Source organism: Moschus berezovskii, chromosome 24 (assembly GCF_049115385.1).
Source record: "Moschus berezovskii isolate FMDL1 chromosome 24, NW_MosBer_1.0, whole genome shotgun sequence".
Taxonomy (NCBI): Eukaryota; Metazoa; Chordata; class Mammalia; order Artiodactyla; family Moschidae; genus Moschus; species Moschus berezovskii.
This window is the reverse complement of record NC_142483.1, coordinates 7,533,290-7,641,227: the sequence shown is the minus strand read 5'-3', so window position 1 is coordinate 7,641,227 and position 107,938 is coordinate 7,533,290. Positions and strand designations below refer to the sequence as shown.

At 42.1% G+C, this 107,938-nt stretch overlaps 2 protein-coding genes and 1 long non-coding RNA gene across 5 annotated transcripts; 1 reads left to right on the top strand and 2 right to left on the bottom strand.

The window, feature by feature from the left end:
• Nucleotides 1–2,385: 2,385 nt before the first annotated feature.
• On the bottom strand, nucleotides 2,386–7,274 carry LOC129547764 (C-C chemokine receptor type 5). The gene is made up of 2 exons (XM_055413647.2): nucleotides 7,171–7,274; nucleotides 2,386–5,446 (listed from the first exon to the last, which is right to left on the bottom strand). The coding sequence occupies exon 2, from the start codon at nucleotides 5,433–5,435 to the stop codon at nucleotides 4,377–4,379; it is 1,059 nt and encodes a 352-aa protein (XP_055269622.2). The 5' UTR covers nucleotides 5,436–5,446; nucleotides 7,171–7,274; the 3' UTR covers nucleotides 2,386–4,376.
• Nucleotides 7,275–15,913: 8,639 nt separating this feature from the next.
• CCR2 (C-C motif chemokine receptor 2) lies at nucleotides 15,914–77,826 on the bottom strand. 2 transcript variants are annotated; one of them, XM_088831584.1, is made up of 3 exons: nucleotides 77,808–77,826; nucleotides 23,761–23,869; nucleotides 15,914–19,728 (listed from the first exon to the last, which is right to left on the bottom strand). In XM_088831584.1, the coding sequence occupies exon 3, from the start codon at nucleotides 19,715–19,717 to the stop codon at nucleotides 18,605–18,607; it is 1,113 nt and encodes a 370-aa protein (XP_088687710.1). In that variant the 5' UTR covers nucleotides 19,718–19,728; nucleotides 23,761–23,869; nucleotides 77,808–77,826; the 3' UTR covers nucleotides 15,914–18,604. The 2 variants fall into 2 exon arrangements, with proteins under 2 accessions (XP_088687710.1, XP_055269612.1); XM_055413637.2 differs by lacking the exon at nucleotides 77,808–77,826 and having other exon boundaries at nucleotides 23,761–23,897.
• LOC148773974 (uncharacterized) lies at nucleotides 23,072–47,991 on the top strand. 2 transcript variants are annotated; one of them, XR_016036135.1, is made up of 3 exons: nucleotides 23,077–23,348; nucleotides 42,156–42,397; nucleotides 47,256–47,991. It is a non-coding gene; the product is annotated as an uncharacterized LOC148773974 (long non-coding RNA). The 2 variants fall into 2 exon arrangements; XR_016036134.1 differs by lacking the exon at nucleotides 47,256–47,991 and having other exon boundaries at nucleotides 23,072–23,348; nucleotides 42,156–42,438.
• Nucleotides 77,827–107,938: the final 30,112 nt, after the last annotated feature.

Below are 107,938 nucleotides of genomic sequence, written 5' to 3'. Positions count from 1 at the left end.
AGTGGTGTTCAAACTTGTGGGAGCACTTAGAATCACCTGGGGAATTTCTGAAAGTCAGAACCACAGGCTGCATCAGAGACTTCAAATCTGAATCCCAGAAATTGGCCAGATCTGCAGAGATTGGTTCTGGGCAGCTGGGACCTTCACTACAGGCATCAGTGAAAGTTGCTTAGTTGTGTCTGACTCTTTGCGACCCCATGGACTGTAGCTCACCAGGCTTCTCTGTCCATTGAATTCTCCAAGCATGAATACCTGGTTGCCATCCCATCAGTGAGGCCTCCACTGATGTCCCGCTTGTTCTTCATAAATAACGAGTAGTGCATCATCCACCCTGACCTGTTGTGGTGATACTGCTTGTACATAACAGCTGTGGTGCCAGCAGAGACAGACATGAAACAGCTGAGTATAAAAATGCCCCGTCTGCATCTCTCTGATCAAGGATGGCTGCTTTCCACACTTGTTGGTTTGCTAAGTGGCCACTGGGGGGCAGTACAGCTCAAGGTTCTTAAAGGCTTTGCATTTAATTTGAAAAAGACATATAAGCTGTGTTTTAAAAAACTAGTTGCCACTTTAAAAGAGACAAAAATAAGTTGCTGAGGCATGACAGAATCAAAATGACACAGAACTTATTCTCAAAGTAGTTTAACAGTATGGAGCCAAATATAAGAGTTATAAAAAATGCTTGCAATAAATTAGGGAAAATGAAAAGTGTGGCATAATTTTGACATATACATAATGTAAAATATTAAAGTTTGACAGTATTTTAGAAAAATGCAAGCAAGATTTTTATAGTGAATTTTATTTAATTGAAAAGGGCCTATGGAAAATGCCTCTTTCTGCCTTTTCTGTCTACCCTCACTCCAAGGGTTATATAGATGCTCTGCACAAACCCTGAACTGCTGGTAAAGGATATGCTATCAAGCTATGAGCCAGAGCAGTTAGGAAGTTCAGGAGTTGTTCTCTGGCTCACATCTCACTTCCGTGATAAGTCTCCTGCCTTCATAAGTAGGGTTAACACTTGGACATCTATGTTCATGTGGGGGAATCTGTCCTTTGATATAAAGTAAATGACCTATTAGTCACTAGAAATACCAATGCATTTAATTTAGTGAGAGCTGCTGCTCCTGAGAACCCTTGGAATACAGATGTCAGCAGAATCCTAATTTATGAATTTGCACATTATTCCTCCCTCTAAGGACATTTACCTTTTCTTTGACTTTCTCCATGGCATGTATGAAACCCCCTCGATAGGGCCTCTGGGTTGAGGCATTGAGATAAGTCAGAACCTGCCGGCCATAATGAGTTTACATTCATTTGCTGATCTAAGCGATGGGCAAAAAGAGGTGGGCAGTGAAGGGGCCTGCAGGGCGAGGGGTGTGGAGGATCACGGCAAATGAGGAGTAGGGAGTGCCCATGATGGGGGACGAGATGCACCCTGGGAAGGCCACAGACACGTTGGGTAGCTTTGCTTTGTGTCGACATTGGACTAGTTTTATTTAGCAGGAAAGAGGATGAGAAGTACATGTGTATCAGTCATAAAACGGACACCTTCCAACCTCCCTATGCAGCCACCTTCATCTTACAGGGGAGGCCTCCTTTCTCCCTGGCCCTTCCCTCTGCTTTAACCCCAGCCCCTCCCACCTGACCTCGGTTCATGCCTCCTTGTGCCCTGTGAGATAGAAGGCGGTCCTTCAGTATTGTTAAGGAGAAGCTGTTCTTGTCAGAGACCTCCAAGTTAGGATGGCAACCGACTCTAGAGTGTGCTTGGAAGAGGAGAGGGAAGCAGGGGGAAAACTGTGAATGTGCCCATTTCGGTCACCTCTGCCTGGAGCACCTGTCCTCCTTGAGGGAAGGAGACATGTGCACAGAAGTCTGAGTGAACACCGTTGTCATCACTGCAATTGCAGCCGAGTTTTGGGGAGAGATTGTCAAAAGAAACAAAGGCAATCTTTACAGCCACCGATGACCTTCTGTATCATGTGTCTGCAACACAAGATTACAGATGAATGGCCAAGTTACAGCATTATGTCTTTTCCATTGTCCAACCTAGACGGCTAACATATGTTGAATCACACATTGATTTTCTCTGAAGAATCATGTCAATTCTTTTGCTTGAGTAGAGAATTAAATTTGAAATGTAAAAGTTTTCAGGGTCAGTTGCTCAGAATCTCCACTCTGAGAGGTAGCGTCTTGAAAAACAAATTATTCTGGCAATTTGACCCAGTGAGAGGGTCAACTTTTAAAAATAATTCGAAAAAATAATCCTCAATACGTGTGTTTTTATGTGCGTGAAGTTTTCCAAATCATCTACTTAAAAAATTCTCTCACAATTTTAGGTGCAGTATTCTAAATGTACATTGGCTGAAAGAACAAGAATACAGTCAATTATTTTTTAGGGTTTTTATTAGATACATATTTTCTTCCAAGCAACTTGTAACTGTCTATGTACATAATAATGTCACATATGTGTGTGTGTGTGTATACCAGAATGTTTGAAATGACCCAAAGATGAGGTTCATATGCCTCGTGGTCACTCTCAACAACTTTAAGAGCAAGACAAAAGACCCTTCCAGTCACTTTCTATCGACAGCCACAACCCTCAAGTTTCACACTTAGAGCTGGAGAAAAATCAGTAGTACTTCTTATTCTGACATCTTAATCTCTTGAGAGGTTCTCATTCCTTTGTGTTTTCCCACCTAATCTTTACAGTGATGGTCTTAGCTACCCCTGGACTCAAAACAGTCTTAGGCATATACAAAATAATAATATAACTAGCAAACTGCAAAAAAATCCCACACAATTATTCCTTTGGAAGAAGTCTCTTAGTGTTTGGATAAGGTTTGTTCAGAAATGCATCTGGAATGTGTATCTCTAGCCCCCACACTCCAGTTGAAGCACTGAGGTTGGTAAATTGTATATTCTGTGGTTTAAAAAGCTTGAAGCAGCCTGTTTCCAAATGAGTGTGTCCTTCTTCCCTTTATCTGTTGGTAGTTAAATCCAGAAGACCGTACTTAGAAGCAGTCATTTAGGCTTCCTTCAGCTCTTCCGGGCCTCTTTACTCAGTGCTTATAAAGCTTTGGATTTTTGTTAACTATGTAATCAGTACCACCCAAATGTCATATCTGACTTGGAAGTGTTCCTGGACCTCAGACTCGTACATTTATAAATCTAGTATTTCAGAGCCACCTGGGGATGCCTTATGGTTTGAGCCAGGATGGAAGGACTGCTCTGGCGGCAGGAGCAGTTAGCAGCAGACAGCCCAGGGTCTGTCTGCCTAGGGTGGTGTTCAGCTTACAAAACTGGACCCTTTCTCTTCCACCAGCTCCTGTTTTGATCTAAACATCCTCCTCCTTCCATACTTGATGTTCCTTTTAGGGCACCTCTGATGCTTGCCTCAGATCTAGGGAGTCTCTGACTCCTCTCTGCCCTTCACGGCCAAGCCAAATCCACCCCCGAGTTCTTCTGACTGTCATCCTCAATGCTGTGAGAAGGTATCCATCCTCCCCATCTCTGGCTTCAACTTTAGTGGAACTCCTCACTTGATCACATTGTTGCTGGTCTCCTTGACCTGAATGCTCACCTTTCCAGGCCATCCTTTGGTTACGGAGTGAACCTTCTGCAACACTGGCCAGGGCTCCCCACTCTGCTCTTGGACTTTGATGAGCAATACCGTCTAGTTTTCTCATGCGCCTGCCTAATTTTTCCTCCCAGGGGCTCCCCCAGCCAGTGCCTGTCTCCCCACAGCCATGTTTTGCCTGTGCAGTGCCTGCATCCTGGAGCTCAGCTTCCTTCTCCACCAATAGACCATCGACCTCCAGTCCCTTTTCTGCAAAGAAGCCTTCCCAGCTCTCAGCAGACCACAGGGCTCTCCCTTGGCATCAGTGTCTGTGGAACGTAGTAACAAACCTTTTGGGGGAGATCCCACATAGAAGATGTCATTTCTTATCTGATCACCAGCATGTCTTTTCTCCCCATGGCAAGAGAAGGACCTATTTTAATCACATTTGCAACCTGGCTATGACTTCTACCCAGATAAGAAACTATACAACACTTTCCTCAGTTCATTTTGTTATTCCTGTTCAGGTAACCAAACTCAGGAATTAACAATTTTCTGAGGATTTTTTTTAAAACATTGAACCTTTTCTAGTGAGGGGAGAGCTTGCCAATAAATTGTTGTATGTTGGGGGGAGGTGAGAAGATTGCTATTTCATCAGCATGTTTTGCTTTGGCTTTCTAGAATTGATGGGCTTGAAATATCTATCTATATACTTAGAGCTGATACCAAATTGATGGGTGAATCTTAAACCCTTGTTGACAGTAATTTCCTCTTGAAAGGAACTACTCCCCTGCAGTTGGCATATATAAACTGAGTCAGATCACAAGCCAACAGAGATTTCCTGTTCTCCCGTGGATCGTGTATAAACGGAGCTCGCTCGCTCTGGAGCCTCTCCCTGGAAGACTGGACAGGCTTTGCAGAAGCGGCTTGCGATGTACTTTCGGAAGAACCGTAAGAGATAGTTTCGGAACTTCTCCCCCACGAAGGCGTAGATGATGGGGTTGATGCAGCAGTGCGTCATCCCCAGGGTCTCTGTCACCTGCATGGCCTGGTCCAGCCTGTTAGAGCCACTGCAGTTATTCAAGCCAAAGAATTCCTGGAAGGTGCTCAGGAGAAGGACGATGTTGTAGGGAGCCCAGAAGAGAAAGTAGACAATCATGATCACGAAGATGAGCCTCACAGCCTTGTGCTTCTTCTTCTCGTTGCGACACCGGAGCAGGGTTTTTATGATTCCCGAGTAGCAGACGATCATGACAAGCAGTGGCAGCACCAACCCCAAGATGACTATCTTTAAAGTTTGGAAATTCTTCCAGAAATGATACTGACTGGATGGGAAATGTGGGCTGCACGTATGACGAGAGCCTTCTTTTTGGGATTTGGTAAAGATGATTCCTGGGAGAGAGGCAAACACAGCCACCACCCAGGTGACCCCACTTGTCACCGCCCCAAAGGTGACTGTCCTGGCTTTTAAAGCAAACACAGCATGGACGATAGCCAGGTACCTGTCGATCGTCAAGAGGACGATGAAGAAGATTCCACCAAAGTAACCAATGAAATAGAACCCTGTGAATAGCTGGCACATTGTATTTCCAAAGACCCACTGGTCTGCCGCATAGTGAGCCCAGAACGGGATGGTGAGGAGGAACAGCAGGTCAGAGATGGCCAAGTTGAGCAGGTAGATGTCAGTCATGCTCCTCAGCTTTTTGCAGTTGATCAGGATGAGGACAACCAGCACATTGCCCACGAAACCAGAGATGAACACCAGCGAGTACAGCGGCGGCAGGAGTCGGGCTGCGGTTTGCCTCACGCTGATTTTTTGGCATGGCTCTGACATCCCATAATCAATGTCATAGAGGGGACTTGATGTTTGATAATCCATTTTGCTTGACTCTGTAAATAAAGAAGAGCTCTTTTATAAAGTCCTAGAATGTCCTTAGCAGTCCAGCATGAATGCAAACCATTTTAAATACTTCAGTAGTTTTTAAAAATTGATAACATAGATTTCTACATTTAACTGAAGTCCCTTTTTTGGTCTAACAATGAACTTTTTATATTAGGTTGCTGCTAGCTTCTCTGCTTTGTGTTTCCGTGGTGGCTCAGATGGTAAAGAATCCACCTGCAGGACAGGAGACCTGGGTTCGATCCCTGAGTTGGGAAGATCCCCTGGAGGAGGAAATGGCAACCCACTCCAGTGTTCTTGCCTGGAGAATCCCATGGACAGAGGAGCTTGGTAGGCTGCAATCCATGGGGTCATAAGAGTTGGACAGGACTGAGTAACTAACACTCTCTGCTTACTAGATGGAGAACATCAATCATTTCACCAAATAAAATCAGATGTTGTGTAGCCACGTGGAGTGAATGAAGTTGTGATAACAAGGTCCAGAAACTGGGTCAGGGACTGTCCAACCATGTCTGTTCTTAAGCTGTCATTCCCTGGAGTTGGCTTACACATAGCATCATTAGGAGCTTGCTGGTGATGACCAACAGTTCTCAGGGGCACTCTGCATGCCAAGCGCTGCTCTAAGCTCCACTTCATCCATTCAGTTAATCCTCAAGGTGACTCAGTGAGGCAGGTCAGGTTTATTGTCCCCGTTTTGCAAATAAGAACCTCCGAGCACAGAGAAGATGAGTAACTTCCCCCAAGACCCACAGGGAGTAAGCAACTAGTTTTGAAGGCAGGCAGCGCAGCCTGTCACTCCGCTAGGGTCTCTGTCGTTCACTCTTTGGTGAGAGAACTACAAGCAGGATTGTCAGCCTGGAGCCTTGATGTAGTCAAAATGAAACAGACTGGTGCCCAAGTCCCTGGAAGAGGTCACAGGAGCCAGCAGCCAGTGGTCAAGTCCCGCTTGCCTTTCTCACATTTTCTCTGAAGTTTGTAGTTTCTGAGCTGCTATGATTAAGGACCCCCTCCCCCAATACATAAGAAATGGTCAAGTGGAGAGTTTCATTTCCTAGCATGCATCCTGTGTTAGCTTAGTTCCTTCACAACCCACTAACTTGTCTGGTCTATTTAGGTCCCACCGCTTGAGTGAGAATTTTCTCCAATTAGTCCCTGTGAGACTCTAGCTCCCAGTACCTCCGATTAAGCAGCTGGGAAAATCACACAGAAAAACTTCACCTTTAAATTCTGAGCCAGAAAAAGAATCATACACTAGATGTGCTATGAAAATTGATTTGATATTTATAACTTGTTAATTTGGACAGTTTTCAGGCTTCCTTCTTTTCTTGGCAGAAATAACAGGAGACTTAGACACAGCTTCTGGTTGGACACATGTTCAGAGGGCATCCTGCTGAGGAGGTTTTATTTCTCCTAACCAAAAGATAATGTCTGTCAAGGTTTTGGCCAGTAATTATTCTCCAAAAATATCTTTCTTTTGAAAGGTGAGGGCTTTTTATAGTCTTTCATTCATAATCTTGTTTTGTATCTTTGATGTTATCACAGTCTGAAACTCATTCTAAACTCTAACTTTTTCCTTACTTAAAGATTATATTTTAAGATAATTCAATGAGCACCTGGTGTATTTCTGATGTTTTCTATGGTTTCCTGTAAAGGCTTTTACTCATCACTCAAGCTGTGCTAAGAAATAGGCAAAGTTAGCTGAGAGATGACTTACCGGGAGAGATCCTTGTAGGGGAACGGATGTCTCAGCTCCTCTGACCAGCTGAGCTGTGCAAATCAAACATATAGACAGCATAAAAGTAGGAAATGCACAATTTCTTCTGAGTTGGGGGCGGAGTTTTACTGAATAAGTATCTGGCCGTGCAAAAAATCATCAGAGAACAGTCCTTTTTTTTCTTTTCTTAAATTGAGCTTAAAATAGACTAGAAAATAGATCTCTAACCTGAAACTTTATTCATGGGTTTCCCTGATTACACAATTTCTTTTTGCTTCTCAGTTCACCCAACTACCCAAATGGTTAGAAGAAAGAAGGAATTAAAGGATATTAGAACTGGAAGAACATTCATGAGCATCTAGTCAAAGAGCCATGTTTTACTGAAAGAAACTGCTGTCCAAGAGGCAAATGATTTGTACTAGACTGCAGGGCTTATCAATGGGGAGGCTCAGGGTGAGAGATTCTGACCCACTCGCTATTTGTCTTCCACAGAAGCCAGCTGAAACTGACTTTAAAGTGGGGGGAAACATCTCACATTAACCCTGTGATCCCCCTTAAACCTGGGCTTCCCAGCTGGCTCAGTGATAAAGAACCTGCTTGCTGCAGGAGATGTGGGTCTGATCCCTGGGTTGGAAAGATCGCCTGGAGGAGGAAATGGCAACCACTTCAGTATTCTTGCCTGAAAAATCCATGGATGGAGGAGCCTGGTGGGCTACATACAGTCCATGGGTTTGCAAGAAATCTGACACAACTGAGGGACTGAGCATGCATGCCCCTTCTTTGTTTACTCCCCCACTACCCCGTCTTTCTTTCCTCCCACAACTCACACACATACACTCACCACCAAATACTATTTTCCTCTGCAAACTAAAATGACTGGTTGCTTAAGGGTTTTTACTGTACATTCACCTGTGAGCTGAACGAGTTGCCCATCTTTCTCCAGATCAAGTACCTTGGGGGCACGTCATTATAAAATGTGAGCCTCCTTGTTCACCATTTTGCAGCCCTCCAAGGCAGCAGGTGTTTGTGGGAAGCTGTACTGTGCCAGGGACGTAGGTAGCAGAGTCCCACACTCCACGGATACAGTCTATCTGGAAATTCTTTGAGAATTTTTCAACGTGAAACAGGCAGCAAGTGGCAGAAGAAAGGGGTCAAGTTCAGGATTCTATTTCAATATCTGCAGTCACCCCAGGCTTCCTTGGTGGTTGGTTACTTATCTAAAAACCTCAATTGTTGACAACAGAACTGAGAACATAGAACTGAGAGCCAGCCCCGAGCCACAGGAGGGTCCTCTGCATGCTTTTGTTTCCTCTGCCACAGGCTAAGAAACACATGCCAACACGGACTTGTGATCTGAGAAGACCCCAAACCTGCTGAAGTGGCCTCTGCAGTCAATTGCCTGAACTCAAAGCCTGGCCCTACCCTCAGCTTTCTCATTTGTGGAATGGGCTGAATAATGGCAGTTGCTCCTTGGATTTGTTGGGAGGATTGCTTGAGACATCCAAGTTGAGAATGTAGCATATAATATACACTCAAAAAAAAAATCAGACTCGTACTCATTCAGTGATCCTTTCTTAGAGAGATTTATTATATAAAATTCTAATAAAATTGGTTTCCTGGGGTTCTTGTCAGCAAAGCAGAAGCTGAAAGGGAGAAACTAATGGCTGGTGCTACAGAGTAGGGGGATATGACTGCTGGGGAAAGCCAGAATAGGGTAGAAAGAACCAGCAACTGGCAATGACAACCAGGGCAATGAATCATGAAAAAAATGTTCAAGTTCATGCTTTATGTGGATTCAAGAGATAGCAGTTGAGAACTGGACTCCAGTCTCAAGACTGGGCTTAATTCTCAGCTTTACTCTTTACCGCTTGATTTGTACAAGTTTGTACTGAAACACTCCAGGTTTTAGTTTTCTTATCTGTAAAATGGGGGCAAAAAAAAACCCCAATCACAAATGTGCTTGACAGATCTGTGGTCAAGATCAAACAACGGAACAAGTATAGAGCCTTTTGTGGTACTGGCTTTCTGTGGGCTAGTGAAGTGGTGACGTACAAAGTATGCTTGAGAAAACATTTACAAAATGAGTAGCAAATAATACAAAATTTCACAGGAAACGGAATATAATTTTGTCTCATTGAAGAGACCCTTGTGTGTTCACTGGTAACACACTGGGTAGAGCTCTTAGATGCTGCAGGACAAACATAATGTTTCTGTTTGTGGCTTTGGTTGCTTTGTACTTTACCACGTGGACCTGGGGTTTGTTTGCCTTGTGTTCTGCCGGTTGTCATTGAGGTGGTTGTAGACTTGAGGGAACGCTTACCCCTAGAGGGCAGTGTAGAGTAGTGAAGCAGGCTTAGAGTCACCCAGACGGTGCTGCTGACTCATTGTGTGCCCTTAGCAAGATCCTGCCCCTCTCTGAGCTTCTGTTTCCTATTTTGTCAAATTATGTGCTAGACTTTAGGGGCCCCAGGAGCCCTCCCTCCTGAAATACAAAATGACTCCATGGCCAAGTTGCTTTGGAAAAGACACATTTGGGCAATACAGGGTGAGGACTCACAGGCTGAAACAAGGAAGCACAGCTTAGCAGTGTGTGTGTCCCCTTTTAGGGGGACATTCAGGTTACCTTTTGGGATAGGAGTTCATTCCAGGGATGCACAAGGAAGGGAGGACCCATGAGGACGTCTTCAGCATTTAATCAATGAATTGTTGCTCTGGATACAGCAGCAAGGCAAACCAGTGGTTTATCATGCCATAGTTTCCTTGTCTCTGCTTGTCTTTTTACCTTGCCCCTTCCAGTTTCCAGGGCTCTGGTTCTGATATGCAGGCCTTCAGACTCTCCGTGAGAAATGATCTTCTGACTGGTTTGCCACTCTGGACTTGATGCCCAGCCTTCCTTTTGGGGGTGCTGGCCAAGCTTTCACTAGCTGCTCCAGGTCGAGTCATTGCACCCAAGTTCTGAGGGCAGCTTCTCTCTGCTTGCCCACGCCGTCCCTGGGCCAGGACTCAGAGCATCAAGCTCAGGATGGGGATGACCCTGGCTCTTTCTTGGGTTCAGAGGGCCAACTGCATGAGCTCAATGAACTGAAACCCTTGGGGCTCACACTGACTCTTATCAATGTCAGCAGTGAGATGGGCTGAAAAAATAGCACATGAGTCTTTTAGTTTTTAAAACATGTATCTAATTCTAAAACTAAGACATTATGCTCATTGTATCAAGTTAGGAAAAACAGAAAAATAGAAAGTACAGAAAAAATTAGTGATCATCTCACAATCTCAAAACAGTCCCTCTTAACACATGATGTGTTTTATTTTTTTTTTTTTATTTTGTCTAAAACTTGGCTTTATTTTCTTCTTCATTTGCATGGAATATTTTGTTCTGTCACTTCTCTTTCAGTCTGTATGTGTCTTTAAATTTAAAGTAAGTTTCTTGTAGGCAACATATATATATAGACATTGTTTTGTATCCAGTCAGCTACTCTCTATCTTTTGAATTGAACATTTAGTCCATTTCCACTTACAGTAATTATTGATAGGGATTTACTTTTTATAATTTTGTTAATTGTTTTGGTGTTGTTTTTCTAGTTCTTTTTGGTTTTTTCTTCTTTCTTTGCTCCCTTTTCTTGTGTTTGATAGCTATTTATTTCTATTTATTTGACACATGATGTGTTTTAATCCAGACCTTTTCCCATGCATACTTTTTGATTAATTGTTTTCACACACATACCAGTTCTTTATGCTGCTCCTTTTTTTGGCTAAAGATTACAGTATAGGTGTGTACCCATGTTATTAAAAATTCTTTATAACTACATCTCTGTAATTGTTCCTTTGATTGATGTGTAACTTACATGTAGCAAAAACACATTAGTCCTAGGTGCACATTTTGGGGAAGTTTTGGTACACATACATCCCTGTCACCAGATGATAGGAGCAGTCTTGTGACCCCAGAACATGCCCTCATACCCTGCCCCACCTTGCAGGGGCCAGTCTGTCTTCAATGCATGAATGAGATGTACCTCTTCTATAGCTTCACATAAATGGAATCACAAATGCTGTCCTCTTTCTGTCTGGCTCCTTTTGTTCAACTGAATGCAGTGACTGTATGTGACAGAGCTCTGTTGTTAGGCGAACCCTTTCCCTGGGTCACTCACTTGGACAGCATGTTGTGGGTGTTGCTGTCAGTGCTCTGATATCTCCACCAAGGAGGAAGTTCCTAGTGTCCCTGAAGCCGCGTTCACCAGCAGAGCCAGAGAATCCCCACGGTTCTCAAATCTACAGGAAGAATCCCCTACCCCCACCAGTGTTACAGTTTGCACCTGTGTGCCTCAGCAGTGATGCTGGGGTCCCATGACTCCTCTTCATCTACTGCTCCAGACACCATTCATGGCGAGCAGGGATGGGGGGCCACCGTGATGTCCTCTCCACTCCCACTGTGTCTGTCCATTCAGTTCAGTTCAGTTCAGTCACTCAGTTGTGTCTGACTCTGCAAACCCATGGACTGCAGCACACCAGACTTCTCTGTCCATCACCAACTCCCAGAATTTACTCAAACTCATTTCCGTCAACTTGGTGATGCCATCCAACCATCTCATCCTCTGTCATCCCCTTCTCCTCCCACCTTCAGTCTTTCCCAGCATCAGGGTCTTTTCTAATAAGTCAATTCTTCGCATCAGGTGGCCAAAGTATTGGAGTTTCAGCTTCGACATCAGTCCTTCCAATGAACACCCAGGACTGATCTCCTTTAGGATGGATGGTTGGATCTCCTTGCAGTCCAAGGGACTCTCAAGAATCTTCTCCAACACTACAGTTCAAAAGCATCAATTCTTCGGTGCTCAGCTTTCTTTATAGTCCAACTCTCACATCCATACATGACTACTGGAAAAACCATAGCTTTGACTAGATGGACCTTTGTTAGCAAGGTACTGTCTCTGCTTTTTAATATGCTGTCTAGGTTTGTCATAGCTTTTCCAAGGAGCAAGTGTCTTTTAATTTCATGCCTGCAATCACTATCCGCAGTGATTTTGGAGCCCAAGGAAATAAAGTCTGACACTGTTTCCACTGTTTCCCATCTATTTGCCATGAAGTGATGGGACCAGATGCTATGATCTAGTTTTCTGAATGTTGAGTTTTAAGGCAACATTTTCATTCTCCTCTTTCACTTTCATCATTAAGAGGCTCTTTAGTTCTTCGCTTTCTGCCATAAGGGTGGTATCATCTGCATATCTGAGGTTACTGATATTTCTCCTGGCAATCTTGATTCCAGCTTTTGCTTCATCCAGCCCAGCATTCCGCATGATGTACTCTGGATATAAGTTAAATAAGCAGGGTGACAATATACAGCCTTGATGTACTCCTTTCCCAATTTGGAACCATTCTGTTGTTCCATGTCCAGTTCCTGACCTGCTTCCTGACCTGCATACAGATTTCTTAGGAGGCAGGTAAGGTGGACTGGTATTCCCATCTCTTTCAGAATCTTCCACAGTTTATTGTGATCCACACAGTCAAAGGCTTTGGCGTAGTCAATGAAGCAGATGTTTTTCTGGAACTCTCTTGTTTTTTCAATGATCCAACAGATGTTGGCAATCTGATCTCTGCTCCCTCTGGCTTTTCTAAATCCAGCTTGAACATCTAGAAGTTCATGGTTCACATACTGTTGAAACCTGGCTTGGAGAATTTTGAGCATTACTTTACTAGCGTATGAGATGAGTACAATTGTGTGGTAGTTTGAACATTTTTGGCATTGCCTTTCTTTGGGATTGGAATGAAAACTGACCTTTCCCAGTCCTGTGGCCACTGCTGAGTTTTCCAAATTTGCTGGCATATTGAAGGCAGCACTTTCACAGCATCATCTTTCAGGATTTGAAATAGCTCAACTGGAATTCCATTACCTCCACTAGCTTTGTTCGTAGTGATGCTTCCTAAGGCCCACTTGACTTCGCATTTCAGGATGTGTGGCTCTAGGTGAGTGATCACACCATTGTGGTTATCTGGGTCATAAAGATAATTTTTGTATAGTTCTTCTGTATAGTACTCTTGCCGTCTCTTCTTAATATCTTCTGCTTCTGTTGGGTCCGTACTGTTTCTGTCCTTTATCGAGCCCATCTTTCTTGCATGAAATGTTCCCTTCGTATCTCTAATTTTCTTGAAGAGATCTCTAGTCTTTCCCATTCTGTTGTTTTCCTCTATTTCTTTGCAATGATCACTGAGGAAGGCTTTCTTCTCTCTCCTTGCCATTCTTCGGAACTCTGCATTCAAATGGGTATATCTTTCCTTTTCTCCTTTGGCATTGCCAAAGCTTTTCTTCTTTTCTCAGCTATTTGTAAGGCCTCCTCAGACAATCATTGTGCCTTTTTGCATTTCTTTTTCTTGGGGATGGTCTTGATCCCTGTCCTTTAGACCCTTCCCAGTTGGACCCCTTTACCCAGCCCGTGCAACATGTTCCCCTAGCCCTGTGCAGATCATCAAACTGAGTAGACACTAATAGGCTGTCCACCTCATCACTGTTTTAGATATGTCCAGACTTGGTGGAAACCCCGTAACTCTGCTGAGAAGCCTGCTCTGTGCACTTTGGGATTTCTTTCAGATCAGTGTGCAGACATGAGGCTAATGCACCTTTATGTGTGGTGGGATGTGGTTTAGTCACTAAGTCGTGTCCGACTCTTGCGACCCCATGGACTGCAACCTGCCAGGCTCCTCTGTCCATGGGATTCTCTGGGCAAGAATACTGGAGTGGGTTGCCATTTCCTTCTCCAGGGGATCTTCCCGACTCAGGGATCGAACCTGGGTCTCCTGCCTTGCAGGCAGATTCTTTACCAACTGAGCTACGAGGGAAGCCCCTAAGTGTGGTAACAGAAGTCTAATGTACGATTATGTGTATACTAGACCTAGTACAGTCTTCAGTGGGTCAGGTCACACGTTCACCTCTGTTTTCTGCTCTCTGTATAACAGGATATTAGGTGGGACTTTTCCTGTTGCCCCAGAACTGGCAACCATGGCCTGAGGCTGAGGTCAACGAGGTGTTAAGTAACCCGAAGTTCTACAAAAAACTACTGACACCTGGGATCGAACACCTCCTCCAGGGCTTTCTAAGTGTGACAGAATCAGCTCTGTGCCCCTAGTCACCATGACAACCCTTCTCACTGCGTCCTGTACAAGGCAGAGACAGGTTTGGGCAGGAAAAGGTTTTAGAAGTGGGTGAGGTTGATGGGAAGGAGGGTGGGGTTCCTCTCCTCAAAGCCAAAGGAGGGACCTCTGAGAGAAACGTGTGAAGAGTGGGGACTTGCCAGAAGGGGAGGCCAGTACCTCATTCCTGGGTGGGGCATCCACTGGGCAGCAAGCCACCTGAGCAGGAAAGAGGAGATTGGGAGACAGGTGGTGGTGGAGACAGTGTGGCAGTGAGATAGCAAGAATGTCCCAAGGATGTCTAGTGATAAACATGGTGCTGGACTGGTGGCATCTGGAGAAATAGCCAACTCAGTCACTCATCACACCCAGGGCTGGCCCTCCCTGAATTCATAGGCTGCCTTGTGGAGTCAGCTCACCAGCCCAGACACTTCTTCGCTTGTGTTGGATTTCCTCTTGGTGGCCCTTAGTGACCTTTGTCACTGGCTAATCTCACCTGAGGCCGTTTCAATTTGTCAGAGAAATTTTAATAGAGAGAACAAGTGAAAGCAAAGAGGTAGGGTCTTGATGGCTTACTTCCAGGGGACAGCAGGGCCTCTCTGAAAAATACTCCAACTGTCCCAGTTACCACAGATCGAGGAGGATGGCATGGGGTGAACAGGCCCAGCGCCAGCTCTACCGAGAGTCTTAAGTATGATCCCCACCCCTTGGAACGATCATCTTTCCTGACATCTGCCTACCTCAAACAGCCCACTTGAATGCTGTCCCCGGGATAAAGGAGACTTGGGGTTTCCACTTCTAGAAAATGGTTCTAGAGATGGTTGGCAGCTTTTAAGTGGCAGTTTGTTTGGTGGCAATAAAATCCTGCTGTAGCTATTATTACTGTGATGCAGGGCTCTCACTTTCTCCTTGGGGCTCTCAAGAAATTTCACACACACGTCTGTTTCTGTGCTTTGCGTGGTGCATTGTGATTATTCATACTCTGTTGTGATTATTATTTCTCCCCTGCTCCTCCCCATCAGTCATCTCTGGGCTGGGAGATCTAAGGGCATGAGAATAACATAACCATCTCTATGTGCCCTCCCCAGGCTGACACACACTGACTCCTCAGGTGTATTTGTCACGTTGAATTCCATCATGGAAAAACGATTTCCCAAATTTTATTTATGGAGGTACTATGTAACATATGTATCAGTTAACTTTTGTGCTTCTTAGTAAACAAGTCCCACAACTCAGGAGCTTAAAACAGCTAATGTGGACTGCTAACTCCTGTGACATGTGTTTGCTGGGTAGCCGGGGCCCAATTCCACTCTCTGCGATTCCCACCCACTCACCAGGCACCTGGGCTGAAGGAGTTGTGGTCTGGGATGGACCTTCCTGCGGCTGAGCAGGGAGAGACAGAGACTCCACCCAGGCATTTCAGCACCCTGCTCGGATGGAGCAGCTGTCCGTCGTGCTCACTTTCTCCTGGCCGAGCCGCCTGTGGATGGGCTGAGGGGTGCCCCTCCTGTAGGGCACACTGCAGGTCACACATCAGGGACAGGCATGTGTAGTCACACAGGGGAAGGAGGGAGAAGCTGTGGACAGTGAGACAGTCTTTCACACCACCGCATAATAAAACTGGCAGTTTAAAATTTTTTTATTGTGGTAGAAACAGAATATGAGATTTACTCTTCTAACAGTTCTTAAGTATACAATAGGGTATTATTATTTATAAGCACACTATTTAGTACTTACTCATCCTGTATAACAATTCTATGCATGTTGATAAATGGATAAAGAAAACGTGGTCTACACATACGAGGAATATAATTTAGCCTTAAAAAAGTGGGAAATTCTGCAGCATGCATGCAACATCATGGATGTACTTGGAGGGCATGATGCTAATGAAATAAGTCAGACACAGGAGGACAGGAACTGCATAATTTCACTCACGTGAGTAATCTAAAATCATCAGACTCATAGATGAAAAGAATAGAATGGTGAGTATCAGAGTCTGGGAGAGGAAGGACAGAGGAGTTGGTAATCAGAAAGTTTTTAAAAAACAGTATAGTTAAGAGTGTTGATAATTAGTTTTAATTGGAGGATAATTGCTTTATAATATTGTGGTAGTTTTCAAGTCATAGTTTTTTTAAAACAATATTTACATTTCATCATCAAAACAAAAGTTAATGTATTATTATAGGATAATTCAGATATCTGAAGGTGAAGGCCGCCCCCGCCCCCATCACAACATACACCTCTTTCTGAAGCCTCTAGACATGAGGCAAGAAAGTAAAACCTTAATAACTTTCAGTTCCCCAGTTGCCAGGTTCCAGGATCCCTGTGTTTCTTGCCTGCATCAGATTGGAGATGCACTAACACATAGGTATACTCTTAGCTTAGCTCAAGCCAAGACCAGAGTCTTTGCTTGCTTAGGTGAACTTCTCCAACTCCCTCTTAGGAGTTCCCACTGGCCAGAGAGAGGACCCATCTGAGCATCACTAAAGATGCGGCAAAGCATGAAGCATTCAAATAGGATTAAATCCATGACTTTCTAGACTTCATAATGAGGCAAAAAAGATTTTTGGTACAAAGTCAGAATAAAGACACACAGTTGAGATGACAGCTGTGGCGTGCGTGCTGTGATCTGAGATTATTTAGATGCTATATCACCATAAGCTAGTAAACCCATAGCTCACAGACCTCCAGCTCCCTGACAATATTTATTTATGTTGAACCAGCGTCTCCCAAACACACCACATGCTCCGCCAATACCAGAATTGTCTCTATGACTAATATAGTATTTTTAGGCTTGGCATAATAGTATCTTAAAAATGATACTTTACCACAATTTTAGGTTGCAGTTTCCAGCTTTCATTTAATTTTTACTTTACATTGAAATACATATATATGAGTGTGTGTGTGGTGTGTGTGTGTGTTTGTGTATCTGAACTCTCTGCCTGTGTGCAAAAATGAGTTGCCAGAAGGTAATTTGGAAAACATTTTTTTTCCAGTCTGTCTACAGTCTTCCTTATCTAGGCCTGCCCTGCCTGGTAATAGGCCCTGAGGTCACAGGCTGATGTTTGTTTTCCAGAACAGACCCCTTCTCTGCCTTGAGCGCTCACCCCAGTATCCCGTTGATTGTCTTCCCTCTCCCAGGCCCAGTAGGGGTTCTTGTTGCACAATTTCCTTCACATTCTCCCCACAGCTACTCTCCTGGACCTCTACAAACTGGCTTTTGGGGTGGGGCGGTCCCATAGGCAGAACTATGATAAAGGCTGTGGGGAGACAGGTGGGCAAGGGCAGCAAGAAAGCAGGAAAAGCCACAAAGAAACAAAATAGCATCAGATCCCTTTAGGGGTTCTGGCACATCCTTCCTGACTTTTGCTCTTGGCCAGTTCTGGAAACATTCCTGTGCGTCTGGTGTGAGCGTGCCCCTCCACTCCTCATGGAGGGACTCATTAGAGCCCACTCCTTTCTCATAATCACCACCTCCAGTCCTCCCCTTTCCCTTTTTAAACAAAGGCTTTTATTTTTTCATCTTATTAAAGATTATGTGTATTTTATAAACAAACATTTAAATAATTTTTTGTATAGAGGGATGAGGCCTAAGAAGCATATGTACAATGGGGCAAGGTATTGAATAGATTTCAAATGTAGGTTGTGTGGTTATCATAGTTAAACTGTAATAAAGCAGAAACGTGGCATGCACTTAGCAGAAGAGGATCGTGGGCCTAGCCAAAGCTCCCAGAGAGTTCTTACAGTTCCCATGCTCACCATGACCTAGGAAAGCCTCCAAAGTTAAATATGGTAGAAGATGGTGCTAAGGACCAGTGCTGCTGCCTTGCTGGGCAAGCGAACCCCTTGCCTGCATCTGTAAAGGCTTAAACATGCTTACACTTTCCCCTCCTTCCCCTTGGTCCGGACTCTACTCCCCCTCTTTCCGTTCACCCTCACCTGACTCCTCATCCCAATCTCCAGAGGATTAAAGGGATTGATTAAAGAGGTTGATAGAATCAGAGAGTAAGCGAAGTGGTGGATGGGGGAGAGGTGGAGGGAAGGGCACAAACACAAGGCAACATGGTATTTTCTAGGAACTGCGATGAGCTCGTTGGAGATTCCAAGTCTCTGCCCACAGTTGTTTTGGAATATTCCGCGAGCACAGTGACTCTACAAGAGAACATAAGTCTTCATTGATTCACATAATCCTGAAGTTCCTGGGCACTTACTCTAGAAACTTTAGACTCCTCTGTTCTTCAACAAACGCTGGCGGCTTATTATCATATATAGATTGCTATCACCTTTTGAAAATAACAGGTGAACTTCTACTCTTCTACAAAGCAGCTGAGACTTCCTGTTCCCCAGTGGAATGGGTGTATGTTGAACTCACTCGATCTCCTGTCTCCCCATAGAAGACTGGGCATTGTTTGCAGAGGTGTTTGGCAATATGCTTTCGGAAGAACGTGGAGAGATACCTCCTGAACTTCTCCCCGACAAAGGCGTAGATGATGGGATTGATGCAGCAGTGCGTCAGCCCCAGGGTTTCTGTCAGCTGCATGGCTTGGTCCAGCTGACTGCTGCTCTTACAGTTACTCAGGCCAAAGAATTCCTGGAAGGTGCTCAGGAGAAGGACGATGTTGTAGGGAGCCCAGAAGAGAAAGTAGACAATCATGATCACAAAGATGAGCCTCACAGCCTTGTGCTTCTTCTTCTCGTTGCGACACCGGAGCAGGGTTTTTATGATTCCCGAGTAGCAGACGATCATGACAAGCAGTGGCAGCACTAGCCCCAAGATGCTCCTCATAATTGTATGGAAATTCTTCCATCTTAGTGGAAAATAAGGGGCACAGGCGTAACCTGAATGTTCTTCGAGGGATTTGATAAAGATGATTCCTGGGATAGAGGCAAACACAGCCACCACCCAGGTGACCCCACTTGTCACCACCCCAAAGGTGACTGTCCTGGCTTTTAAAGCAAACACAGCATGGACGATAGCCAGGTACCTATCGATCGTCAAGAGGATGATGAAGAAGATTCCACCAAAATAACCAATGTGGTACAGCCCTGTGAAAAACTTGCACATCACATTCCCAAAAACCCACTGGTCTGCAGCATAGTGAGCCCAGAACGGGATGGTGAGGAGGAACAGCAGGTCAGAGATGGCCAAGTTGAGCAGGTAGATGTCAGTCATGCTCCTCAGCTTTTTGCAGTTGATCAGGATAAGGACAACCAGCAAGTTGCCCACGAAACCAGAGATGAACACCAGCGAATACAGCGGCGGCAGGAGCCGGGCTTCGATTTGTCCCACGCTGGTCTTTCGGCAGGGCTCACTGTAATCGTAGTCGTAACTGGTGGTGGGTTCCTCACCATTCCCCTTGACGCTTGTTGTAAACAGAGAATGAGATGTGGGAAGCACATTGTGGCTGAACGTATCGTTGCCTTCCATCTTCCTCGGTCCTGTAAACAGAGGACAAGATGATGACATACAGCATAATGGCTACAATCCCCAGTCTTACCAAGGCCCCTGCTCCACTTAAGCAACATCCAGGCTTTGTCTTTACTTGGCAGCCATCTCCTTGAAAGCGTGTGTGCTAGTTCACCACTTCCCCTTATTCCCGGTCACAGACAGCAGACATCTTGCCACAGCCGTTTCCCAACACCTTGGCCTTCCTGCAGAGCCTGACTCTCATTACAAGGCTGACCGTGCTGGACACTTGCTTCTCTACTGGGCCTGTGACTCATTACTGAATGATAGTATATAAGGGGACTCCACTAGGGGGCTTCTGGGGAATGCTCATAATGAGCCATTATGACTTGCATTTTCTGTTACTTGCCACCCAAAGTGTTCTGAACACTCTCTCAACTTTCTGCCCCCATCATTTTGCCAAAACTTCTCTTGCCAGGATTGCGACAACAGCCCAGTTTTAAACACTCTGGCTTTTAGTTTCATCTTCATCAAATGTTTGATCATTCCGATGATCGTTTTCATGTAAAACTTTTGGTTTGGAAATTGCCTGGCAGTCTAGTACTTAGGACTTCATGCTTTCACTGCTGAGGGCCGAGTTAAATCCCTGGTTCGGAAACTAAGATCCCACAAGGTGCATAGCACAGCCAAAAAGAAAAAAAATTTTAAGTTAAAAAATAAGAAAACCCGCTTGGCTTCCAGTAGGCTAGCTCCTGGCCTGCTACTTCTTTTTCACAGTCTCTGTTGGTGTTTCCTCCCCTGCCTACACTGTCAGGGTCCCCAGGCACCGTCCTTGGCTCCCACTGCTTTACCATTTACCTCTTTACCCTTGTTCCAGACTTCTTCCTGAGTTGTTTTCAGGTTCTAAGTTTCCTGCAGGCTAATGCTTCCCAAAGCTCTGCCTTCCAGCCCCACCTCAGAGTTGAATTTTCCATTACCTGTTGCATATCTCCCCATGGGCTTATTTATTTAACCAGTATTTATTGAGTGCTTACTAGGAGCCACACTCTATTTTAGACAGAGAGCAAAGTGGGTATCAGAGAGGTACCTCAAATTCAACCCACCCCACACTGAACACCCCTGGAAAGTTGCTTCAGCTTGTGGATTCTTTATCTTGGCCAATGTCGTGTACTCCATTATTTAAGAAGTAAGATTTGACATTGTCTTGGGTCCCCTCTTTCTCAGAAGATTAGGAGCCAGGCCTTTGGAGCTAAACAGACCTAGACTTGAGTCCTGCCTACAACGTCCAGATTGTGTAATTTGCTGTCAGTTTCTTTTTGTTTAAAATGATAACCGTGCTGAGTTGCTGTGGAAAAAAAGACAGTGCAGCGTCTAGTGCAAAGCAGTGCTCCGTACTGCTCATGTTGTTGTTGTTATTGTGTCGTATGGAGTCTTCCTCACAACCACCTCTCAGAGTCATCCCCTCTGCATCTCTTTCAACTGCCACTCTCTTTCCTCCTGTGCATCTTACTTCTGGCTTTGCTGAGCTCTTTCATTTGTTCTTGCCTTTTCCCTCACCATGTTCTGTTTCAGTCTGTCTTCTCTGAAACTGAAATCGATCATGCTCTTCTCAGTTTAAAACTCTTGTAGCCCCACGATTTCTATATGGTGGGGCCTCAAAGGCAATGCCTAGACTATGCATCATGGCTTTTCTAAGCTCCTTTCTTCTCAGCTTCATCTCTAATCACTTCTCAAATCCCGGATCCTGTGGTTCAGCCATACTCATCTTTTTCCCACTTTTCCCAGACTCATCATTTCCTTCAGGCTTCAGTGGTTTTGCCCATGCTTGCCCCCTTGCCTAAAACGTCTGGTGAGTTCCTGTTCATCATGCAATGTGTGTGTGTGTGTGTGTGTGTGGGTGGGTGGGTGGGTGCGTGCGCGTGTACTCAGTCGTGTCTGACTCTTTTGCGACCCCAGGGACTGTAGCCCACCAGGCTTCCTTGTCCACAGAATTTTCCAGGCAAGAATACTGCAGTGAGTTGCCATTTCTTACTCCAGCGAATCTTCCCAACTCAGGAATTGAACTTGCATCTCCTGCATTGGCAGGCAGATTCTTTACCACTGTGCCACCTGGGAAGCCCTCTCCCCTTCTCTGTGAAGTCCAACCATCCTCCTCTGTCATAACATTCTTACCATCTCAAAATATTGTGCATGCCTTTATAAGAAACACATTATCTTCTCCCCATTGTGTGCTCCTTGAGAGAGAGGACTAGGTTATGTTTCTGGCTTCAGCACTTACGATAGCACCTGGCTACCAGTAATATGTTCGTTGAAAAGATACATAAAACTCATAATAAGTGTGACAACAATCAACATTAGAATTGTTCTCAAGAATGTTTATTTTTTTCCTGGCAGTGACTGTGGATTTGTTTTTATCTGTGTACACACCTTATTTTTCACTTTCTCTTGTGATTGATACATTTCACAGATTTTGAATTTTACAGCACTGAACTAGATTCTTTAAATGAGCAGAAACTAATTAATACTTTTTATCAAACTTGAGGAAAAAACGTATCCACCTAAAGAATTAAAACTATAGTGATTAATTGAATGTTCGTTAGGCTCCATGTACTATGCTAAATACTCTGCATACGTTAATTAATGTAATCCTTACAACAGTTTTGTGAGATAAATATACATTTTAAAAGTGAAGAAATAGAAGCATGGATGAATTAAATAATTTTTTTACCAGACTCACAACGCAAGTAATGGCTGAGCTGGAATTTGAACTGTTGGGCTATTCCATTTCAAAGGCCCTCAAGGGTTTTCATATTCAGGCTCCAAGAACAGAGACGAATGTTGAAGAATGTAGAAGTAACTGATTTTTTGGTTGTTCTTCATGCCTTGAACAGAATGTCTTTGGCATTTAGCCTTAAAATCCACACACTTGCCCATACAAATGTGCTCTACCTACAAATGCACAAGCGCACACACACACACACACATTTCTGCCAGAAAATAAGCTCCAAGAGGGCAGAGAGCTTTGTTTTTGCAATGAGCTATCTTAGTGCCCTAGAATCCAGCCTAGTACATATAAATATCAATTGAGAAGTGAATAATGGAGAACTAGTAGACTACAAGCTTCTGAGAAACAGAAGGTTCCCCTGTGGGCTAGACTCCCAGGTAATCCAGTGGGAGATGTTATAAAAACTAGAATATTGGCATTCCTTGCACATAGCCTATTAGCTGTAACAGGCCCTCTGGGCTGTTCTGTAGTTAGTCTCCTCATCTGTATGGAAAAGTGCAGACTGGATCAGTGGTTCTGAAATGCTGGCTTTCAGATTACACAGGAAGCATATCAACCAGAAATACACAGCCCAGACACATGTTCTGGTGATTCAGATTGGGGATGAACTGCCCTAGCCACTTCCACCGTGTGTTTCCTATGCTTTGTTGTTCACCTGCCTCTCAAGTGCCAGAAACCTTCTTTTTATCATCTACTCCCGTGTCATCTAGCTCCTACCACAGCAGACATGTAGCAAGGAGGCTGAAGAGCACTGGTTTAGGTGTCACTTTCAAGTGACAAGTGTCAAGTGTCAAGACACATCAACTGGAATTGACTAAAAGCTGCCTCTCAGAAAAATGAACCCCTCACTTCAGCCTCTGAATTGAGGTAAGAAGTGTATTTTGGTGCAGGGCCTGTACTATCACATATATGGACTAGAGGGGGAGAAATTCAGGGTAGAAAGTTCCAGCTCTTCACAGTCCTTGGGGGCTGGGAGGGGCAGAGTGAGAGGAGCAGTATTTGAGAAGCCTGATTGTCCTACTTTCTTAATTGTCTTCTTTTAGCCCAGCTGTCTCCTACCAACTGAGCTCTGATGGAGTTCTCACTCTGCTTTGTGCTTCCTTCCTGCCATTGGGATCTCTCTATCATTCCTGGGACAGATGCCACTCTCCACCCCTTTCTCCTGTCTTGATCATCCCCCAAGTTCCTGAGCAATACAGACTCCCAGTCCCTGCATCTAGTATCGAGATGCTTTGAGCCTTTGATTCATAAAGTGATGGAAAAAGCACCCCCAACTCACCGGTAGATGGCTTCTTTTAAGTGGCACTGGTGTGTCAGGCTTCTCAGGAACTGAACCAAACAGATCTGGAGGTAGAAACTTGGCGTGCAAAAGTAGGAAATAAAGTTTCCTGCAGAAAGAGAAGGCGGAGATACAAGGGCAAGTAATGGTAAAGATCTGAAAAAAAGAATGATACAGTTCTTCTTTTCCAACCAGGAACGTTGTACACTCGGTTGAAGTCTCCAGAGTAGAATTAATTTTGAAATCTTGGTTATGCAACCTTGAGGGTTTATAAATCAGGCACACTCCATGTTTGCTCCTGGGTCTAACGACTCTGGGCTTCTTTATCTTGTGGTTCTCTATATCTGGAAATCTGTCATTCTCTTCTGCCAGTAATGATTTGCATGAAACGAGCACACTAGAATTTCATTTCCTAGAGGATAAATGCTAATGAGGGCTGTTGGTGATGGTGAAGGAAATCAGGTTTTGTTGACCATATGCTCTGATTTCAGTGGCATCAAGGTTTGGGACTTGGTTGGAAAACTTATTTAGACAGAGCTTTTTAATGAAAAGGGAATGTTTCTCTTCTGTCAGAGATGTCCTTAGTAAGAAGATCCTCAGCTGTTATAGGTTCCACTCTTGAGGAAAAGGTTTTGCTAAAAGAAAACACCGTTGAGATTTTGGGAAGATGGTAGGTTAGGAAGTACCATGAGTCTCTCTCCTCACCTAGACAACAGTTCCACTGGCAGAAGCTGTCTGATCTAACTGATTTGGAACTCTGGAGTCTGTTGAGGGTCTTCAACTTTCAGGGGAAGGCTTGGATGACCAATTGCAGTTAACTATGGCCAATTTCAGCTGTTGGCACAGTAACCCCCACCTACCTCCCTACGCCAGGCACTTTGGCAGGCAGTTCTGCATGTGTTCCTTGGGCAGCTTGCACGTAGCTTGCGGAAGCCAAGGTGGGCACAAATTGGGCCCTGACCTCCAGATATCAGGGATCTGTGCTCTGATCACTGATGACTGCTTCTGATCTTAGAAATGCAAACAAAGAGAAGGGCAGCCATTGTTGTATTCCCCCAATTGCTGTAAGCCCCTCCCCCTCTGGCTGAAGCGACTTTCAGGGTATTTAAAGAGCCAGTGCCCTTTATTTTTCTCTTTTTGGGAGTCACACATTAAAAACTGGGACCTTCAAAAACAGCTGCGTTTCCAGGGAAAATTAAAAAGGGACCGCACTCGTAGCTCAGTCAGAAAGAATCTGCCTGAAAGGCAGGTTTGATTCCTGGGTTGGGAAGATCCCCTATGAGAAGGAAATGGCAACCCACTCCAGTATTCTTGCCTGGAGAATTTCATGGACAGAGGAGCCTGGCGGGCTACAGTCCATGAGGTCTCAAGAGTCGGACAAGACTCGGTGCCTAAACCACCACCACGTATGCAGGGAAGAGCACAGACTCTGAAAAGACCTGAGAAGACCTTAAGTTCATAGTTCAGGCTGATCCTTGGCACAGAGAGAGGTTACAACAATCAAAACAAAAACAAGACAAGAGCAACTTAAAAAAAAATGCAAAAAACTTACATTACCATGTGTGAAATACATAGCCAACAGGGAATTTGCTGTATGGCTAAGAAACTCACACAGGGGCTCTGTATTAACCAAGAGGAGTGGGATAGGGAGGGAGTTGGGAGGGAAGTTCAAAAGGGAGGGGATTTATGTATACCTATGGCTGATTCAGGTTGAGGTTTGAGAGAAAACAACAAAATTCTGTAAAGCAATTATCCTTCAATTAAAAAAAAAATACTGAGAAGGGGAGAATCTGATTTCCAGAATTACCATGTTTTTAGGTTCAAATGTCCAATTTCAGCCAAAAAAAAAAAAAATCACAAAATATATAAAGAAACAGAAAAGTATTATCCATTCAAAGGACAATAATAAAGAGAAACTGTTCCTGAAAAAGATGTGATGGCAGATCTATTAGATAAAGACTTAAAGAGTCTCAAAGACTTAAAGAGAGATGTGGAGAGAATCAAGAAAACCATATATGAATCAAAATGCAAATATCAATTAAGAGATGGAAAATCTAAAAAGAAACCAAAAAGAAATTCTGGAGCTGAAAAATACAGTAACTGATATGAAAAATTGACTAAAGGGATTCAGAGGTAGATTTAAGCAGGCAAGAGAGAGAATCAACAAACTTGGAAGTTATTGGGTCTGCGGAACAGAAAGAAAAGATTGAAGAAAAGTGAGCAGAGCTTAAGGGACTTCTGGGTGTCCCAGGATAAAAGAGAGAGAGAAAGGGGCAGAGAGTATATTTGAAGAAATAATGTGTGAAAACTTTCCAAATTTAAAGGAAGACATGAATATAAGCATCCAAGAAACTCATTGAACTCCAAGTAAGATTAAGTTCAAAGAAACCCATTCCAGGACACATTGTAATCAAACTTTCAAAAGACAAAGACACAGCAAGAGAAAAACAAATGATCATAAACGGGGGATTCTCAATAAGATAATAAGCAGATTTCACATCAGAAACTTAAATGGGCAGAAAGCAGTGGACCCATATATTCAAATTGCTAAAAGAAAAAAAGCTGTAAACTTGTTTTTCTTAAAACCAGCAAAACTATACTTCAGGAGTGAAGTATAGCAACGCTTTCTATATGCACATAGAAAGAGTTACAAAAGATACTTCTCCTTGAGTTTGAGAACCACAACCCCCCACCCCCCGCCTCCATCTACCTGTTGGCACTGGGTTCGTGGTTTCTGAAATTCTCAAGTCTGGCAAAAGGAGTATGACCTTGGAGTAAGTCTGGAGTATGACCAGACTTAGAGGAAAACACGTTGCCAGACTCCTATCTCTGGTGTGACTGCTGACCAAGCAGGGTGATATAGAAGACATGGCTGTGGTCATCTCAAGGTGACCTGGGCCAGGGTTGAGGACATGGTCAATTCTTCTGTAAACCGATGAAATAGAGTTCATGCTCCCTGAATGAAGAGGGAAGAACCAGACCCACAACACTGGCCATGGAAAATTTAAGATTCTTGGTTATTCATACTCTGAAGATCAACAGCTGTGTTGGGGGTGAGACCATTGAAGCGGAAAGTTAGGTTTGTTCCAGGAACCTCTCTGCCCCTCCATGGGTGGCAGTACTCAACTAAATTAAAACATAGGGAAAAGCATGGCTAGAGAGAATGGCTGCTGGGGCAAGGAGACAGGAGAGGTTTATCAACACCCTGAGGGGGCTTTGAGGATGTCCCCTTGACATTGTCAGTTGGATTTGTTCAGTTAACACCTTTAGAAGGTTAAACTCTTGCCATTTTTTTTTTCAACAGCGATGCTTTTGGTTGATTGTGGTTTCTATGGTTTGCCTGCTTCCTGTGACCTACTAAAATAGATTAGTGAGTTCTAGGATTTTACATCTTCAGTTCAGTTTTGGTTAAAAACAATGATTAGACTAGTACCCATCAAAGAAGCACAGTTTTATATTCCTTCATGTTCTGGTCATGTCTTTATGATAAAAATTGTATGAACTGTTTCCACTGTTTTTGTTCCAAGTGACAAAATAATACAATAGGGCGTATAGTCTAAGCAGGAAAGCCCAGAAACAACACGTGATTTTTGGAAAGGAAAAGTGTCAAGTAACACTCAGAGGTGAGACTTGAATTTCTCCTTCTTTTTTAATCCTCCAAGTTCAATAACATCTCCAAGTGAACCAAGAACAGACTAGAATATGTGATGAAGAATAGAAATAAAAATGCCATCAAAATGGTAATTTGAGTCTGTATTAACTTAGAGTGTAAAGGTGGCAGATTGATGTTTCCATACCTTTAAGCCAAATAAACCTTGGGGAAATAGTGTGAAGTCAGGATCTTTAATACATTCTCTTGCTGTCAAGTCCCCTCAAGTGACTTAAGTTGATATCACCTGAACCATATAGTAGGGAGATAATGGGGTGTGTTTCCATAGCTCAGATACTTCAGACTACTCTGTGACTACAATCAGATCTCAGTCTAGATGCCTCGGAGGTGGCCTGCTCTGGGGAGGAAATCGTGGCTGAGAATTGGTCACAACAGAGTACTTAGAAGACATTTTCAGCTACCTCCAAGGACATGACAACGGTGGGTTGGGGGCTGGTTCTGCGGAATGAGAAGCCAGAAGTCACTCTCACCACCATTACCTGCCCCCCACCCCAAGGCATGATGAGTAGGAGGAGGATGGAATGAAGTATCTATAGGATGAGGTTTCATACATAGCATTAGGGACCATAGGTACGCCTTTCCACCTCTGACATTATCTACTATTTGAGTGTGGCTTCTGAGGTGTCCCAGGGTAAAACACGATGTTATACCCAACTGCAGGAAACCCAGATAATGTTCTTTGCAGGCACAGGTGGCATGAGAAGAAACCCACAAAGCCGGTTATGGCAGATTCTGATTGGAGGACAGGAATGAGGACTCATCATGGGCTGCTGAGTGGGCAGTGGCTGATGGAAGATAGTGAGAGAGACCGTGATCAAGGGTCTAGTGGAAATACATACCTATCATTGTGACTAGTTGGAAATATGTACCTAGCAATGCTTTCAACCTGCTATGTGTAGACATATACATGTGTGTGCTAAGTCAATTCAGTTGTGTCCGACTCCTTACAACCTTGTGGACTGTAGCCCACCATGGGATTCTTCAGTCAGTATTACTGAAATTGGTTGCCATGCACTCCTCCAGTGGACTTCCTGACTCAGGGATAGAACCCACATCTCTTCTATGTCTCCTGCATTGGCAGTTGGGTTCATTACCACTAGTGCCATCTGGGAAGCCCCAGACATATACATATGTGTGTGTGCATGTGTGCTAAGTTGTTTCAGTCATGTCCGACTCTTTGCGACCCTTTGGACTGTAGCCTGCCAGAGACTTATCCGTCCATGGGATTCTCCAGGCGAGAATACTGGAGTGGGTTGCCATGCCCTCCTCCAGGGGATATTCCTGACCCAGGGATCAAACCCACATCTCTTATGTCTCCTGCATTGTCAGGCAGTTTCTTTACCACTAGTGCCACCCGGGAAGCCCCATATACATATGTGTATATGTGTGTGTGTGTATATATATATATATATATAAAAATATATATATATCTATATATAAATATCTATATAATGTTGAAAACAAAAGCTTGTTCTTTGAAAAGATTGACAAAGTTGACAGACCTCTAGTTACACTGATTAAGAAAGAAAAGATATAATTAATATCAGATGAAAGTGCTTATTCTACCAAATTTACAGAGATAAAAAAGGATTATAAGAGAACACTATGAGCAATGTCCACCAATAAATTAAATAGCCTAGATAAAGTGGAAAAATTCCTAGAAGCACATAAATTATCTAAGACTGACTCAAGAAGAAATAGAAAATCTGAAAAGATCTGTTAAAAATTAAAGAGATTGAATCAGAAATCAACTGAAAGCATTCAGGACCAGGTGGCTTCACTGGTGATTTCTACCAAACATTGAAAGAAAAATTAACATCTGTCTTTTTCAAACTCTTCCTAAAAATAAAAGAGGAGGGAACATTTCCTAATTTATTTTTTGTAACCAGTGTTACCCTGAGATCAAAGCCAGACAGAGACCAGTATCCCTTATGAATACAAGTGCAAAATTAACAGCAAAATACTAGCAAACTAAATTCAACAGCACATTGAAAAGATCATACTTTATGGCCAGCTGGAATTTATCCAAAGACTGTAAGCACGGCTCAGTAAAAGAGAATCAACCATTGTGATACATAATAACATTAACAGAATGAGAGAAAAAATATAATCACCTCAGTTAACACAGAAAAAGCATTTGGGAAAATTAAATGCCTGTTCATAGCAAAAGCACTCAAGAAATTAGAAATATGAGGAAACTTCCTCAATGTGATAAAGGTCATATGTGAAACCTCATAGTATCTTACTCAAAGACCAAAAGCTTTCTAAGATCAAGACAAGAACACTCACTTTTACCACTGCAGTTCAGCACTATACTGGAAGTTCTAGCCAGAGCAATCTGGCAAGAAAAGGAAATAAAAGTCATCCAAGTTGTGAAGAAAGAAGTAAAACTATCTCTTTTCACAGATGACATGATCCTTCATATAGAAAACCCCAAAGAATTCACAAAAAAGCTCTGCTAGAGCTAATAAACATATTTAGCAAAGTTGCAGGAAACAAAATCAAGGCACAAAAATCGGTTATATTTTTATATGCCAGCAATGAACAATCTGAAAAGGACATTAAGAAAATGATTCAACTTATAATGGTATGAAAAAGAATAAAATACCTAGGAATAAATATAACTAGAAGTTAAAGACTCGTATACCCTAACTATAAAACACTGAAAGAAATTAAAGAAAACTTGAATAAATGGAAGGACAGCACATGTCAATGGATTAGAAGACTTAAATTGTTGAAACCGCAATATTGCCCAAAGCCATCTAAAGATTTAATTCAATCCCTATCAAAATTCCAGTGGCCTTTTGTAGAAATGGAAACACTGATCCTCAGAAAGTTCAAGGGATACCAAATAGTCAAAACAATTGAAATGATGATAGCACCAGCAAAGCAACTTTGGAGAATTTCAGCTTTCCAATTTCATAACTTACTGCAATGCTGTAGTAATTAGTGCCAGTTTATCCTGGCATAAGGATAAACATGTAGATCAACAGATTATAATTGAGAGAGTCCCAAAATAAATTTCACCCCCTTCTTTTCATGCCTTCAGGCTTTCCCAGCATCAGGGTCTTTTCCAATGAGTCATCTCTTTGCCTCAGGTGACCAAAGTATTGGAGCTTCAGCTTCAGCATTAGTCCTTCCAATGAATGTTCAGAGTTGATTTCCTTTAGGATCGACTGATTTGATCTCCTTTCAGTCCAAGGGACTCTCAAGAGTCTTGATTGACTAATACAACGTGCAATAAGGATCTAATTTTTGTCCTGTATGCTAACTAATTAACTATATCATGAATAGTCCATTTTCCCTGATTTTAAAAAAATTTATTGGAGTATTATTGCTTTACAACGTTGTATTCGTTTCTGCTGTACGGGAAGGTGAATCAGCTATACATATGCATATATTTTCACTTTTTTGGATTTCCTTTCCATTTAGGTCACCACAGAGCACTGAATAGGGTTCCCTGAGCTAGACAGTAGTTCCATACTGATTTTTTAAAAGCAGTTTTATTGAGATGTAATTCACAAACCATAAAATCTAGTCATTTAATGTGTAAATTTAATGTTTTATTTTAGCATTTTCACAGTTGTGCAGCCATCACCGTAAGCTAATTTTAAAGTATTCTCATCCCCCCAAAAGAAACCCTGTACCGTTATCAGTCACTCTGCATTACCTCCCCCAGTCTCCATCCTGCTGCCATGCCAGATCTCGGCAAACACTGCTCTACGGAATTGTCTGTTCTGGACATTTCATGTGAATGCAATCATACAGTATGTGGTTTGTCACGACTAGTTTCTTTCGCATAGCATATTGTTTTCAAGCTTTATCCATGTCATAGCATGTATCAGTACGTCTTTCCTTTTGTGGCTGAATAGTATTGTATAGATAGGCCATATTTTATTTATCCACTCATTAGTTGACATATTTAAGTTGCTTCTACTTTTTGGCTATTATGAATAAAGCTGATTTGAACATTGTATACAAGTTTTTGTGTGGACATGTTTTCATTTCTCTTGTATGTATACCCAGGGGTTGGGTTGCTGGCTCGTATAGTAAGTGTATGTTTAAGTTTTTGAGAAACTGCCAGGTTGGTTTCAAAGCTGCTGCTGTACATTTTACATTCCTACCGGCTATGTATTAGAGTTTCAATTTCTCCACATCTTGCTGCCTATAGTTGTTATCTGTGTTTTTTATTGAACCACCCTGGTATGAATTGGTATCACACTGTGGTTCTGATTTGCATCTCTCCAATAGATAATGATATTGAGCATCTTTTCATGTGCTTATTGGCCATTTTTGTATATTCTTTGGAGGAATATCTGTTCATGTCCTTGGTCCACTTTTTGTCTGGGTTATTTATCTTTTCAGTTATTGAGTTGTAGTCATTCTTTGTGTATTCTGTATATGTCTTTTATTAGATATGCTGTGTGTAAATATATTCTCCCATTTTGTTAGTTGTGTTTTCACTTTCTTGATGGTATCATTTGCAGCACAAATGTTCTTTTAATTTTGATTAAGTTCAGTTTATCTACTCCTTCTTATGTTCTTGGTGCTTTCTGTGTCATATCTAAGAAACCACTGTCTAACCTGATATCGTAAAGATTTACTCCTGTGTTTTCTCCTAAGAGTTTAATCATTTTAGGTGTTACGTTTCGTTCTATGATTCATCTTGAATTAATTTTTGCATATGGTGTGAGATAATCATTCAAATTTGTTATTTGAGGGATGAGATTTGTAGATTGTCCCATTGCTGGCACAGCCCTGGGTAACGAAGCATCAGTAGTCTCACTGGACCCCCACAGCCTGATTGGCTTCAGGTTCATTCTTTTGCATGTGGCTATTCAGTTATCCCAGCAGCATTTGTTGAAAAGACTATTCTTTCCCCTACTGAATGATCTTGGCATCCTTGTTGAAAATCAGTTGACTGTAAAGATAAAGTTTTACTTCTGGACTCTCAGTTCCATTCCATGGGGGCTTCCCTGGTGGCTCAGACAGTGAAGAATCTGTCTGCAATGTGGGAGACCCAGGTTCAATCCCTGGGTCAGGAAGATCCCCTGGAGAAGGAAATGGTAACCCACTCCAGTATGCTTGCCTTGAGACTTCCATGGACAGGGGAGCCTGGTGGGCTACAGTTCATGGGGTTGCAAACAGTAGGATATGACTGAGCGACTAACACTTTACTATACCATTTATACATTGTCTTGATTACTGAAGCTTTGTAGTAAGTTTTGAAATCAGCAAGTATGAATCTTACATCCATGTTTACTCTTCTTTTAAAGATTGTTTTGACTATTCTGGGTCCCTTGCATTTCCATATCAATTTTATGTTCAATGTATCAACTTCTGCAAAAACCAGCTGAAATTACATAGGGAGTGAGTTGAATATGTAGATCTATTTGGGGAATATTGCCATCTTAACATACTGAGGTTTATTATTACCTCTGTTTTTGCCACCCCAGTGTCTCTGGTACAAAACTGTTATCCTCTAGGTCACTTGGTGGTCTAAAATGACCCAGCCATCTTGCCCATATTCAGACAGTAGAAAAGAGCAAGAGAGGAAGAAAAAAAAAGGAAACTCATCTCTTTGCTTCGAAGGTTAAGGTTTGCAAAAGCTGTACACAGCACTTCTGTTCACTTCTCATTGGCCAAAATTCCATGATTCTTAGTAGCAAGGGAAGCTGAGAAAAGTCATCTTTTGACTGGCTGTAATTGCCTTGTCTAGGATTTTGTTGCTAAGTAAGAAAGCCTTTGACTGTGTGGATCACAATAAACTGTGGAACATTCTGAAAGACATGGGAATACCAGACCACCTGACCTGCCTCTTGAGAAACCTCTATGCAGGTCAGGAAGCAACAGCTAGAACTGGTCATGGAACAACAGACTGGTTCCAAATAGGAAAAGGAGTACGTCAAGGTTGTATATTGTCACTCTGCTTATTTAACTTATATGCAGAGTACATCATGAGGAATGCTGGGCTGGAAGAAGCACAAGCTGGAATCAAGATTGCCGGGAGAAATATCAATAACCTCAGATATGCAGATGACACCACCCTTATGGCAGAAAGTGAAGAGGAACTCAAAAGCCTCTTGATGAAAGTGAAAGAGGAGAGTGACAAGGTTGGCTTAAAGCTCAACATTCAGAAAACAAAGATCATGGCATCTGGTCCCATCACTTCATGGGAAATAGATGGGGAAACAGTGTCAGACTTTATTTTTTGGGGCTCCAAAATCACTGCAGATGCTGATTGCAGCCATGAAATTAAAAGACGCTTGCTCCTTGGAAGGAAAGTTATGACCAACCTAGATAGCATATTAAAAAGCAGAGACATTACTTTGCCAACCAAGGTCCCATCTAGTCAAGGCTATGGTTTTTCCTGTGGTCATGTATGGATGTGAGAGTTGGACTGTGAAGAAAGCTGATCGCCGAAGTATTGATGCTTTTGAACTGTGGTGCTGGAGAAGACTCTTGAGAGTCCCTTGGACTGCAAGGAGATCCAACCAGTCCATTCTAAAGGAGATCAATCCTGGGTGTTCATTGGAAGGACTGATGCTAAAGCTGAAACTGCAATACTTTGGCCACCTCATGCGACGAGTTGACTCACTGGAAAAGAGTGTAATGCTAGGAGGGATTGGGGGTGGGAGGAGATGGGGACGACAGAGAATGACATGGCTGGATGGCATCACCGACTCAATGGACATGAGTTTGAGTGAACTCCGGGAGTTGGTGATGGACAGGGAGGCCTGGCGTGCTGTGATTCAAAGAGTCGCAAAGAGTCGGACACGACTGAGCGACTGAACTGAACTGAAGATAGAGTTACTAAGAAAGAAGAGCTATTAGAAGGCAGCCAATAGTCTCTGTCAGAGTTAGACATTTGGATGTATTTCTACCTCCTCCCTCATCCTTCTGTCAGGCATGGTAGAACCTTATCATCTGACTTAAGAACCTCTTAAGACAGACAATCCTCTGACTTTAAGCTGTAAGTATTGAATGTCTTTATTACCATTTTGTTTCTTTACAAATTGTGGAATTTTTACTTCTAATCGCATTTTGAATAAAAGAACATTTGGTCTTCCTCCTCCTTTTATGCTTGTCTTTCCCTATCCAGCTATTTTCCGTTTGTCTTTGTCTAGTTCCCTAAGCCAGAACCAGACTTTGCTTGTTGGCCCAAACTGCTTGCCCTGTGAGGATATTGGAGCTGTAACAACAGGTGATGTGATCCATGCTCTGTTTCCAAGTGGGTTCTGAGCCCTCTTGCCTGCATAGCCTGCTCCCCTGCATGAGCTGTGCACCTGGGAAAGAGCGCGCTGCAGCGGCCAGCCTTTGCTCAAGAGTGGAAACTCATCCTGCCTTTGATTGTAAGACTCAGCCTGGCTCCCATCTCCATCTCATGCATACATTTTTAGTACCTGTTACCCCGGGAGAAATATCAATAACCTCAGATATGCAGATGACACCACCCTTATGGCAGAAAGCGAAGAAGAACTAAAGAGCCTCTTGATGAAAGTGAAAGAGGAGAGTGAAAAAGTTGGCTTAAAGCTCAGCATTCAGAAAACTAAGATCATGGCATCTGGTCCCATCACTTCATGGCAAATAGATGGGGAAACAGTGTCAGACTTTATTTTTGGGGGCTCCAAAATCACTGCAGGTGGTGACTGCAGCCATGAAATTAAACGACGCTTACTCCTTGGAAGGAAAGTTATGACCAACCTAGACAGCATGCTAAAAAGCAGAGACATTACTTTACCAACGAAGGTCCATCTAGTCAAGGCTATGGTTTTTCCATTAGTCATTTACGGATGTGTTAGACTATAAAGAAGGCTGAGCACCGAAGAACTGATGCTTTTGAACTGTGGTGTTGGAGAAGACTCTTGAGAGTCCCTTGGACTGCAAGCAGATCCAACCAGTCCATCCTAAAGGAAATCAGTCCTAAATATTTATTGGAAGGACTAATGTTGAAGCTGAAACTCCAATACTTTGGCTACCTGATGCAAAGAACTGACTCTTTGGAAAAGACCCTGATGCTCGGAAAGATTGAAGGCAGGAGGAAAAGGGGATGACAGAGGATGAGAGTTTGGATGGCATCACTGACTTGGACACAAGTTTGAGCAAGCTCTGGGAGTTGGTGATGACAGGGAAGCCTGGCATGCTGCAGTCCATGGGGTTGCAAAGAGTCAGACACAACTGAGCGACTGAACTGAACTGAACCCATCAGATACCACACTCCTGGCTGCAATCACCCACTTTGTACCTGGGCTCATGGTTTAGTTCTACTTACCACATTTGGTTTTCTGCTCCACTTCTGGTTCCAAGATGCTTGTTTTAGAGCTAGGATTTGTCATATATATATTTCTTTTACTTTTTTTTTTAACCATTGCATATCTTCATAACAGAAAGAACACATCCAAAGAAGAAGTTACTAACCCATGGATGAGAAATCAGTGTTTTCAAGGAACTGAAAGAAGACCAGTATGGCCAGAGCACAATCAGTCTGATAGAGTGTGTATGAATGTTTTTGGGGTTAGAAGTAACCAGACTGTTGTTGTTGTTCAGTTGCCCAGTCATATCCAACTTGGTGACCTCATGGACTGCAGCTTGCTAGGCCTCCCTGTCCCTCACCATCTTCTGAAGTTTGCTCAAGTCCATTGTATCGGTGATGCCATCCAGCCACCTCATCCTCTGATGCCCTCTTTTCCTTCTACCCTAAATCTTGCCCAGCACCAGGGACTTTTCCAGTGAATCAGCTGTTCATATCAGGTGACCAAAATACTGGAGCTTCAGCTTCAGCATCAGTCCTTCCAGTGTGTATTCAGGGTTGATTTCCCTTAAGATTGACTGGTTTGATCTCTTTGCTGTCCAAGGGACTTTCAGGCGTCTTCTCTAGCACCACAGTTTGAAGGCATAAAGTCTTCAGCACTCTGCCTTCTTTACAGTCCAGCTCTCACAACTGCGTGTGACCACTGGGAAGACCATAACCTTGACTATAACCAGACTGTACAATGCTATATTAAGGGGTTTAAGTATAATATAAAGTAGTAAAAGCTTTGGATCAGGAGCATATAGAAGGGAAGTGAGATATTGCATTTTCCAGAATCCCTCACCTTGTATGGATTTCACATGGCTTCCCTTCTCTGTGTGGTTAGAGGTCTCCAATGAGGAGAACGTGCCTATGCTTGGAAGGCAGAAGGGCAGAAAGGCAATTTTTCTCAGAAGTTTGTGGCAGCCAGATACAAGGATTTTTCAGACTTCTCTCTTATATCTTGCTTTACTGTAAAGAGAATCAGCAATTATACTATTCATGAAATATTATCATAGGGCCTCATTTTATTACTTGAAATGGGGACTAGCTGGGGCTTTTCCTGATATTTTATTATCTTTTTCTGTGAGCTCATTAACTTGGCCAATATTTAGCTGGCTTCAGGTAGATGAGCATTGCAATATGTAATGATTAGCCCTTAGAATGTCTCTATAAATTGTCCTCAGTGTTTGTTAATGACTTTGCACTGATCTTTATTATTTATTCTTTAGATCCATATCAGGGAAAACTAATGGTTCATGTGCAATATGACTGGAAACAGAACACATACATTCATTCACCAAATGATTACTGAAGGCCCGAAGTGTTTTGGGTACTGTGCTGATGAAATAGAAAGATGTGTAAGGCACAACAAGGTGTCTGCCGTCAAGGGAATGGCAGTGTGACAGAATGGAGGAATTTTAATGCAGGGCAGCATAAGATAATGGCCACCAGTGTAGACCTCTGTGCTTTGGAGAGCTCAGAGGAGGAAGGACCTCCCGCTGGGGGTTTCCGAGAAAAAAGGATTCATGGGAGGAAGGGCATTTGAGATGAGCTCTGAAGAATTTAAATCTGGGGAGGTGGTGAGGGAGGAGATTTCACTTAGAAGAGATGGCATAAACAAAAGTAATGGGAGAGAAAGAGGGATAAAGATGTGGTGAAGACATGTTACTGGAGATAAGGCCAAAATGTTAGGTTGACTCACGGAAGTCATGGAAAACCTTAAATGATAAGTTCAGGCCTTATATGACTTGGTGCTCTGAGGAAAATAAATCTGATGGAGGTGAGCAGAATGGATTGAGGCTCTAGTGCCAGGAGGCCTGGTGTTACCTGGTGTGAGGTAACGAGAGGGATTGGAAGGGAAAGGAGGGGTGGATACAGATGAGAAGCTGAAGGCAAAATGCATGGGATTGTGTGTACATTACTGATTAGGACTGACAGTGAAGGTATTAGACTCAGAACTTTGCTTCTTACTCCTTTGCTGCATCAGCCTGGTCACTCTTCAGGTTAGGGAGTCTAGAGCCTCACTACTCAAGAGTGTGGTCCACAGCATCAGCATTGCCTGGGAGCTTGTTAGAAATGCAGATCCGTTGGCCCCACTCCAGTCTGTGGAACCGGAAGCTCTTGGGGTGGGGTAATCTGTGGCTCAGAGGTTAAAGCATCTGCCTCCAATGCGGGAGACCCAGGTTCGATCCCTGGGTCGGGAAGACCTCTGGAGAAGGAAACGGTAACCCACTCCAGTATTCTTGCCTGGAGAATCCCATGGACGGAGAAGCCTGGTAGGCTACAGTCCACGGGGTTGCAAAGAGTCGGACACGACTGAGCGACAGAACAGAACGGAATCTGTGTTTAAACAAACCTTACAAGTGATTCTGATGGATTTTATGTTTGAAAGCCGTTGGTCTAGAGAGAAGTGATTTTCTGTAGGTTGATATGGCACTGCATTTACAGTTGAGAGAATTTCGTGTGAGGCCAGTACTGCCCCCTCATGCTCTGGATGACCAAGTACAATTCATGTAGCCTCTGTGGGCAGGCAGGCTCTGGAGTCAAACACCTGCATCCTGATCTCAGATCTTCTAGGCCTACCTGGTGATTAGAGCGGGCAGCATTGTCTCTCTGAGACTGCTTCCTCCCCAACAAGATCCTGTCCAAGTCCTCAGAAAATGGGAGCTCTTAATATTATTATTTCCTCATCTGTACCCATGATGCAATTGGCCTCGCATTGTATGCTTCTAAGAATGGTCTGAAAGTTGGCCCTAGTCGATACCATTTTATTTAGAAGTGATAAGTGGTAAGTTTTATTGAGGAGCACCTTGGGACAGCTATGCTGATTTTCAAGGCAGAAGACTCCCTTGCAGTTTTGGCTCTGCCCTCTCTAGACCCGCCATCTCAGTACCACTTACCCTCCTTTAACTTCAGCTCTGAGGCCATAAAATAGGTATATCAGTACCTGACTTTCTACTTTCACAGGAATTTTAAGAGGAACTCCCCACCCCCGCTGGACAACTAAAATAAAGGAGAATGCAAAAGTACATGTTTATCATTATTCATATTATAATGAATAAAAGGGATGTATTTCTTGGACCAGCAATTCTCAAAACTGAATGCATCAGAATTTCCCATTGACCTTGTTAAACCTGGTCCTTACTCCCAGAGTTTCTGATTCTGTCGGACTGGAGGGCAGAGAACATGCATTTCTAACAAGTTTCCAGGCAATGCTAATGCTGCTGATACAGGACCCTACTCTGAGAACCACAGACTTAAATGTAAACTTGGTCTTGAGGAAATGTCAAGGGAGAGATTCCAGTTCAGTGCAGTGAGTACATCAAATCACCATGGGAGTCCAGAGAAAAGAGCACAGGACAGCGTCTGAAAATGACTTTCCAACCCGTCTCTGACCTTTGTTAGCTCTGTAACTCTGGTAGAGCTTCAGAGGCTTTTCAGCCTCAGTTTCCTCTCTGAGATGGGAGGGATGGGTGATTTTAAGAAGAGCCTTTTCATTTCAAACACACTTTTAGTCAAGAATTTGTCCAACTTTGCAGGTTGCTTGAATTCTCAACTGTAATGGTACAGAGACTTATTTTTCTCAGAACTGTTTCCCGTTGACTATTTTTTCCCCTTTTTTGTTGGAGTAGTCAGGGAACAGGGGGAAGCTTCTGGACTTTCTTTGTAAGAAAATTCAATTTCCATTCCTCTTTTTTTTTGTAAGTAGAATTTTACCTTCCTCTTTTTGTTTCTTGCTCTTGAGCCCTGCCTTCTCTGAAATGTTTCAGTTCCCTCTCTTGTATTTTTAGACAAACTTTCCATCTTTCAATAAATGTGGCTGGGATTCTTTTTACATAGTTTGTTGAGGGTCAGAACCCCAGAGGAGACTGCTTCTGGAATGGACATGGAGTGAGTCCCCCAATTCCTTTTTTGTTCTTCCAAGGCTTCTGATTTTAGGTGTTGGGTTTGTTGTTGCTGTCTGTCTGTTTAGCTTACAGTCAAGGCTGGGGGCTTCTTGGGAAGTCATTCATGGATATAAATGCAAAGCCATTTCATTCAGTGATGCTCAATCAACTTTCAGTGAGACTTTTTGCTTCTCCTACTACCTTGCTTTATTTTTCATTCTTTCTTTTGCACTCTTGTTTAATACCTGTGGAAAATTAGAAGTATATGGAGCCCACTCAAATCTATATACTCACCAGATACTTCTTACCCCTTCTCTTTCCTTTCTGATTTCTCAGCATTGTTGCCAGTTATGTTAATAAAGCAATCTCTTACTTAGCAAACTTTTGAAGTTCTTTAACCCCCATGAATAGATTAAAAAGCCTTTCAAACCGTGAAAGACTGAAATCTTTCCCTCCAGGATCACCCATTTTCACCACTTCTGTTTAATAAGTAGTGGGAGTCTTAGCCAGAGAAACTAGACAAGGAAAAGCATCAAAACTGGAAATAGAGAAGTAAAATTGTCTTTGTTTGCAGATGACATGATCTTATATGTGCAAAACCCTGAAGATTCTACGTAAAATCTGTTGTAACTAATGAATTCAGCAGTGTTTCAGGATACAAAATTGATACATGAAAATCAGTTGCATTTCTGAAAAACAGGAAATTAAGAAAAGAATTCCATTTGCAATAGCATCAAAAAGAATAAAATACGAGTAAACTTAAGCAAGGAGGTGAAAAACTTGCACACTGAAAGTGCAAAACATTTCTAAAGGAGATTAAAGAAGTTAGAACTAAATGAAAGATAGTCTGTATTCATGGATTAGAAGACTTAATGTTGTTAAGGTGTCATAACTAAAATGATCTGCAGATTAAAATCTGTGCAACCCTCATAAAAATTAAAGCACTTTTTTTTTCACAGAAAAACAAAAATCCATCCTAAAATTCATATGGACTCTCAGAGGACCCTAAATAGCCAAATATTGTTAAAAGAGAACAAAATTAAAGGTCTCACATTTCCTGATTTGAAGCTTATATAAAGCTACAATAGTCGAAACAGTTGTTCTGGCATAAAGACAGATATACTAATTGACAGAATAAATTAGAGAGCTCAAAAGTAAACCCTCACATATATGGTCGAATGAATTTTGACAGGGGCATCAAGCTAATTCAATAGGGAAAATACAGTATTTTCAACATGGTGTTGGGAAAACTGGATACCCAAATGCAAAAGAATTAAGTGAACCCTTACTATATGCCATATACAAAGATTAACTCAAAATAGATCAAAGACCCAAATGTAAGAGCTAAACCTATAAAAACCTTAGCGGAAACATGGAGGCAAGCCTCATGACATTGGATTTGGTGGTAACTTCTCGGATCTGATACCAAAGGAACAGTCAACAAAAGTAACAATAGACAAACTGGACACACTCAATAGAATGAAAGAGCAATCCATTGAATGGAAAAAATTTGTAAATCATATACCTATGAGAGATTAATATCTAAAATATATAAAGAGCTCCTGTAGCTGAACAGCAAAAAAGCAAAGGTCAAATTAAAAATTGGATAAAGGGCTTGAACAGCTTATAAGTCCAAAAAAGAAAATGGCCAGCAAACCCGTGAAAAGTTGTTCTACATTGCTAATCATTAGAGAAATACAAATAAAAATCACAATGAAATACCACTCCACACCCATTAGGATGGTACTGTCAAAAAACAAACAAACAAACAGAAAATAACAAGTGTTATGAGGTTTGGAAAAATTGGAACTTTTGTACTTTACTGGTAGAAATGTAAAATGCTGTAGTAGCCACTGTGGAAAACAGTTTTGTCAGTGCCTCAAAAAATTAAATACAGAATTACCATGTGATCCAGTGGTCCCACATCTAAGTATATTCTCAAAAGAATTGAAAGCAGGACTTGCCCTAAACAGATGTTTGTACTCTCATCTCTGTAGTAGCATTATTCACAAAAGTCAAAGGTAGATGCAATCCAAGTGTTCATCAAGAGATGAATAGATGGACAAAATGTGGTATATGCCTACAGTGGAAAGAAACTCTGACACAAGCTTCTATAAGGATGAACCTTGAAAACATTGTTTTAAGTGAAATAAGCCAATCCCAAATGGATAAATACTCTATGATTCCACTTGTATGAGATTTCTAGAGTAGTTCAGTTCATAGAGCCAGAAAGTAGAAGAGTGATTACCGGGGTCTGGGAGGAGGGGAAAATGGGGAGTTAAGTGTTCAGTGGGGACAGTGTGAGCTGAGGAAGATAAAAAAGTTGTGGAGATGGACGGTGGTGGTGGTGACGGTGGTACAGCAGTGTGAATGCACCTCATAACACTCAACTGTACACTTAAAAACGGTTAAAATGGTAAATTTTACGTTATGTGTATTTTACCACAATTAAAAAAAAACAAAACACAAACTGTCTCCCAGGCTGACTTTCACCACATCATGGGCTTGTAGCGCTGAGGATGATCTTTCTGGTTATGCGTTGCAGCCCACCGATGTTACAGATGAAGAGACTGAGGCCCTGAGAAATGACACGACCGGATGGAGGCTGTACAGCCACGAGAAGCAGAACCAAGTCGTGACAGTTGTCTTCCTGTCACTCTGCTTAACCCCACGTGGCTTTTCCAACTAGCCTTCTTGTGCTGGACTTCGGTGCCCTCAGCCCCACCGCTGTCTTCCCACACAGCCTCTGCGAAACCTTCAGGCTGCTTATTTGAGACTCAAGTTTAGGTCTGTATTCCCAATTAAAATCTCCCTGCTGCCCTCCCGCACCCCATTGTGTGATTAAGACCGGATTCTCCAGTGTGGCGTAGCAGGCTTTCTGAAATCTGACCGTCTGCCTCACCGTCCTCTCCTCCTGATGCCACCCTGCACACTAAATTCACTCTAGTTCCCTGAGGTGTTACAAAGCTTCACACAGAGTCTCCTGCCTGAGTATCTTACTTCCTCTCATTATCCTACAAAACTGCATTTCAGATGTCCTCTCCTCCAGCCAGCCTCCTGGATGTCCTGACCAGGATTGGGTCATCTGTGTAGGTGTCCGTACTGTACTGAGTACCACAGCTCCCACTTTCCATTATCATTGCCTTCACACACTGCGTGGCTGGGCTGTGAGTGTCCAGAGGACAGGGGTCATGTCTCTGATCTTGTTAACAAGTGTTTCTCAGTCATGGCTGTACATCAGCCCCAATCAGGGAACTTCACAAAAATACAGAGGCTTGGATTGCTTTCTAGACCTGCTGAATCAGATTCCAGCAGCAAAGTTCTTGCCATATTTAAAGGGCAGTCCAGCTTCAGGGATTGGTAAGTCTATATAGGAAAATGCTAGGAGATAGGCCAACAAATAAAGAAGGTTGGTACCCTTGAGAGCACCTGGTCCACAGGAGTGACACTGAAATACACACTCTATGAAGGGTAGTCTGGTGTAGTAGGCAGTGTGAATTGGGAGGATGACAGGCTGTGGGCAGAGGCTTGAGCAACAATCTAAGTGTTTTCAGATTTTTATTTCTGGTACCTAATGTGATACTGGCCACAAAATCAGTGTTCAAGGGATGACTGAGTGAGTGAATGAACTCGAGTCATGTTAGCAGGAATGGAACAGAAAGCTGTCCTGGATATATCTCAGGTGTAGAGAGAGAGTACAAACTTTTCTTCACCATCTTCTAGAATTCTGACTTTTTAAAAAACATCTAAGATTATGTTCATTAAACTGTGGCTCAGTGGTGCTCTGCCAGGAATGAAGTACCACGTATACCACAACCCCCACCCCCAGTCCCCTCCAGTGACCTCAAGTGTAAAACAGTGGTTGTAGCTGAGCTCAGCAGATTTCTGCCCTACTTCCCCTGCTTCTCTGAGTCAACTACAGGGAAGGAAGAGTCATGTCTTTTCCTGGACACACACAGGTTTTGTTTGGGTCAGAGAGGAGTTAGAGTTTCAAGGTTTGTTATTCAGTCACTCAGTCTTGTCCAACCCTTTGCAACCCCATGGACTGTCGCATGCCAGACTTCCCTGTCCTTCACCATCTCCTGGAGCTTGCTCAGATTCATGTCCATTGAGTTGGTGATGCTTTGCAACCATCTCGTCCTCTGTCATCCCCTTCTCCTCCTGCCTTCAATCTTTGCCAGGATCAGGGTCTTTTCTAATAAGTCAGCTCTTCACATCAGGTGGCCAAAGTATTGGAACTTCAGCTTCAGCATCAGACCTTCCAATAAATATTCAGGGTTGATTTCCTTTAGGATTGACTGGCTTGATGATCTTGCAGTCCAAGGGACTCTCAAAAGTCTTCTCCAACACCACAGTTCAAAAGCATCAATTCTTTAGCACTCAAGCCTTCTTTATGGTCCAACTCTCACATCCGTACATGACTACTGGAAAAACCATAGCTTTGACTTTATGGACCTCTGTTGGCAAAGTAATGTCTCTGCTTTTTAATATGCTGTCTAGGTTGGTCATAGCGTTTCTTTCAGGGAGCAACCATCTTTTAATTTCATGCCTGCAGTCACCATCTACAGTGATTTTGGAGCACAAGAAAATAAAGTCTTTCACTGCTTCCATTGTTTCCCCATCTATTTGCATGAAGTGATGGGACTGGATGCCATGATCTTAGTTTTTTGAATGTTGAATTTTAAGCCAACTTTTTCACTCTCCTCTTTCACTTCCAACAGGCTCTTTAGTTCTTCTTTGCTTTTTGCCATAAGGGTGGTGTCATCTGCATATTTGAAGATATTTCTCCTAGCAATTTTGATTCCAGCTTATGATTCATCCAGTCTGGCACATCGCGTGATGTACTCTGTATATAAGTTAAATAAGCAAGATGACAGTAAACACTTACTTCAGTTCAATCGCTCAGTTGTGTCCAGTTCTTTGTGATCCCATGAACTGCACCACGCCAGGTCTCCCTGTCTATCACCAACTCCCAGAGTCCACCCAAACCCATGTCCATCGAGTCAGTGATGCCATCCAACCATCTCATCCTCTGTCATCCCCTTCTCCTCCCGCTTTCAATTTTTCCCAGTATCAGGGTCTTTTCCAGTGAGTTAGTTCTTCGCATCAGGTGGCCAAAGTATTGGAGTTTCAGCTTCAACATCAGTCCTTCCAAAGAATATTCAGGACTGATTTCCTTTAGGGTGGACTGGTTGGATCTCTTTGCAGTCCAAGTGACTCTCAAGAGTCTTCTCCAACACCACAGTTCAAAAGCATCAATTCTTCAGTGCTCAGCCCACTTTATAGTCCAACTCTCAACATCCATACATGAACACTGAAAAAACCATAGCTTTGACTAGATGGACCTTAGTTGGCAAAGTAATGTCTCTGCTTTTTAATATGCTGTCTAGGTTGGTCATAACTTTTCTTCCAAGGAGTAAGTGTCTTTTAATTTCATGGCTGCAGTCACCATCTTCAGTGATTTTGGAGCCCCCCAAAATAAAGTCTGTCACTGTTTCCATTGTTTCCCCATCTATTTGCCATGAAGTGATGGGACAGGATGCCATGATCTTAGTTTTCTGAATGTTGAGTTTTAAGTCAACTTTTTCACTCACCTCTTTAATTTTCATCAAGAGGCTTTTTAGTTCCTCTTCACTTTCTGCCATAAGGGTGGTGTCATCTGCATATCTGAGGTTATTGGTATTTCTTCCGGCAATCTTGATTCCAGCTTGTGCTTCATCTAGCCCAGCATTTCTCATGATGTACTCTGCATATAAGTTAAATAAGCAGGGTGACAATATATAGCCTTGATGTACTCCTTTCCCGATTTGGAACCAGTCTGTTGTTCCATGTCCAGTTCTAACTGTTGCTTCTTGACCTGCATACAGATTTCTCAGGTGGCAGGTCAGGTCATCTGGTATTCCCATCTCCTTAAGAATTTTCCACAGTTTGTTGTGATCCACACAGACAAAGGTTTGGCATAATCAGTAAATCCAAAGTAGAAGTTTTTCTGGAACTCTCTCACTTTTTCAATGATCCAACAGATGTTGGCAATCTGATCTCTGGTCCCTCTGCCTTTTCTAAATCCAGCTTGAACATCTGGAAGTTCTCAGTTCACATACTGTTGAAGCCTGGTTGGGGGAATTTTGAGCATTACTTTGCTAGTATGTGAAATGAATGCAATTGTGCACTTGTTTGAGCATTCTTTGGAATTGCCTTTCTTTGAGATTGGAATGAAAACTGACCTTTTTCAGTCCTGTGACCACTGCTGAATTTTCCAAATTTGCTGGCATATCGAGTGCAGTAGTTTCACAGCATCATCTTTTGGATTTGAAATAGCTCAGCTGAAATTCCATCACCTCCACTAGCTTTGTTTCCAGTGATGCTTCCTAGGCACACTTGACTCCCCTAGAGCCAGACATCTTCGAGTGTGAAGTCAAGAAGTCAAGTTTCAAGGTTAGGGGTGTTAAAATCAGTGATTTTCAGTCTTTCACGTACTTGCAAATCTTCTGGAGATCTTGTTAAAACTTTCAGGAGCCTGGAGAAGCCTGAGATTTGCATTTTTAACAAGGTCTTGGTTGATCCTGAAGCTGTTCATCCCCAGATTACTGTTTGAGTATTAGGGTTCTGCAGAGCATTACAGCTGATGTTCCCAGTGAATGAAAGCATCCTCGGTGGGTAAGAGTTTGAGTCCCCTGGCTGCAAGTAGCTTCATCTTGTTTATTCCAATATGCTGAATAAGTATCATACTCTATGATGGTACACATGAAAAAGGTTGATAAGCACTGCTCAAAAGCATTAGTTCTTCAGTTTGGGTTGGTGTTAGAATCATCTGGGAAAATTAGTGAAACTACAAAGGCCCAGGCCCTATCGTATATCAAAGAACCTGGACCTCTAGATAATTCGAATCCACATCAGTTTGAGAACCACTGCACTAATAGATAACTTTAGATGCCCCAGGTGGTAAGCTCTAGGCTGCAGGAAAGTAGTAAAGCAGCTAATCAACTGTCAGAAACAAGGAGGCTCATTTTTCTCCTCCAGCTTTACTGAGGTATATTGACAAAGTTTAGGGAGGCTCTTTTTGTTCTTTCATGCACATATGCATTTAAGTTATTCAGCAGACTCAAACTGAGTGCTTACTCTGTCTTAGGCATGGTTTTGAATACAGGGAGCATGGGTTTACCAAGATAAGTCAAACATGGATTTCACCCTCAGGAAATTCATGGTTTAGTGAGGAAGACAGGTGCCCAACACATCATTGGAATAGCCTGGAAGAAATAGGAAAAGACATGCATGCTTATAGTTCAGCAAACCTTCAGGGAACAGCTCCTCTGGGTCAGTTGCTAAGGTTACAAAGTAAATAGGACAGAGTCCTGCCTCCTACCACCACCACGCCCTTCCAGAAACTCCTAGGCTAGTAGCAAAAAAAGAATCCGGAAAGGTTAATGTGTTGGAGCTCCCTGGAGTCCTGAGCAATAACTCAGAGAAGAGATGGTCTCTTCTGATTGGGGATTTTTAGAATTGATACCCATTGGGTCACCATGGAAGTATGTTGAGTTCTCATCCAGAGAAGCTAGCTCTCACAAACATTGCCTAATTGGTAATATGTTCTCCAGCTTCATCCCAGTTTTGCCCCCATCAATGATTTGTAATTCACATCCTACAGGGAACTGGACAAGAGGAGGGTTTTAATGTTTAATCTTACCAGGATTTCACCATTTGACATTCCATGGCCTGCCACACCTCCAGTGTCATCCTCAACCACTTCAGCTCCGTAAGTCCTAAATTATATAGACTTTACACACTAGGGATATACATGTTGCTTTTCCTCATTAGAAGCCTGCAATTTGCATCGGGCAGAAATGAGTCACTTCCTCTGGCCTTTCCTCTGCTTTGATGCTTAGAACGTCCAGAACTACATGGCCAAAGTTAAGACTATGAGGAAAGTTCTGCTGGTAGGACCTTGTGTCTTCAGCTATAAATCGCTCCTGTGATAACCCCAGGAGAAAGGTCATGCACCTGAAACAGAATGTGTTTACATCTCAGCCTTTGAATTGTTTCACCAAATGTAATCAAATGGGAAGAGGAGATCCTCATCAGCAACCTCAGGAATGAGGAGCCTCTGTCTAGTTTGCTCTCAATAAAGCTTTGTATTCAAACATTGAAACGGTTGTCATTAAAAAGAAAAAGGAAATTATTGCATTTGTTGAGTACCAAGGAGTATGTTTCACATACTCTTTATTTTCACATGTGTAATTTTCCCTTGGCCCTATCTGTACAAAACTCACAAGAATTTCCTCTCTCTTCTCTCATCCAAAAACCCCTTTCTTCTCTTGCTTTTTCTCTAAAATAATTTGTAGACACACTTAATGTCTTATCTGTGTAGTGATGGGTCAGCAAATGTTGAGGACCAAGGGAGGTGCTGTGAGGAAAGAAATGATGAGACTTCTGTCCTCAAGAAGGATGCCTTCTAATAAAAGAGGCAGGATTTAACAGACCCAGAAGGGCAGCCAATAATGCTGAATTGCTTGTATTTGTAGGACAGTGTGAAGTCTCGGTTTATGCGTGGGATATCTTGTATTTCATTTGTGTTCATGAAGCATATGGACCTGTTGCTTTCTTGTACTGTCTTTGTAAGATTTTGGTGTCAGCGTAATGCTAATCTCATGGAATGAGTTGGGAAGTATTTTCAGTTTTCTTTTTTCAACTTTTTTTTCAGTTTTATAAAAGAGCTTGTTAGAACTGGTATTGTTTCTTCTTTAAATGTCTAATAGAATTGAAGCCATCTGGAGTTTTCTTTGTGGGTTTATTCCTTAACCTACAATCTCCTTTAATAGTTCTTGGTCTGTTCTGTTTATCTGTTTCTTGTGGGGGTGATTTTTGGTTTTGTCTTTCAAATAATTTGTTTTACTTTAACTGCCTAGTTTATTTGTATAGAATTCTCCATAATATTCCCTTAGTATCTTTAGGATCTGTCGTGATGTTATCTTCCTCACTTTTGATATAGGTAATTTGTATCTTCATTCTTATTTATGACTTTTTGACAATCTGGCTAGAGTTTTATTAATTTTATTGATCTCTAAGAACTAGCTTTTCATTGATTGTTCTCTGTTTTTTTTTTTAGTTGTTTTCTATTGCATTGATTTATGCTCTTTTATTATTTTTTCCTTTGTTTAGTTTGGTTTAATTTGTCCTACTTTTTCTAGTTTTTTAAAGTGTAGGCTGAGATCATTAATTTATGACTTTTTTTCTTTTTTAATATAGGAGTTTAGTGCTGTCACTTTTCCCTCTAAGCATTGTTAGTTGCTTCCCACAAATTGATTTCAATGTAGAGCAAAGCAAAATCTAAATAAAAACAAAAATATATTTTTATTGAAAACCCTTAAAAGACTGAAAAGGAAAAACTCCTCTATTTTTCCTATACTCTGTTCATAGCAGTTCACCTAAAGGAAAACCCTGTTTCCTCTTCTTACTGAATACTCTGATCCCACATCATGTGGAAGTTTTTCCCACATCAACCAGTCATCATTATGTGTGTGTGTATTCTTATTATATCACAATATTGTGGAAGACAGATGTAGAAGACAATTTGTTGGTAAATACAACAGAGTCATTCAGGACCTGTGAGAATGGGTGTGCTACTGGGGACTAAGATGCAGCTCATTCTCTGTTCTAACTGAATATGCCAACAATAGCATCTTAAAAGGAATACCTTTTTCTAATTTTTCTGAAGGTGCACTTTAGCTGCTCTGTCAATGTTTCCCTTCAGTGGAAACATTTTGCCAGGGTAAAATGCAGGGGAAACAATGTTTCCCCACAGATCAGTGGTTTGTTTTGTGTGTGTTTTAGTCATTCAGTCATGTCCGACTCTTTGTGACCCCATGGATTGTAGCCTGCCAGGTTCCTCTGTCCATGGGATTCTCCAGGCAAGAATACTGGAGTGGGTTGCCATGTCCTTCTGCAGGGGATCTTCCTGACCTAGGGGTCGAGCCCAGGTCTCCTGCTTTGCAGGCAGATTCTTTTCCATTTGAGTTACCCAGGAAGCCCAAAGTTTGGTTTAAGATGAAATAGTTGACTTGCTTTGAGGAGCCATGTTGGATGAAATAGATATCTTTATGTGGAGTTACTCTTATGATTAAAAGCTAAATAATAATCTTTGGTCTGTAAAAAGTAGTAAATATTTACTTCTGTTTTATTGTCTGTATCTTTTAACTTGATCCATTGTGTCCAACTGTTTTCCTTTATTGCTGTGATTTTGTGTTTCACTTATTAGAAAGGGTTTCCCTATCCTAAAGGAATAAAAGTATTCTTCTGTATTTTCTTCAGTTCTTATAAAGGGTTTTTTAAAAATTTATTTATTAATCCACCTGGAATTTATTTTTTAGCTATAGTATGAAGTTAATTTTTTCCAATGTAGAATCAGTTTTTCTAACACCATTAATCGAATAACCCATCTTTTCTCACATGATCTGAATTGCCACCTTTATTCTGTACTAAATCCCAATGGACACATGAGTTGACTATTTCATTTCATTTGTTTCCCTACTTCTGCACCAGAATTCCTCATTTTAATTATAATTGCTTCATAAAATATTTTGATCTCTGAATGGATGAGAGTTTATTCTTCTGTTTCAAATATTGTTTGGGGTCTTACATTTTATTTTCTTTGTAAACTTGTAATCATTTGTCAAAGTTTAAAAAAAATATTAAATTATATTGAATTTCTAGTTTAATTTGAGGAAAATCGGCATCTTCACAGTAGTCTCTCTATCTCAGATATTAGGACTCTACACTTATTCATGCCCTGCTTTTTGTCTCTTATAGGACACATTTCAGATATACTGTGACATTTTGAATTTTTGCCACTACCCTGTGAGGTTTACGTGATGGGATTCCCATTTTAAAGATGAGGAACTCATGGCTCAAATATAGTTTATGTAATTGGTCTGAGGCCAAATACTGTCAGAAGCAAGGTACCAGTGCACTTTCCATTATCTGTCATTTCTTCATGCGAAAATATTAATCAGATACTTTCCTGAATGTATGTTTTGATCAGGAGAGAAAGAAGAGAATATGACCTCACTTGAGCCTTTAGGAGAAAAGGTGGATATGTCATTGGTGGCATAAAACGAGCATGCATTATTTTGACTCCCTGGTATGAAAACACTCTTCGTATTTTCTAAAGTAACTCAGAAAAGGAAGGGGCAGCTCTGCTTTCCATTGGGAAGACAAATCAGGGGAGAAATGCCCCCTTCACACTCTGTGACACCTTGTAGATGAGCATGTGATCTAGGCCTGACCATTTGCTGCCATCTGGAAATTTTCATCCGGAGGAAGTGGTGTTCAGGTAGAGCTCATTCACAGTGGCTGTGTTGTCACTGACTAACCAGTGTTGGGTGACAGGGTCTTCAGCAACAGCAGAAGTAGAACATTCATGTCATCAGCATAATGGATGTGCCTTAGTTTATGTCCAAACCTAGATTTTTAGTCTCCTCATCAATTATGGCAAATACTGATATCAATAAAATTATTTGCTCATATGTCAGTTGGAGTTGTTTCTATTGCTCACATTAAGAACCTTGACCAAAAGGAAATTAGCATCTATAGGGGCACAAACCACAGACCCTCAGGGAAATAAGGAGACTGAAATGGATTCCCTACCCTGTTTGGGGCTAAAGCTGGGGAAAATCTAGCTGGAGTTAAGGTATGGGCATTTGAAACAGCTAATGAAAGTATCATTTGTGGTCTCCTGTAATAGAATGTTATTTATTGTCTGGAATGTAAAACACTTCAGTTTTATAGAGGTGTTATTTAGCTTTAATCCATTTCTTAAGGGTACTGCTTAACATTTGAAATACCTCAATTAAGAATACATCCTCAATCCCATTCACCATTGCAACAAAAAGAACTAAATATCTAGGAATAAACTTACCTAAGGAGACAGAAGAACTGTACACAGAAAATTGTAAGACAGTAATCAAAGAAATGAAAGATGACATAAACAGGAGAAATATTCCATGTTCCTGGGTAGGAAGAAACAATATTGTAAAAATTACTATACTACCAAATGCAATCTACAGATTTAATGCAATCCCTATCAAATTACCAATGGCATTTTTCACAGAACTAGAACAAAAAATTTCACAATTCATATGGAAACACAAAAGACCCTGAATAGCCAAAGCAGTCTTGAGAAAGAAGAGAGAGATGAATGGAGCTGGAGGCATCAACCTTCCTGACTTCAGGTTAGACTACAAAGCTACAGTCATTGAGACAGTATGGTAATGGCACAAAAACAGAAATATAGACCAATGGAATAAGATAGAAAGCCCAGAAATAAACCCATGCACCTATGGGTTCCTTATTTTTGACAAGGGAGGCAAGCATATACGATAGGGCAAAGACAGCCTCTTCAATAAATGGTGCTGGGAAAACTGGACAGCTACATATAAAAGAATGAAATTTGAACACTTCCTAACAACACAAATATAAACTCAAAATGGATTAAAGACCTAAATGTAAGACCAGGAAACTATAAAACTTGTAGAGAAAACATAGGCAGAACACTTGATGACATAAACTAAAGCAAGATCCTCTATGACCCACCTCCTGGAGTAATGAAAATAAAAACAAAAGTAAACAAGTGGGACCTGATTAAACTTAAAAGCTTTTGCACAGCAAGGGAAACTATAAGCAAGGTGAAAAGACAACCTTCAGAATGGGAGAAAATAATAGCAAATGAAGCAACTGACAAAAGATTAATTTCCCAAATATGCAAGCAGTGCATATAACTCAATACCAGAAAAACAAACAACCCATCAAAAAGTGGGGAAAAGACCTAAACAGACATTTCTCCAAAGAAGGCATACAGATGGCTAACAAGCACATGAAAAGATGTTCAACATCACCCATTATTAGAGAAATGCAAATCAAAACTACAATGAGATATCACCTCACACTGGTCAGAATGGCCCTCATCAAAAAGTCAACAAACAATAAATGCTGGAATGGGTGCAGAGAAAAGGGAACACTCCTGCACTGTTGGTAGGAATGTAAATTGATCCAGCCACTATCGAAGACTGTACGGAGATTCCTTAAAAAACTAGGAATAAAACCACCATAAGACCCAGCAATCCACTCCTAGTCATATACCCTGAGGAAACCAAAATTGAAAGAGACACATGTATCCACTGTTCATTGCAGCACTATTTACAATAGCTAGGACATGGAAGCAACCTAGATGTCCATTGACAGACGAATGGATAAAGAAGTTGTGGTATATATATACAATGGAATATTACTCAGCCATAAAAGGAACACATTTGATCAGTTCTAATGAGAAGGATCTCCTTGCAGTACAAGGGACTCTCAAGAGTCTTCTCCAACACCACAGTTCAAAAGCATCAATTCTTCAGCAATCAGAGATCCAACCAGTCCATTCTAAAGGAGATCGATCCTGGGTGTTCATTGGAAGGACTGATGCTAAAGCTGAAACTGCAATACTTTGGCCACCTCATGCGACGAGTTGACTCACTGGAAAAGACTCTGATGCTGGGAAAGGTTGGGGGCGGGAGGAGAAGGGGACGACCGAGAATGAAATGGCTGGATGGCATCACTGACTCTGTGGACATGAGTTTGAGTGAACTCCGGGAGTTGGTGATGGATAGGGAGGCCTGGTGTGCTGTGATTCATGGGGTCGCGGAGAGTCGGACACGACTGAGCGACTGAACTGAACTGAACTTAATGAGGAGGATGAACCTAGAACCTATTACACAGAGTGAAGTGAGTCAGAAAGAGAAAGATACAAAAATGTGTATTCTAACACATACATACAGAATCTAGAGAAAAGTACTGAAGAATTTATTTGCAGGGCAACAGTGGAGAAACAGACATAAGAGAACAGACTTATGGACGTGGGGAGAGGGGAGGAGAGGGTGAGATGTGTGGAAAGAGTAACACGGAAACTTACATCACCATATGTAAAATAGATAGCAAACGGGAATTTGCTGTGTGGCTCAGGAAACTCAAACAGGGGCTCTCTATCAACCTAGAGGGGTGGGATGGGGAGGGAGATGGGAGGGAGGTTCAAAAGAGAGGGGATATATGTATACCTATGGCTGGTTCATGTTGAGGTTTGACACAAAACAGCAAAATTCTGTAAAGCAATTATCCTTCAATAAAAATAAATTAATAAAAAGAAAAAGAATACGTTCTCTTGTAGTTGGTTAGTTAACTTTAGAAGACTTCAGTTTAAGAGCCTCATTCCAAAAAAGTATCCATCTTTCCTCCACTGATTTGAGTCGGACACGACTGAGTGACTGATCTGATCTGATCTGATTTATTATATATTAAATTTTCTTATAGGCCTGTTGCTATTGTTCAGTTCTATTATTATATTTGCCCATTTTTGTACCAGCATCACAGTTTAAAAAAAAATAGTTGTGGTGTTTTGATATTATAGTAGAAAAATCCCCTTGTGCTGTTTTAATTCAGGGTGGACTGAACTGGTCCTGCCAGTCAGATTCCAGTTCCAGAGTAGCAGAAAAGAGAAGCCACACCTTATGGGGAAGGTCATCAAGGTTTAGTTCTGTAGAGATGTGCTCCATTTTATTATGGCACTTAGACTTTCATAAAATATTCTAGATGTGACCTAGGCAAAGTAGAAGGAGATGTTTTGTTTTTTACCTTGTTTGCTCAGTGTTCTGATTTCTGTTTGTGTAGATTTCTGGTTAACTCTTTCTTTGGGGACATAACTCTTCTTCCATTTAATATGTGGTTTGACCCTAATGAAAACTATTGGCTATTTTATGACCATAAGCTGATATAAATTTAGATCTCTCTCATCCTGTTTTATACAGCTAAAAATTCATTATATGCTATTAAAATAATAAGTATTAGAGGAGGAAAATCACACAGTATTCTAATAGAGATTGCTTTTGTTTTGTTTTCATGTAACTCTCGTTCATAATTTTAGTTCAGAATATGCATAAGCACATATAATTTGGCAATTCACAGAATGGGAAATAATTTTATTTTTATCACATACTGTAAGCTTTATTTCTGATGCTATATTGTTTTTAGAATAACACTTCTTCCTTTTAAAATATCCTTAAAATTAAAAAAAAATTTCAATTAAAAAATTTTTTCCCAGTAGTGGTATTAATTATATGCCCCGTAGTGGGATTGCTGTGTCATATGGTACTTTTATTTCCAGTTTTTAAGGAAATCTCCATTCTGTTCTCCTTCGTAGTTGTATCAGTTTGCATTCTCACCAGCAGAGCAAGAGGTTTCCCTTTTCTCCACATTCTCTCCAGTATTTATTGTTTGTAGATTAAAATCTCCTTTTTTAAGGTGTATAATGTGGTTGATATATATCAAATTCCCTGGTGGCTCAGATGGTAAAGAATCTGTGTGCAATACAGGAGACCCAGGTTCAATCCCTGGGTCAGGATGATTCCTTGGAGAAGGGAATGGCAACCCACTCTAGTATTCTTGCCTGGAGAACTCTGTGGACAGAAGATCCTGGTGGGCTACAGTCTATGGGGTCTCAGAGAGTTGGACATGACTGAGTGACTACCACACACACAATGTGGTTGATATATATCAAATTATTAAGCATTATCATTAGTATTGTACATTTGTCTCTAGAGTTTTGCTATTATAAATAGTGCCTTAATGAGTTTCTTTCAGCATTTGGCATTTTCTTATTTTTAGATAATTTTTTTCAGTGTAAATTTCTAGGAATGGAGTTACTATGTCAAAGAGAAAAAAGTAGTTTATGACTGTTGAAGCATTTGCCCAATTACCTTCCAATGTATTATGCCAATTGATAAAATATAAATGGATCATGTTCATTATTAACTTACAATATTAATACTTTAGCTGTGATCATATTTGACATTTTTGAGATGTTAGTTTTTAATGCATCAAAAAATGAGACTTTATATATATTCCTATTAAATTTTATCCTCTTAGTTTTAACTGGTTATTTCAAGCTGTCAAGATGTTTTTGAAATCTTATTCTGTTTTTTGTCACTAGCTGTCATTTCCAACTTTGTGCCAGTTATTATTCCAATAAGGCACAGCTTTAATGCTATCATTCCAGTAACTGCTAAATCATTGATTAGGAAACAGTTCACTGTCAGACATTTAGTTTACCCCTACAGACCTTCTTTGAGGGTAATAGTAAGCCATTAATCAGCCAACGCTAGATACTATTGTTGAGTCAGTCTTCATTTCACCTGTAACTGAGATGTGCCTTCAGTTCAGTTCAGTTCAGTCGCTCAGTCGTGTCCGACTCTCCGCGACCCCATAAATCACAGCACGCCAGGCCTCCCTGTCCATCACCAACTCCTGGAGTTCACTCAAACTCATGTCCACAGAGTCGGTGATGCCATCCATCCATCTCATCCTCGGTTGTCCCCATCTTCTCCCGCCCCCAATCTTTCCCAGCATCAGAGTCTTTTCCAGTGAGTCAACTCGTCGCATGAGGTGGCCAAAGTATTGCAGTTTCAGCTTTAGCATCAGTCCCTCCAATGAACACCCAGGATCGATCTCCCTTAGAATGGACTGGTTGGATCTCCTTGCGGTACAAGGGACTCTCAAGAGTCTTCTCCAACACCACAGTTCAAAAGCATCAATTCTTCGGCGATCAGCTTTCTTCACATCCATACATGACCATGGGAAAAACCATAGCCTTGACTAGACGGACCTTGGTTGGCAAAGTTATGTCTCTGCTTTTTAATATATTATCAAGGTTGATCATAACTTTCCTTCCAAGGAGTAAACGTCTTTTAATTTCATGGCTGCAATCAGCATCCGCAGTGATTTTGGAGCCCCCCAAAATAAAGTCTGACACTGTTTCCACTGTTTCTCCGTCTATTTCCCATGAAGTGATGGGACCAGATGCCATGATCTTTGTTTTCTGAATGTTGAGCTTCAAGCCAACCTTTTCACTCTCCTCTTTCAGTTTCATCAAGAGGCTTTTGAGTTCCTCTTCACTTTCTGCCATAAGGGTAGTGTCATCTGCATATCTGAGATTATTGATATTTTTCCCAGCAATCTTGATTCCAGCTTGTGCTTCTTCCAGCCCAGCGTTCCTCATGATGTACTCTGCATATAAGTTAAATCAGCAAGGTGACAATATACAGCCTTGATGCACTCCTTTTCCTATTTGGAACCAGTCTGTTCTTCCATGTACAGCTATGCCTTAGGTCTATGCTAATTAAATCTGTTTCTCATTATTTGAACTCCAAATACCAAGATATGTATTAGGTGGTAGAGAGTCTGCCAAATATCTTGTCAGTAATGTTCACTGGCATTCTTGGATTTACCAATTCAGTAACTTAATTAGAAAGGGAAATGTTTTTGGTATGGCATGAATTGTTATTAGTGGATGTATGTTGTCTTAACAGTGGAAGAGTTGATGGCTCTGCCAGGGGAGTATGGTGGCACTCTGCAGAGGGTTTAAGCAATGAAAAAAATAGGGATGGGCAAGTAGGGTGGAACTGAGAAGTTGTTGCTTAAGCATGCACAAGAGGGGCTAAACAAGAAGTTCATAAGCATGGTGGACTCATTGCAGGGAAATTTAGATCAGAAGTTGGAAGTGGAAATGAAAGAGTGTTATTCAAGATGTTCATGAACTTTAGACACTGAGTTTACCAGAGCAAATGAGTAAGTATTTGTTTTTAAATTCCTCTCCACTTCTCCACCCCTTCCTCTCATTTCTGTCATATCTGAGGGTTTAACATGTCCCTTGTCAGGCTCCTCATAATTAGTGTCTTTTAATATCTGTGAATTAGCTTCTAATTATTCTGCTCAGCATTTGTGAAGGTTTGATACCAATCTCATTCAAGTAAATACTCCAGAATCTCTTCTTCTATTGATACATATAAATTAAGTGAAGCAAGGATATCTTACCAACTCTAGTCCTTGGCCTCTTCTTTTACTCTGAATATCATTGACAACAATTTTCCATTTATATCTGCAAAGTCTTCCCAGTCCTCTAATATGACTTATCTGAATCTGGAGAATAAATCTCTTTAAAAAAAAAATGGATGCTCTCGATATATAGTCACCAAACTTGGGCTTCGATTTCTTCTTTTAAAAAGCTAATTTCTTCCATTATAAAGGTGATAGATACTAATTTTTGAAAAATTTATCAAAGCTATGACAAACCTAGATAGCATATTAAAAAACAGAGATATCACTTTGCCAACAAAGGTGCGTATAGTCAAAGTTAAGATTTTCCCAGTAGTCATGTACGAATGTGAGAGTTGGACTGTAAAGAAGGCTGAGAGCCAAAGAATTTGATGCTTTCAAATTGTGGTCCTGGAGAAGACTCTTGAGAGTCCCTTGAACTGCATGGAGATCAAACCAGTCAATCCAAAAGGAAATCAACCCTGAATATTCATTGGAAGGACGGATGCTGAAGCTGAAGCAGCAATACTTTGGCCACCTGATGTGAAGAGATGACTCATTAGAAAAGACCCTGCTGCTAGGTAAGATTGAGGGCAGGAGGACAGAAGGGTAACAGAGGATAAGATGGTTGGATGGACATTACCAACTCGATGGACGTGAGTTTGAGCAAACTCCAGAACAGTGAAGGGCAGAAAAGCCTGACATGCTGCAGTCCATGAGGTTGCAAAGAGTCGTACATGACTTAGCGACTGAAAAATGCATAGAGAGAAGGGAAAAATCACTGTAGTCCTACCATCAAAAGTCTACACTTTAAAGATTTAATTCTACTTCCTTTTAGCACCTTTCTCTTCATGCATTTACTATCAAGCACCCATAATCATCTGGGCATTGTGCCAGTTCCTGGAATTGCTATGATAAGCGGAATAAACATACCTCGTACAGGCTAACTGTGGGACATGGACATAAAATTAAACAAACAGGAACTTACAGGAAAATGGAGTGAAAGTACTTTCCCCTATTCTTCCCACTGAATACAACTAAAATCCTTGATTATTGTATATAAAACAAACAAGAAAACTCTGAAAGGTGAAGAGAAGAAGCTAAACCAGCTAGAAGTTAAACCAGGTACAACATGGTGGTGAGTTCGCTGGGTTTTCTTTACATCTCATATATCCTGGGCTGGGTGCTGGAAAAACTAGGAACCTGAAACTGACAATAAGTATAGACAAAACTAGCTCCAATGAAATACTACTCTCTCTAGCCAAGGACTAGAAAGACAGAAAACTTTCAGACATTAGATGCTCTACTCCAGCCAGATGCCTCAAAGAGAACTGTGGCCCCAGCCTCACCCAGGCTGGCAAAGACCAGTGTCGAGGCTTTAATGAGATTGCCCAGACTTCTCCCTTCCACCTTGGCAGAATGGTGTCAGGAAAGCTATGTAGGGAGCAGGGACTTTCATCCCCACCAGGTAGTGAGGTTCACCCCCTCCTCCCTTCAGTGCCAGTGGAGACTGTGTGAGGAACCTGTATTTCAGCTCCCACCCAGCAATTAAAAAGGGCCCCTCCCGCTCTCCAGTGGGTTATTGTCAGAGGTTAACTAGTGGGAAGGCCAGGACTTTTACAACCACTCGTTAACAAGGCCCAGTGGTAATGTGGTGTCGGTGGAGACCACATGGAGGAACAGGAATGAGGCATTCCCACCCCTCCCATCCAGAATGGTATTAGCAAAAACCTAATGGCAACCCACTCCAGTGTTCTTGCCTGGAGAATCCCAGGGACAGGGGAGCCTGGTGGGCTGCTGTCTGTGGGGTCGCATAGAGTTGGACATGACTGAAGCGACTTAGCAGCAGCAGCAGTGAGTACTCTCACTTCTACCTAGCAGTAACGAGCCCTCCTCCTTGAGTGTCAGTGAAGACCAAATGGGAAAATCTGGACATTTACCTTTATGTGGCACTAAGAAGGCATAAACACCCTTTCCCCTACCAGAGCAGTGTCCAAGGAAGCCAATTAAAACAGAGGGTTTAAATAAGATCCACAGTCCTATATTCTACGCAGAATGTCCAGGTTTCAATAGAAAGTCACTTTTTCATATCAAGAAGCAATAAAATCTCAACTTGAATGAATAGAGAGAATGAATAACTCCCAATACTGAGATGATAGAGATGTTAGAAATACAAATAATTAAAAGCTGCCATCATCTAAAGACTTCAGTGAGCAATTGTAAGCACAGTTGAAACATGAATAAGTTAAAGATCTCAGCAAAGAAATAGAAAGTCTCAGGAAAAAAAAACAGAAAATATTAAGAAGAACCACATGGAGATTATAGAACTGAAAAATATGGTTGCAATAAAAACAACAAAAAATTGTTTCGTGGGCTCAATAGCAGAAGTGGAAGTGGCAGAGTAAAATAGTCAGTGAACTTGAAAAGTGAACAATAGAAATGTTGTTCTATACTGAGCAACAGAGAGAAAAAACGGCTGAGGAGTAAAGAACAAAAACTCAGAAATCTGAGGGATCATAACAAAAGAATCCAACACTCATTCATCATACTTCCAGCAGGAGAGGGGAAAGAAAATGAGTCTGAAAGGTACTCAAAGAAATAATGGATGAAAACTTTATAAACTTAGTAAAAGATATAATCCACACCAAGACACATCATTGTCAAACTGAAAACTAAAGATAAATGAAAAATCTTGAAAGTAGTTTGAAACACATTACCTATAGGGGGCAAACAATTATGACAATGAATTTCTCATCAGAAGTCATAGTTAGTGGCACAGAGTTTTAAATGCTTGAAAAAAGGACTATTTGATCCAGAATCCTATACCCAGTGAAAATACCCTGGAAGAATGAAGAGAAAATCGAGACATAAGATGAGAGAAAAGAAGGAGCATGTGGTTACCTCTCTTTTCTCTTAGGGAAAGGCTAAAGGAAGTTCCCGAAACAGAAAGAAAATAAAACTAAGAGATCTTAGAACATCAGTAAGAGGGCAGGACAGTGGACAAAGTAGAAATACGGGTGAGAACAGCACATCTTCCCCCTGACACTGTTCCATAACTGACTTTCAATGATTGAGGCAGAAATTGTAACACTGTTTGATGTGGTTTGAAATATGTAGAGGAAATATTTTAAGACAATTAAAATATAAATGAGGAAGAATAAAGGGAAGTAGAGGAGGTAAGGTTTCTGTACATCATTTGAATTGGTGAAATGTTAATACCAGTAAACTGTGACATTATATATACACATATATATATCAGGTAATATCTAGGATGACCATCACCCCCCAAAAAAAATACCATACAAAGAGATACACTCAAAAACACTATTGCTAAGTCAAAATTGATGATTTCTAAAAAAAAAAAAAAGATGTGTTCAAGTACCCCACAGAAAGGCAAAAAAAGAAAATAGAGAAATGAAAAACAGAACAAATAGAGATTAAAAAAGTAAATGGCACACTTAAGCCCTGAGATGGTCAATAGTGACATTGAATATAAATGGTCTAAAACACAAATATAGACAGAACAGATTTTTTTAAAAATTACCCAACCATATGCTGTCTATAAGAATCTCACTTCAAATATAATAATACATGTAAATTGAAAGTAAAAAATGGATTTAATATGTATCATGCCAGCAGCAATCCAAAGAAGCAAGAGTGGCTCTTAACATCAGAATTCAGAGCAAAGAAGATTAACAGGGATAGAGAAGGACATTCACCAGGGAAGAGAGGGACAGAGAGGTGTATGATAAAAGGGGCACTGCCAAGAAGGCATGGGGATCCTGAGCGTGTATGCCCCAAATGTGAGCGCCACAAAGTAAATGGAGCAAAGACTGACAGAACTGAGACATATGTCACAACTAGAGTTGGAGACCTCATTGTTCCATCAGCTGATAGAACAATCAGACAGAAAATAAAGATTATAGAAGAACTTACTAACATAACTCATCAACAGAATCTTACATTTAAAGAACACTCCACTGAACAACTGTAGAACATACATTCTTTTAAAGCATTTGCAGGGCATATATGAATGTAGACAATGTCCTACGTTATAAAACAAACCTCAAAAAATTTATGAGTTGAAATAATGCAATGTTGTCTCAGACCACAGTGGAATCAAAATAGTAATTATAATAAATAACAGGAAAATCAAACATTTGGAAATTAAGCAACATACATCTAAATAATCCATTCATCAAAAAGGAAGTCTCAAAGAAAATAAAAAATACATTCAACTAAATTAAAAAGAAAATACAGTCTATCAAAATCTGTGGGACACTGCCAAAAGGGAAATTTATAACATTAAATGCTTACATTAGAAAATAATTTATAAAAAAGGAAAAGAAAAGAAATTTCTTATCAGTTAGCCTCCACTTCCAAAAGATAGAAAAGAGGAGCTAAACTTTTGGGTTTCTTTCCAACCCAAAGCTGGAAGAAATAAGCAAATACTGAAAATAAGGGCAGAAACCAAAGAAGTTGAAAATAGAAAAACTATAAAGGAAATCACTGAAAAAAGAAGATACTTCTTAAAGATCAGTAACATTGACACAAGGAGGAAATCTAATACAGATGATTCTACAAATCAGAATTTTATAACTTAGATAAAATGCATCAATTTCTTCAAAGGCATGCACTACTAAAACTCACCCAGTATGAAATAGATAATTTGACTATTCCTATAACTGTTCAATTCATTTGCTCAGTGGTGTCTGACTCCTTGTGACCCCATGGACTGCAGCACACCAGGCTTCCCTGTCCATCACCAACTCCCAGAGCTTGCTCAAACTTGTGTCCATCAAGTCGGTGATGCCATCCAGCCATCTCATCCTCTGTCATCCCGTTCTCCTGCCTTCAGACCTTCCCAGCATCAGGGTCTTTTCCAGTGAGTCAGTTCTTTGCATCAGGTGGCCAAAGTATTGGAGCTTCAGCTTCAGCTTCAGTGCATTCCTTTATGATTGAATAGTTGGATCACCTTGCAGTCCAAGGGACTCTTAAGAGTCTTCTCCAAAAGCACAGTTTAAAACCATCGATTCTTTGGCACTCAGCTTTCTTTAGTCCAACTCTTAGATCCATACATGACTACTGGAAAAACCATAGCTTTGACTAGATGGACCTTTGTTGGCAAAATAATAAGGGTATTAAATTAATAATGTAAGACATTCCCTAAAAAGAAAATTCCAGGTCCGCACGTTTTCACTGGAGAATTAAAACCATTTATATGCAGCATCTCCCAGAAGGTAGAAGTGGAGGGAACAATTACAATTTAATATAGCTAGAAATATCTTTTTATGAAAACTAGGAAAAGGTAATACAATAAAAGAGAAATGCAGACCAATATCCCTCATGATTACAGACATAAAAATCCTTAAGAAAATATTAACAAGTAGAATTCATCAGTATTTAAAAACCGTTATATACCATGACCTAGGGAGTTTGTTCTGGAGGAGGGCATGGCAACCGACTTGCCTGGAGAATCCCCATGGACAGAGGAGCCTGGTGGGCTGCAGTCCATGGGGTCGCAAATAGTTGGACACAACTGAGTGACTAAACACAGCACAGGGGGTTTGTTACAGGGATGCAAGGCTGGCATATTTGAAAATCATGTAATGTAATTCACTACATTAAAAGGCTAAAGAAGAAAATTAGAGGATCGTATCAGTTGACGCAGAAAAGCATTGGACAAAATTCAGGATGCACTCATGAAAAAAAACTCAGAAAAGCAGGAATAAAGCAAAACTTGGCTTGCTCCTAACTTTATAATGCCCACTTTTAGCACTCTATTCAACATCATGCTGAGCTTTTTGCCCAGTGCCATTGGGAAGAAAAGAAATAACAATGTACAGATCCAAAAGTAAGAAATAAACTGTCCCTATCTGCAGATAATGTAATTGACTGCATAGGGAATTTCAAGAAATCTACAAGGAAACCTTCTAGAAATAATGAGTTTGATAAAGCTGCTAGATCAAGGTAAGCAAATAAAAGCCAATTGTGTTTCTATATACTAGCTATGAACATGGTCACAAAAGGTAAAAATGTAACACAATTTACAGTTGCTCAAGAAGTGAAATATTTAGGTATAGCTCTAACAAAGCTTGTACAGGATGATTATGCTGAAAACTACAAAACTGATTAAAGAAATTAATGATCTTTAAGTCTCAACATAGTAATGATGCCAGTTATCTCCAAACTAATATATAGTGAAGTGAAAGTCACTCAGTCGTGTCTGACTCTTTGCAACCCCATGGAAATCTCCAGCCCAGAATACTGGAATGGTTAGCCTTCCCTTCTCCAAGGGATCTTCCAAACCCAGAGATCGAACCCAGGTCTCCCTCATTGCAGGCAGATTCTTTTACCAGCTGAGCCACGAAGGAAGCCCAAACTAATATATAAGTTTAATGCAATTTATTTCAAAATCTCAACAAGATTATTGTAGATATAAGCAAGATTATTCTGTAATTTATATGGAAAGCAAAGGAACTAGAAAAGCTGTAGCAATTTTGGAAATGAAGAACAAAATGAGAGTGATTAGTCTGCTAGATTTCAAGACTTACTATATAGCTACAGTAATCAATATGTGTAATTAGTGGAGATTTTTATTTTGTTCAGTCACTAAGTCATGTCTGACTCTTTGCAACTCCATAGACTGTAGGACACCAGGCTTCCCTGTCCTTCATTATCTCTTGGAGTTTGTTCAAACTCGAGTCCATTGAGTCAGTGATGCTATATCCAACCATTTCATCCTCTGTCACCCTCTTCTCCTTCTGCTCTCAATCTTTCCAGCATCAGGGTCTTACCTAATGAGTCATCTCTTCTTATTAGGTGGCCAAAGTATTACTGCTTCAACATCAGTCCTTCCAATGACTGTTCAAGGTTGCTTTCCTTTAGGATTGACTGGTTTGATTTCCTTGCTGTCCAAGGGACTTTTGAGAGTCTTCCAGCACCAGAGTTTGAAAGCATCAGTTCTTCAGTGCTCGGCCTTCTTTATGGTCCAACTCTCACATCCGTACTGGAAAAACCATAATTTTGACTATACACTCCTTTGTTAGAAAAGTGATGTTTCTGCTTTTTAATATGCTGTCTAGGTTTGTCATAGCTTTTCTTCCAATTATTAAGCATCTTTTTAATTTCCTGGCCACATTCACCATCCACAGTGACTTTGGAGCCCCCAAAATGAAATCTGCCACTGTTCCCATTTATTCTCCATCTATTTGCCATGAAGTGATGGGACCGGATATCATGATCTTCATGTTTTGAATGTTGAGTTTTAAGTCAGCTTTTTCTCCCCCCTCTTTTACCTTAATCAAGAGGCTCTCTAGTTTCACTTTGCTTTCTGCTGTAAGAGTGGTATCATCTGCATATCTGAGGTTGTTGATAAGTTTCCAAGCAATCTTGATTCCAGCTTGTGATTCATCCAGCCTGGCATTTCACATGATGTACTCTTCATGTAAGTTAAATAAACAGGGTGACAATATATAGCCTTAATGTACTCCTTTCCCAATTTGGAACCAGTCAGTTGTTCCATGTCCAGTTTTAACTGTTGCTTCTTGACCTGCATACAGGTTTCAGGTTTCTCAGGAGGCAGGTCAGATGGTCTGGTATTCCCATGTCTGTTAAGAATTTTCCACAGTTTGTTGTGATCCACACTGTCAAATGTTTTAGCCTAGTCAATGAAGCAGAAGTAGATGTTTTTCTGAAATTCCCTTGCTTTTTCTCTGAACCAATGGATATTGGAAATTTGATCTCTGGCTCCTCTGCCTTTTCTAAATCCAGCTTGAACATCTAGAAGTTCTTGGTTCACATACTGTTGAAGCCTAGGTTGAATGATTTTGAGCATTACTTTCCTAGTATGTGAAATGAGCGCAGTAGTATGGTAGTTTGAATTTTATTCTTTGGCATTGCCCTTTTTTGGGATTGGAATAAAAACTGACCTTTTCCGGTCCTGTGGCCACTGCTGAGTTTTCCAAATTTGCTGGCATATTGAGTGCAGCACTTTAACAGCATCATCTTTTAGGTTTTGAAATAGCTCAGCTGGAATTCCATCACCTCCACTAGCTTTGTTCGTAGTGGTGCTTCCTAAGGCCCCCTTGACTTTGCACTCCATGATGCCTGACTCTAGGTGAGTGATGACACCATTGTGGTTATCCAAGTCATTAAGATCTTTTTTGTATAGTTTTTCTGTGTATTCTTGCCACCTCTTCTTAATATCTTCTGCTCGTGTTAGGTCCTTACCATTTCTGTCCCTTATGGTGCCCATCTTTGCATGAAATGTCCCCATGATATCTAATTTTCTTGAAGAGATCCCTAGTCTTTCCCATTGTGTTGTTTTCCTCTATTTCTTTGTGTTGTTTGTGGAGATCTAGTCACATCTAGCAACTGATTGTTGACAAAGGCACAAAAGTAATTCCTGGGAGGAAGAATAAACTTTTCCACAACTGGTGCTTAACCAAATAGTTGACTTAGGAAAGAAAAAAAGTACAAAAAACAACTCAAAATGGATCATAGACTTAAATGTTAAAGGTTTTTTAAGGCTTTTGTTAAAGAAAAAATTTGGGATGTAGTATTAGGCAGAGATCTTAGACTTGACACCAAAAACATGATCCATAAAAGAAAAAATTGATAAAATTAAACTTTAAAAGCTTTTGGTTTGTAAAATATTCTCTTAAGAAGGTAAAAAGGCAAAGTTCAAAGCGGAGAAATCATTTGCAGCACACATATCCAACAAAGGGCTAGCACCTAGAATGTATGGTGTGAAGAATGCTCAAAACTCAACAGTAAAAAAATAATAAACAATTCAACTAAAAAGAAGGACATAAAACAGGAGCAGACATTTTACTAAAGAGGAAATAGCCAAAAAACACATGAAAAAATGTTCAACATCATTGTCCTTTTGGGAAATGCAAATTAAGTCAGGATGAACTATCACTAAACACCTATCAGATTGGCTAAAGTCACATGCTGATGACAGTGCAAAAAATGCTCACATTGCTGGTCAGGATGTAAATAAAACTTGACAGTCATTCCAGAAAATAAGTTGACAGTCTCTTAAAATTAAACCTGAAAATATGATATGACACAGCTACTGAATTTCTAAGCATTTATTTCCAGAGAAATGAACATTTATGTTCATAACAAAAACTTGTAGATAAATGTTTCAGTTCAGTTCAGTTGCTCAGTCGTGTCCGACTCTGCAACTCCATGAACCGCACCACACCAGGCCTCCCTGTCCATCACCAACTCCCGGATTACACCCAAACCCATGTCCATTGAGTCAGTGATGCCATCCAACCATCTCATCCTCTGTCATCCCCTTCTCCTCCTGCCCTCAGTCTTTTCCAGCATCAGGGTCTTTGCCAATGAGTCAACTTTTTGCATCAGGTGGCCAAAGTATTGGAGTTTCAGCTTCAACATCAGTCCTTCCAATGAATATTCAGGACTGATTTCCTTTAGGATGGACTGGTTTGATCTGCTTGCAGTCCAGGAGACTCTCAAGAGTCTTCTCCAACACCACAGTTCAAAAGCTTCAGTTCTTTGGCATTCAGCTTTCTTTATAGTCCAACTGTCACATCCATACATGACCACTGGAGAAACCATAGCCTTGACTAGACGGACCTTTGTTGACAAAGTAATGTCTCTGCTTTTCAATATGTTTATAGTGGCTTTATTCATAGTAGTCAAAAACTGGAAACCACTCAGATGTCAGTGGTTGATTGGTTAAACAAACTGAGGCACATCCACACCACAGAATACTACTCAGTAATAAATAGGAACAAACTATTGGTACCACAACATAGACGAATCTCATGGAAATTATGCTGAGAGAAAGAAGCCATTTCACAAGGTTACATACTGTATGATTCAATTTACATAACATTCTTGAACTTAAAATTTTTGAGAAATGAATAATTAGAATTCAGTTCAGTCACTCAGTCATGTCTGACTCTTTGTGACCCCATGGACTGAAGAATTCCAGGCTTCCCTGTCCATAACCAACTCCCGGAATTCACCCAAACCCATGTCCATTGAGTCAGTGATGCCATCCAACCATCTCATCCTCTGTTATCCCCTTCTCCTCCCACCTTCAATCTTACCCAGCATCAGGGTCTTTTCCAATGAGTCACTTCTTTGCATCAGGTGGCCAAAGTTTTGGAGCTTCAGCTTCAGCATCCGTCCCTCCAATGAATATTCAGGACTGATTTCCTTTAGGATTGACTGGTTGGATCTCCTTGCAGTCCAAGGGACTCTCAAGAGTCTTCTCCAACACCACAGTTCAAAAGCATCAATTCTTCAGTGCTCAGCCTTCTTTATAGTCCAACTCTCACATCCATATGTGACTACTGGAAAAACCACAGCTTTGACTGTACGAACCTTTGTTGGCAAAGTAATGTCTCTGCTATTTAATGTGCTGTGTAGGTTGGTCATAGCTTTTTTTTCTAATATTCTTAAATATTACGTTAGATAAGAGAAAATAAAGCAGGATGGCTAATGTCAGATTACATCAAAAAACACAAAAAAGTAAAAAGTAAATGGATTAACATTATTCATTAAAAGCAAATTATTACCCATTGCTTATGCAAGAACTCCTATAAGATCACCATATAGATTGAAAATAAAGGGGTTGGAAAGAGTTATTCTATTAAAAAGTTAGTCAAAAGATTACTAAGATCAAAACAGAATTTATGCAAAATTCTTAAGCTGGAAAAGACGACTATGTAATATTAAAGGAATAGTCTATTAAGAAAGTAATTTTCATTTTGTTAGTATTAGAAGATGTAAAATTCATAATAAAATATTAATGTTGGTTTTAAATAGATTTTACAAATAAAATATTTTCCCAATTTTAAAGGAGAAAGTTTCTCCTATAAGCATAACCCTTATCGTGTTTATGCTTGAAACTGCTGGACACATTCCAGATCAAGATTTTTGATAACAATAATTTCAAATTCTTGCTAATTACAATAAATGGGAAGCTTTATTTATTTACACAAGTAATAATTTTTAAATAAAAATTAAAGCAAAATATTTACAACCATACAAAATTTTACAACAGTTGAAATTATATTTGAAGAATCTAATAGCTTTTTTCTCTTTTATTAGCAAATAAAATGTTGAAATGTCTTATAATGTTGTAGTACAAATGAATATCAAAGGCAATGAAATGTGTTAAGAGTTTAAAAAATGATGCAACTCTACAAAGCTCACAAATATTGCTAGAACAGTCACCCTGCAGTTAGTTTGGATGCCACTAAAAGGGTACATCAGGCACAAATGGACACAAGTGACCGAAATATGTAAAACATGAGTGCACACAGCTGCTTAAAGCTATGTCAGCTGGGAGCCCCACTGAGCTTCCCCAGCCCCCAATATTTACCAAAAGCCTGTGCTCCATCTCCCAGGCACCTGGACTGTGAACCTCAGTTCTGCAGACCCCTTGTCCTTGCTGGGCAGCCGTGAGCTCTGCAGCTGGCTGGCGATGTGGATGTCCCCTTATCTGGGCTCTTAGCACGTTACCGTAGAGCTCAAGGGCCGGCTGTACGTCATGAGTTTACTGTTCATGGGGGCTACATTGTGCGCTTCCCCGGGCAAGGGGCTACCTTCCAGAAAACCCATGAGGTTGCCTATGAGAAGGCCCTGCCCAACTGTCCTGAGGGCTGAAGATATCAATATGTTACAACACCTACAGTCCATTCATGGTGCACCAGTGGAGCAGCTCTGGAACCAAGACTGTGTAGAGACCTTGATAAACACTGACCAGATCCGAGTTCATAACAGAGTTATTAGCAAATAAGAAGGAAATGTTATGACACAGACCACATTCTCTGACCACAGTTTATTAAATTAAAAATTGTCTTTATGTAAATTATAAAAACCAAAAAAACATGTTTCTGAAAACTGAAAAAATAAATTTTTAAATGCCTTATGAGTTAATAATGAAAGCAGAACAGAGGTGACAAACAATTAGAGCTGAATGAAAATGAAAGCGTCAGTCCACAATCTATAAGTCCACAAGTCTGAAATATAAAAGAATCTGAAAACTGAAACTTTTGTTCGTAACTTTATTCACCTGACCCGAGATCATTCACAGTCTCAGTGATCCCACCTCTAGGCAAGATGGATGAAGGAAAAAAGAATGAGAAAAGGCACAGATAAGCAATATTATCAACAACAGTCACGAAAGATTAAACTAAAACAGAGATGATAGAATGCCTGTGGCAACTTTATGACAGTACATTTGGAAGTTTGGACAAAATGGATAATTTCCTAGAAAATTATACGTTGGTGAAGTTGACTCATGAAAAATAGAAAAACTGAATAAACTTTTCTAAGAAATTGAGTTACTAAAATCTCCTTTATCCTTTGGCAACTTTTCAGAATGAGAAAAACAAACGGCCAATAGGAAAATATGCTAAATTTCCATTGTAATCAAGAAAGCGCACACTGAAACAGTATTGGGTTAACCATTCCCATCCATCTGCTTAGTAAAGATGAAAACGCCAATTTTCATTGAGGATTTGGAGAAACCAGCCCTCTCCCATAATGTGGGTAGGGATGTAAGTTGGCAAACCCATTTGACAAGCAGTTTGGCAATATCTAGAAAATGTAGAGATGCTCTGATTCAGCAGTTCTGTTTTTAGATACATGTCTGGCCTGAAGAAATTTCAATACTGGCACACAAAGAAACAGCAAGGGGGCCAGAGTAGCTGGAGCAGAGGAAGTGAGAGGGAGTGTATGGAGACCCAGGGCAGAGAGGTAGTTGGGAGCCCCATGTTGTGTGGGGCAGGTGGGCTTTCGGCAGGGCTTTGCCTTTGACTGGGCATGAGCTGGGGAACGGTCAGAGGGCCCTGGGTAGCAGAGTAGTGACAGGATCACATCACTCTGGTGGCTGCATTGATCACAGCCTGTTGAGGCAGACGCCAGCAGGGAAACAAGAAAGGCAAAGTTCCCATGACAGAGGCTTTTTAAGGATAGGAGCAGGAGGTGGAAATGAGTGGTCAATCCTGAATATGCCGGGGTCACGTGCCTGATGCTGAGCACAGGTGTAGCACCATCCTCACCCCACACAGTGAGTTAGAAATCTTCCAACAGCAGACAAGTCAGCTTCCTTTCGTTGGTACTTGTTGAAATCCAGTTTCTTCCCAGGAGAGCAGTACTTCTTTCCTGTTCCTTGCGAAAGTGAGGAGGCCACCACTATCACTGCTTGTTTAATTTTGACCTTCTAAAGAGTTGGTGTTGGAGAAGGATTTCTGCAAGTGAGTCATTATGACCATTTTTAGTCACATAGAGTGTGGAGGTGTCTTGGAATGAAGCAAGAAAGCAGATCCCTAGATAGATTGTCAAAATCACTAAGATCTTGAGAAAAGACATTGCAGAAATAAACAAGATAAAAAACATTAAATAATATTAATAATAAGGGGAGCTATGACTCTGCCTCCAGAAGAAGGAACGACTGCACTGTTTTTGGCGCCCCTTCCTAAAAGTAGATTTGCTCATATTCTTCTCTGAGGGAAGATTCTTGCTTGATTCTGAATGATTCACTGGGTCTTCTGAGTTTGGGACTTTATGAAGAAAATAAGGGTATTATTTGAAAAGAACCTATCATTTGTTTAAAGGTGTGAGATGCTGGGAAAGATTGAGGGCAGGAGAAGAAGGGTTGACAGAGAATGGGATGGTTGGATGGCATCACCGACTCAATGGGCATGGTTGGGTGACCTCTGGGAGCTGGTGATGGACAGGGAGGCCTGGTGTGCTGCGGTTCGGGGGCTCGCAAAGAGTCAGACACGACTGAGCAACTGAACTGAATACTGAATGAGTTGCCAAGCAGTTACTTTGAACAGACTTAAATGACAGATATTACAAGGCAACCCAGCAGCGTGATTCAGTCCTTTGGTTTTAAGAGCTTAGGAACACGTGTCACCCCGCACTGGTCTGAGCATGTGGCTGGGTGAGCAGAGCGCCACATGGATTTTAGTTGTCACTTGCCCCTACAGCAGTTGCAGCAGGCTTGTTTAAGGAACAACCTATAAAATTGTCATTGCCTATCCCTCCTCCAGCCACATCTTGGTAAAACCCAGAGCTCAGAGCAACCAAAGATCTCCTTACTTCAGTCGGGCTCCTTTTTAAAAATCCTTGTTGATTTTTTGTTGTCGTCTGCTCACTTGGGCCCCACTCACCCCAGACCTACTGAGCCAGCAACTCTCTGGGTGGGCCTGTCAATTTGTACTTCAGCAAGGACAGGTAGGAGAAGCACTGTGAGGGAGGGCTCCTACACAGAGGCCACAGTGATCCACCCAACTCCAGCTGGGCTCACCACTTCTTTTTATTAAGACTGAGACATTAACTTTCATGAGTCTCTTTCTTTTTATAGTTTCACAAAATTTGGACTTTAAAGTAGATACTTTTTATAACCCTTTCTCTGTGTAACATTTTAGCTATTTTCCCCTTTACAGATCCATTTAAATATAAGAACTTAGGAGCTGTACTTTTCTTTTGTATGGCTCTGTAAAATGTCTCTTGCTTCTCTTCTCCTCCTCATCCCTTCTATAATCAAAGCCTTCTGGATATTCTAATTTTGAGGTAGCAGTGGGTTTAGGCTTGCCTGGTTTGTCATGTGTGAAAAGCTCTTACTTCCAGTGGTGGAATTTGAGGCTTCACAGCAGGTGTTTGGTTGATAATTTTGGTTGAGGATTCTGCAAAAATGTCACTGTAGATGCACCCCTTCTGCTTGCTAACTCCACTGGCTCTTAATTATTCACATAGATCTCCTGTAGCTTCATTTTGATCTACTTTCTCAGTTACTTTCCTCTTTGACCAAAACAATTTCATGTTTTAATCATCATAGTTTGAAGCTGGGAGGCCTGAGCTTCAGTCCTGACTCTGCCAGTGAATCTGAGACACTGACCATGGCTTGTTACCCCTCAGCACCTCAATTTCTCCAAAAGTAAAGGAAAGAAGATTGGACTCTTATCACAGGTCTAACAGCCTGTGGAATTTGGGAAGCTGTCTCTTGTTCTGTTTAACAGTGCCTTAAAGGAAGAAGAGTAAAGAGGAGCCTCTGCCCTGGATGTTTCTTCTTCTGGTGTCTCTTTTGCTATTTCATTATGAGTCTAAGGAAGTGGGGTGAAAGACAAGGTTACGGAAATGATTCGGCTCTCTCCCCAGATGGGCTTTTTGCACTGCTTCGAAGCCCTCCCTCACAGTGCTTCTCCTACTTGTCCTTGCTGCAGTACAGATTGACAGGCCCACCCAGAGCATTGCTGGCTCGGTAGGTCTCGGGTGAGTGGGGCCCAGGACTGCTTTTCTAACAATGTGTCGCTGACACTGCTGGATGGGGACCTTACTTTGAGCACCACAGCCTCCTCAACATCTCGACTTGTGTGATAACACCTAGAGTATCAGCTGAGCCTCAGGATTCTCTAGGTGTCTGTGTAGTGGTCTACATGTCTTAGCTTCTCGGTCTCCATGACAGCCCTTTGCAGAAAAGGAATGTAAAATTACTGTTGTGCAGAGGAGAAAGTCCTGGTTGTGACGGGTTAAGGAATATGCCTGATCCCCATCTTTCAGAGAAGGCAGAGATGGAAGTCAAACCCTGGCTGTCTGACTTGGAGCTAGTGCTTAATTTCACTTCCCATTCTGTGTTACCACCCTGTAGACATGGCCCACACCCAGTCTTCTGTGCCTCTGCTTACACTGGCCCTGCCTGGAGTGCTTCTCTGCCTGGAGTGGGCTCTGCCGTATCATCCTCAGAGGCCATTTCAAAGGCTCCCTCTCCTTGAAGCTCCTCCAGATTTCCTAGTCTGTTACTGCTCCAATCCAGACTATTGATAACACCTTCCTCCTGTGAATATCCATTGTACTTTATCCTGGCTGTACTCTGTGGGTCTTGTGTCTTAGCTTCTTGTTTTCCCGGCTTCATTGCACAAGCCTGTGAGCTCCTTAAAGGTGGGGACTAATGCTTGTTCATGTTTGTATTCGCTGCCCCCTCCATTCCCAGCACCCAGCGCAGGGCTTCAGATGTACTCACATTGACCAGACACACGTGTTGGATTGAACTTGAAAGAAGTGGCTTATTCCTTGGTGCAGACTGCGCCTCTGGGAAATCATCCTGCTGGGTGTTTATCAGGAGTGCTTAGGGATAACTCAGGTGAGAGGGAAAGACAGGAAGTGGATTGAGAAGAGGGAGAAACTGGGCTGCGTGCAGTCTCAACAAAGGCCTCAGCTGACTCCATGGGGAGCTCTGGAGCTGGGAGGACCCTGTAGAGTTACGAAGAGGGGAGACAGTGGATGAAGGCTGTTAAGGGTCTGTGACTCTTTTCAGCCAAAGTGGTGCCCAGAGGAGGCTGACAGCTGTGGCTGTGTTGGCAGCCCTCCCAGCACCGGGGGAATGAACCCTGATCTGAAGGGGAGCCTGGGATGCAGTACAGTGACCCTGGCTGCACCCCCTATTTGACTGTGCCCACCCTTTCAGCCCTGATGCTTCCCTCTAGTTCCTGCTGCCTGCTTTTTGTATCTTCTACCCAACTCAGGCATTTGGGGTGGCCTCTGGCGTGGCAGATCGTACCAGCTGACTGCCCCACCTCTATGTCTCTTCCTTCCTTTCTAACTGTGATTACATTCAGGACAGTCTCCCTTTTAGCTCGGGATGGCTGTGTGGCACCGTCTTGGCCAATGAGACTGAAAGGGAGATCTACTAGGAATTCCTAGGAAATTGTTCTTCTCTTATATTCTTGCTGCCCCTTCCTCCTCCTCTTAATTTATCTCTTCTTTTTCCTTCCTGCTTAGAATGCAAATATGAGGCTGCCGGCGGGCCAGCCATCTGGAGCCCATGTGGCAGCAGGGGGACAAAAGCATTACTCTAGGGGTGTAGAGTAGCGAGCCGGACGCAGAAGCTGGGGTATTTGTGCGAGTCAGACAAGTCCATAATTAGTCAAGCCACCCCTGTGGCTGGGTTTCTGTTGTGTGCAGGTGGAGAGACTCAGCTGGCATTGATCACCCCTGTTATGGCTAGTGTCTGTGCTGACCTCTCAGTACATTTTTCTCATGTATCTGGTTATCTAGAAGTACATGTGCTGGAGCTGAGACACAGATTATGGGTCTTGGGCTTAGGGAGCTGATGAAGAGTCTTGGAAAACAGGGAAGGGATCCTAAAGTGTGGGTGTGGAGGAGGTTTGGCAGTAAGAAACAAGCAAAGGCAGACGAAAGCGTAAGCCAAATCATTGTTGTTCAATAATGGTCATTTCCTGCCAACATTGTCGCCAACACATCCAGGTCTTTCATGGGCCCTACAGGACTAGGAGGGTGGCCTAGGAGAACTTAGGCCTCAAAGAGGGGCAGAACTGAGGCTGAATCTTGAATTCCTCTCTGGTAAGCTGTGTGACCTTGGGTGAGTTGCTTAGCCTCTCTGAATTTTTGTTTGGAAAAAGATTTAATGTGACTTACATAGAACTAGGTCAAGAGAAACGTTTCAGATAAATCTTTGAGGAAATGGAGGAAAACAAGTGGACAGCAGTGAGTCAGGCCACAGACGGTGTGCTCCAAATTTTGGTATACTTTCTGGAGGCCTTCCAGCATCTTGCTGTCAGCTCAGCAGCAAATGAAAAGAGTAAAACACGGCTAGTTTTGAATTCTTAGGACTCACAAAATCAGCAGAGTAGTTCCCCAGGAAATGCCGTTCTTGGTACTGAATTTGAGAAGTGTCTCTCGTGGGTCTTCTTTGAGACGAAATGAACATGGTGAAGTCTGTACAGACAAGATTGTCTTGAAAAAGGTGGTTAAATAAGTTTGGAAAGCCCATATGTATCAGATCTCCTTCTTGGAGTGTCCCACGTTAATGTATTAAAGACCCCGTGAATTTCACAGCAAACAGACTAGCTTCCAGAGCTTCTGGAGCACAGAAGAGTATCTTTGACTTCTTTCTCCTTTTGCTCCTAATTTTCTATCACAGCTGTTCACTGGTGTATCAGGGAGCACATGATGGCAGCTACTGGGGCAATGTAATCAATATCCTTAACAAGACCCATGGAGTAGACACAGCAGAGCACTGCAAAGAGCTACTTTATAGTGGAATACTCCTCAGTGTAGGTCAGGTGCTGAAACACAGTTCAGGAAAAGAGGTTCTGGGTTGGGGGAAATGTGGTGTGGAGGCTGCATCTGCCTCCCACGAAGCATCCATTAAGAGTGCATGGATTAATCTCCCCTTTCTGGACCTAGAAGATAGTCCCTTGCTAAGGGATTAGGACCATTCTTAACATACGAGTTATTCCTTTCTTTGGATTGAGTTGAAATTTTCCCTTTTATGGGTTTCCTAAAAGCAAAAATATGGATGTGAGAGTTGGACTGTGAAGAAAGCTGATCGCAGAAGAGTTGATGCTTTTGAACTGTGGTGCTGGAGAAGACTCTTGAGAGTCCCTTGGACTGCAAGGAGATCCAACCAGTCCATTCTAAAGGAGATCAATCCTGGGTGTTCATTGGAAGGACTGATGCTAAAGCTGAAACTGCAATACTTTGGCCACCTCATACGACGAGCTGACTCACTGGAAAAGAGTCTGATGCTGGGAAGGATTGAGGGCAGGAGGAGAAGGGGACGACAGAGAATGAGATGGCTGGATGGCATCACCGACTCGATGGACATGAGTTTGAGTGAACTCTGGGGTTTGGTGATGGACAGGGAGGCCTGACGTGCTGTGATTCATGGGGTCGCGCAGAGTAGGACACGACTGAGCGACTGAACTGAACTGAACTGAACTGAAAAGCAAAAGTACAGTCCCAGGCACCTTAATAGGAAGGAAGTATATTCAGTTCAGTTCAGTTCATTTCAGTCGCTCAGTCGTGTCCTACTCTGCGTGACCCCATGAATCACAGCACGCCAGGCCTCCCTGTATATTATTTGTACTTAAATACATATTTCTCCCAACAGGAAGGTCACATGAGTAGGGGAGAGAAAGGCCTGGTATAGCGAGGTCATTCTGAGGCCCCTTGTAGAAACTCCAGCCTACTTCTAAAATGCAGTCAGAAAGCAATGGCAGAAGGTCTTGGTAGCCCAGGCCAGTTTCTTTAAGTGGGTCAATTCACACCTGATAACCAGAGCCATTTCCTGGCTTGAAACATCCCAGGGAAGTCTGCTGAGAAGAGGATAGACAGGATGGATGTGTCATCCTGAGTTCACATGTGTGGAGCATTTGACATGGGCCTTGAGGATACCTCCAGTTCGTCCCTCCCAGCACTCAGGATCCATACTCAAGATTGTCCAAGACCCAACTTATCCATGAAGCTTTGGGCAGCAGTTCCGCCTCCAGGCAGTCTCTTCATTCTGCCTCATTGCCTGTATCAGTGTTTCTCAAACACGACCTCTGGGGAATCTTGCTAAAGTGCAAATTCTGGTTCTGTAGGCATGGGGTAGGACTTGACATTGGACCATTCTGATAAGCTCCCAGGTGATGTGGATGTTGCTGGTCCACCCACCTCATGTCAGAGAAAAAGGCCCTACATCAAACCAGTCAGCACTGCTGTTGAGTGCCTTCTAATAGTTCACACTGAGAATAGGTCTTACATTTCCCCTCTATCTGTCGTGAATCTTAGCTCAGGACTGCTTCCATGAACACTGCTTCCTGCATGTTTGGTGGGCACCATGGGAGCTCTCAGAAAAATCGCAAAAATCTACCTGATTCTTCATGGACTTAAGCTGGGATCATGGGTCATTAACAGAAAACATCTTTGCCCCTCTGTCAGCCCAGGCTGCCTCAGTTTTGATCCCTGTGTTGAAATCCCCTCTTCTTACCTGGTCTTTTTGCCCTTTTGTCTTAACTTCTATAGAAGGATGGAAACTAACAACCTTTGATTTTAAGTGCTTAATTTCCTCCTTGCAAGTTTTGAATTATCTGCATGACTCATCTCTCCCCCTACTTTTTGAAAGTCTGCATCTCCCTGTCCCCTGCTAACCTCGAAGCCCACTCACTCCTGGGATGTGTCACAGTTCTGTGTCAGTTTCCCTGAGAGTCTTCCCACCTTCTCTCTGGGGGAGAGAGACTGTTGATGCCTCCCCCATCCACGCCCTGTTTGCCCCTTCTTTGCTGTCTCCACACATTCCCTCTGCTGCTATTCTTAGACGGCTGTGCTTTCTGTAGAGGATCCACACAACCTCCAGGGTAAAGAGTGTGATTCACAGGTCATGGAGGCTGTCCACATGGGCTGGGACCAAGAGGCAATTCAGAAACTGGTGGGTTGTGATCACCTCACTCATTGCTCTTCACCTCTGCCTAGGTCACTGTGTCATAACCAACAATGTGGATAAGTGGGGACTCACCTAGAACAGGGGCAGGGGAGTGGCTGGACTGCTATTTTGCATCAGAAGTGTCCCGTGGTGCATCCTACACAGGCTCTAATGGAGTATCTTGACCCAGGTTCTGATTCCATCCAAACAGCTCAGTCTGGTGGGTGGGGCTTGGTGGTAAAACTGCAGACAGCACCTAAATCTGCTTCCAAAAGCCAGCTGATGTGTCTTTCAGAGCCACACTACAGATCAGGAGTATAAAGAATGCTGAGGCCATCCAGGGCCAGCAGAACCTCCTCTACAGCTCGGCAGGATTTCAGGACCAACATATGTGAACTAGAATTCACAGGGATACTGTCAAGCTAGAGTCAGGAATCAGTGCTCCAGAGATTTAAATGGTGCCCATGTTTCTCTTTCATCCACAACCAAGGCAGCCTGATATGAGATATAAGATTGGCATTTGAGGGCATACGATTTTAGGTGGTGATGGTGCAAGGGGGTTTTAAAGGAGGCTGTAATCTGATTGTTAATCTGACACAGTTTCCTTTGCTAGAAGCAACCATTTTGAGGGGAAACTTGCTTTCTGCGGTATAAAGTTTAGTTCCTTATCTCATCAAGGTGTGACTTTCAACACTTGTTTATAGTGGGGTTGTTTCTCTTTTTCTTGCAAATGTGTAAGAACTCTATATATTGTAGATATCAATAGTTTATCAGTCTTCTTTGTTACAAGTGTATTTTCTCCAATTATTTTTATATTGAGTTTGCTGTGGTCTATTCCAGTGGTCCCTAACCTTTTTGGCACCAGGAATCGGTTTTGTGGAAAACGGTTTTTCCACAGACCAGGGTGGAGGATGGTTTCTGTTTTGCCAGCTGTTTATCTTGTTCTGTGCAGCCCAGTTCCCAGCAGGGTATTGACTGTGAGGTTAGGGACTCTTCTGTCCTAAAAAAAGTGGAAAAGTGTATATGTTTACCTTTTCTTTTACAGCTTCTAAATTCTTATGCCATATCATTAATAAAAGGAAACACTGTTGACTAGTATGTGTTCCAGAAGTTTCTTTCTCTTGAATTTTCTAGGTGTATGAATGTCCAGAGTTTTATCTGGACATTTATCTGGTGTTTGTTAGACCCTCTAAGGTAATATTGAATTATAATGAGGGTAGCAGACATTGATAGATGGTGCCTGACTTATTTGGCTAGTTTGGGGTAATACATTTTAAGGACTTTTGGTAACAGATTTCAGCACAGATAGTTTCATATTTTCCCCCGTTTTGGAGATAATTGCTGAGCTTTTATCAAATAATTTTTTAGTTATCTATTAAGGCAGTTGGGCTCAACATTCAGAAAACTAAGATCATGGCATCTGGTCCCATCACTTCACGGGAAATAGATGGGGAAACAGTGGAAATAGTGTCAGACTTTATTTTTTTGGGCTCCAAAATCACTGCGGATGCTGATTGCAGCCATAAAATTGAAAGACGCTTACTCCTTGGAAAGAAAGTTATGACCAACCTAGATAGCATATTAAAAAGCAGAGACATTACTTTGCCAACAAAGGTCTGTCTAGTCAAGGCTATGGTTTTTCTAGTGGTCATGTATGGATGTGAGAGTTGGACTGTGAAGAAAGCTGAGCGCTGAAGAATTGATGCTTTTGAACTGTGGTGTTGGAGAAGACTCTTGAGAGTCCCTTTGCCGGGAGCCAGCGAGGGAAATCCTACCCGTGGCAAAGGTCAACTGGGGAAGAGGCCTGACGGGCAAAGGCTAATCAGGACTCGAGGAGCCCCCTGGACTTACCTGAGCATCTACCCCAAAGAAAACCGGAGTCTGACTGCTCTACTATCTTACGCCTCTTACCAAGTCCTCTAATACTTACGGGGGCTTCCCCCCAACCACCTTTCTCTGAAAACATTAATTCAGAGCTGTAGTTTAAAAGTTCTCCTCGGCTTAATAGGAGTGTTCCAATCCAAGCCCCTCTGATAACTTTCTAACTTGCATGACAAGTTTGTCCGGGCTCTTACAACTATGAGTGTGACTGTTTATAGCCTCCCAGCCATGCAAGGACAGAAAGCCTAATATTCTAAAATACAGGAATCTGTTGAAGAAGTTAAAATCATTAGAGTAGTACTAAAAAATATTTCATTGTTGAATCAATGCTTGCTGCAGTTTCCTCTGTCTATTGTATCCTTGGAAATATATTAATCACATATAAAGAATATAAGTAGTAGCCTTTGATTTAACCACATCAGATCTTAAGTTAATAAATTCCTTTCTTGCAGCTCACTACACCGGTGCCTTATAGGAATGTAACTTTGTTATGTGTCTAGCACCTGACTCTAGGAAAGTCACCTTAAAAGAATATAAGCCTTTTACTTGCTAACTAACCTATTGTTAGGAGAGAGGGCCATAAACTGTTAGCAGGCCCCCTGGCCAGAAGATGATGTAAACCACCTAAAACTTTTATCACGAGACACACAAAAATAAGCCTTGATCCTGATAAGGGTCAAGACTGCTGACCCCACGTGATTTTGGCGTGAATCTATACCTCCCTTTCTCTGTTTCTTATGCGCATAACTTAGGGTATAAAAGCAGCACTGGAAAATAAAGTTTTGGGCCTTGCTCACTGAAGCTTGGTCTCCCCGTGTCGTTCTTTCTCTTCTTCCGTCCTTTTCTCTATTCTCCTTTTTCTGGTTGAGATCCTTGGAGCGCTGGGCCCTCTGAGTTTACTTATCTGCCTGGGCTTCTAAGACCCACTCGAGGGGGTGCCCTGGTGGGGTGCCTCCAGTGATTCGAGAGGGCGCCTGCTGCCTGCGTAAACAGAGCAAACCCCGCGCTGGGGTTTTATTGGTTTCCAGCGTAAACCAAGGAATCATCAGCCCCTGTCTCTCTCTCTTTCTCTCTCTCTCTCTGACGCCGACGCCGTTCATCCCGAGGATTCCCTGGGCCATATCGAGGCTGGTCCCCGATATCCCTTGGACTACAAGGAGATCCAACCAGTCCATTCTAAAGGAGATCAGTTGTGGGTGTTCATTGGAAGGACTGATGCTAAAGCTGAAGCTCCAATACTTTGGCCACCTCATGCGACGTGTTGACTCACTGGAAAAGACTGATGCTGGGAGGGATTGGGGGCAGGAGGAGAAGGGGATGACAGAGAATAAGATGGCTGGATGGCATCACCGACTCGATGGAGGTGGGTTTGAGTGAACTCTGGGAGTTGGTGATGGACAGGGAAGCCTGGCGTGCTGTGATTCATGGGGTTGCAAAGAGTCGGACACGACTGAGCGACTGAACTGAACTGAACTGAACGTAGTTATTTGGGTTTTAGTCCGTTAATCTAATGCATTAAGAGAAAAGAACTCCTAATCTGGATGCCTTTTCACGTTCAGCTGTCATCACTTGACCACAGTATATTATTGTTTTGATGTACTGCTAGCTTTTATTCCCCAATGTTTTAACTTTTACTTATAAATTTATAAGTGAAATTGACATATAGTTGCACTTTCTTTCTTTAAAAATAGACTGACCTCACAAAATTAAATGGGAATTTTTCTGTAGTTTTCTATGAGCTACAACAATTTAAATATCACAGAAATTATCTCTTCTTTAAAAAGGTTAGATAATACTTAACTATGAGTATATCTGGTTCTGATTTTTTAAAAAGCAGATATTAATTTACCTTTCTAATTTTCTATGTTAATCAGCCAATTTGTATTTTTCACTTCTTCTTGGGTGAATTTTGATAATTAAAAAATTTTTAGTCATCCTTTCCTTTCTTCACAGTTTTCCAATGAGTTGCCATAGTGTTGTATGTAAAATTCATCTATAATTGTTTATCCTTCCCATCTTTCTGTATCTGTTTTTTTATCTAATGAGTGGACAGCTCATGGAAGACCAAATCCAAGTGGCTAAAAAATATAAAACATGTTCAAACAAGCAAATTACATTCAAAGTGAAAAATCACTCTATGTCCATCATACTGACCACATTAGGAAGAGTGGAAATGCCTGGTGTAATGAGTTGGTGAAAGATAGGAAAAAGTGAGGGGTTTCTTCATATGCGGTCTGTGGAAAAGTAAATTATTATTGTTTTATAGTACAATCTGCCAGGTTCTTTAAAATTTAAAACATATATCCTGTGCCCACCAACCCCATACCTGGGAACCAATTCCATAGAATTAAAAGTACCAGTGACTGGCATGTAAGGATATGTAAGTAAAAATAATCTTGAAAAGTGATTAATGCTAAATACTAGAAAGGTTCGGGCTTCCCTGATGGCTCAGATGGTTAAGAATTCACCTGCAGTGTGGGAGACCTGGGTTCAGTCCCTGGGTTGGAAAGATCCCCTGGAGGAGGGTATGGCAACCCACTCCAGTATTCTTGCTTGGAGAATCCCCATGGACAGAGGAGCCTGGCAGGCTACAGTCCATGTTGTCACAAAGAGTCGGACATGACTGAGCGACTAAGCATGCACACAGCACAGAAAAGTTCAATAAATTATGGCCCAGCCACACTCTAGAATATTATTATGCCATTAAACAGGAAGAATTAGAACCAAACCAGCTGATTAGGAAGAATTTCCACAAAGTGTTGTTGGGTTCGAAAGTAAGATGCAAAGAACAGTGTATTGTGTATTGTAAACAACGGCAAAAAAGAAAACCAAAACCCCAGACAACTGTGTATGGTTATGGTGCACTAGGACAGGGAACATGGGCCATTTGTGAGACTTGGGGATATCAGATAGAAGAGGGCAGAGAGGAGATGAAAAGACTGGTAGAAAAAAAGAGAAACAAAAAACTGTACTACAAAGACACCCTCAGACATGCGTGTGTAATATCATTCTATAAAAGTAAAATTATATACCTAATGTGTGTTTTGGAGGGAAGCCCAAAGTCCCAAGTGCTGCATCTAGGAATGAGTTCCTGAGCTCAGTCATCCAAGCCCGTGCTCTCCCAGTGATGTTAGTTTCTTTTGGACTTTCACTTCAGCCCAGCTGATCATCTGTAACCTGTGAGCCAAATGTTAAATTTAACCAGAAGCAGCATAACTCAGTAATGGGAGAAGTAGAGAGGGATGAGAACTACAGGCAGAAACAATACTTATTTTTGCACCTGGTGTTTAAGACCTCCATCCTCCGCTACTACTTCAGGTTCCCCTTTTCTATGGCCAACACCTCCATGGATGGAGTCCTTTGAGGTGGCCCAGTCTATCATCCCTCAATCACCTGAGACATTCACAGATCTGTCTGTATAGGGCTGGGGTTGTTTCTGTTGGTTCCTACTTTGGGGTATAAGGCAATGCACACAACATTCCCCTATGTTTCATATATTATATGGACCCTTCCAGAATATATATATACACGTGTATATGCATCTATATGTTTTTCTTTTTTCTGTTGTTCGCCGTTTCTCTGATTGTGTAAGGAAATGATAGTGGGGTCAGGTGGCATTCTTAGTTTCCAGTTAAGAACTTTTTTGGGTCACTTGGGCTCTAAAACCTTGAAACTGCTGGAGCTTAGAGGTGTGAAGACCGGAAACAGTATTTATGAGTGGATCATGAGGTGAAAACATGAGATGTGTCACAACCTCCTGTCTCTCCACCCATCTTCACCTTGTGGTTCCTGGCTCTGCTTCAGAGGCTAGATCAGCTCAAGCTGCAAGATGCTGTCTTAGCTGGTAAATGAGTTAAATGTTTACATAATTTAAAAATAATTTATTGACTTTTCAGGCGCAGTAAGAAAAAAGCATTACACCAATATATCTTCAGGATTCTTATAAGACTTCCTGAAATAGCTATGGTTCTGGAAATAACTATGCAGATGTTGTCTTTTTTTCTCTTTTAACTTCTCATGAATCACAAGAAACAAAACATAGATTTTGACCAATACCCAGTATGGATATGGGCTTCCCCAGTGCTTGAGACAGTAAAGTGTCTGCCTGCAATGTGGGAGACCTGGGTTCGATCACTGAGTCTGGAAGATCCTCTGGAGAAGGAAATGGCAACCCACTCCAGTACTCGCAGGAACGTGGTAGGTTACAGTCCATGGGGTCGCAGATAGTAGGACACAACTGAGCGACTTCACTTTCTTTCTTTCTTTTCAGTATGGATATAGTTGATGTAAGAATTAAATGCCATTCAAAAATATCGTTGAGGTAATATGAGGCAGGTAAAAAAATATGGCTTGAAAGAATCTAATTTGGGCTTCAGCTTTGACCTGAGTCTGGAAGGGCAAAAAGCTAGTTGCCTGCATCAGTGTTATTTTGGGGGTTTTGGAACTTTTGCGTGATCAACGGTCGTGTGATTGTGCAGATCCACATCATAAATATATGAAACACAAGCATAAGTTTATTATAAATAACTGAGTTCAGTTCCAAAGATATATAAGCATTTAGAAGTAACTTAAGAGTGAAAAGTGACCTTATTTGCTTTTGTATGTTGAAATTCAGTCAACCAATTAAAATATAAACATTGAATATTCCAGGAGTAAGATGGTTGCAAAAACTGATGGTAATAAGCTGTCAATTTTTTGTACCAAAGTAAGATATTTCTGTTGGTTAAATAAATAGGCAAACTTGTTTTTGTTCGGTCACTGAGTCATGTCTGATTCTTTGTGACCCCATGAACTGTAGCACACAATCCTCCACTGTCTCCTGGGGTTTGCTCAAATTCATGTCCGTTGAGTCAGTGACACTATCTAACCATTTCATCCTCCACCTTCCCTTCTGTTTTTCCTTTCAGACTTTCCCAGCATCAGGGTCTTTTCCAGTGGGTCAGCTCTTCACATCAGGTGGCCAAAGTATTGGAGCTTCAGTTTCAGCATCAGTCCTTCCAGTGAATATTCAGGACTGATTTCCTTTAAGATTGACTGGTTGGATCTCCCTGCAGTCCAAGGGACTCTCGCAAGAGTCTTCTCCAGCACCGCAATTCAAAAGCCTCACTTCTTCGACCTTCAGCCTTCTTTATGGTCCAACTCTCACATCCACAGCATATTAAAAAGCAGAGACATTATTTTGCCAACAAAGGTCCGTCTAGTCAAGTCTGTTGTTTTTCCAGTGGTCATGTATGGATGTGAGAGGATGCCATGACTTTGTTTTTTGAATGTTGAGTTTTAAGCCAGCTTTTTCACCCCACTGTTTTATCTTCATCAAGAGGCTTTTTAGTTCCTCTTTGCTTTCTGCCATAAGGGTGTTGTCATCTGCATATCTGAGGTTATTGATATTTCTCCCGGCAATCTTGATTCCAGCTTGTGCTTCATCCATCCTGGCATTTCTTATGATGTATACTGCATGGAAGTTAAATAAGCAGGGTGACAATATACAGCCTTGACGTACTCCTTTCCCAATTTGTAACCAGTCTGTTGTTCCATGTTGATTCTAACTATTGCTTCTTGATCTACATATAGGTTTCTCAGGAGGCAGGTAAGATAAGATGGTCTGGTATTCCCATGTCTTTAAGAATTTTCCACAGTTTGTTGTGATCCATACAGTCAAAGGCTTTAGTGTAGCCAATGAAGTAGATGTTTTTCTGGAATTCTCTTACTTCTTCTATGATCCAACAGATGTTGGCAATTTGATCTCTGGTTCCTCTGGCTTTTCTAAATCCAGCTTGAATGTCTGGAATTTCTTGGTTCACATACTATTGAAGCCTGACTTGGAGAATTTTGAGCATTACTTTGCTAGCTTGTGAGATGAGTGCAATTGTGCGGCATAGTCAGTTGTGTTGACTATGGGGGCTACTCCGTTTCTTTTAAGGGATTCTTCCCGTGGATATAATATTGTCACCTGAATTAAATTAGCCCACTCCCATCCATTTTGGGCTTCCCAGGTGGCTTGGTGGGTAAAGGATCCACCTGCAGTGCAGGAGAGCAGGAGATGTGGGTTCAATCCCTGGGTCGGGAAGATTCCCTGGAGGAAGGCATGGCAACCCACTCCAGTCGTCTTCCCTGGAGAATCCCATGGACAGAGGAGCCTGGAGGGCTACAGTCCATGGGGTCATAGGAGTAGGACATTTTTGAAGCAACTGAGCACAACACACATTCCCATCCATTTTAGTTCACTGATTCCTAAGATGTTGATGTTCATTCTTGCCATTTCCTGCTTGATCATGTACAGTTTGCCTTGATTCGTGGACCTAATGTTCCAGGTTCCTATGCAATATTGTTCTCTACAGCGTTAGACTTTACTTTCACCCCCAGACACTTCCACAACTGAGTGTCATTTCTGCTTTGGCCCAGCTGCTTCATTCTTTCTGGAGCTATTCGTAATTGCCCTCCACTCTTCCTCAGTAACATATTGGACACCTTCCGACCTGGGGGACTCATCTTCCTGTCTTATCTTTTTGCCTTCTCATACTTTTCATGAGGGTCTTGAGGAAAGAATATGGAATGGGTTGCCATTTTCTCCTCCAGTGGATCACGCTTAGTCAGAACTCTTCATCCCTTTGTCTTGGATGGCACCGCACAGCATGGCTTATAGCTTCACTGAGTTATGCAAGTCCCTTTACGATTCATTATGGGGAAATAGACAAATAGACTGGCATTAAAAACAAGAAATAAGAATTTGTTTTGTGTACTATAGCAAGTATATTGTGTCAATTTTAGGCTGAGAAATGTTTATAAGCATATAAATAGCCTTAAAAGGTAGAATGCTGCCGCTGCTGCTGCTAAGTCACTTCAGTCGTGTACGACTCTGTGCGACCCCATAGACAGCAGCCCACCAGGCTTCCCCGTCCCTGGGATTCTCCAGGCAAGAATTGGGTTGCCATTTCCTTCTCCAATGCGTGAAAGTGAAAGTGAAGTCGCTCAGTTGTGTCTGACTCCTAGCGACCCCATGGACTGCAGCCTACCAGGCTCCTCCGTCAGTGGGATTTTCCAGGCAAGAGTACTGGAGTGGGTTGCCATTGCCTTCTCCAAAAGGTAGAATAGGAAAAAGAATAAAGATTTTGGAGAGTCAGTAGTGATTTTGATATTTATAGTTGCTTGACCTGCTAGAACATTCAGGTATGACCTAAATCAAATCCCTTATGACTATACAGTGGAAGTGAGAAATAGATTTAAGGGACTAGATCTGATAGAGTGCCTGATGAACTATGGATGGAGGTTCGTGATATAATAGAAGAAAACAATCGAATGGGAAAGACTAGAGATCTCTTCAAGAAAATTAGAGATACCAAGGGAATATTTCATGCAATGATGGGCTCGATAAAGGACAGAAATGGTAGGGACCTAACAGAAGCAGAAGATATTAAGAAGAGGTGGCAAGAATACACAGAAGAACTGTACAAAAAAGATCTTCACGACCCGTGTAATCACGATGGTGTGATCACTCACCTAGAGCCAGACATCTTGGAATGTGAAGTCAAGTGGGCCTTAGGAAGCATCACTACAAACAAAGCTAGTGAAGGTGATGGAATTCCAGTTGAGCTATTTCAAATCCTGAAAGATGATGCTGTGAAAGTGTTGCACTCAATATGTCAGCAAATTTGGAAAACTCAGCAGTGGCCACAGGACTGGAAAAGGTCAGTTTTCATTCCAATCCCAAAGAAAGGCAGTGCTGAAGAATGCTCAAACTACCACATAATTGCATTCATCTCACATGCTAGTAACTAATGCTTAAAATTCTCCAAGCCAGGCTTCAGCAATACGTGAACTGTGAACTTCCAGATGTTCAAGCTGGTTTTAGAAAAGGCAGAGGAACCAGAGATCAAATTGCCAACATCCGCTGGATCATTGAAAAAACAAGAGAGTTCCAGAAAAACATCTATTTCTGCTTTATTGACTATGCCAAAGCCTTTGACAGTGTGGATCACAAGAAACTGTGGAAAATTCTAAAAGAGATGGGAATACCAGACCACCTGATCTGCCTCTTGAGAAACCTGTATACAGGTCAGGAAGCAACAGTTAGAACTGGACATGGAGCAACAGATTGGTTCCAAACAGGGAAACGAGTTTGTCAAGGCTGTATATTGTCACCCTGCTTATTTAATTTAAATGCAGAGTACATCATGAGAAATGCTGGGCTGGAGGAAGCAGAAGTTAGAATCAGGATTGCTGGGAGAAATATCAATAACCTCAGATATGCAGATGACACCACCCTTATGGCAGAAAGTGAGGAAGAACTAAAGGGTCTCTTGATGAAAGTGAAAGGGGAGAGTGAAAAGATTGGCTTTAAAGCTCAACATTCAGAAAACAAAGATCATGGCATCTGGTCACTTTGTGTGAAATAGATGGGGAAACAGTGGAAACAGTGGCTGACTTTATTTTTCTGGGCTCCAGAATCACTGCAGATAGTGACTGCAGCCATGAAATTAAAAGATGCTTTCTCTGTGGAAGAAAAGTTTTGACCAATCTAGACAGCATATTTAAAAGCAGAGACATTACTTTGCCAACAAAAGTCCATCTAGTCAAGGCTATGGTTTTTCCCGTGGTCATGTATGGATGTGAGAGTTGGACTAAAAAGAAGGCTGAGCACCGAAGAATTGATGGTTTTGAACTGTGGTGTTGGAGAAGACTCTTGAGAGTCCCTTGGACTGCAAGGAGATCCAACCAGTCCATTCTAGAGGAGATCAGTCCTGGGTGTTCATTGGAAGGACTGATGTTGAAGCTGAAACTCCAATACTTTGGCTACCTGATGTGAAGAGCTGACTCATTTGAAAGACCCTGATGCTGGGAAAGATTGAGGGCAGGAGGAGAAGGGGATGACAGAGGATGAGATGGTTGGATGACATCACTGACTCAATGGACATGGGTTTGGGTGTAATCCGGGAGTTGGTGATGGACAGGGAGGCCTGGTGTGGTGCGGTTCATGGAGTTGCAAAGAGTCGGACATGACTGAGCAACTGAACTGAACTGACTAACTGACCTGCTGGAATTATTTGTGAAATTAAACAAAATGACCTTTAAAAACTATAATTGTGTCTTAGTCTAGTTAATTCAATTTTAGCCGGAAATCTTTGGATTAAGTTTTCTATTTGAGATTTCTTCTCATCCTATGAAGATGAATTAAAAGCAAAATATGAAGATTTTCACTTTAAAGTTTTCCAGAAGGATGTCAGAAGAATATATGAAAATTTCATCATAAAGTTTCTTTGATTCTGACATAAAGAATATGAGATGTTTTTTAAAAAGAAAATGTTGGTGAGAGAAGGGAAACATTTTGCTTCATTAATCAAACTTTGAAGTAATCTGCTTCACAAGAATGTTTTACTGGGAGGGAGATTCAAGAGGGAGGGGACAGATGTATACCAATGGCTGATTCATGTTGATATATGGCAGAAGCCAGCACAACATTGTAAAGCAAATATCCTCCAAATGAAAAGTAAAGACTTTTAAAAGGGAATGTTTTGCAAAGGCAGAATCTTTGTTTTCAAAAGACGATTGAAAACAGAGGCTAAAATTGAAACAAAAAGCTTGTCAAAAGTATTTCTAGAGGTTCCCAAACATTTTCAGAAGTTGAAGAGTTTTGCAATTTGTCCAGGCTATGAATTCTAGATGCAAAGATTCTTCTGGAAAACATGGATTACTGACAATCCTAAATGTGCTGGTTTTGTGTACAGTGCACCTGCTATTTGGACATGCAGAGACAACCAGTTATCTTTTTTAAAACATTTTGGAATCACACAATTCTAGTATGCCTCTTATTTTGTTTGTCAAGAGATTTCTGGGTCTCATGTGGATAACAACTTAGTGAATCTGAAGGAAAGAAAAAACATGTATGGAATGGAAAATCACCAGAATGTTCTGTAATTGTCACTGATAATGGAAAACACATGGTGAGCCTGTGAGTGATTTAGGGATCACAAGCATGCAGTGTTTTGTTCACACCTTTCAGCTGTGTTTTCAGAAAGTACCTATGACACTGCATAATGTAACAGATTGCTGGTCATAAACAAAAAGGTAGACGGCCACTTGTATTATTCAGTGTTTAGCCAAAGATAAAATGTGTGACATATACGAGATAGTGAAACTGCTTTGATACACAGTTCTCCAAAATGCTTAGACAAATGGAATAGCATCCTTGATGTGATCAAGAAAGGCTGTTTGACCAAAAGAAAGTGAACTAATACACCTTACAGTTAACAGTGCTATCACAGGGAAACTTGGTAACAGTCAATAGTTGCTTGTGGAAAAATAACTGATATACTGGAACCCGTTAAAGAAGTCCTCTTGAAAGCACAAGTATTTCTGACCAGGTACGGCTGTGAAGATCCTGCTGTCCTTCCTCTCCATAGGTGTACCTGTGATGACAGCTGAGATGCAGGTGGAATCTGAGATAGATTTAAAAAAATGTTTAGTGCCATTTGGATTACTTATGGCACATTATTAGATTCAAGACTTAAGAACAACCGTTTCTCAAGTGCTCGTATGAAACAAGCATGGGAAAATATTAGATATTTGAAATGACAGTGAAGAAAATAATTGTCATCTCTTGTCTTCACTTGGGTTTCCCAGAAGGCAGAGCCTAAGATCAAGATTCATTTGCCAGAACTTCATCAGTGCACGTGATTGCAGGCAGTGGAGGTGAGGGGTGGGGTAGTAGGCAGGGAAAGAGTAAGTGCATTGTGGCCACGGCCACATGAGCTGGATGCCATGAGGTGCTTCTCAAGATTGTCCATCTCGAGGGGTGGAGGCAGACACCTTTCTCTGTCAGCTTCTGTTTTTCATTGGACATCAAGTTGCCTGCACTCCCAGCCTTCATGTACACGGTGCTGAGTGTCAGTGGAGGAGTCCAGGGGCAGGTGATGAGAGGCATTGTACCAGCCCAGACCAGGCTACACCTGTGCAAGGCTGACTGGAGCCTCAGCAGAAAAGGCTGAGAGGGATGGAAGTGACTCCTAAGAGGCGTCCAAATAGTCAGCTTTTAAGAATACTCTTCAGAAGGCATCCTCTTGAAGCTGTGCACCAATAGTGAGATTGCATTAGCAACCAATGATGGTATCTTTAATTCCAGGAGTTAAAGAGGAGACAGACTGTTACTTTGGTTGATTTCCATTAGAGATAAGGAAAGGAAAGCTTAGTAAGTTCACGACAACATCACTGTGAGCACTTTCCCACACTGGCATGGTAAGCCCAAGACCTTGCTCCTCAGCCACCCTCAGCAGGAAGATCTTACATGTGGCACATGCTGACCACAGGAGCTGCTGAATGTTGACAGTGCAGAGAAGTGATTATCTCTGCACCATGATGTCAGACTTTAAAGATGAGAACACTCACCTTTAACGATACAGTTGAAATTATAATTATATTTTAAAGTAAGGTTTCAGATTGTTTGTAAATCCCAGCAGTTTTTTTTTCTGTGATAGTGACCATCCATTTTGGCCTTAGCTGTGGCTAGGTATTTTAGCTAACATTGGGCCATTCAGCGTTTACCCAAAATGTGTAATTGATTAACCTCTAATTTAATATAGTTCTGATAATCTAAAAATGTTTTAGTTACTGTTTTGGACAGTGTTTTGATAGTTGTTTGGGTTACTATTAATAAAAAGCCAGCACACAGTCAAGTTTGAACTTAGGTTTTCCAGTTGTTAGAGCCTTAGAGCATATGGAGAAAGGGATTCTGCTTACGGCTTAATCTTAATTTCCTATTCTTATTTTCCTTTTGCACTTATTTTGGCATATAATGACATCAAAAATTTAAAATTTATTTTTATGAAAGTTATAATAGTGCATAGTTAAGAAAATTAGATGCTGGTCACAGGGGGCAGGAAAAAAAAAGCAATTACAAATAGCATCTTCTGCTCCACTTCTCCCCACCTTTGCCCACTTCTCGCAGGCAACCATTTTCATCTCTGTTGGTCAGTTCTCTTGCTGCTTACCTACATATTGTTAAGTAATATGCTTCAGTTGCTGCCTTGCAGTCCAACACCTTTAGGCATTACTTACTGATTTCCTGTTCTTGAAGGGGAGGACTAGGTCACTCACACTTCCTTCCCCTCTCTGCATCTTCTCAATGTGGTTATCGTCTGGTTTCTGGTTAAATCCGCTAGTTAGTGTTCATGACATGGTAACTACATAAATAGTATTAACTGTGGAGCTAATGTATTGTGTTCCTGCAGTTGATTGGCTTCCTCCCATCTACTTTGTTTTATATCCACCTCACCGGTTTTCCAAAATGCTTCAGTTTGATCTATCAGTTATTGCCCAACAGTAATTTTTCAGAATGTCCAGACCCCACATCTTCTGTGTTTTGTCTTCAGGACCAGTCTGGACTGTCTCTGAGGGCCCTTGAGTTCCCTTGGTCGCTCTCCTATTTTATTAAACTGTGTTTTTAGGATCCTGAGACCCCCTCTTTCTCGCTTAGTCCTCATTTTGCTGAAGCATATATTTTGTCTCTTCTTGAGAACAGGTAAATTGGAGGTAAATTTCAAAGTCCTTACACACCTAACAGTACCTCTCTACTACCTTCATATATGATCAAAACTCTGCTTCTGTATGGATTTCCAGATTGAATGTAGTGGTTTCTCAGAATGGTACAACCACTGCCCCACTGTCTTTTATCAGTCAGTTTTGTGTCTTTGCTTGGTCCATTTCTGTTCTTTCCTGTTACCCATTTTTCCTCCTTATAGCTCCCAATATACTTATTTATTTCTTCTTATAGCTCTCAATAAACTTATTTATAGTTCATAAGGATGTGCTTCGGAGAGTATCTCTACATAAGAGAACTGTTATGAGGATTAAATGAGCTAATTTATAAAACCCCTCGACCAGCTCCTGGGAAAATAGTAAAAATTGTTGTTATGGTCTATTTCCTATTAGTTTTTCTATTCAACTTTATCTTTCAACTTTGACTTCCCTGGTGGCTCAGATGGTATAGTGTCTGCCTACAGTGCGGGACACCCGGGTTCAATCCCTGGATCGGGAAGATCTCCTGGAAAAGGAAATGGCAACCCACTTTAGTATTCTTGCCTGGAGAATTCCATGGACAGAGGAGCCCTGGTAGGCTATAGTCCATGGGATCACAAAGAGTTGGACATGACTGGAGCGACTTCACTTTCTACACTTTATCTTTTAAACCTTCCATTAACTTTTCTTTAAAAATTATATTTTAAATTTCCTCTTCTCTGAATGTTCTCACTCTCTTTCCCTTTTCTCCTTGCTTCCAGAAGCCATACTTTTTATCTCTCTGAGAATTAAGAATGTATATTACATGTTGGCAGGTTTTTTGTTTGTTTGTTTTGTTTTAGTTTTTTTTTCATTTTTTTCCCATGTCCCCATTTTTTCCTTGCCTCTGAGTTCCTTTTCTTCTAGATTCTCATTCCAGATGCTGTCTCCCATGTAGGCCATTGTCCTCAATGTCTTGTAGTCCTTGGTATTCCATATATATTTAAAAGGGAGACACCAAAGCTGGTGGGGAGCACTGAGTGGGCAGAGCTTGTCCACTGGTGGTGGTATCATAGGTGTTTAGATAGTGAGCTCATCCTTCTGTTGGAACCCCTGCACAACCTGTGGGTATCTTTCTCTGGGATAAGTTGTTTCTGCAGAGGAGAATCTTCTCATCTCCTGCTCTTCCTGGCTGGAGAGTTTTTGAAAGTTGGTGTTTTTGAAGTGAGGCTGCTGCTGCTAAGTCACTTCAGTCGTGTCCAACTCTGTGTGACCCCATAGACGGAAGCCCACCAGGCTCCCCCGTCCCTGGGATTCTAGCAGTCTCAATATTTGGCATGAGATGGTGTGCTCTAATCGTTTTGGTTTGAGTCCAGCACTCACCCCTGCTCTGCACTGTGTGCCTCTGAGTGTGGAGAACCTTGAGTTTATTTACTCTGGAGACACATGAGGGTATCCTGTGGGTATGGGTAGGATAATCACCTGGTCTGTGCATGGTGAAGAAGGGTATGGGGACTCCTTTTGCAGATTTTTAACTTACAGTCCTGTTTTCAGCCTTGAGGTTCAGTCCTAGCTTCCACAGTACTTGATACCCCTGAGTCTCAAGAATGGCTGAAGTTCTAAAGGGCTCAACTAGCTGCTTCTCATTGTTCTTAGAAAATTCTTCAATAGGCCTTCCCACCCTTAAGAAGAGGTGGCAGGAATACACAGAAGAACTGTACAAAAAAGATCTTCACGACCAAGATAGTCACGATAATGTGATCACCGACCTAGAGCCAGACATCTTGGAATGTGAAGTCAAGTGGGCCTTAGAAAGCATCACTACGAACAAAGCTAGTGGAGGTGATGGAATTCCAGTTGAGCTATTTCAAGTCTTGAAAGATGATGCTGTGAAAGTGCTGCACTCAATATGCCAGCAGATTTGGAAAACTCAGCAGTGGCCACAGGACTGGAAAAGGTCAGTCTTCATTCCAATCCCAAAGAAAGGCAATGCCAAAGAATGCTCAAACTACCGCACAATTGCACTAATCTCACACGCTAGTAAAGTCATGCTCAAAATTCTCCAAGCCAGGCTTCAGCAGTATGTAAACCGTGAACTCCCAGATGTTCAAGCAGGTTTTAGAAAAGGCAGAGGCACCAGAGATCAAATTGCCAACATCCGCTGGATCATGGAGAAAGCAAGAGAGTTTCAGAAAAACATCTATTTCTGCTTCATTGACTATGCCAAAGCCTTTGACTGTGTGGATCACAATAAACTGTGGAACATTCTGAAAGAGATGGGAATCCCAGACCACCTGACCTGCCTCTTGAGAAACCTGTATGCAGGTCAGGAAGCAACAGTTAGAACCGGTCATGGAACAACAGACTGGTTCCAAATAGGAAAAGGTGTACGTCAAGGTTGTATATTGTCACCTTGCTTATTTAACTTATATGCAGAGTACATCATGAGGAACGCTGGGCTGGAAGAAGCACAAGCTGGAATCAAGATTGCTGGGAGAAATATCAATAACCTCAGATATGCAGATGACACTACCCTTATGGCAGAAAGTGAAGAGGAACTCAAAAGCCTCTTGATGAAAGTGAAAGAGGAGAGTGAAAAGGTTGGCTTGAAGCTCAACATTCAGAAAACAAAGATCATGGCATCTGGTCCCATCACTTCATGGGAAATAGATGGAAAAACAGTGGAAACAGTGTCAGACTTTGTTTTTTTGGGCTCCAAAATCACTGCAGATGCTGATTGCAGCCATGAAATTAAAAGACGCTTGCTCCTTGGAAGGAAAGTTATGACCAACCTTGATAGTATATTAAAAAGCAGAGACATTACTTTGCCGACCAAGGTCCGTCTAGTCAAGGCAATGGTTTTTCCCGTGGTCATGTATGGATGTGAGAGTTGGACTGTGAAGAAAGCTGATCGCCGAAGAATCGATGCTTTTGAACTGTGGTGTTGGAGAAGACTCTTGAGAGTCCCTTATACTGCAAGGAGATCCAACCAGTCCATTCTAGAGGAGATCAATCCTGGATGTTCATTGGAGGGACTGATGCTAAAGCTGAAACTCCAATACTTTGGCCACCTCATGAGACGAGCTGACTCACTGGAAAAGACTCTGATGCTGGGAAAGGTTGGGGGCGGGAGGAGAAGGGGACGACGGAGAATGAGATGGCTGGATGGCATCACCGACTCTGTGGACATGAGTTTGAGTGTACTCCGGGAGTTGGTGATGGACAGGGAGGCCTGGCGTGCTGTGATTCATGGGGTCGCGGAGAGTCGGACACGACTGAGCGACTGAACTGAACTGAACTGAACTGAACCCTTCTACAGGTCCAGTTGATTCTAAATAAATCTGAGTTCATACCAGAACCAAGACCAGGAGGCCACATTGGGCATCAGCCTAAACCCTCCACCTTATGCTGTGAAATAAACTCTTTGCCTTTGGTTAGGGTACTGTGATGATGTACAAGGCCTTCAGGAGGTATAAGGATAGACAGAGTTAGCAGAGGCATGAGTAAAGGAAACAGTCCAGTTACAGAATATTTAGCCCACTAAAGACAAATCCTGTCCCCCTCCGTAATGCAGCTGGAAGCTGGCTGGTTTGCTCTGAGCATGGTGCCATATTGGAGTTCAGGTTGATTTTTTCCTGAAGGAAAATTGGCATACAGTCATGGTAGAAACCAAGATAGCCTCAACAAATAGAAGTCCATGTTTTTAAGTACTGTTGTTTACTTTATTCATGAGCCCCGTGATAAATCATCTGGATGTTACAGGAGGGCAACCAGCACACCATATTATCAGCGCCTCTTTTCCAGATGTTGAGCATTTATGTGAGATATGAATGTTTTTAGGCGTTCCCATTGTCTGAATTCCTGACTCTGAAATAATAAATGAGTACTGTTGTTCTAAGCCTTTGTGTTTGGGGTAATTTATTTTACAGCCCTAGATAACCAACACAATGCAACAACTTGTCCTTCAGAAATACTTGCCAATCCCTATTCTAGATGAATATCTACCTGGTAATTACCAGGACTGTAATGATGTGCTTCAGCAGTGGAACCAAACTTAAAAGAACATATACAATTAAAGGCACTATCTGATTTAGTTGTAATATTTTACTGTTCTTCTCTGAGACCCATCAGTTTTTTATGTCGGCCAACTGGAGAATTATAAGGAGGTACTAGCCTGGCGTGCTGTGATTCACGGGGTCGCAAAGAGTCGGACACGACTGAGCCACTGAACTGAAATGAACTGAACTATTATAGGAATCAGTATGTCTGCATCTTTCTTATCTGTGATGGGACACAGATTTCTGCTCTTTTCTTCATAGTGTTCTGGTCTTGATTGGGAGAACAGGAGGCCTGCAATTACTTCCACTTGGACCTTCCTCTCATAGTAACCGTTCTCTACTGTCTGAAAGCCAGTGTGGGAATCCCACCTTTTGTGTATATCTCTTCCTGCACAGCACTTGAGGTCTGGGGAAAAAAATCACAAGGTAGGCTCAGGGCCCTATCCAGTCCACAGTGATACAAAATCCATCAAAACTCTATCACCTGACTTTCATGAGCACTACTCTGAGGCTGACCTCAGTAATTCCTTGGGTCTTTTGGAATTACTGTACTCTACAACTGGCATCTACTGAAAAGTGTATTTCTTTTCCTGGTAGTGATAGAGTTAGTCGCTCAGTTGTGTCCGACTGTTTGTGACCCCATGGACTGTAGCCAACCAGGCTCTTCCCTTCTCCAGAGGATCTTCCCGACCCAGAGATCAAATCCAGGTCTCCTGCATTGCAGGCAGATTCTTTACCATGTGAGCTACAGGGAAGAACTTGTTTGACTGTTTCTTTTCCTAGTGCCTGTTATTCCAGAAAATTGGCTGAGGGTCCACTTGAGAAAGGTGAGGGTGAAGGCTTTCGTGAGTAGCAATTTTTTAAAGTTTTATCTCAATGAAATGTACTTTTCTTATCATTCAAGCACCCCTGGTTTTGTAAAATTACTCACTTCTGAGAATTTGGACAGAGGATACATTCTCAGCTCAAGTAATCAGGACAGATCTGATTTTTGCCAGACTTGAAATTTTCTTGAGTAAGAGTTTTCTGGGTGTCAGATCCCTCTTTGGGCCCAGATCACTATCCTTTGCATATTGACTTCCATAATGGCCACACCTATATTTTCTCTTTGGATGGTAAAACAGCCACACTTAATATACTCCCTACCTCACTGAGATCAAGAATCATATTAATATTTTAACTGTAGCCCGTCCTACCACCAATGCAGATGACTTTCTCTCTCCAATCTTGTCTTCAAGACAAAAGAGAGAAGGGTCTTCCCTGCTCTAGAGAGAAAGGGAGTGAGGTAGACAAGTCAGAATGCACATGATAGAGGCGATATAATGTATAGTCTTCCTCTAGGTTCTTCCAGGGGATCCCTGGCCTAGCATAACACTCACCTAGCAGGGATGAGCATTTGGTCTAAGTCTGTGTTTGCCCAGTCAGCAAACTCACAGAACCTCAGCCATTGAGTTTAGTATTTCTGATGAGTGCACATATAAGTAAATTTAGCCCAATTAAAATTCTATGCTGCTCACTTTTATTAAGTACTCTAAAAATCCAAACTCAGAGTTTTGATAATATGTATTAAAATTTTTCTGTAATTCCTTATGGAATTTTTTCCCTACTCTGATTCTGCATTTTATCTTCTGGGTTGTGTTGGATTCAAATTCTATTTATTAGGTGAGCAGCCTTAAAGTGTGGACATGGGGTGAACTGTTAACTTTGTCACGCTAAGGAAAAGTGGCTTTCTTTGGAAAGAAAGGTGTAGATGAGAGTGTTCCAGAGGGAGTGAGGGTCAGGGCTTCCCAGGACCTCTGCATCTGTTCAGGTCTGTCTCAATTACTGCCTTAGCATTCATTCATGCTTTTTGGCAAATGTGTGAATTCAATTTACATTAAGACACCTGCCAATTCCGGCTCTGAATTGGTTTCCGATAGTCATAACCTGGCGACTTCAAGTAATAAGATTCCCACCCCACCTCTCCAACATGGTCACAGAAATGCTGTTTCACTCTGACTTGAAGATGAAAACTTTGGTATTTGAGTGGTTTTTTTTTTAAATTCCTCTAAATTTCTCAGTGCCTTCAGAAGCAGCCGTTCTACCCTCTGGTTCTGGCATCCCTCATCCTTCTAGGTTGTTGAATAGCAGCACCTTCCTGCCACCAGCCCCATCCCTGGCCAAGCTCTGTCTTCAGTGGGCCCACAGTGCAAGGTGATAGCCTGACTAACTGTTCACTGCTCTGTCCCATGGGCTGCCATTTGCCCTTTCTGGGATATGTATGTGAGTGTCATCTCTCTGAAAGTCTTTGATGCCTGCAGCCTGCTTTCTGGTACTCATTTTTACGTCACTTTGTCTTGATTTATAAATGACCCAACTTGAGTCAAGAATGACTATATGCCTGTGGTTTGGACAGTTCATGGAAGGTGAGAAGAAGATTGAGAAGGACCTCAGAGGAGGTCATGCAGCCCCACTCTAGGCCACAGCCACAGGAGCAGTCACTGCCACCCATCTCTTTGTGTCTTCATTTGAGTTTTCGATTCTGATTGGCCTAGCTTAGGTCAGGCTAGGGTCTATCACTCTTGGATCAAACAAATTAAGGAGAACCTGGGAGGAGCCTGGTGATGGTCACTGTGGGAGCCGTTATGAACCAAGCAGCCCCCACCGCAGTTTTTCTCTGCGGCAGCTTCACTCCCTGTCGCCAGGGGGCACATCCAGGCCCTTAGCAGCAGCATGTTCTTGCTTCCTCGCTTGTTGATTACTCCCATCCACGTTGACTGTTAGTCTCTAGTCCTTGAACATCTGCTGTTCATTCTCAACTTTGCCTTTGCATAACCCCTTCCTACAGCTTTCCTCAGAGGTGTAGTTTCCTATACTTAGGTCCCAGCTTCACCCCTCCTCTTCCAGGAAGTCTTCCCTGAACACTTAACCTGCATTTTCCATATTTTTTTTTTCTTTTGTTGCCAGCTTGTTTTCATGTGGCATATATTGTTTTCTCATGTCACTCAAGGTCCCAGCAAGAGACGACACACTCAAATTGGGCAATTTGAGAGGAATTTAATCAAGGGACCATTTACAAAGTTTAGCAGGGTGGAGGGAGAATGCAGTCCCCTGAGATGAGTAAGTTTGTTACCAGCTCTAGGTCAAATTGCCAACATCTGTTGAATCATAGATTAAATAAGAGAATTCCAGAAAAACATCTACTTCTACTTCATTGACTACACTAAAGCCTAGACTATGTGGATCACAACAAATGGTAGAAAATTCTTAAAGAGATGGGAAGCCTACCTGCCTCTTGAGAAGCCAGTATGCCGGTCAAGAAACTGGATATGGAACCTCGGGCTGGTTCAAAATTGGGAAAGGAGTCCACCAAAGTTGTATACTGTCACCCTGTTTATTTAACTTCTATGCAGAGTACATCATGCTGAGCTGGATGACGCACAAGCTGGAATAAAGATTGCTGGAAAAAATACCAATAATCTCAGATATGCAGATGACACCACCCTTATGGCAGAAAGTGAAGAGGAACTGAAGAGTCTCTTGGTGAAGATGAAAGAGGAGAGTGAAAAAACTGGCTTAAAATTCTACATTCAAAAAACTAAGATCATGACATCCACTCCCATCATGGAAAATAGATGGGGAAACAATGGAAACAGTGGGAGACTTTATTTTCTTGGGCTCCAAAATCACTTCAGATGGTGACTACAGCCATTAAATTAAAAGATGCTTTCTCCTTGGAAGAAAAGTTTTGATAAACCTAGACAGTGTATTAAAAAGCAGAGACATCACTTTGCCAACAAAGTTCTGTCTAGTCAAAGCTAAGGTTTTTCCAGTAGTCATGTATGGATGTGAGAGTTGGACCATAGAGAATGCTGAACGCAGAAGAATTGATGCTTTTGAACTGTGGTGTTGGAGAAGACTCTTGAGAGTCCCTTGGACTGCAAGGAGATCAAACCAGTCAATCCTAAAAGAAATAAATGCTGAATACTCATTGGAAGGACTGATGCTGAGGTTGAAGCTCCAGTACTTTGGCCACCTGATGCAAAGAGCCGACTCATTAGAAAAGACCCTGATGCTGGGAAAGATTAAAGGCGGGAGGAGAAGGGGACGACAGACGATGAGATGGTTGGATGGTATCATTGACTCAATGGACGTGAGTTTGAGCAAGCTCCGGGAGATGGTGAAAGACAGGGAAGCCTGGCGTGCTGCAGTCCACAGGGTCGCAAAGAGTCAGACATGACTGAGCGACTGCATAGCAACAACAGGTAACAAGGGGCAAGGGGTGGGAGGATCCAGCAAGGCCCAGAGCTAAGAAATGGATCTGCTGTGCCACCGCCCCCAGTGCTGCTGCAGGGCGGGGATTGGGGGAATCAATACTCTGATCTCACTCTTCTCCCTTCTTCCAGCCTCCTGATGGTGTTCCCCACAGACCTAGTCCAGAGAGCATGGGAGAAAACTGGTGTGGTCCATTCAAGAGAGCTTTTCAGGCACAGAGCAGGGTGGAGAGTGGATCTGGATGGGGCAACAGAATATCCACACACTCCCTAATTTGATAAATTCTCATCTTCTTGAGATAAGCTACCATGTCCTTGTTTTGTTTTGTTTTAACCATCCCCTTTACCTCCTCGCCTCCATGAAATGAAAAGACGCTTACTCCTTGGAAGGAAAGTTATGACCAACCTGGACAGCATATTGAAAAGCAGAGACATTACTTTGCCAACAAAGGTCCATCTAGTCAAGGCTATGGTTTTTCCAGTAGTCATGTATGGATGTGAGAGTTGGACTGTGAAGAAAGCTGAGCACTGAAGAATTGATGCTTTTGAACTGTGGTGTTGGAGAAGACTCTTGAGAGTCCCTTGCACTGCAAGGAGATCCAACCAGTCCATCCTAAAGGAGATCAGTCCTGGGTGATCATTGGAAGGACTGATGTTGAAACTGAAACTCCAATACTTTGGCCACCTGATGTGAAGAGCTGACTCATTGGAAAAGACCCTGATGCTGGGAAAGATTGAGGGCAGGAGGAGAAGGGGATGACAGAGGATGAGATGGTTGGATGGCATCACCGATTGGATGGACATGGGTTTGGGTGGACTCCAGGAGTTGGTGATGGACAGGGAGGCCTGGCGTGCTGTGGTTCATGGGGTCACAAAGAGTTGGGCACGACTGAGCAACTGAACTGAACTGAACTTACCTCCTTGGATAAAGACTAGGACAATTATAGATGTTCATTGAAGTGACCAGTTGAGGTTTGACCAATGAACAACATCTTGATTGAACAACAGTAGGATGAGCAGAACATCTGTTCATCTGTCCCTTCTCACATGTCCTGGGTCAGAGGAGTTGCTGTTCTGATTTACAGATTTCAGAATATAGATCAGGCTATACTTACTAACAGCTGGGGCTTTTATATGTTAAAAGGTCCCATACATGCCCTAGCAAGTCTAGTCTATTTCCATCCTCCAAGAGGCTGTATATGGAATCAGGGTGGGCCCCATGAAGGCAAATTCTGCCATCCTGCTACTCTCCTCTGGCCGCACATGTTTTCAGCCTACCCATTGCTTGCATGTGATCTCTGGAATTAGATCTGAATTTTTAAGAGGAGATAGTGTAATTTCTTAGGACTTGACTGATAACCAGCTTTACCAAAGCCCTACACCAGGGAACTGGGAATTAGCCCCGGTAATAACAGAGTGATCCTGTGTTTCTGCCTATCCTCTGTTTCCCCCTCTTGTGGCCACTGCATCGCACAATTCCTAGGGATATAATGACATCTCCTAGAGTTTTGCAGCTTCAGTTGGACAGGGTCAGATACAGGCATTCCTGAGTTTCTTGCTGTGACGTCATCAAAACCTCACCTCCCACCTAGCATATGGACATTTTTTTTTGCTTCACTGTTTTCCTGAGTGACTGCATGGGGCTAGCAGCAGCTCTGGCATTGACGAAGGCCACCTAGTGCTCACATTTCCCACTGCAACTAAGTGAAGCGGGCGTTAGCAGGTAAGGGGCAGCCTGAGATCAGGGGTCGATTTCCTGGGACCCAAACTAAGCCAGGAAGAATCTTGTCCTGTCTGCAAACTGAGAGGCTTTCCTCAATTCAGAAAGTCTAGATTACAAGAGGTAACCAGTCTTCTTTTTTATTATTATTTATTATTTTTAAATTAGAAGATAATTGCTTTATAACATTGTGTTGTTTCTGCCCTATAACAATGTGAATGAATCATAACTATATATACACGTTCCCTCCTTCTTGAGCCTCCCTCAGCCGTCCCACCCCTCTAGGTCATCACAGAGCTCCAGTGGGCAGTGGCCAGGGGATTAGCTCCTGCTTAGCCACGAGGCAAAATCTAGGTGTATAGAACTGCAAAGACATTATTAAGTATTTCTCTACTTAAGCCTATATTAACATGTATTTATATCTGCTATATGTATTAAGCATCATTGCTTTTTTCTCTCTCTGCCTTATTTCTTAGCCAGGATGTGGGGGCTCTAACATTCATTTAAGTCCTGCAGAACAGTCCTGAAAATTCATGTAAGCCCTCTGTGGATCTCAAGAGCTGAAATTTGGGATCCTTGAATTTACCACCAGTATGCTGAACCAACAGGTTATGAGATAGAATCTACTTTCATATCTCACATCCCTTTAAACTGAATTAGAGGCTGAAGTTCTTCCAGCCCCAGTGAAAAGCTGCACCTTCCCATGACTTCTGTCATCAAGCTTAGGTACAAAGAAATCCCATGATCATTTGAACTCACTAAAAGGAGAGGGTTCCAATCCAGAAATTGAATGGTTGATCCCCGTATGAATAGGTCAACTTGATTTGATTTTTAAACCTTCCTCCACCTCCCAGCTGGCGGAGGGATGAACCACGCACAGGGGCTGCCGGCCTCTCTCCTTCCTTGGCATTCTTGCTCCTTCCCCTACTTGCTAAACATGGTTTCTAGTCCTCCCACTGGTGGGCGCTGGGAGAGGAAGGAATGTTCTTGCTTGACTGACCCTATCATCAGGTGGTGACTTCTCCCCCGGCTCCACCTGTGGGACTGGCAGGTGTAAAGGTTGATTTTTTCTCTCATGGACTGCTTTCGTGGAGTCATTAAAGACATCCCTTGGAATATTCATCTTCAGCATAACAGAAATATCCTGTTGTTTTGGCTGTCCACTGTACACGTATTTTTCTCATCCTACAGACAAACTCCATTCAGGCTCCAGGCAGTCTTCTTGGGCAAGATTGGAAATCCCCCAGTCAGTTTGTTCTAATTTGGTCTGTGGAAAATAATCCCACGTTCTTTGCCAAAATCAACTCTGAAAGCATAGATCTGTCCCAAAGTAGTGGCAGTTTTTCTCTATTCCAGCCCCAGAGCAGATGGCTGGCCTGTCTCTGGTCTCCCCATTTCCTGAATGAGAGTCAGATCTTCTTTAACCTGAGTGACTTGTATCAGTTTCTTTGTGTGGCCCCATTGGTATAGCTCTTAACAAGCTTGAGGTGAGAGATAGCACCCACCATGCCTTCCTTCCTCCCCATCTCTGGTAGAGAGGGGGTACCAGCAGACCTCAACAGAGAGTTTCTTTTTAAGTGTCTCCCTAATTTTAATCTATTCAATTTCTTTGTCCCCAGTAGAGGTGAGGTCTCAAGAGTTGTGAAATATGTTTGAACAATTCCTGTGTCAATTCCGCGTATAGCCTGCTTTAGAGTACTGCATCTGTGGGTTCTGGCTGCCCCAGTTGAAACTTTCAGTGTGGTCTTTTGGTATAGACTGTTAGCATTTTTGCATTAGTAACCAGCATTTGACTACTATACAATCTAACCCTATTTTGATTGTTTAGGACTGCATCCATGGTCAAGCTAGAACTAACCTGGGGATTTTGGCAGCTTGTCTACAAACCTCACATGCTGAGTAACCCCCCTGCCCTGCCCCAAATCTAGTCTCTCTTATCTTGGCTATTCATATCAGAGCCCCACATCCTGTGGGGCATGAATTATCCGGGTTCAGGAAACTTCTTCTGTAGAGACAAGAAAGTAAACGGTTTAGGATTTGTGGACTGTACGGCCTCTGTCACACTCAGCTCTATTATGGCAGTGCAACAGCAGCCATAGACAGTTCATAAACAAACGAGCAAGGCTGTGCTCCAGTGAAACTCTACTCACAGAGCAGGCAGTGAGCTGTGTTTGGCCCCTAGGTCACAGCTCACCAACTCCTGGATTGGATCAGTGAATTGAGAAGAGAAATGGAGGCCTTAACTAAACTGGGGATTTATCTGGGCAGAAAGGGGCAAAAACCTCAGTGATTGAAGGCCCACAGACTACGAAGGACATAAACCTGCTTTGTTCAGAAGGTGTGAAGATTAGAAATTTGGCTCTGGAATTTGAAGAAAACTTCAAAAACTCAAGCTGGAAAAGGATCGTATTTTTTAAATCAGCAGGATATGATGCCCAGCTAAAAAAGAAGAGCGTCAGGAAAGTCAACACTGAGGTGTGTTCAAGGTCACCTGCCATTGTCAAGGTCACCCTAGTCGTCACCACAGGAGACTGTCTCTAGTGCATTTTTGTGTTGTGGCTGCCAGCATATTGACCTACCTGCCTGGACATTGCTCTCACTTCCCCCCTTTGGTTCGTGAAAAAGTTGTTCAAATATGTAGCAAACACTTTATCCCTCAAGCCTTAACTGAGTATGCCCAGCTGGCTTCCAGCATCCATATTTGCATCTTGTTGCTGGGGAGCTTTTCCCAATGCTGGAAGGACTCTGAGAGCCAGGCAGGCTGGAAGTCCTGGAAAATCAGCGCCAATCAGCCAATGACCAATAGGAGTGGAATGTTAATACCCCAACTTTCTTCCCCCTCACATGGGATACTGGAGGACTGTGAGTTACACTGTTTCCCAACAGTGGTTTTGAGCTCCAGTTACCCCCTCAGTGGAAGGTACTTTGTAATGTACCCTTTTTTGGCATCTTCCTCTCCTGTTGAACTTCCCCACTCCCTCCTGGAGTTACCTTTCAAATAAACTCTTTGTTCTCCACTTCCTGCTCAGGAATTGCTTTGGGGTCAACCCAGCCTAATCAGAATATCATTTTCTCTGTATACCTTTCTTCAGTGATTTCATTCTGTTTCTGCTGCGGGGGCTTTTGGGCACCTGTCACATTTCATTATAGTCACTTGAGTCTGTTCCACAGAGTGATGAGTTTTCCAGAAATGAATCTTACTCATCTTTGCATCACTGGCATTTTCCCTAGCCTGTCACACAGTGTTCAGGATGTGATTGCTGACTACAGGAGGCTTGATGTATAGGCAGAGCAGAGATGAAGAGGCAAGTTTGAAGAGGCTAGTGCTGCACCACTGACCACATGAAGCAGCCACTAGCCGCATGTTGGCTGTTTCAATTAAAATGGAACGAAAATGAAAACTTCACTTCCTCAGCCTCACTAGCCACATCTCAGGTGCTCAGTAACTGCATGTGATCGGTAGTGATTACATTGGACAGCACAGATGTAGGACTTTTCTGTCATTGCAGTTGGTTTCATCGAACAGCATGGGGATGGGGAGCAGGGTGGAGCACACTGAATCCGTGATTTGGTTTTGTGCGGCTTTGTGTGGGTCACAGAACTGAAAGCTTTCAGGATCAAGGGGGTACGAACCAGCACCTATAGATCCTGCACTTGCGGTTACTAAGGGCAGATACTTCATAGTGCAAGAGAGAATAAGAGGTGTATAGTTTTTAAATGATTGCTTCATTTACATTTTGGCTGAGCCACAAAAAAGAGAAAAAGTAACTTCAAAGTTTTCTAGCTGAATTGAGATTCATGTTGTGCGGTTTAGTGTTCCAAAGTTCATATCCTGTGCTGTCCGTTTAGGGTTGGACTGAGGTAAGAGCTTTTAGACAGGGTCGCATGAAGGTAAGAAAACTCACAGCCACTCACCAGCAGTTGAGGCTGGATTGCATGGCTGGCTAAGAGCACGAACATCATTTCTCCAAGCATTTGACTAGAATGTGAAATGTTCTGGAGTTGGAGTGTTTTCTGTTTTTGAAGGTAGGAGAAGAAGGGGCTGACAGAGGATGAAATGGTTGGGTGGCATCACCAACTCGATGGGCATGAGTTTGAGCAAGCTCCGGGAGTTGGTGATGGACAGGGAAGCCTGGTGTGCTACAGTCCATGGGATCACAAAGAGTCGGACACGACTGAGCAACTGAACTGAGCTGAACTGGTGAACAGTGGAAGTCTCTGTCATTTGGATTGAGTTTAGACATCGGCAGTTTTTAAGACATGATTTTGAACTTAGGCAGCATTGGACAAAGCAGTGTCTAATTTAGTCTGACAGTAGCTTCCTGAGGGGCTTAGTTGAGAACATGATATGTGCTCAGCAAATGTTTATTGAATGAATGGATAAGTGACCAGATGAGTGACTGAACACAGGAAACCTGAGTATACCTTAGTGAGCACAGGAACTGCACTTGGTGTCATGGCCAGTAGGAGGTGATGCTGTAGAATTGTTCACTGTGTCACAACCTCCTTTTAAAAACAACAACAACAATGTATTTTGTAGACTTTGAGCATCTACTTTCTAAAACTTTATCAAGATCAGAGTTTACTTTGGCTATAAAGGGTCTTAGCAATAGTCTAACCAGGTCACAAGTTTCATTCATGGCAGAGGACGTCTAATCTCTTTATGGCTAGTAGAATGGATACCACGTATGAATAGTAGCCTACTCGTTCATTTTTAAAATAGAATTCTAAAATGTTTATTTTTTTTTTGAAAGACGCGTTTGCATGTTTCAGAGTCCAAAAGATGCAGAAGACGGTTCAGAGAAATATCCTCCTTCTCTTCTCTACACGTGCTCCTCCCTAAAGACAACCATTGTTCCTCTTTTCTTTTATATCCTTTAAGAGGATGGTCAGTGCGTCTAAGCACAATGAAAAATGTGTGTGTCTCTTTTTCTTTTTTTAACATACATTCTGTTTTGCACCTCCCCCCCTTTTTTCTGGATCAACCATGTACTGCTCCTAGTGTTTTAACTCTTCCTTCACACTGTCTCTTGGCCAGATTCTTCTCAGGGTGCTCTTGGCACCTCTCTTGATTGGTCGTTGATCTTTCCTTGCGACCACACTTGGACTTGTCTCCTAACTTAGCTCCCTGCACAGTTCTGGGGCCTCTGCTTCATCCTCCATGTGGTACCAGAATTATCTTCCTGACACACCATTTTGATTGCCTTGCTCCCCATGCCTTCCCAATAAAGCCTAAGGTGCTTTGCCTGAAAATCTTCCCCATCCCAGCCTCCCCACCTCACTTTGCCACCCACCCACATTCATGCCTTCCCCTCTCTTCGCTGGCTTACAGTGCCTTCCCCCAAAACCTCCCCCTCCATCCTGCCGCTCCTTCAGAGACCTACCCAAAAGCCACTTCCTCCATGAAGTCTTCCTCAGATCCCAGTGGAAATGGTCTTTCTTCCTGACCCAGGTGTAGCATTGAGTGTGTTCCTCTTCGCACTGGAGTTATTTGTTTCTGTCTTACATCCTCTCCTGTAGGGAAAGTTTCATGGGGGCAAGGATCGTGTTTGTCTAATATAGTTTGGCATCCTTCACTTAACCTAAGACCATGTTTGTGCATCCTGTCTGTATCACCTAATACACAGTTACTGGATAAACAGTGAGAGTGGTATAAAATAAGACAGTGACCTCACATCTCAGGGCTCTGAGAAGTTTCTGTGAGTAAGACCTTTATTCTCTGTACTGAAAATGCCAAATTGCTCTTCTGTTCTCCTCCTGCCTTCAATCTTTCCCAGCATAAGAGTCTTTGCCAATGAGTTGGCTTGTCGCATCAGGTGACCAAAG

Coding starts and splice junctions, on each gene's coding strand:
- LOC129547764 (XM_055413647.2), bottom strand. CDS start 5,435: ATGGATTATCAAACATCAAGTCCCCTCTATGACATTGATTATGGGATG.
- CCR2 (XM_088831584.1), bottom strand. CDS start 19,717: ATGGAAGGCAACGATACGTTCAGCCACAATGTGCTTCCCACATCTCAT.